Source organism: Equus przewalskii, chromosome 22 (assembly GCF_037783145.1).
Source record: "Equus przewalskii isolate Varuska chromosome 22, EquPr2, whole genome shotgun sequence".
Taxonomy (NCBI): Eukaryota; Metazoa; Chordata; class Mammalia; order Perissodactyla; family Equidae; genus Equus; species Equus przewalskii.
This window is the reverse complement of record NC_091852.1, coordinates 46,582,084-46,726,262: the sequence shown is the minus strand read 5'-3', so window position 1 is coordinate 46,726,262 and position 144,179 is coordinate 46,582,084. Positions and strand designations below refer to the sequence as shown.

Sequence of the window (144,179 nt, the reverse complement as noted above, 5' to 3'; positions counted from 1 at the left end):
CTCTGAGCTGACTATGAAATCTCTTATTGCTTTATGTGGGCTCTTAGAAAATAATCTGTTTATTTAAGAGAATTTAAATCCATTCCATAATTACTAAATTGTGTTTCTGTAGACAGGAAGTGAGATAAATCATTTGTAGTTTTGAGGGTGAACTGTTATACTGTGAAATTTTCTGCTCTAGTCACTTCTCTAAGACAGGGAGTCACAGGGCTTCTGAAATCATGAATAGAATGAGATTCACATTTTGGCTTCACCATGTGATTTATTTTTTACTGACTAGAGTAAATTTTAAATTTGTTTTCTTTACCAAAAGGTAACTCTTAGTTTTTAAAATCACTATTTGTTGTCCAGTTAGGGAGACTATGTATTCAGTGCACTAAAGATCTTACTCATTTGACGAGTTGCCAAGTTTTGTTTTCTCTTACCAGGTTACAGAAATAGTGTGTGAAAGACTGTATCCTAATAGGATTTGTTCAGAGTGATTTTGGAAGTCGATATCTCCTAGAAAAGAGCATATGACAGTTACAGGCGATCATTTCTGCCACTTTTGAATTTCTGTCTGAGTGGTTGTGTAAATAAGCTGGCTTTTCCCCTGATGGGCCAGTATAACAATGCCAGTAGAAATTGCTGAGAAAATTAAGAGAGATGTTTTAGTATTCCATTTTTGCACGTGAGTTTATATCAAAAGAGTATATTGATTCAGAATTTCATGGTAATGTGGCTTTTACTTGTTCAGAGTGCATCACTAGCTTTGTCCACAGAATGTGTCTCTCTCTGCTCTTTTTTTGTTTTTTGAGAAAGATTAGCCCTGAGCTAACATCTGCCGCCAATCCTCCTCTTTTTGCTGAGGAAGACTGGCCCTGAGCTAATATCCATGCCCATCTTCCTCTACTTTATATGCGGAACACCTGTCACAGCATGGCTTGACAAGCGGTACATAGGTCTGGACCTGGGATCCAAATTGGCGAACCCCAGGCAGCTGAATCAGAATGTGTGAACTCAACCACTGTGCCACCACGCCGGCCCCACCCTGCTCTTAATTTTAATAGTTCAATTTTTAATGAAAATTGAAACAATTGCTTGTGTGATAGTAAGATTATACTTTAATATTAAGTATCACAATTTCAAGTGTTAATTACTACAATGATATGATGACTATTTCATGTAGACGATATGGAATCCAACTGTGCTAACCCACGTCCACGTGCTATAACATTAACTATGCATAAGGTACATACACACACGTGTAAATATATGTCTTTTATTTCTTTTTAAATCAAGTAACTGTCTGAACAAGAATGTCTATGCTTGGTGTGAAATGTCAATCAGGTGTCTTAAAGAAGCAGAGCTTTAAAGAAATATAGATTCTAAAATCAGATTCTAAAGGAAAAAGGTAGAAACCAAACTTAAAGCTTTTAATAAAGTATTAGATAAATTGAGAAGGAGTGAATATAAATAGACTACAATTACTAAAATAGATACTGAATAGAACATACAATAAAATATTTAAGTACATAAATAAACTCTGAGATCACAGCATGATGCATGAAGAGTTTAGTACTCATAGTGACAAAGAAGGTTCCATGACTAAAATCATGGACTTTATACTCAAGCAGATCTGACGAGGGGCAATATTTCTAAACCTTATTAATTTTGCTAAATCATTACCTGAAAGAATTTGTCCATTTCATCTAAGTACAAAATTTATCACATGTTCATTCATAATGGTTCTTCTATTAGCCTTTTAAATATCTGTAGGGCCTGTAATGATATCCTTTCTCTTGTTCATTGTATTATAAAATTTATATTCCTCTTTTTTCTTGACTCATCTATGTAGGTGTTTATAAATTTTCTTAAACTTTTCAAAGGATGAAATTATCGCTTTGTCCATTTTCTCTATTGTTTTTCTGTTTGCTGATTTGTTGATTTCTGAATTCATTGTTTCCTTTTTCTACTTGCTTCCCTTCTAATTTCTTCTTTTCCTTTTCTTTTCCTATACATTTCTCTCTCAGAACCACAAATTATATGATTTCCTTTTTAACCCTTGATTCATTTAGATGTGTGTTGCCTAATTTCTAAATGTTGGGCTTTTCTAGAAAGCTTATTATTTGTTTTCAATTTTATTACATTTTTGTCAGAGAACATACTCTGTATTTCAAAGTTTGAAATCATTTACTGAGAGCATTTTATGACTCATCTCATCTCCCAGTTGCACTCGAAAAGCATGTGTACTCTGCAGTTACTTGATGTCATGGTTTATAAATATCAATTCAGATTTTATCATTTATGTCAATTATATGCATTTTATATTTTATCAGTTTGTCTCACAGTGTTTTTCAAGTCATATATAGTATTTATTGATAATTTGTCAACTTTCTAGCAATCACTGAGGGAGGGAAGTTAAAAATACTAAAGTATGAGTATGGATTTCTGTATTACTCCATTTAATCCTCCCAATTTTGCTTCTTGTATTTTGAATCTCTGATATTAGGTGCATACAGTTGGGGAAACATAATTTAAAGTGAAATCTCTTGAAAATCCAGCAATCCACTCGACAAAAGTAGAAGAAAAAGAAAACAATTTTATTATTGAACAAGCATCAACCCAGAATGTGATGCGCATCACAGGCAATCCACTAGAGACTGGAAGACAGAAAGGAGTCTCCTCCTTTTATGTAGTCAGGCAGATGCTACCCAATTCATACATGCTTTCAAGATAAGTGGTAACTGTAGGAAGAGAACTTGACAGCACCGCTTATCATGCACAGTCCCTCCTAAATTCATCTGGTAATCAGGTAGCCACTTGTGCTTGCTAATTACCTTTATCTAAAGGAAAACGAATTTCTCTCATCTTTCTGACAGGCCCTAGGTTTCTGAGCTGGAGCCAGCTGAAGTTAGGCTAGTACACTTCCAAGGAGATTGGGAGACAGAGGTGCTGTCTTCCTTGATGGTTCTATCTGCAGATGGCTCCTGGGTCCTTGAGGAAAAGATTCCTGGGTTGTACAACTGGCAAGAGGCTTATTTATCTTTTAAAAAGATTTACGTACATCTCAAAGGGGCAGAGAAAATTCACAATTACAGGTTTTCTAAAGTAAATGCTCTAAGAAACGATGTGGAGAAGGGCAATCTCTTTCCTTCCTTCACGACGGAAAATTCATTTTTCCCTCTTTTTCAGACTTGTGTTTCCCCTTACAATGCACGTTTAGGTTGTCATATCTACCTAACTACTTAGTTGACTCTTTAACATTATGAAATGATCTTATTTATTTGTAATACTCAGTGTAAATTCTGTTTTGAATTTCTCCCATCACACCAGTTTTCTTATCATTGCTTTTATATGGTGTAGCTTTTGTCATCCTTTTACTTTTTTCCTGCTCTTCTTTGACTTCTTTGGTTTAACTAAATATTTATTAGTTTTTTGTACTATCTCTTATATTGATTTTCTTTCTTCTATTGTGTCCACTTTGATGTTACTCTCATCTAGTGATCCAAAAAATTTCTATTTTAGTTTTCGGCGCTAGGCTTTCCATTTTGTTTCTTTTTATAGATTCCAAATTCCCCTTAAATTTCCTACTTGCTCATCCATTTTGTCCATTTTCTTTCATAAACTCATGTTTAGCACAATCACTTTCATGTCCTTCTGTGCTAATTTTAACTTTGTAGTTCGTGGGTTTTTTTCCCTACTGAATGGTATTTCCCTCGTCCATCATTCAGATTCCCCTGTTTCTCCACATGGGTGCTAACTTTGTATTATATGCTGGACATTTTATCTGATACATTATAGCAACTGCATCCATTTTATTCTTCTGACAGTAACCGTACTGTCACCTTGGACTCCTGTAGGCTTGTATTTTTGTTTTGTTTTGTTTTGTTAGGGTGGCTCTGTTTCAATTTACCCACAATCTTACAGCGAAGCCCATGGTCTAGGGACACATTCTTTGCTCCTAAGGCAGTGGTCTTTGGGGTTTCAAAAGAAGGCAGGAGGTATTTTCCAAACTATATTTACTTAAAGGGAATCACGCACCAAATTCTGCCTGCCCAGGGGTGGGTAGCAATTTAAATGTCTGCTCAGCTCTTTGGCCCTTCCATACGTTGTTTTTCCTTGAACTCTTTAGAACCTCTCCTGTGTATGACCAGTCCAGGGATTAATCAAGTATTTCCTGGAAGTTTTTACCCAGATTTGAGGTTCCCTCTTCTGTGACTTTGTCCCTTTTCCTGACTTATCCAGCCCCGGTTTCTGCTCACTCAGGCAGTCCCAGTCCCCTCTGCTTTCAGAGGCCAATGCACCGCTGCTCTTCACTTGATTCCCGTAGGCAGAGCACCGTGGAGATGCTCTCATCCCTCGGAGGAAAATGCACGTGCATTTGGCTCGTACGTGTGTGGTTCCTGTCTTCCTAGAGTCAGACCTGCTGTTATTTGTTCTCCAGTGACTTCAAACCAGGCTCTGCCCCAGGTATTTAATTGCCAAATGAAAGACTATCACTCTGATAAAAGATAGACCACCAGTATCAGAGCTAAAACTTATTACGGTATTTTTTTCTCTTTGTATATAAATCCATTTTATTCTTTTTAAAAAAGTGGAAACACAGGATTCAATTACAGAAATTATTTCCTTGTAAAATTTTTTGTAATTTATTTCCAATTTAGGATTTTTTTTAGTTAGTCAATCTGTGGAGCCGTCTGTCCTCTATAATAGAACTTGTATTTTTAGGATATCACACCATTAATAGTCATATCCACTGTCTATATAGGAATTTTAATGAGCCTTTTGATCCTGATTTTCTAGTTATGGTTTAAAAAAATATTAGCTCTAGCTTTTAATGAGTAACCAGAGATGCACGTGTTTGTTTCCATCAGCAATTCAGTCTCAGTAACAGCTTTAAAGGTTCAGGTTCATTTTGAGTTCAAGCAGATAAACTGCCCAAACTATTATTCAGCTCAGACATAATTAAACTCCTTGTTAGAGCCTATTAGTTTACTCCAGAAATGTTATTCAAGGAGATGAGAGTATATTGGAAGACAAACGAAGACAAAAGAAAAATCAAATAGAAGGATCGATATATAGCCCAGAAACTAACACATTATTGACCCATGTATATGCATTTTCACAGGAGAAAGCGAAATAACTACAATCAATAAAATAAAACTTTAGGAAGGAAGTTTCTTAACTAACATGAAAATTGAAAAGGAATAAAAAATATGAGGGTCTCATAGATGGACATGATATATAGTCGATAAAGAGTTTTAGTAAATTTTTAGCTTCATTTCAAAGAACTCTGTTTAATTTCTTCTATCTGTAATATTGTGCCATATTGTTCTGCACATGGCCCACACCTTCCTTTCCTCATCATGCTCTCAAGAGGGAGAATGAAAGTAAAGTAGTGCGGCAAGTGTGATATTCCCAATCATTTAACAACCTCGCCCATCAGACGCTGGCTCGTAATCTCCCTGCAAATCCTGGTCCACACCATCTCCCAGGTATCTAAGAAGGATACAGCAGCAGCACTTCACACTTGCCTTTTCTACTTACAGTAAACTAAACATGTCATTATTGTGCTTTGTCTCTTCCTGTCCCCGAATCTCCAAAGGTCCGTATCACCTCCTGGTATATTTTTATTTTCACCCAGCTTTGGTCTGCTCTAGCTTTGACCCCAAAGAGCCATACTCCATGCTCTTCTTTTGTTAAAGCATTTCTCTTGCCTAATGATGACCTGGGTGGGATTTTTCTTCAGGACAGCTCCTATAACACAAAGAGTCTGTTAACTAAACCCCCTCTCTCTGCTGCCTGTGACAAGAGACTAGAGAGCACAGGCCGGACTGTCCTTCTCTGTCCTTTTCCCATACCTCCCAGATCAGCAAGAACAAAGCACAAATAAATATCTCAATTGTTTTCTGTCTTATTTATTGTATTGGTGAAGTTTTCCTTCTTCTTGGATTAAGAGACACACACAAATCCTGAAACGGCATATTCACTATCTCTGGGTTTTCTAGACTTTCCAGGGATAGGGAAAACTAGAAACAGGATCACACATTTATAAGGTTAGGATAGATCTCTAGCTTTGTCTAATTCAAGACAGCCATGAGTGCATCCTTGTAAGTTTCAGATATTATCATAAAAACAAATTAATACAATAAAATATGTTTTCCTAACAGAATGTACAATGGAGAATTTAATGAACTGTGGATTCCTTGCCAAAAGGAGAAAGATGTTGAACAGTCCTTATCTAAAAAGGATTGCACTTTGAAGACTGGCTGTCAGTTCACAGCATGACATGCATTTCAAAAAACAACCTCATGTTGAGCTACAAGAAGGATGAGAAAGTGAAAACTAGGAATTCCATATTTTTCACTTCCGTTTTTCAGTGGGCATTTGTGTAAAGCAAATCCATGTTTTTCATGTTTTGACATGACAGAGAAAATAGCCAGATTGTTGCAAAAATTATAATCATGGAAAAATGACATATCTTGGTTTGATTCTTCCTGTGGGCAAGGAACAAACATCAGGAACATATAGGATGCACAGGCCACCGGAAGTCAGCCATGGATTGTTAGATGTCAGGTCACCCATCGCAGAACTCTTCAGTTTCTTCTCACTCTGTCATTCAAAGTACCCCTGTGATGTTGCCCTAATATGACTTTCCAATCTTTTTCCAACTATTCAACTTACAGTATATTGCACTTTCACTAATTTTTCCCTCCCTCCCTCCTTGCTTCTTTTGTTTTTCTTACTTTCTTTTTTCTTTCTTCTTTCCTTCCTTCCTTCCTTCCTTCTTTTCTTTCTTTCTTTTCCTTCCTTCCATCTATCTCTTTATTTCTCTTATACCTAAAAGATCTACATTCTTTTGCTCTGTTCTCTTTTTTTGTTTTGATATATGTTTCACTCAGTTCTGATATGTTCAAAATCTATGCATCCTTCAAGGCCTCAGTCAAATTCATTCTGCCCCTTAGGCAAATATCTCCAGGGAAATGTATAGTTCTTGTCTCTGAACTAGCAATGGATTTATCTGAAGCAATCTTTTGGCGGCTAATATTGTATTACATGATACGTGATAAAATCTAATCACTTCTTCCTTGATTGTAAGCATTAGGGCATATTAATCCTTATATATCTTATAAAGGGCATCACAATTACAATACAATCATTATCTACTTACCTATTTAATGGTTATCCAATTGCACCAAAAATGATGAGGCCTCATGGACAGTGAAGTGGTTGCTGGAAGGACTCCAGGAGTTACTCAGCAACTGGACTGGCAGTAAAGGTCCAAAGAACTCACGGAAAGATGGTTGTTGTGTAAATTCAACAGTTTCCAAATTGCTTGTAGGGGTCCTGAAGGAAATTATGAAAGACTTAGGGCCACCTGCATTAACTGATCACTACTTTTACAAATTTCTAGGAATATTATACTTTAGGGGCAACTAGAGACTGTGTGGTGCCTTAAAGTTCTCTTAGCTGTCAAATTTGAAATATTTCCGCATCACCCTGCCACCTGGTGTGCTAGAGCTTGCTAAGAGAAGAAAAAATCCCATACATGTACAAATTCCAAAAATTCTGTGCAAAGTCCTTTGTTTCATAAAAGGTAAAATAATGGTCCTAGCTAGTTATTGGGTACTAACAATTCATTAATTCATAATCACTATTAATACTTATCTAATATGGTCGCTAAGAATTTATAAGTGAGCAATAAAAATGTGATGTATTATTTCAGGAGATTTATTTAAATTTCTTTTTCTTAAATGTAATTTTCAATATACACATGGGAATCATTTTACCATGAACCACCACAACCCAGGCTTGAGGTGACAAGGATTAGTGGTTTTTCTCTAAGGGTTTAAAATTTTTTTAAATTTTTAATGCAATCATTTGAACAGATTTTTATAACTTTTTGTCAAGGTCAAGTACACAAAATTAGGTCTTCTAAAATAAACTGGAATGGTTTGCTTCTGAAGTAAAAAGACTTTCACATTTTAGTTCAAAGTGTTTGTGGTCTCTGAGAATCGATGCTGGGTTGCTGACAATATCAAAAAGATCATTGACGCATTCTCTAAATACATTTTATTCCTCTAATAAATGCTCATAATTTTGCAGATTATGAACATATATTGTTAATTAGTTTGTATAAGGTTGTAGTGAAATCTCCTGCACTCAACATTATAAGGAATTAAGTAAGGAATTATGTCCTGAGGAATTAATTCTCCAGATCACTAAAACTATTTCATCTAAATACTAGTATTTATTTTAAAACTTTGGTAGTTTTCTTATGCATTTATTTTCTTGGTTTGTAAACATATTGTATTGAAGATAATTTTGAGCAAGGAAGAAACTTCAGCAAGTATTTATTTGAGCTCATTGATTTTACAGATAAAGAACAAAAGGCCTGCCAATGGCAGGACCAACACTATTAATTGAAATTCCTTATACTTTGAGATATTCCCAGTAGTTTAACCTACTCCTATTATCCTGGAACAATCTCTTTGATTATCAATAATCTCCTACCTTCAGTTTAAGTGCAAAGTAACCTCTAGGGATGTTTGGGTGTGATGTGGTTTCTTGTACTTTCAAGTAAGAAATTTGTTTTAGCCTGAGGTTGGTATTTAAAAATATCAACTCTGAAAAGTTGGATTGACTTGAATTTCAAATTTATGGCCAATCCTTAAATAGATTATAATGAAGAAAATTAACCTTTCCTTAGTAATTAGGTATCATGTTATTGTTAGACATGTCTCAAAAATTTAAGGCTGAGATATGAATTTCTTCATCTTTAGCTGTGTGCTATGTCTATAGGTTCTTCAGAAAGATGAAAGCTATACTCTCTAGACAGCCACTATTTATTACTAATGGATTCAGTTTCCAATGCTTGTGTCAGTCTTTCTCAATGTGTCGTACTGTTTGACTGACATCAGAGGTAAGGTTTGGTTGCTTGTTAGAAATGTAGATTGCTGGGCCCCACCTAAAACCAATTAAATAAAATCTCTAGAGATGGATTAGGGAGTCTGTATTTTGAACAAGCAACAAGGGGATTCTTGTGGACATTAAAAATAAGAAAGCCTGTCATCCTGGATGCCTAATCAGGCATTAATGAAATACAAATAAATGTTCTGTTCATTAAATTTTGGTTCAGAACTTAAAGTAGGATAAACACCCTCCCAGATCCCATTTGCATTGGGTCTAGGTCTTGTATTTGGAATTTGGCTCTTGAGTTCATGCCTGTCTGAAGGTTGGAAAGACCCAGGTGAGAAGAGAGCCTTGGGGTTGGCCTCAGGGCTAATGGTTAGGTTTGCATGCTCCGCTTCGGCAGCCCAGGGTTTTGCCAGTTTGGATTCTGGGCACAGACGTGTCACCACTCATCAAGCCATGCTGAGATGGCATCCCACATAGCAGAGCCAGAAGGACCTACAATTAGAATATACAAGTATGTACTGGGGGGCTTTGGGGAGAAGAAGGGAAAAAAAAAAGATTGGCAACAGATGTTAGCTCAGAGGCCATCTTTAAAAAGAGAAAACAAAAAGAAGAGAACCTGAACTCCAGCGAAGACGCCACTGTTTTGGCCCCTCTGGAATACTCATGCTGTAGAATTAGGACAGGTTATTTTTCTCGACCTTAAACCATATGGTTGCTCCAGGTCATTGGAGTCAGGTTTCAACTCTGTCATCAATTATTATGGGGATCAACTGTTGTTTTATATTAAAAAATCTTGAAGCTCCCAGGGTTTACTAAAAGACAGAGAAATACTGAGTTCATTCATTCATTCACTCATTTATTCAATGAATACATACTGAGAATCCACTAGGTGCCGGAAATAGAATAGTGATAAAAAACTGATAAAAATTGCTATTCTTATGGAAATTACATTTTTAGTGGTTGGAGATACGACAAATGAATCTCCTGAGATAGTGAAATGTAAGCAAAGACTTGAAAGGAATGAGAAAATAAAATATGTGGCTATTTGGAAGAAAAGTATTTCTGGCAAAGGGAACAGCAAGGGCAGCCACTCTGAGGGAGAAGCATTCTGGGTATGTTTGAGAAACAGCAGTTGTGACTGAAGTACAATAATCTGAGGACACTGGTAATGTCAGAGAGGTAATGGGGAGTGACAGCAAGATGACAGAGGAGCTTGTTGGCCACCTAGGAACATCAACTTTCACTGTAAGTAAAATAGGAAGCCCGAAGAAGGTTTTGAGCAGAGCAGTGACAATGTTTTGTGTTTAAAAAAGTCACTCTAGATGCTATGTTGAATAGACTACAGAGGAAAAAGGAAGGAAGCAGGGTGGTCCATTTCTATAACGCAGGTAAGAAATGATGATGAGTTAGGTCGGAGTGGACGTGGTAACATGTGGTCAGACATATATTTTCAGTTTATTTTCTCTGAGTTTTTATTGGCCGAAGTAGAGACATTGGATGGGTTATATTGGTGCAACTCAGCAAGGAGCTCCTCTGTTGGGCAGAGTTCAAGATGGTCACCTCGAAGTTGGCACGGTTCCCTTGTGCTCATGTTCACATGTGGCTGTAGTGCAGTGCATGCTGAATTCCCGAATTAAATTATTACCGAGAGAAAGGTGGGTTTCACGTCATGAAGTGAGCCTGTTGCTGTTATGGTGGTAAGTGGAGATGAGTAAATGCACAGAGATCAGCTGCTTCGGAAGTTGCTCCACACGTATATGCGGGTATCACAAGCAAGCTTATCTAGAGTGTGGATTTGGAGAAGCAGCACTAATAAAGAGCCTAAAATGACAACCTCGGCAAGAAAACTATCAAGAGAGTAGGTAGCTAATCTATTTTTATAAACAAAAGATATTTACCAGGATTAGTTATCTAAAAATCTATAGTATTTGTAATGCCTAGATAATTCTTTCCTGTAAATTCCTCTCCTGTTCCAGAGAGGATGCTCTCCTTTAATTTTTAGCACTAAAAAAAAGCTTATCAATATAATCTTTACTTATTTTGAAAACTCTACAGTAAAATGGTTTTGGAGGCCCCACATAAACAGGAAACTAGAAATTTCTGTTTGGAATATGAAATTCTACGTGTGAGTCCAAGTACCACATTTATTAAATCTATACTGCCTTTGATTTTAAAGATACTAATCTGTGAAAAAAATCATCTTAGAATCAATATGACATAATGTTTCATTTAAAAATCCTTTTTAATAAAAGCAAGAAACATTTCAAATTATGTTTTATATTGACTCATTGAAGTTTCAAAATTTTATGATTACCCTCACATGTGAGGCATTATATTAGCTTCTGTGAAGTCCATGGTTAAGAAGGGGCATTGCCTTTTTAAAATAAATGGAAAACCTGAACCAGCCCTGATTGCCTAGTGGTTAAACTTTGGGGTATTCTGCTTCAGCGTCCTGGGTTCGGTTCCCAGTCATGGAACCACAACACTCATCTGACAGTAGCCAAGCTGTGCTGACAACTCACATAAGAAGAACTAGAGGGACTTACAACAAGAATATACAACTATGTACTGGAGCTTTGGGGAGGAAAAAAAAGAGAGGAAGATTGGCAATAGCTGTTAGCACAGGACAAATCTTTCCCAGCAAAAAAAAAAAAAAGGCAAAAAAATAATAAAATAAATGGAAAACTTGCAAGGAAATAAAATAGTTAAAATATTAAATGTAATAGCAAAGAAATGGCCTGAACAGCTGTAGGAAATTATTAATCATTTTAACAATTCATTTAGTTTAAAATTTTTGCTAAATAATGTTATTTAATTGATGTAAAGATTTTTGTTTTCTTTAAATGTAAAATATTTTATAACATAAAATATGTATATGTATGTATTTATAAGTATGAAGAATTAGAAAATAAATACTCATGTACCCAGCATCATACTTAAGAAACAGAATATTAAGTATATTCTCATGAAGCCCCCCAAACTCTATAGAGCTTCCCTCATACGGCCTTAGGACCCAGAGAAAGCACTGATTGTAAATTTTCTGTTTCCCATCTTCTTATTCTCTCTATATCTTTCACATACACAAATACTATAGTAGAGCATTTCATTTTGCCTGCATTTAAACTTTATAGAAACAGTGTATGTACCGTATTCTGTCTATTTTCCTCTTTAGCTCAAACCTCCATTAATATTGACACATGCAGCTGGAGGCTATTTGTTTTGTATTCAAGAATACAGCACATTCATTATATTATTATATTATATATCAAACTACATAAGACTTTCAAATCTGTTTTCAGTAGCTTTAACTTGGCAAATATGTGATTAATTTTTATCAAATTTAATACTTGCCACACTATAATACACCTTTGGTTTTTGCTACATTTTTTAGAAATTGCCAAACATTTCGGCACTTGACACACATAATGGATAATAATAATTTGTGCGACAGCTTCCTGTTGCTCTTCCCAGCATAATTGTTAAGATCTTCCTTTTCTTTCCATTGCAGGTAGAGAGTTGCTGCTTTATCTTACTAACTGACTGACAGCTTAATGTAATTAATGTGTTCACTAGTGAGACTTCCAAAATGGATATGACATCTGAAATAAAATATAGCTTGTGGATATATTAAGATTGCCATAAAATTATGAGCATTCCTGAGTAATTAGAATGGCTATGGTGATCAGTAAGTGCCGTCGAGCACACTTCAGTTATGAATTACTAGTTCACGATGATTATTTTTGTTTAACTATGAAGTTCTAAGCCTTCTCACCAGTCCCTACCCCATTTCAGTTGAAATTACCAAAGAATTATCAAAAAAGGAAATGTGCTCCCGTAGTTGAAACAGGGAAGAGCATCTTTCATAGGCCAGTGAAATTAAACATTCTGACTTTTTCCTCCTGCAAGATATGTTCAAACGAGTTTATATTTGAGAAGGAAATATTGAACTGTAATTCGTCATCATAAAAAAGGTGGAATGGCTTGTAAGAAGCAGGAGGTATTCCCAGCTCATCTGGTTTTGTGAGCTCAGAGCTATAGTTTAGGTCAGGCCATGGGGCTTTACGTGATTTATATGTTGACTACCTAAGGAGGATGCACGTGACTGTGGAAAATATACTTGCAACAAGGACAGAGAGAATATAAAATGTTGACTCTTCGCACGTTGAGTTCTCCGTAAAGCAAGAGCGTTTTCACAGTGTGCTCTTCCTGAGGATAATCACGTCAAGAGGCCCTTGAAACAAGCAAAGAAAAACCGCACAGCAGTGAAGTTAGCTTCCTTCTCACAAAGGCTTAGACACTAATACATTGTCAATTCAGCTATGGGAAACTCAAGAGACGAATAAAGCTCAAGGATTAAAGCAAATTTTTTCACTGGAACAAACAACCACCAATAGAATACTAATGGGTATGAATCAAATATTAAGTATTTATTCATTTATTGATTTTTACTTGTTCATTAGCCAATATTTATTAAATGACCACTTGATGCCAGAGACCATTCTAGAAAATAAGCAATGAGCAAAGCAATAGAGTCCCTACTCTAAAGAGTGTAAGTAGACAACAGACAGATCAATTTATAATATGCTAGTGATCATAAGTGCTACAAAGAAGATTAAAACAGGGTAAGGAGATAAAGAAGGAGTGAGTGGGGGCTATATATGGGAAAATATAGTTAAGGAAGCTTGACTTTTACTGAAAAACTAAATTGCTAAATTCAAAATAGAAAGGAAGGTGTGAACTACAGATGAGATGCTAAACACACAAAAACAAAAAACTAGAGTTAAAGGATCAGTCTGAGATAATTTAATTTGTGTGTGGTGTGTGTGTGTGTGAGAGAGGAAGTGTGTGTGTGTGTGTGTGTGAGAGAGAGAATATGTGAGTTCGCGTGCTAAACTGAAGGAGAAAATGTCATGGAAAAAATGTCACTAATTTGAAGATAACCTTGAGTACGTAGAATGAGTGAGCTCACTAATTATAAGTGCAATTGATGAGCTAAGCTTGCTTTCCGAGATAGTGCTAGTTCATATTTATCGTGTATGTGTACTGTGTGGTATTTGCTGAGCAGGGTGTTCTTGGTCTTCAGTACATCATTCCTTTCTCTCTCTCCCTCTGTCCTCTCCCTCTCTCCTTTCCGCCATTTCTTTCCTTCTTTTCTTTCTTTTAGCAATCCTGTAGCAGAGTTCCATTAGCATCCGCCTTTATCTGAGAGGAAACTGCAGCTCGGAGCATTTAACTCAGCTCCCCCTCGTGGCACGATTAGCAAGAGGCAAAGACAAAGTTCAGATTCATGTGCATGTATTCCAGAGGCTTAAACATTTGCCAGTTCCCACAACTCAAAAAACAGGAATCAAAAAATAAATTTATCTACAAAGGAAAAAAGTAATATGTTAAAGGGGCCGGCCCAAAGGTGGTTAAGTGTGCACTTTCTGCTTCTCTGTGGCCCCGGGGTTCACTGGATCCCGGGTGCAGGCATGGCACCGCTTGGCACACTATGCTGTGGTAGGCGTCCCACATATAAAGTAGAGGAAGATGGGCGTGGATGTTAGCTCAGGGCCAGCCTTCCTCAGCAAAAAGAGGAGGATTGGCAGTAGTTAGCTCAGGGCTAATCTTCCTCAAAATAATAATAATAATATGTTAGACCTCACTTCATGAAATGTCCAAACAGAATGGGATATGTTCTCAGTGATTTCTAGAAGGGTGAGGTTGGGAAGGATTTTAACTTGAGAATTAGATTAGGACAAGTTATCAGTGATATGTGAAGTCAACAGGAATACAGCTAAGACCTGGGAGGACTCTGAGGAGGCACTCTCTCCATGGTGCCAGTTATGAACGTCGATAGAATACACACCGGGCAACTTAGAAATGAGTATAATGTGGGAAGCAAGAATGAGAAAACTATGACATAAAATAAATGCCAATCAAGGAAAACAGACAACCTTGTTCTTCTGGCTTAGTATGAACATGGAACATAAAGTGAATATCGGACATAACTCGTGAAAGAATACTTGGATTAAAAGCCACTAGTGCTAGGAAACACTGGGTGGCGAGATGAGACAGAGCAGGTGACATATCTTAGAATGCTGAAATTCTCGACTTTCAAAGCTGGATTTAATAGGTATGCTTTCTTTTTGACTTAGAGAAATGTAAATTTAAATAATGTAACTTAAAGTTAACAACCACCCAAAAATTCACCTATTTAATTTCTAGAGAAAAAAGAAGCAAATTGACAGCATAAACAAGATACCAAAAGTTAGGAGTCAACAAAAGGGTCAAAACTGAACCAGTTGGAAAGAAAAACATAAAATGAGATGGTGTTATTAATAACTCAAAAAATAACTCGACAGGAAACATTAAAATGAACAAAGAGAAGAACAGAACTTCAGTATAATGCAAAAGTAGTTTAGAAAACTTACAAAGAAGAAGTATAAATTGCGAAGTAAATTGCAAATATTTTAAATCTTGCCAGTAATCTACAATATGCAAATTAAGGTAAACAATTAAATATAATTAAAATTACTGTGGTTAGTTTTGGTGGAGAAGCACATGATTACTTACTTGCTATCAATAAAGGCATAAAAGTGTAAACACTGTAGGAAGATAATTTGGTAGTTTTATTTTGAGAGCTTTAAAAAACGTAGCTTCAGTTATCTAAGTCATTTTTCTTCTGAGAATTTATCTTGTAAAAACATTACACATACTCAGAACGTTTTATGTATTCAAATTTTCTCTATTAAAGTAGTTACAATATTGAAAAACAGGCTAATCATTAGCAACATTTAGTTAGTTTTGAGATAGGAAAATGTTAAAATATACCATTAAAGTCATGTTTTTGTAGAAAATCTACTATTGACAATTATATAATATTAAGTAAAAAGACGTGACCTAAAATTATGCATAGATCCTGATACTAATTTTAGATAATATATTTTAATAGCTTCAAATGTGTATACAATTGATGAAAATTGCTTTTCTCTTGGTAGGAAACGTACGGAATTTTATTTTCTTCTTAAGTTTTTTTTCTGAAATAGGTAAAACCAAAAATAATGTTTACATTCAAATTTTGTAATCTAAAAATTATTATGAGTATAAAAATGTCTATTGACCCCAATAGATATCATCTAACCAAACCTTTCTTCAAATATGTAGGCTATTATAATGTCTTAATTATCAGGATCTTCCGCAACTCCTGAGATAGCATTTTGGCACCAATGCAGGGGCTATTAGCAGAGTTCACAAGGTGTTCAGTGTGACACATACGCCCTGAACCTGGAACAGAGCCACGCCTTTGTGAAATTTGACAAAAGTCCAAGTTGGTGTACTTGATAACATCAAGGGTTTTCTAAATGAAGCTACTTAGAGGTCTCCTGGGAATCCCCTGAAATTGGCCACTTGACATAATTTTGCACTATGTCAGCAGAATAGCTATAAACTAAGGATTTTGAAACATGTGATGGCTTTTAAGTTCTTGCACATTTATTAGAAGATGTGGCTATGCAGCTGTTACGGGTATTTAAGGAGCTGGGGAGCATCCAGATCAGAGCACTCGTCAAGGAAATGAGTTATTAAGAGGCTGTAACAATAATAGCAGGCTGTTACGGCAATGCCCTTTCCCCATAGATCTCACAGAGCCTAGTTAATGTTATTAGGCCTCTGAGATGAGGAGATAGCAAGGTTGATTTCTCCATTTGCCAAGAATAAAATTATATCTCAAGAAGTACCACTTATAATCAGGAAGTGATGTGGAGGACAAACTAAAAGATAGGTAATTACCAACGCATATCAGAAAAAGCTGACTGACTGTGACCGTACACGGAGGAAAGAGCAATCCCCAAAAGGCAACACGGGTTCACAAAGAGCTGAGACTATTGTAATATTATGCACCATCTTGATCTAAACACTTGTTATGGCACAATATTGGAAAGTACAAGATTTGGATTTGGGAAAGACGTGACAAAAAATGCTACTTTTGTCACTTATATAAGTGATAAAAATGAATTTGAGACTTATTTATAAGACGATTTGCAGAGAATTTTAAACTGGTTAAATAATCTTCTCTGGTGTAAGGGTGTAAGTCAACTTCAATGGACAGGGAATAATCTAGTTTTAAACGGTAGGACTTTATTGCTAGTTCATTGTGTTAAAACATTTTTATCATTGTTGTGAATGAGGCCTTAGACGACACTTAAAACAAATTATCAGACGGCAGAAAACTAGAGTGATAAAGACCACACAGATTGAGACACTCAGGATCTAAAATAGCCTCTGAGGGACCGAAGAGGGGAGCAAGTCTAACCAGATCAATCTTATTAGGAGGAATATAAAGATTTGCACTTATATTAACAAAAAAATGTCTGCAGAAATAAAGAATTAGCTAAATGGAAATGCCATTGACTACAAGTCTATAATCAGCCCAAAGCAAGATGCGGCAGCCAGAGCATTACCTACCACATTCACAGGCTGCCTTAATATATAAAGCATAATGATTATGAAGATTTTAACAATAAAGTAACTAATAATAATTAAGTTAAGCATGTTTTTATACATTTCTCCACTTCCTGTTTGGAACAAAACTGTATGTTAAGGAAGAAAATATTGCAAGATGAGCAGAGATTTCTCGTTGTCATCCCGCGCTCACTTCACCTCTTAGGACTGGTAACTATATTGGGCGTGTTCTTCTTATGTCCAGAGAATGTAAGATGACTTGTGAATAATTCAGATTATGAATGGGCATTCTTAGCATCACAATAAGGTCAAGACTTCCATTCAAAGTAAATAAAGTAAAAGTGATGCAATGGGAAAATAAATCGTGGGTTTTCTGAAGGAAATTAGTCCTTATGGATCAAGGCGGTGCTGGCTGTTAGGTCGTACTTGCGCCAGCCCACACAATTATGTCAACCCTTTTGACCAGGATCCAGAACTCCATTTAGAAACTGGCAATTAAGAAGACTACATATGGAATAGGTGTTATTGAAAATTTGGGATCTCAAGAAATATGAAAAGCATATTTCTCAGAAAAGAAAATGCTAGCTGGCATGAAAAAACCCTTTCTAACACACAGAGGAATGAATACCTCCACTGACATCCTATTTCACTCAGGAAATTAGGACATTTATCTTAGAAAAGAAAATGCTGGCTGACATGACAAAATCTTTCTAATGAAAAATATTTTTAGTACTCACTACAATAATATAATTTTATACTATAGTATAATACTATAATTTTATAACACTATCAAAGCCTGTACCATCTAGCCCCCTTTTCTTCTCCACCTCCTCTCTCTCTGCTCATTTCCCTCACTCCTCTCTGCTCATTTCCCTCACTCCTCCCCCTGCTCTAGCCACTGGCCTACTTGCTGTTTTCTGAACTGGGAATTTGCACCAGCTAATAGCTCTTCTGATGTGCTTTTCTTTTAAAATGCCTTCATGGTTTTCTTCATCTTATTCAGGCCTGAACTCACATGTCACCTCGTTAGGGGAAACCTCTTAAATTGCTTTTACATTTTTCATGAGGAGGATTGGCCCTGAGCTAACGTCCGTGGCCGGCTTCACAAGCAGTGCTAGGTCCGCGGCGGGGATCCAGGCCTGTGAACCCCAGGCCCCGGAAGCAGAGCGCACAAACTTAACCACTACGCCACTGAGCCGGCCCCGTAAATTGCTTTTTTCACCCCAAATTCTGAATTCCTCTTTCCACTTTAGTTTTCCTTTTATTCCTCATCAGCATCTGGCACATTCTACGTTGTCCTCCTTTCTTTTGTTTTTTTGTCAGCCTCCTCTAACTAGCAGGTAAGTCCTATGAGTACAGAGAATTTTGACTGATTTGTTCACTACTGTGTTTCCAGTGCCAGAATAGTTCTCTTCCATACAATATGTGACTAATATATATCTATCATTAAATATAATGTATTATTTTTCATCTATATAGTCAATGCAACCATTCCATTTTGGTAGTTCCATTTCGGAAAAGAGGCTGTTTTTGCTTTTCATTTTCGAATATTAATATTAAAGGATTAAGTTAAACAGATGGTATATTATGTAAGCAGACATTATATGAACAGCTGCTAAATGGAAATATATGGAATTTACCATTCTTTCAATATAATAAAAGCTCATGCAAAGATGCCTAATTCTATATTAATATCCATAAATTACCAATCATTTTGAATTCGTAGATTTTACTTTCTATTATTAAACAGTAAAAAGATAAGTATAAAGTAAAACAGCAGGAGAGAATAAATGGAGATGTTTAATTTGTATTAAACACTAAATTCCCAGCAGTAAATGAGAACTGGAACCACATGCACAGGGAGAGACTGCTAGAACAAAAAAGCCCATAATTGATTTCAGAAAGCAGCTGTAGTTCCCCTGCACATCCGACCTGTTCTTTTCTCTTTTCTCTCTAATATGCGGTTCAGAGATCCTGCAAATGTGGTTGGACCTACAGAGAATGAAACGAGGGCGTCGACCAGTTACCATGTATTTTTGTTTTTCCTGGAACTTTTACAGTGTTTTTACGTCTTCTCCCTTCTGCTTTTCTGCCTCTTGCTCAGTATGTTTCACTTTCTCTCACATGCATTTCTCAGATTCTTGATAAACTCATCTCTCTCAGCTCACAGCAGGGCCTTTGAAACACAAAAGTGAAATTGTGTAGGAGGATGGATGCATTAAGAGTGAGAAATGGCAGACAGTCAAAGAACCGCCTCTGAGTGACAGGGAATTGACAGAAGGCCGTGGACCTTTTAAAGAAAAAGACAGGAAGCTAGATTTCTGTTATCAAATACACAAGAGGCAAGGAAGGGGGTCCAGAGTTTCAAAATAAGTTACTGCATTCTGTGTGCAAGGTCACTAGTCTCAACACTCTGAAAATTTACCCATCATCAAAGTCTAGAGACATATGCCTCTGGTCACCTGTTCTGTTCTTCCCATCACCCCGACTCAAAGCCCCAGGCCTTCTCTACTGCAGCTCTGCCTTCCCCACTTCCAAGTGGCCTTTGGTTTGCCACCACTGGTAAAGCACCTGCTGGGGCGGTATGCACTGGAGACGTTCTTCTCTCGCTTTTAGATCAGCCTGTTGAGCCATTTTTGGAGTGTAGTGTCTACAAACTAATTTGATAGCGTATCTTCCTCTTCTGGTAATGCACAACTAGGAGGGAGGGCAAATTTAGTGTGTTGTTTCCTCAACTCATCTTAAAGTCAGAACAAGGCAAGGATTCTAGGCTCCCCTAGAATGTTCACCCTACTTTTATCCATGTAGCTCACCTGCAGTGATCTGTAAATGCTTGTTTTCTAAGAAAATCAACCTTCTGATAAATAAATAACACACAAAGCACATTATATATGTGAGAAAATGATAACGATAAGACGCTAGAGGGTCATTTTAATTTATGTGAGTTGATCAGAATTTCCTCTGAAAGGTGACATTTGACGAGAGACCTCAGTTCCCATACTGTCCTATACTGGATCATGCCCCATTGGAATGTAAGCTCAGTAGGACAGATATTTATTGTTTATCCCCACTCAAATCTTGGTGCCTAAAACAGTGCTGACACATAGTAATGGTCAAAAGTATTTATTGAAAAAAATTCTGTAAATTAAGTAATATTCTCATTAGCCTTCTATCTCTATTTTTTTGTTGTTGTTGTTGGTGAGGAAGATTCACCCTGAGCTAACATCTGTGCCAATCTTCCTCCACTTTATATGTGGGATGCTGCCACAGCGTGGCTGATGAGAAGTATATATCCACACTTGGGATCCGAACCCATGAACCCTGGCCTCTGAAGCAGAGCACGCTGAACTTAACCGCTATGCCATGGGGCTGGTCCCTAGCCTTTTCTTTTCAAAAGGGCATGCAATTTGGTATACACATTAAAATATTCCTGTTAAAATTATTAATTATATAATCTGCTTTTAAAAGTGTAGTCTTCAGCTATCCAGACAGGTTGGTTAATTGGAGTGATTCATTACCAGAAAGATTCTGTCTTTGTGTTAAAAACAAAAAAGGAACCCACAAAAATGACAAAGTGGCACAATGGAAGTGGAAAGAGCCCTTTGTCCTTTGTTTGATTCATTTCATCTGGATTTATTTCTCCTGCCTTTTGGGGGCATGACTGTTTCTCCACTCATAATATAACACAAGAAATCTTTCTCCAGTGAATTGCGTTTCCTCCTGAAAGAAAAGAGGACCATGGACATTGGATTCAAGTCAACTTTTTGGGAATCTGCCTGTCAAATGTGTGACTTACATAGAAAATGGTAAAGCAAAGAATAATGGCAGGAAGGCTTTGGGGCCTGTAGAGATTGCTAGGTTTTAGAATCTTTCACCTCCAAGTCAGTACTTCAATTTGGCCTAGTTCAAAGTAGTCACGGGGAAGCATTTCTGTTGTGTATATTTGAGGTGCTATTTTGGTGTCGATAAGTAGTGTTTAAAGGTGTCAGGACACGAGGCGAAGAAGGCAGTAGGAAGGGCTCCAGGAGAGGATCAGGGCGATGGAACGGGAGGAAGTTCTGAGACACAAGCAGTGCTCAATTATTTTGTTTTCCTAAGCACATAAATCAAATTAATCTAAACATGTCTTTATAGATAAACTATATTCTTATTTTAAGCATAATTTTTGAAGTGAATTTGGAATATTTTATGTTTTACCTTATTTCTTAAAATTGGTGCCTTGCTACAGATAACAGTTTGATCAAGATATTTTTCTCTTCTGAATTTAGAACACTAGAAATTAAAATAGCAACAATCATTAGATGGCATTTATAATTTGCATGGGAAGAATGCATGCGATGTTTCTGTGTAGCTTCTCCTCATTCCCCTCCAGGGCACCTAGAGGAGCTGCCACAGGGTCTGTGGTGGTGGGAGGGGCAAGGAGCTGTGAGCAGCGTGATCATCCGAACGCAGCTTCAACATAGCCTTTGATTCCAATTCTTTTATTGTTTTAGGGCATGCAAGCTGCAAAGATAGAGCCGAAAAAGTGATTTCGTTAAGCGCTCTATAGATTTCGGCAGAGCAAAATAGCACATCAAATACATGACGATGGACACATGTAAGTGCACGCATGCACCCGGGCACCCACAGGGGTTTCTTCTTTGAAATAAGGCATTAACGTAACTTATCTCCTGTCACTTTCTGAAGAGAAAACATACATGATATCAGATATGTGGAGCAAATGGCAAGATAAAAGATATGAGCTTCTGGTTTTTTTATATTATGTTTTAAATCATATCTTTGCTGTTCTAGGTTATCAATTATTCATAGTGAGTTTATAAGTCATCAAACTTATCCACTCCTTGCTTCTTCCTACTTTATTTCTGACTTTTTGAAAACACACAAATTATTTAGAAATTATATTAATATATATGTACATAATATCTGTGACTGCCTATGTATTAGTTTTTTACATTTACAGTGTTTAGATGATTTGTTAGAGCAGTAGTTTGCAAATGTTATAAATAGTTAATCTTAAAATGAAAGCATACTTGAAATTTTAATTCGTAAAATAGAAAATGTGGCACAGGTCCCTCAGGTTTTCAGTATATTACTCCTTTTCACTAGGGATGTGTAGGCATGCATTGCATGAGAGAAATACAGATTTTAGGCCCTATTTAAACACTAGCTTTCGGGGGCCGGCTCGGTGGTGTAGTGGTGAAGTTCACACACTCCACTTTGGCAGCCCAGGGCTCACAGGTTCGGTTCCCGAGTGTGGACCTAGCACTGCTCGTCAAGTCACACTGTGGCGGCATCCCACATAAAATAGAGGAAAGCTGGCACAGGTGTCAGCTCAGCAACAATCTTCCTCAAGCAAAAAGAGGAAGACTGGCAACAGATGTTAGCTCAGGGCCAATCTTCCTCACAAAAAAAACAGAGAGAGAGAGAGAGAAATAAATAAATAAAAACCAGCTTTCTAAAATGAAAATTATCTCTTCTAGTTCATTAAACTAATATATAAATTAAGTTACTTAATATGTATTGAGCTTAATATTTGTTTTTGAGTACAGTCTGTACACATAAATATGAAGTCATATATATGAAAGTAAATTTTAGAAAAGAAGATATGAAATTTTCCAAATGAAAAATGATTAAGAAAAAACACATGGTGAAAGACTTTATAGCAGAAACCATCTCTATGACTCATACAGAAGAACATACCTAAAATAAAGAAAGATTCAGAAAGATTAAAAATAAAAGGCATACAAAAAATATACAGTGGCCATAATTTCATCATGTGTGATACAAATCAAGCCAAAAACATTTTATTTAATATAAAGAAGAACTTATGATGCTAAAGGCAAAAATTCACATTGAAGAAATTTAATATCTATGTTCCCACGAATACAGTAATAATTGCATAAGGAAGAAAGTAATAAGATGAAAGAAGAATCAGAAGGAATCTCAACAATTATAGGGGAGTTTAGCACATGTCTTTCAGTCCAAGACAGAATCAGGAGAAAAACAATATTAAAAATGAAAGAGACAGTGACAACGTAATCAGTAAGATAGATGTTAGAGCCAGCGAGGGAACTCCAACCCCTAACGATAAAGAATGCACTGGTACATGGGACACATCACAAAATCTCCATAAATTCCAAAATACAGACATGATACAAACATTCTTTGAACATAATGCAATCAAAGATTCAACTATCAAAATCAAAGGAAATACTTATGCAATAAGAATTTAAAAAGTAAATGAATTCATATGAAACACAACTAAAGATGCTCAAAAAATTTGAACCAAAAGAGTAGATGGAAGAAAATTAATAATGATAAATCAGAATTTAATATTATTACTGACAAAAGAAATAAAACTAACAAACACACGCGCTAAACAGTTAAAAAAATTATAAAATAATCAAATGATGAACCAATTATAACAAACAAAGGGGAAAACCAGATGTATACAAAGTAAGTCATGAAAAGGAGGAAATGGCCATCAAAAGAGAGGACGTTACAAAAATCACACAAGACTTCTGTGCACAATTGTACACAAATACGTTTGAAAGTCTAGGTTAAACGCACAACTTTCTGGAAAATAAAATGTACCCAAACTGAGATATACTCAGTAGAGACTGAAATTCAAACAGAATAATTTAATAGAAGGAATAGAAAAACATGGCAAAGAGCTCTCTTCCACGAAAGCACAGGCCCAAAGAGTGTCACATGGGAATTCTCAAATACTTTTAAAGATTTTTGTTGTTGTTGCTCAAATGCTACTTAAACTACTGGAAGGCGTTGAAAAGTAAGTAAAACTTCCGAAACTTGTATATAGCAGGCGTAAGAATGACACCAGAACCTGAAAAATGTTAAACACAAGAAAGAAAACTATTGACCAACCTCACTTATGAAGAACAAAGCAAGAATCTGAGCTATCATTCAGTCAAAAAGAATCCGAGAGTATATTAAAATTATAACATGTTATGACCAAGTGGGGTTTATTCTAGAAAATCTAAAGTAATTCAGTATTAGTACATCCATTCATATATCTTATATTAATTGATCAAATTAAAAAAATCTTATAATCATCTTACTAGAAGCTACCAATGAATTTGAGAAAATTCAAGCCCCATTCTTTAAATTAAACTACTTAATAAAATAGGAGCAGATATATTTATCCATAAAATACGAATAATTTAGCTCAAAAGCTCACATCTTACTTTATAGAAATTATTAAATACTAGTCCATAATTCCAAGAAAAGGGTGACCTATGCTTTGCTACTATTTACTATGCTTTTGGGAATATTAGCCAATGCAACAGGCAAAGGAAAACCACTAGACATAAAAGTTGAAAAGGAAGAGAGAAGAATTGCCCTTTTTTTAGGGAGAAAGAGATGACAGACTCCTGAACTCATTTTTCTCTTTGATAAAGTGGACATCAGTCTATAACCCTTGGGTAAGGTGACTTGAGGGAGTTGACAGGGAAAGAGGCTAAGAGCATCTCACGTTTAGGGCACATGCTCCACTGTTACAGCAGCCTTGCCCTCTGCCCAATTTTGTGCCTAACCTGGACGGTGGCATGTGTACGTTGGCACTGAGTGGATTTTTCGCTGCTTCGTATCATTGAGTTGAAAAGCATGTCGTTTATATCTTTTACAATTACCAAATTAATCATGGATAGAAGCCTGTTAGAAGACTGGGTAATATTCTGGGACTTCTCCTGGACATATGTGTTTTCGCTTTTCACGCATCCTCTATCTCTAATTTCACGGACAGGAGACTCCCTTATCACTCTATGTCCAGAACTCATAAAGAGAAACATCGTGGGCAAATAGAAGCATCCTAGAGAAGTTTTAGGAGGTCGTTTTTAAAAGAAGTAGAGCATAGCTCACCATGTGCCTTTTCCTTTCTCTTTTCTAGGCATCTGTTTCATTATCTGGGAAATTATCCTCAGTCTCATACTGACACTGTTTATGTGGGTTGAATGAAAATAACACTGACATCATGAAATGGAGTGCTCTGTGTAAATGAGATGTATTATTTTTACAAAAATGAATTATTTTGAAAAATCGGGAACACAACCACTTAAGGGGTGGAACGTAGCAGCTGTTGAACAGGACACTTATAGCACTACAGTACAGTTTGGAGAGGGGTGCCAGGATCTGCTGTATAATTTTATTTTTCAAAATGAAATTACTGGAAGAATTTGGCTCTGCAGCACAGTGCAATTATCTAAATGCGAATTGCCCAGGGAAGAAGGGTGAGTCACCTCAACTCTTTTGTGGTCTTGGTTTTAATTTGATATCAAAAAATGAGCTGATTTACACATTACCAAAATGGAACAGAGATAAATAATACTTAGATTAAATTTTCTGGCGAGCAAATCCTCTGCCTTATTCTTGGAACCCACGGTTTTGTTTTGGTTTCTATGTTCCTATAGACAGAGCCTAAAACACTTGTTCTCTCTGGACCCAGATTGATAAGATTATTGAAGACCATAACTTTAAAAAAATAGTTTGCAAACTATGATGAACTTAGCATGGCAACAGCAAAGATAGCCTGTCATTACCTTTTTAAAAAAAATCTAGATTGATTTATGTTGCTTTAGGCAGAAATTTTGTCTTCATTCCACCACCCCAATATCAATTTCTTCAACCTTAAGATACTCATGAGATAGTTATTCAATTATGAGAAGGAAACTAGGTAAATTCCACTAGAAAAGACTGTATTATTAGGCAAGTTTGATTGGGTTGAACACTTAGCTTTTATATGCAAGACATCTTTAATTGCATTATGTGTGGAATAACTCTTAATATCGTTCAAATAGTGAAGTCTTCAACTTGATATCACCTTCCCCTTTCTATTACCAACAGATCATTTTCCCACGTAACCTAATTGAGCAAACAATTTTAAAATATATTTTATACAGCAGTATGATTATCCACATGATTTATTGGACAGAAAAGCAAAAATTAGTGTAGTTAGGTAGAACATGTTTCTTTGCTTAGGAACAATGATGTGGATGAGGCTCCTACCTGCCAAGTTTAAAAAAAAAATGACAGAGTATAATTGGCTGGTTCTGTGATTTTAGATACTTAATTAAAATTTTATCTTCTTTGGTTTTCTTCTCTGCCTAGTAGAGATAATCATATACATGAGATTCAAATCAAATAGTTTATTGGAGCTTACTCAAAGGAGGGGAGAAAAGGAAAGATAGGGAAGCCCAATCTTGGGGAGAAAATACTGTGTTAAATTGTTACCACCCAAGGGATCTTGTCTGCCCACCGCAAGACATGCCAATAGTCAGGAGGCAAAGTGGTAGGAGAGAAAGGACTTTATTACAGCTTGTTAGCAAGAGGGAAGATGGGCCACTCACATCCAAAAGCACTATCGCCCAGAATGAAGACTACGGGCCATTATATAAGGGGCTGGTCTCCAGGAGGGGGACGTGGCTGGTCTCCGGGTGGGGCAGACATCTGGTCCCAGTTCCTGATAGACCTTTGTTTTACTGCATATGCATCAGAGAATGGAGCAACACTCCATACCATGAGCTTTCCATTGTCATTGATGATGGTTGTCAGCATAGGCTCTCTGATCCAGGGTCATCACATATGTAAGGAACTCGAAAGAACAAAGTTATCATCTTAAAGCAGCTGGCAGGGGCCACGAAATCTACAGTACGTGTCTGGGCCACTTAGAGCTCATTTAAAGTTACAATATGGTTTCTTTTCTATAATATGGTTTCCCTTATGTCAACCTTGTGTTGAGCTGTGTCAAAATCACTATTGCTCACCATCTCTCCTGTATCCCCATTCATTTCTGGCACACGAGAGATCCACACTACCCATTCTGTTAGGCAGACGTGTCATGTGAGCATTGTTCTCTTTGTTCCATTTCCCCATGGCAGACCTTGAAGCCTAGGCTGATATGGTGTGTTATAAAACAGTAGTATCTCCATTAACCTGGGTCCTTGAGCGGCCACAAGAAACAATGCCGCTGAAATTGGTGCTGGACCTGTATTGTGAATGAGAAACTGACCTTTTCTGGTTAAATCCACTGAGTTTAAGTTGTTGTTAATTACAGCATGTTAGCCCACAGTTACTGTCACACTCCTCTGATGGTCAGAAAAGTGAGGTGTATACGTAGATCAGAAGGTAAGAGAAGACATACACAGAACTGCAAACACGTAAACATACGTTAGTGGGATCAGAACATTATTGACTCTTTTAATCTTGGATGTAATTGATTGTCAATCTGTTTTACCAGGAAAGTAATAATAAATATGTAAATAACCTTTCTAATAAACACAAACAATCTTCTGAGATTCAAATTAGATAATTGATTTTAATCTACTTTGAAAAATTTACAGGAGAATTTTTTTTTTTCATAGTCATAGAGAATGGTGTATTTTCCTCCCCAAAGCCCCCCGGTACATAGTTGTATATTCTTCATTGTGGGTCCTTCTAGTTGTGGCCTGTGGGACGCTGCCTCAGTGTGGTTTGATGAGCAGTGCCATGTCCGCGCCCAGGATTTGAACCAACGAAACACTGGGCCACCTGCAGCAGAGCGCGCGAGCTTAACCACTCGGCCACGGGACCAGCCCCTACAAGAGAATTTTATGAGTACTTTTATTGCTCATCTTACTAAACACATATGTGCTGAGTAAAGGTAAGGAACATTAAAGTTTTCAACAGATGATAAATTTAGCACAGAATCAAGTGAGAGTTGACATGTTGGGCACTTTTATGTTCTTTGTCTCATCTTTCTGAAATACGTTTACTTTAATAAGAAGTACCTGCTTTACTATATGCAAGGAAAAATGAAGATTAAAACAAAGACTACCGTAAAAAAACACTGTTCTGCATTTCTTTTTTACGTAATCAAAATTGAAGTGTCACATTTTGATATCCATAGCAAGATGGTGACAAAAAAAGTTAAACGCTGCTGAATCATAGATGTGGAGATAAAAAAATTTAGGTAATCAACCTTCAAATCACTGATATTGTAATCAGTGAGGGCTCAGCTTTGTGCTCCCATTGACTGATGAGTATCAAGCTAATGATTTTGGCATTTTCAGGAAGGAAGTGTTTCCTATACTTTGAATATCTCATTCTATCTCAGGTGACAAATACAATTGAGATTAGGGAGGCAATCAGTAAAAAGAATACACTGGATTTTTTTTGTTCCTGGGTACAAACGCCTTTTTCATAAAAGTCATAAGTAATTAGCACACTGTTGAGGCCCATTAAGATGTTCTTCTCAGTGGCCCTGGCGGCCCTCCAGTAGTATCAGAGCTCAACTCCACACTGGAGTGGAGTCAATTCTTACACAAGAGAAATTTACAAAAGTACCAGAAGTTTGGAAGAATATGAAAAACAGAATTCATGGAATGACAAAAGCAGCTCTCCACTTCACTTCGTGTTCTGCAGCCCTTCTGAAACACGAACAGCATAGCTTTCATCGTGAACTTGACGATTCTGCGTACACCCAGGAATTTTGGCTACTTGCTCCTTAACCCAAAATCACCCATGGGGAGCACCAGAAAAGCAATCGTTACAACAGTATCTTATTTTAATAGGGCTTCTTTTAGCCTTGTCTTTAGATATCATATCATAAAGTGAAGAAGGAGACAGATTTACTGTGAAACTAACGAACTCAGGCTTCAGGCTATTTACGCACAGGGGTCTCTGTGAGAGCTGGAGTTTGCAAAATGCTCCAGGTACAGAGGGGAAGCCAGATTGCAATTAACAAGCATTTCTCTGCAACCCTTTCTGGTAGAATGACTAAACAAACCCCACAAGAAAGTTATTTAGATCTCCAAGACTTCTGTTAATCATTTTCTCATTCTAAAAATGTGTTCACTTTTATATCTAGTTTTGTACTCGTAATTTATTATTCTTTTTCATAAATGAGGCTCTCCGACTTTCATAAGGTTTCGGTCTCTTGAAACCTGGAACTTCTCCCCAGGAAAAATGAGTTTGCAGATATCTCCTACCCCCATCACAGACTTATAAAACAGAGCCTTTGTATCACTTGCTAGAGCCATCATAAGTTACTATCTTCACCTCTCAGTGATTTAAAACAATAAGCAGTTGTTTCATGAGTTGGTAGGAGAGTGGTTTCAGCTGGGTTTAGCTGAACTCACAAGTCTGGGTCCGTGGGCTAGAAGCCGAGCTAGGATGGTTTAGCTTGTACTACTGGGGTGGCTGGGCTCCATTCCACGTCTCTCGTCCTCGAGTGGGCTATTCTTGGGCCTGTTCTCACAGCAGTGGCAGAGGGAAAGAGTGAGAGGAAACATGACAAAGCTTGTTCAAGCATCTGTGCATCCCATCCACTAACACGTTGTTGACCAAATCAAATCACAGGGATGGCTTAACTCAGAATCAAGGCGTGCAAAAACAACTTGTAACTTTGGAAAACGTTCGCCAAAGTACTTAGATTCCTTATCTTTTAAAGATACCAACTGAGACATTTGCTGTTGAAATTAATATGAGGTCTTAGATTTGCTTCAAATAATATGAAAAGAGGGAAATGGATAGGAATGAGATGAAGCAAGTTGATCATGAGTTGATAACGTTGAGGCTGGGAGATGGGTATACGATGTTTATTATTTTATTGTCTCTGCTTTTGCAGATGTTTGAGTGGTGGGGACAGAGCCTTTATCAGCCATTCATTGTACTAAAAGGGGCTACTTTTAGGAATAACTTACTTTTTTTTTTTTAGTATGGGAATTACGTTATTTTCATGTAATATATGATAACTAGAGAACAATGGAGAATAGAAGTGGCCTAATAAGATATTAGTTAACTGTATAAAAAAAGAACAAATGTTTCATCAATTGTATACTTTTAAGGATGGGTTTATTTCTGGTTAATCTCTACATACAATTATGTATTTAGCAACTATTTATTGAGCCCCATCTGTATACCAGGCACACTTCCAGGCTCCCGCCACGGAGGGAAAGAGATGGGTGAGTTTTGTGATCTTAAGGGTTTTACCCTGGTATTAGTTTTCTACTGCTACTGTAACAAATTACCACAATTTGATGACTTACAAATATAATATCTTACAATTTTGTAGGTCAGGAGTCCAGCATGGCTCTCGAGGGGTGAAAACAAAGGTGTTGACAGGACTATGTGTCTTTCTGACAGGTCCAGGGGAGACTCTGTTTCCTTGCATTTTCCATCTTCTAGAAGCCTCTCCTCCCTTCCTTGGCTTATGATTCCTTTTCTCCATCTTCAAAGCCAGCAAGGTTGCATTCTTCTGAAGTCACATCTCCCTCTGACTGACTCCAGCCAGGAAAGGTTCTCCATTTTTAAGTACTCCTATGATTAAACTTAGCCTACCTGGACAATCCAGGATAATCTCCCCATCTCAAGGGCCTTAACTTTATTTACATCTGGAAAGTCCCTTTTGCCATGTTAGGTAACGTTTATAGGTTCCGGGATTGAGGATATGGACATCTTTGGAGGGCCATTATTCTGTCTGCCACAATAGATGAATGGTAGGAGAAAGAAAAAAATACTTAACAAATAAATAAGCAAAATACGTACTTTCAGACACTGATGTGTACAATAAACATCCATCAAGAAGTGATATAATAGACAGTTACTTGCCACTTGTGTGTAAGGGAGGGCCTCACTGAGGAAGTGCCCTTTAAGTTGAAACTTCTCTGACGAATGAAGATCATCTTGCCAAGTTCTGTAGGCAGATCATTTCTCATAAAGGCAAAGATAATGTAAATGCCCAAAGTGGGAGCATAGACAGAAGGTAAATGGGCTGGATCCTAGAGAGCTGAGGGGAAAGAAGCAGCCCAGGAGGCTGGAGAGTTAGTTAGCTAGCGTCCAGATTTATGGGCTCGTATTGAGTCTGATTTCCTCATTTTATATCAGTTGCGAAGAAAACTGCCACAGCAGAGGGCTTTAAGAAGAGAAAATACATAATCTGATTTATGTTTAAAAATAACATCTGACTACTTTGTGGATAATATCGTGTAGTTGACTATTCTCCACAGCACCTATTATGGGCTGTGACTGGTACATCCTAATTAGTAAACTAACAAATTTACAATATTATTTGATAAAACACTCCTTACCAGTAATTAATATGAAGTTTGGAAAAGAATCCGGCATGAGATTTGAAATGGATACTGGAAGGATAAGTAAAATTGGACAAACTAGCAATTCTTTGTTTTTCATAAGTATTCTTCCTTCCATGGAAGTAACGCTGATATTTGGTATTTATCTCACAGGTTCAAGTAGTAATAAGAACAAAATTTCACATACATTTTTAACAAATCCCAGTTAACATTGTCTGGGGTACTCCATCATCCTTTTAAAGCTAAATAAGAAGAAAATCAATCAATCATGTTCTATTAAAATGTTCAAAACCAGAGCTATTGTTTAAATTTATGGGTCAACAGTAACCATTTCACAAGGCTTATTTCCTAAATACATAAATAAAAATTCATAGAATTGGCAGGTGATGGACGAAAGAAATAGTATCTTATCAGAAATGTGTGCTATTTTGATGAATGGGAGAGAATGATTCATGTTTATAGTCTGCTCTGTGCTAAACAGATGAGCTGTGTTGTTTTCTCTCGTAAATACACTCTGCTTGAAAGATCAGTCTGTGAACAGTAAAGTAATTGGTGGTAGTCTAGGTGGTAAAATTTGTATACATTAAAAGATGGTGGCTGGAGGGAAACCGAAACACAAACAAATAAAATAAAGTTAGCTACAGAAGGCATACATGGAGCTCCATCCTCCCCGCCCATCTTAGCAGAACCTAGCTACGGAGTTCTTATTTTGGCGATGAAGTGTTCTAGAATATACCCACTTATGTGTGATTTTAATGTATATCCTTCTGCTGGTTTCCATGATACATATACAACTAGGCCTGTACATCTGGTGAAGAGTTCTGGAAGCTCGATAACACTGATAAAAGTTGAACTGAAATTTAGAATTGACTTTCTGAGAAATGAAATTATCAGAGAAAAAACGTTAAATTTTATTGTTCCCACCCATTTTCAGTACAGATAATTTTGCTTAATTATTGTATCATTACATAAAAGGATGTTTGAGAAATTCATAATGATATTAAAACTGTATGCTTTAATATAATGCAAAACTGATTTTTCTCTTTCTCTTTAATAAAGCCATCAAGATGAATGTGTGTGTGTGTATAAAATGTACCTTTATAACCACACACTCATAAATACGGCAAATTTTGATATAACTTATCATGAATAATTGAAAACACACCAACAGATAGTTTAACTACAAACCTCACTTTAGTTGGTCCCTGTGACTGCTGTCTTGCAGTCCACGGTCACTGTACTAACAGCTCTGGTGTTACCATTTCTCCTCAGTAACCCGCATTCAAAACGATGACTGCTCATTTGAAACGGACATTCTTTCTGAATAACCTTGTAACATTAATACAATGAATCTATAATCTTGGAACAACAATGTTTTCCTATAAAACTTCAACAGAATCAGTCATTGCATCTGCCTTTGGTAAATAAAAATGAAGCAGAATCTAAGGCATTTCCCTCTCTGTTGACTCCAATGAATAAATAAGAGGAAGCCATACTCAACACGCTGCTTTAGTTTCTACTCCCTTTTTAATCTCCTCTTGCCTATCTGCAGACCGAGGAAAAGTAATAGAGCAATTAATCGTATGATATTCCTATCCTGACAGCACTGGCCCCTTCTGACTACATTTATTGCCTTACTGCCAAGCCTCTTTCTGCCACATCCTCCGGCTTGTCATAGCTTTCCCAGTAAATCTCCATGCTATCAATTATTTAACACAAGCAGCATTATGCATCAATTCAAGAATGATTACTTAGGTAGAGAAATCAATAAACAGAAGGTCTATTAAAACCCAGGTAATAACAGAAGATACCAGAAAGATTATGATCTGCCCTGTGCCTTGAACAAAATGTGTTAGCGTAAACCAGTTAGAAGTCACTTACACTGGTAACATAATTTTTAGATTTTTTAGCAGGAGAGCATAATCACCTTAATGCTCTGGCTGGCAAATAGATTTCTAGAGGGCATACAGATTGATCCTCCGACAAGAGAGACTTTCGAACTTTCAGATTTTGACAGATCACGAGAGTAACAGAACCAAACTTTATGAGTCATTTTCCTGCTGATAAGTTCAGTGACTGAAACAGTCTACGGGATCTTTTGTGGATGGCCTGGTCACATAATTAGGGAGATTCGAAAGGGTGTTACAATCTGGATAAAACTGAAATTTGCTAACCAATCTCATAGTCGTTTGAATAAGCCTCAATCTCCAGCTCGTCCTCAGTGTATGGAAGAGGCATGATGAGACAGACACCTAGGCAAGCACCTTCTTCCAGAGCCACAGGCGAATGCTACAGATTCTTTTAAGCACAGTATTCAGAATTGTCTTTCAACGATCAGCCTCTAAAATGTTATTATTGCTCTGTTCCACCACGGAATGTCAGGTGTCCGACCTGGTAAGTGCATTGATTGTGGAATTTATAGCATGACACTCAGCCAGTGACTCAGAGTGCCCTGAGTAGTCTCGCCAGGCAATAGGGTGGAAGGAAGAACTAAACGACACACAGACCCTGCAGAGGGCACATTTCATAACAGACCCAGCACCCCTGAGATTCACGTGGCTACTTGTGGTCCTCGTCTTTCACTTTATGTAAACTTGAAAAGAGTTTGGGGAAGCTGACATCATTCAGCAGTGTCTTCCTTAAAGAAGAAAGTCTAGGCCTTAGAGCCATGAAAGAATGTCTTAGTGTCCATTACAAAATAATAAAAATTTATATTTATATTCTACAATAACAAGGACCTGGCTGAGTGGCGATGCAGGACTTTCTATAAATTATTAAATAAAATAACACAGTTCCACCTTCATACTTTTCTAAAAAGAGAAAAAACCATGATTGATTTTATGGTGAATGTTAAGAGGCTTAAGTTCAGAAGGCGGAATTTAATTAAGAGACTTCCAGAAGCTTTCTCTGCTCTTCTCCATCTATGCTATCTCTTTGAGTGTTCGCATCTATTATTTTGAATAATAAAACCATTTCTGTGCAAAGGGCTCCCTAATGTATTCTCTGACTCATCCATTGAGCCCCAGAGGTATACATGCAGTGGCCTACTTAGCAATTCCATCTTATTTTCAGAATGACCAAGACAGAACTCATTTCTCCCCTCTACAGACCCTAACGCTTTCTTCTCCTCGTCTTCCCCATTGCAACAAATAGAACCATCCAGTAGCTCTATCTAAAAACTGAAGAATCCTCTCTTCTGTCAAATCCTATATCTAAGACTTCATCAACCGCATATTGAGTTACTTCACTTCTCTCCATCTTCACATCTACCATCCTGGCCCAAACCACTTTTCTTTTCTTCCTTAATATGCAACATTCACTTCACTGACTGCACTGTTCTGTATTCAGCTCCCTCTACAGTCCATTTCCCACACAGCTGCCAGAATGATCTCTGAAATGTCAACGAATCTAGATTCTGTCCATTGATGAAAATCCTCCACCTCTTAATCATATCACCTGGAATAAAGTCCCTTCTCCTTACCTCGGCCTACAAGAGCCTACAGATTTGCCATCTAACTGGATTTGTTCCCTGCACTCTCCCCGTGACCCACTAGGCTCAAACGCTCTTGCTTTCTTCCTGTTCCTTGAACACCAAGCTCATTTCCATTGTAGAGCTTCTGCATTTGTTTGTCTAGATGGCCTTTCCTTCAACCATGTCAGGCTCTTTCTTGTTTTCTAGATCTCATGTTAAATGGCACATTGTCAGCAAGGTGTCACCTCACTGCCCACTCTCAATGTCCCCCTACTGGCCCACTCTCACCCCATGATTCCCTACCACATCCTCTGCATTCCCATTTTCGTTACTCTAATCACTGTTTGGATTTATGCTATATGTTTGAACAGGGATGTTCACCACTACGTCCTTGGTGACTAGAACATCTGTGAACACAATTATAGGATAAGTAGTAGAGGATGAATAAATATTTGTTTAAATGAATAAACTTCCTTGTTTTTAAATGTATTTCTAATTTACCAGTAAGTTGATTTCCTTGTATTCCATATGAATTCCTCTTAATTTTTTTTTGAAACTCCTGTTTTGGACTTTAGAACTGCTTTCACTTATTTCCATTATAATTAGAACATTCTGGAAAATATTTGCTGCATTTTGACATAAATTAAGGGAAAATTTGCAACACTATTCCAAAAAGCTATCTTTTTATAGTGCGTTTCCTCACACCATACAGAGTCTGTTTTCGGTAACTCTTTTCAGTGTCTGCCAATAAGAGTGTCAAATATGCATCTCAGTGCTGTTTTCATTTATATTTACTTTGTTTCTGGTGAGCTGAACATTGCTCATGGGTTGGAGGTTATTCACATCTCTTCCGTCAAATGTTGTTTGTCTCTGTGACCATTTTACTAGAAAATTTGTTCATCATTTTATTCAAGAGCCTGGAGATGAAGAATATATATTTTAAAAATAAAACACATCCATACGACAAAAATTCAAGTGGTCTAGATATAAATGGTCTTTACACCATTCTACACTAGAAAACTTTCCAAGCGGCCGCACAGACCCGTCTTTCTTACTCTCTCCTGCTGCAATGAACTTGCCTGCTCTGCTGCGTGTCTTGTCTGGAGGTCAGCCCAGTTGAACTCCGGGAATCTCAGCAAAGTGGTAGCTCTGCTTACATATAACTACTTCTGTTTTGAATTCAGAAGGTTTTTGTGCAAGCATTCTTCTGATTAAAATTTATTTTCCAGGTTATGGCAGGAGAGGGAAGTAAAAGTAGGAAGATTGTTTTGACTCTACAAATTTAAATAATTGCAAAGAAAATAAAGGCAAATAATTAGGTAAGGCAGACCATCAGGGAGTAAGATTGACACATCCTCCAGACAAATTTTACCACAGACTAATAAATGAGCGTGTGGCACATGGTCTATAGACAGTAGCAATATTAAAGAACATATTTGTTAGGCTAGGATATGTGGTGATTACCAACAATCCCCAAATCTCAGTGGCCTAACACCACAATAGTTTATCTACATGTTCCAGAGGTTCTTGCTCCACATTGTCACTCAGGGATACAGGCCGATAGAAGCTCCAGCGTACAATAACTTCACCATCTGGGAGATGCAGTCTGCTAGTTGCTGCATCGAGGGAAGACACCTGGAGGCATCATGCTGACTCTTCAATGCTTTGATACAGGGTAGACACATGACATCTCTGCCCACAGCCCGTTTGATGGAAAAAGTCATCAGCCCTATCTTTGGAATTGGATGGATGCACCAGAGAAAAGCTTAGAGTGCCTGCACTATCTCTACAACAATGTACAAGTGATGCCATAGTGATATGATTTCCAGCAGCATTAATGTATAAAAAGATACAATTTCTTTATTTTAGCAAAGCACTCTCTCAGTCTCTTATCTTTGGGTGAGAGCCTAAAATCAATGAGGTATATGATACAATTTTTAAAAAGTATTGCTTGAACTGTATTATCTAGAAACAATTGGATAAACGATCAGTTATTGTCAAATGAAATGAGGAATTTTTCCGTGGGCTCATCCTAACATATATTATCTACTGATAAAAAATTTCTCTTTAAAAATTGAGAATTTATAGATATTATTCAATGACTTACAGGAAAAAAATAGTATTTTATGCATCAACTTATGGTTGATCACAAGTTGATACCTCCCAAACAGAGAGCAATGATTTTACATGTCAAAATATTACTTACTTTGTTCTGGCTTTCTACCACTTAGAGAAGTGAATCTTATTCCATTATTTTTTCAATCCTGATTGCTTACCATGATGCAATTTTTGTATTTATTTATAGATACTTTCATCGGACCTATAAAAGTCACTATACATTCCATTTTATATTTCCATATGATGATTTTGTATTACGAATGATTTTCTTCAAAGTAAAAATAGATTAATAGAGGATTTCAAAGTGAATTTAAAAGAAGTAAATGTAAAGTTTAACACATATGGGTACACGTTCTTGGTCATCACAATATATTCGCATGTTCCACACATTATTTTTTTTAAGATTTTATTTTTCCTTTTTCTCCCCAAAGCCCCCCGTACATGGTTGTATGTTTTTAGTTGTGAGTCCTTCCAGTTGGGGCATGTGGGATGCCACCTCAGCATGGCCTGATGAGCGGTGCCATGTCCACCCCCAGGACCTGAAGTGGCGAAACCCTGGGCCGACGAAGTGGAGAGTGTGAACTTAACCACTTGGCCACAGGGCCAGCCCCTCCACACATTTTTAAGTGATTTGAAGATTTCCTCATGTATTTCATTGATAGATTATTCACTGCCTTCTTACTTCTTCTTGTCATCTGATTTTTACTGTATAACTTCAGATTATACATTATAATTGGAATGCCAATACCTCCCATAGATGCACTCATATGCATGTACCATTACTCTACTATCAAAGAAGGCACTACCATCGCTCTTCATTAAATACATCTTTGTCTGAGAAAGGAGAAATAGAAGCAAATTATTTATAAAAGTTGTAAGAGAAACCGTGAAGGGTACAACAAAGCCAGGAAAAGGAGAGACCTGTCAAGAGAAATGTTGATAAAAAACAGCATCGTGCAAAGTCAAAGACTATTTACATGTAGTTTAGCCCGAACAAAAGGGCGAGACCTGGAGAAGCCAGAATAAGAGCTTGATTTCCCCAGAGATAAAAGTAGATGAAAGAAAACAGATAATTTTATGTCTTGGGCATTTAGAGCAGCCAAGGTGAATTAAGAGTTGATGAAGGGAAGATAAAGGGCAAAAGCCTGAGCATACTGGCAATTTGGATTTAATAAATTACATTCTGTAAATTACTTAACTATAGCATGTCAAGCCAATATTTACTTGCAGTGTAATATATTTACTTTTTCTACCAAACTCCTGGCACTAGTGTGTCTGTATAATAAAGGGGGCTGGGGGCGGGGAGGAAGGGAATGAGGGAGAGAGAGATGGGGAGAGAGAGAGAAATAGAGAGGGAGATGTATATCTTCTGAAAATCCCAATTTGATCTCTGGTCTCCATTTTGGAATGAAAGTCCTAATGACATAATAATTGCCATTTCATTTAATCTTTTTTCCTAGGAAGGTTACTCATTCCAAGAAACAAACAAACTTAATGTATGGAAATGTGTTCCTTGAAGTCCAAGATCCTCCTTCTGATTATGTGCAGGGTTCAAGATTTTCTCAAAATAAGTTTTTTTATTGAGGCAACATTGATATATAACATTATATGAATTTCAGGTATACATCACTCTATTTCAGTTTCTGTGTAGACTACGTCATGTTCGCCATCCGTAGACTAACTACCATCCATCATGTGTCACAAATTCAGAGATAGATGTGGAATCAAAATAGTTTGATTTTGCACTGTTTCTGCAAGCAAATTCCTTTAAAAGCAAAAAGAATTTTTGGATCTTGAGGGGGTTATGCTAAGAGAAATAATTCAGATGGAGAAAGTCAAATACCATATGATTTCACTCCTAAGTGGAAAAGCAGCAACAACAAAGTAACAAATAGGTAGAGAGGCTAGATTGGTGGTTACCAGAGGTGAAGAGGCAGGGAGGAGGGTGAAAGGGCTAAAAGGTTTCCTGCCCTTACATCTTTTCCTCTTCATGTATTATTTTAATTGTTAATTGTGGGTATCTTTCATATTTGGAGATCTCTGGATGCCTTCCTGCTTTCAACTGTAGTTCTCTCTGACCTGTAAGGATTCCTTCAGTTTAGTGCCTATGTTTTAAGATATAGTCAACTTGTCTATCAATTTTTGCATTTTTTTCTGGTCAGATACTAGTTTCTGGTCAGATTCAAATTGACTTTTAATTGCAGAATTTTCTACTCTATTTCTAAACAGTCAAAATTTTATTTTTAGTTGTGATCATCAAAATGGAATGGCCTCATTTAGAAAACAGTGTTCAAATTGAACAGAAAACAAGTTGTGAATCACTTGAAATTGCACCTCTAAAGATAATTAATCATGTCATGATATTGAAGATTCTTCCAAACATGGTTCTTTCTGTATTTGTGAGTGTGTGAAAGAGAGAGGAGAGAGAGAGATCAATCGTATGTGGGTATGTAGTTGTGTATCTGGTTATTTTAAATCAATAACGTGACTTTTTTTCCTCCAGCATTTTTAATGATGATAACACTAAATGGTTGGGTGTGCTAGAACTTATTTAACAAGCTCCTATGGAACGGATTGGTTGTTTCTCAATTTTTAATGTTATAAACAATGCTGCAATGAACAATGAGGTGTACACATTTTTGTGTACCTTTAATTTTTGACATAAAATTAATCAAGGTGGATTTGATAGCTCAACAAAACTTCCAGTTAAAATATGGTCAGATAATTAGGACTACTTTATTGTGCCTCGTCACGTAGTAAGGGCATTTTGGTCTTCTGCTATCTTTCTCTATGGAGACATGCTATAATAAAAAGATGTGTAAAATTCCTTACGGAATTCACAGTGTACCTTTAAAGGAGATGCAATATTTCAAGATCTCACTGAGTGGTACTTGGTGTGATATTTATGAATGTTCATGTGTACATATGTGTGTATATGTACGTGTGAAGAGAATCTATTGAATGTCACGATAATCATCATAGCTTAATTCCATTAGGGAAAACTATTGCGATATGCTGGGAAATGTTGTAAACAATTTTTACTGTTTGCAAATTATTATACAAATAATTATATAAATATGGAATTTTCATTCCATATTGTATTATACAAATATGGAAATGGAGAAACATAGTAATAACTTACTCAGGGTTGTGGTAATTAAATTATACTGCTGGATTTCTACCAGTTACTAAGATCTCACAATTAAAAGTTATATAGAGAGAAAATCAGCTATCAACACAGAATAACTTTTGGTCAGTCTTCACAAAAGAAGTAGAATCTACAATTGACCTGCAATGTGGAAAGCCATAATTGAGTGCCTCTCTCAAGATGCAAATTGCTATTTCTAAAAAATAGTAAAGAAGGGCAGATATATCAGGTACAAAAACAAGCAAAAATAACATTTTTCCCTGGAAATAGCAAAATTGGTATTGAAAATAAAACTGTGCTGTAAGCAAAATAGATAATAGCACGGTTCCAACTTCAGATCCAGGCTTTGCTCTAAGGAGTATTAACTATAAGTCATCATTTCTCCTGTGTAGAATTTCTAAAAATGCATATTCTAAATTGGAAAGGAAGCTGAAATGTGTTGAGTTTAGCTACTTTAATATCTGCTGCTTCATTTAACTTTATTTCAACACAATGATGACAGTGTGCGCTATCGCAGCCATTGTGGTGATGAGAAAACAGAATGTCTACAATTGCGCACGTGTTAGCCCAACACGTGCAAGTGTTAGCCCAACATTCAAACCCAGTTATAGTGTGTGCATGGGTCAGAAACAGTATGGAGATGTTCCCCGATAGCTTGGAAATACGTAAATAAAGCTTGTCCTCTGTAAGCGAAATTGATCAAATATAAAGACGTCAGCAATTATTAATTGTCCAGAAATACCTTGCCTTTATAATAGGTAGTAATTAACTGAAAAATAAATGTATAATTAATGAGGCTAGCAGACTGAGTTGGGTGAAAGAAAATAGTGATCTTGACAAGTCCTTTATAATGAATCCTAGATATCAAGTCCACTCCTCATTTCTAAATGAAGTATCACTCGACTCGGTAAATATCTATCTACTTATTCTCCTGTTACAACATACAAAGTAATGCCTTCAGCCTTGATTATTTTCCCAAACCAGGAAAAGAGATAACTTCATGGGGGTGTAAGGATTCCCCCAACTGAAAAGGTCCATGGCTCTTTTCTTATCCGTAAAAACAATTAATTGCTCTCAGTTAATTTGATTGTGTTGAATTCAGCCAGAAAAGTCTTATTGTCCCTTGGTGTTATGACAATATATAGTTTCCAGACCAGCAAGGCAATCATGCTCTCCAAGATAAAGTGCCTTTGAGGCCAGCCTGCCATCCTTCTTTTGTCAGAAATGCTTTCCACTACGTCATATCTTATTACATTACTAAATTTACTATATAAAATGGACAATAATTAGAGTTATCATTATACTAGGTGAGAAATAATTTTAAACACTTTTGAAGAGAAATAACTATGAATAGATTTTTGAAAAATTACGTATCAATTTGTACTGAGGAAAACATTTATTAACGTGGGAAAAAGCTTTTTTCTTATCTATTGCGGTTTGATTCAAAACCATGCTTTAATTACTGTAGCTCTTCAATGGCCTTGCTTAACCTAATTGTCTGACAAATCGCTGTGTTAGACAAAATTAAAACATAGGAGAGATCCAGACAATCAGAAAGCTTCATTAAACTACTCATTCACATTTGATATACAAAGATGTAAATGTAGACAGGTTTTTTTATTTATTTATTTTTCACAATTACTAAGGGTGCACAAGATCCAGCACCAGATGAGAGAAGAAAGCAATTTAAATTTCTCTGCATAACAAGAAAATAGATGTACATAGTAGATTTATAATTGGATGCAATGACTTTTGATCGCTCTCTGTTTTTTTTTTTTTTTTTTTTTTGAGGAAGATTAGCCTTGAGCTAAGATCTAAGATCTGATGCCAATTCTCCTTTTTTTTTTTGCTGAGGACCTGGTCCTGAGCTAACATTCGTGCCCATCTTCCTCTACTTCCTATGCGGGACGCCTACCACAGCATGGCTTGCCAAGCACTGCTATGTCTACACCTGGGATCTGAAGCAGTGAACCCTGGGCCACTCAAGCGGAATGTGTGAACTTAACCACTGCACCACTGGGCTGGCCCTGATCTCTCTTTTTGTACGTCTTGCAAGGCTCATTTTAAAACTATTTTGGCCTGTAAGTCCATGAGAATTCTCTACTACTCCCAAACCTTTACCTGACAATAGAAGAATGGAGACTTAAGATCAAAAGTGTGAATTTTACATTCCTTATTCTGCACTTTGGATTTGGTTAAAAAAAATGATTGCTTGCCTTTGGAGAAGATAGACTATACATCTGTCTTGACCTAAGGTAATAGATGTTCTTTCCTTTCGTTTTCTTTTGTTCTGATTTTTTTCCCCTACACTGACCTGTTTCTCTAAATCCCGTGATTCTGGGAGTATTGAACTCCTGAAAATAGAATATAATCTGGGTCTACAGCAGGTGGGAAAGAAGATACAAATTCTATGTTAGGATTACACGTTTCCAGTCTGAGCAGAGACAATAGGTATATTATTAATCAAGCATTCTTTAAAAATCTATGTTGCTATCTAACCCTCCCCTTTCAAATACTAGGAGAGCTTTTCAGGAGGCATCATCCACGTAGCTCTTCCAGGAAGACTCCCTCTTTGGGTGCCTAGTATTTAAGTGAGAAACACGCTAAGAGATGTAGGAATCGAAGCGTCATGGTCTCGGACTTGAAGATTCTTCATAGAGGAACTTAAGTAAAATAAACCTAAGGCAGTAGTAGAGAGGCGACCAAACAGACCTCAGCGTGCGCTGCGAGAATGCTGAAGCGGGGAGTCATTGCTCCTGGTGGGAGGATTAAGACAGAACTGTCATTGCTAAGACGTTTCTGAGCAAGATTTCAGTCACTAGGGAAGGACAGGGAGGAAGAGCTGCTTAGCAGGTTCAGAGAATAGCATAAGGAATACAGTATTATTGAATTTTGTCTCCATCCTTGGGACCGCTTTTTGGAGTCAAGGATTGTTCACAACCTGTTTCACCTGCCACTTTGTAGGTAGACTGTCTCGCTGACTCCTCACAGCTTCTCTGGAAGTAAATTGTCTTCATTTCCACTTTACAGTGGAGGGAAAAATTCCATTTATTTTTAAGTAAATTGCCAATGGCCAACTATTGCTGGCTAAATAGTATAAAACTAGTGATCAAAACCAGACCTTCTACTTCCAAAATCCATTCTTCCAAAACCTCACACTGCCCTCTGAAATTAAGAACTTTCAAGATGGACTGTTAGAATTATTTGCTGATCGGCTGTGGAGGCAAAGGTCACAAGCGCATTGAAAGCAGAACGGGTCACTAAAGTGTAGATCACCTAGATGAGAAAGTCTACGTCTTTGCTTCCTTCTATACGTCCAAAACCCCTTTCAAAAAGAAATACACGTATTCTGTAAAATATGTTCTTTTTTTCCCATGCTCAATATTTTCATCAGACAGTGAATACCAATATGCACCAAATAAGTAAAAAACATTGCAAGAACCCCAAAAGGTCCTTCATGTAGCATCCTGATTGCTATATACACCCACCTTCCCCAAAATGTGGCCCTATCTTGACTGTTAGGGTAATCATTTTCTTGCTTTCCGTTATTAGATTCACCATTTAAGCATGAATCCCTAAACACTACAAATCAATTTTATCTTTTCAAAAAATTTTGTTTAACAAAATCATACATCATGTATGTTTTATTCACTCATCATTACATTTGTAAGATTTATCCATGTTGTTGTAAATAGGTGCATTGCCTCCATTTTCACTTATCTTTAGTATTCTGTTAATCGAATAAACCACAATTTAGTTATCCATTCTACTCTTTTTTTTTTTTTTGAGGAAGATCAGCCCTGAGCTAACATCTGCTGCTGATCCTCTTCTTTTATTATGAGAAAGACTGGCCCTAAGCTAACATCTGTGCCCATCTTCCTCTACTTTATATGTGGGACACTTACCACAGCATGGCTTGACAAGTGGTGCATAGGTCACTCCCAGGATCTGAACCAGCAAACTCCGGGCTGCTGAAGCAGAGTGTGTGAACTTAACTGCTGCACCACCTGGCCAGCCCCCCAATTCTACTCTTTTTTTTCAGCTTTATTGAGGCATAATATCCACCCTACTCTTACTCTATATATGAATTGCTTCTACTTTTACTTACTAAAAACAATGCTGCTATGAGTACTTCAATACATGCCTTCTGGTAAATTTATAAATGCATTCTGTTGGCTATGTACCAAGAAGGTAGACTGACACATGGTAGGTACTGGCATTTTCCACGATAAATGGAAAGCTTTACTGAAGCATTTATAACAGTATACTGTCTTGCCAGCAGTTCTCACTAGCAAGCAGTTCTCACCTCACATTTTCATGATCAGTCTTCTGGTTGGTGTTATCTCTTTGCATTGTCTCATTTAACTCACGTTATCTTCATTACTAAGGAGATGGTACATCATTTTCTTTACGCCAGTCATTCTCTGTTTCCATCTCCTTCATCAAATCCGTTCTCTGACTTTTTCCGTCCTCTCTGTACTTCTAGGAGTTTGACTTCTATGGACTGCAACTCCATACGTTGCTTGTGGTTAAGTGTCTGGTTGGATTTTGCTAATGATAGACTATCAGAAATTAGAAGAAACTGTGGAGGAGGAAAGTAGGTAGTTATTCCCCCATCAGTATCGCCAATGTTCTCTGGTTACACCTCCTATTAAGTGGCTTCTCTTTAGCCTTCGAGATCTTTTCGTGTTATGGCAATACCATCCTTTGCTCTTGTCCTGTCAGGCCAGGCTGGTAACGACTTCCTGCTTTCAGTCTTGAACATTTTACCATCCCTATGCCTAGTAAACACATCTGGAGTTAGTTTCTTCCTCAAGGTCTCCTCAGTTGAACATTTTAGCATACCATGTGCTTTCTGCTGGATCCCAAATCATAGTCATTGGTCTCGGGACCAGCCCCGGGAGGCAGACCGTCAAATGGGTGATTTAATTAGTTGAAGAGGGTACCTGTAGCCTCCTTGTTGGATAGAAAGGAAACCCCTGTAATTTGCAGATGCAGTGACAATACTTTTTCCCCCAAAATTATCACTTTTGTCATGAGATGGACTGATTACGAAGGTGAAGGCATTGAAAGATAATGTGGCTATGACAATTACTGGCTCTGGCAACAATAGTGATTATAATAACTATAGTGTGAGATGACAATTTGTGACTTCCAAGAGGTACGCGAAGAGCAATAGTTAAATTCAGGCATTGAACTGCCAATCCAAGGAATGAGTAGAGAATCAGAAGTTTACTAGGGAAGATTTAAAAGAATTTACTTTTTTTTGTATTTTTTTAGCACAACCAACACCTCACATATTTACCTTTTTTTTTTTGGAAGAACATTTAAGTTCCACTCTTTTAGCAAATTTCGACTATACAACACAGTGTTAGCATCTATAGTCATTGTGTTATACATTAGGTCCTCAGACCTTATTCATCTTACAGCTGAAAGTTTGTACCCTTTTAGTAACCTCTCTCTATTTCCCCCAGCTGTCCCTGGAAACCACTTTTCTACTCCTTGTTTCTATGTGTTCAGCTACTTTTTCCTTTTTCTTTTTTTTTCAGATTCCACATGTAAGTGATGCTATGCAGTATTTGTCTTTCTTTGTCTGGCTTATTTCACTTAGCATAAAGCCCTCCAGTTTCATCCATGTTGTCGCTAATGACAGGATTTTCTTCTTTTTTAAGGCTGAATAATATTCCATCGTATGCACGTATCACATTTCTTCATCGATTTATCGATTGATGGACATACTTTGGCTATTGTGAATAATGCTGCAATGAACATGGGAGTACAGATATGTCTTTGAGATATGGTTTTGTTTCCTTCGCATTTATACCCAGAAGTGGAATTGCTGGATCATATGGTAGTTTTATTTTTAATTTCTTGGGGAATGGAGCTCCATACTGTTTTCTATAATGGCTGTACCTATTTACATTCCCACCAAAGGTGCACCAGGGTTCCCTTTTCTCCATATCCTTGTAAGCATCTATTACCTCTTGTCTTTTTGATAATAACCATCCTAACAGGTGTGAGGTCTTATTTCATTGTGGTTTCCATTTCTATTTCCCTGGTGATTAATGATTTTGAGAACTTTTTCATATACCTGTTGGTCATTTGTTTGTCTTCTTTGGAAAAATGTGTATTCAGGTCTTTTGCTCACTTTTTAATTGGGTTATTTGTTGTTTGCTTTTTTGTTTTGAGACTTTTTTTTTTTTTAAGATCAGCCCTGACCTAACATCTGTTGCAAATCTTCCTTTTATTTTTCCTCCCCAAAGCCCCAGTGCGTAGTTGTATATCCTACTTGTAAATCATTCTAGTTCTTCTATTTGGGATGCTGCCACAGCATGGCCTGATGAATGGTGCCATGTCTGCACCCAGGATCCTGACCAACAAATCCCGGGCTGCCAAAGCAGAGCATACGAACTTAACCCCTCAGCCACAGGGCTGGCCCCTGTTTTTGTGGGTATTTTTGACATTGAGATGTAGGAGATCATGTATATTTTGGATTTTAACCACTTATTGGATATGTGGTTTGCAAATATTTTCTCCCATTCTATAGATTGCCTTTTCATTTTGTTGATTGTTTCCGTTGCAAAGCAGAGGTTTTTTAGTTTGATGTAGTCCCACTGTTTATTTTTGCTTTTGGCATCAAATCCAAAAAATCGTTGCCAAGACCAAAGTCAAGGAGCTCACCCCCTGTATTTTTGTCTAGGAATCCCATGGTTTCAGGCCTTATGTTCAAGTCTTTAGTCTGTTTTGAGTTGATTTTTGTGTATGGTGTACAACTGGGGTGTGGTTTCTTCATTTTTCATATGGCAATCCAGTTTTCCTTACATCATTTATTGAAGAGACTATCCTTTCCCCATTGTACATTCTGTCTCCTTTTTTGAAAATTAATTGACCATATATACATGAGTTTATTTTTGGGCTCTCTATCCTGTTCCTTTGATCTATGTCTTTCATCCCAATATCAAACTATTTTGATTATGTAAGAAATTTTAAACATATGTTAGTACTCTTTTTAGCTTACATACTTCCTAGTATTGTGAAGAGAGACTTCTAAGAGTAAAAACTTATTAATATGAAGCACATCAGCATAGCTGACTCTTCCATTGTAATAATTTTTTTTTTTCTTTTTTGGTGAGGAAGATTGGCCCTGAGCTAACATCTGTGCCAGTAGTCCTCTACTTTGCATTTGGGACACTGCCACACTGTGGCTTTCACGAGTGGTGTGTAGGTCTGTGCCCAGGATCTGAACCCATGATCCCCAGGCTGCCTGAAATAGAGTAAGCAAACTTAACCACCATGGTACCAGGCCAGCCCCTGTAATAACTACTTTTTGAAGTGGGAAGCTCCAAGGAATCTTGAATATTATTATTTTTATCATGATTAATATTAGAATTACTTCAATTGCATAGTGTGGAGGTGTTTTAACATACATGCTCATATTCCCTTTTACTCAAGAATGATGGTTTTAGAGGGCAATATATGAAAATGTAAAGCCAATAAAGCTAATTTTCCTTATCTGAAACATTTTCAAGGACAATTTATGAAAACACCAACTATTTATGGATCTACTACATTGAGTAGCAAAGGAGTTATTCATACATATACATGTTGTTCAAGGTCACAATATGTTTTTCAAGAGGGATTCTAAGTTGTTTTAAAGGATAAGTGTAATATCTTTTCATGCTTCATGTAAAAAGCGGTTGGCATGTTCTTAACATGAGCAAACATAAATGAAGAATCTCAAACTTTGAAAATGGGCATACTTTTTATTGTCAGGGCTATCACTATATATTGTTTTCATGATGAATTGCTTAAAATGAAAGTAGCCAAACAAATTACTGGGCATAAAAATTAATAACCAAATAAAGTAAAACTAAAATAACAACAAAAATAACCAAGCTCTGTGAATATCACTCTCTTGTGGACAATTTATCTGTTTTTTCACATGCCTTATGTCTTATGTATTTGGCCACTGATATGTATTAATATTTTATTGAAAAGTATTAGTCTTATCTACTTATCATTTCTTGATAATATATAGAAATATGTAAAGGTCTTATGATAATCAGAATTGTAATGTTATTATGGTAGTAATGGAAGTAATTTAAATTTTATACTTAAATATTATTATTATTTACAAGAAATAAGATGATGCCAAAATATAGCAATGATTATGCCATTTTGAAAAATAATATCTTCTTAATGAACTAATACTTCCAATTCCAGACAAAATTTTATCAGCTACTTACAGGTTCATGTGACAATTAGCAAAACTTCTTATCGTAGAACATTTTCTTATCACTGTATAAGGGAGAGCTTTTATAAACATACAAGAATGAATAGAATATGACAGTAAATAAGGCAAAAGATATTCCTCACAGCCAAGTATATTTAAGGGCAAAGCAGAGAATTAGAATTGGATGTATAAGATTTAAATTCCAATATGCTGTAAATTAACAAGGATATCAAAATTTACCTTAACTAGACACTGTTATTGAATGGAGTCAATGTAAGCTGATAATGTCGGCTAGAACTTAGAACAGTAGACAGTTTAAGAGTCAGAACAAGAATCTAGAACACTGGGGAGGGACATCCAATCCAGTCATGAGATAGAAAATAGGTCAGAGTCCTACTGCCAGGTTAAATGTGTATCTTAGTTAATAAGACCTAGGGCACAGGGGCTGACCCCGTGGATGGTGGATGAGTGTTTAAGTTGCATGCTCTGCTTTGGCAGCCAGGGGTTCACTGGTTCTGATTCCGGGTGCAGACCTGTCACCGCTCGTCAGCCATGCTGTGGCAGCATCCCACATGGAAGAATTAGAATGACTTACAACTAGGGTATACAACTATGTATTGCAGCTTTGGGCAGGAAAACAAAAAAGAAGACCTACGGCACAAATAGGAAAAGGAAAAATGCTTGGTAAGGGAACAACCAGACAATGAAGAACCATTTTAGAGGTATATTTTAGTTTTAACTCTGCAGCGAGTGACTTCGGGACAAGATGTCTTTAATGTTCCTGTGCTTCGTTTTCTATACTCCCACGTTCAGTAACTAACCGTCCTGACTATTTGAAGACTGAGTTAGAGACTGCGTGGGAAAGAGCCTTGTGATCCACATGTGCTCCATGCGCATTTTACCATTCTTAAGAAACACTTGCTGCTGTGTTATTCGTAGGCTACATATCAGAGCTCTCGGTTTCAATTTCACTCACCGACTATGGATAAAGGCACTATTATGCTGAGACGTGATAGCTAATTACATAAATTTATTCAACCATGAAATTACTTTGTTAATACATAAGGGAACAAACAGGTTTGTTATGTGTGTACTTGCAAATGAATACATCTGTGTAAATAGTGACCTTCACAGGACACTTCATTTTCCTTCTTTCTTTATTCTTTTCCTAACAAAATAATGTTTGCAGACAGAATTCTCTTTATCATTTGTAAATGCAATAAGGTTCATCTAATTTCACACCTGTGGTCCAGGACAATAATGATGAAACATGATACTATTAATGCAGAACATAAATAAAAAATGTAAATGTTTCTTTGGGTTGAATACTTATTTTTCTTTCATTTAAATTACTAGTGCCGAAGCATTAATGTGAAAAATAGATGTTAATGTGGTGCTCTTTATAACCTAACATATTCTCTTAGGTCTGTCTTTGAATTATTTTGTTAATTTCTTCACTGCCTCAGTGGAATACCTTTATGTGTCAGAAGACTTTTAAAAATAACAGATAATGTTTAGGTACGTTATCTAGAATGTGGAATATCCAACACAAATCACTTTGGAGAATCATCATTTAAATTTGAGAAAGTCGGCTATACTTAAATCCTTTACTTTCAGTACTCGTTCCTTGTGTCTTCATTTCCCTATGGAAAGTGTGATTCATGAAATAATGTTTATTTTTCAAGTGAAAACATTTACTGTCCCATAGCAGTCTTTGGAAATTATGAGATAACGAGGAAGCATGCTTAAAAAAAAAAGTTATCTCATCTTAATTTTGTACAATCTTCTGTCAGAGCCAGCACAGTCTTCCCATCTTTCAAGGTTTGGAATCAGTTTCTACTAACTTATTAGCATCTACTGAGTAATGTGTGTATTCCATAATAGGAAATAGTAAGAATAGTATTGTTATTTTCTCTCAAAGCTGTAATGAAATTGTAGAAATCATGAACATACTTCAGGGATTAATAGGAGACAATATGTACACAAACATTAAATTGTCTGGGAAAAGTCATGAAAAAGAAAACTAGAAAATCACAGTAAAGAGGTAATGTATGCTTTGGAGTTCTGTTCGTGGGAATCCTTTAGAGTCTGGGTGGGGTTTCACGAATATTCAGGAAAAGGCCCCAGTGTTTTCCCACTGGAAAGGGAAACACGTGGAGCTGGTCACAGCAACGGACCGAACTTCTGATTAGCAAGGAGGAAACAATGGCTAAGTTTAAGTCTACTTTATGAGGTGGTGCTAGTTTTGAGACTTTGAGAGACAGGAAACCTTGGATTATAGGAAGTGCGCATTTGTTGACAGAGGAGATGAAAAATGGAAGTTGTGTTGAAGGTAATGACTTTGCTAACATGTGCAGGCTGGATACTCCTCATCATCATCATCAAAAAATGGTGATAGTTTTTGAGCTCAAAGTTTATCCCAAGCACTGTGTGTTTTACCTCATTTAGTATTCTCATCAACCCTGTGAAAGAAATACTAAGTGTCACTTCCTTTTGCAGGTGAAGAGGAGCTAGAAAGGTCATGTAAATTGCTCACGGTCACAGGGTTAGTTAGCAGTCTGTCATAGGAACTCAGATCTCATTGACTTGGAGGCAGAAGCCTAGGCAATTGGTGATGGCCACATCTGTGAGTACTTTACAGATAATTTAAACTATTGCTATCTAGGAAAAATTCGAAGAAAAAAAACCCCACATTTTTAAAAGAGCAGTGAGTGAGGATAACATTATCATATGTTTAAACTGATTAAAATGCAATAAATAATTATTAAAATATCAGTTGTCCCACCAAAGTAGACAGAATAATAGAAATCTTGGAAGTAGATCCAGATTTATATATGAGTATTTACCATACATACAGCTGATCTTTTTCATATAGGAATGGAAGAATATTGTTAGACAATTGGTAATTTTAGAATAGTTAAAAGTAAAAACAAGGCTGGCCTGGTGGTGTAGGGGTTAAGTTCACACACTCTGCTTCAGTGGCCCAGGGTTTCGGGGCTTGTAAACCAGGCGTGGACCTACACACCGCTCATCAAGCCATGCTGTGGTGGCATTCCACATACAAAAAATGGAGGAAGATTGGCACAGATGTTAGCTCAGGGACCATCTTCCTCAAGCAAAAAGAGGAAGATTGGCAACAGATGTTAGCTCAGGGCCAATCTTCCACACCAAAATAAATAAATAATAATAAAAAATAAAAACAATGTTATATTCCATTCTCACAATTAAACCCAAGGACTCCAGGAGTTGTTTTTTAAATAATAAAATCTCATGAAAACTAGAAGAATCTATAAATGAACATAAATCTAAAACAAAAGCAAGGAATTATAAGCATAAACATTATGTAAGAAATCATAAAGGAAAACAATTAAAACTTTGACATAAAATAATTTCACAACAAAGAAAATAGTGAACTTTTCAATAAAATGAGAAAAACGGGAACAAATTAGGATATTTTAAGGGATTATAAACTTAAGGGTCAATGTCATAGAGATACTAATAATTTCATAGGTCAAGAATAAGATTCGAAAATTAGAAAATAACAATACACCAATAACAATGAAGAAAATACAAAAATAGATTTTTCAAAGTAATTCAAGCTACCAACAATTAATGAAGCATATTCAAACACACTAATATTTAAAGAAATGCTAAATAAAACAAACACAAAGTACAATTTTATTAATTAATCTCACAACATGAAACAAATAATAACATAGGAAAGATATAAGGAAAAAGCAGTACCAAAAAAGAAATTTAGGTAAAATATCACTAGAAGGCAATTTGGAAATATTATAAGGATCTCTTATCTTTCTATGACCATTGATCCATATTTATACTTCTAAGAATTTATCCTGAGAAAAAAATCAGAAATATGCACAAATACAAGAATTTTTTTAGATATTTACATGATCCCACTTTTTAAAACAAACTCACTAAGAAAAAATATATGAGTTAACATTAATATTTCTGAATGATAAAATTATATGCATTTTTATAAGCAAATTTCCTGATATGTTTTTATAAATCATTTAAAAGTAATAACTTACAAAGGCAAGAAAAGAAATAGACAACACAGCTGGGATTCAAGTGGAGGTCTGTCTGCCTCGTGTTTCTTAATATGTACTTTGCACAGTAGTATCATATGGATTATAGGAGGTGGGTGTCAACACTTAGCATTAGCCTGAAATTGATTAAGTGCTCAAGAAATGGCTGTGCTTGCTTGTTTTGGGGCGGGGGTCGTGTTCATAGTGGCAGTAATGGTAGTAATAACAGCATCGATGAAGGTGATAGAGGAAGAACAGAACCCAACAAAAAAGTGCCAGTAGGAATAGCAAAAATAGTAGGCACAGCAGGATATAAATATAATGAAGGTTTCCAGTAGTTAACAGTAGAAAGTTAAAAAAAAGTAAGCAGATGGTTTAGAGATTGTTTAGTTGGAAATGTGCTATGCTATAAAAAAAACAAAAATCCGAGATGCCACATAATATTTGTGTGGCCTTAATCTGACTGATACTGATCTCTGTTTCCTCATCTATAAGACAGGATGCATAATACCATACTTATCATGACAGTTTAGTATTCCCATGTAAGAATGAAATATACAGCATATGACAAGCATCCAAAAATGACACTGGACACTCGGTACAGTTATAGGAAACAGTTTAACTTCATCTATTCCCTTAAAAGATGTACAAATGATTTTGTTTTCACAAGAAACTATTCTTCATTTAAATAAAAAGCTCATGCAGGTTTTTTTAATCACTATATGCCAATCTAAATATAGAAGTTAACATTTTTAGGCATACTGACATCATACCCCATATCATTTCCCACATTATGATTCCTTTTTGTGTATATGTTTTTCTCCTAATTCAATGGTAATGTCCTCCAAGGAAGAGGCTGGGAGTAATATATTTATTACTCCTAGCACTTGACATAGTACTTGGAAAATACAAGTCGTTATTTTTTAAATTAAGCTTAAGAAGCGGAAATAATAGGCCATTGTTAATAGAAAAGTGGAGATGAATAGTCGGTGTGGCTTAAAGCTAGTGTTTTTAAGAGGACATTCATGACCGTGAATTCCTAGGAAATGAAACAAAGACTACATTCCAAGAGAATAACTAAGGGAAAGCTAAGAAATTGTAGGAAAAACTGTCACAGAGGAAAGTATTCCAATTAAGTGAAAGTTAGACATGAAGTATTAATGCCTTTGCCTTGGAGAGCAATGAATTGTGTGTCCTATAATTGCAGGTTGATGTCACAGCTGGATTATATATACCCAAGTCTTGAGAAAACACTTTGTGGGCACTGATTTATTAATGGGTAAGGCTATCCCAGACAGGATGAAAGTAACATCCTAAAAGGACAAAAGGTCAATTCCAAGGTCATGGATGGAAGCCACAGTAAAAGTCAGAACTGGCAAGTAAAGAAATGGCTTCAGAAATGAAGAGTTGTGCAACATTGAAATTTGAAAGAGGTATCACTCATGTCCTACACAGGGTCTGGATCTTCTAACGAAGCCACAGTTTTCTTGGTCCCATATGATAAGACAGTTTACTGGCATTAGCAAGTTTGGGGAATCTGGTTACTGACTCTGAGAAGGAAAGATAATGTTTCATAACAGATAATTGAAAATAAAAAGCTGCTCAGGTTATAGACAACAGAGCAGGTGAGATCATTGTAATTCAGGCCCTGGGTCCCTTAATGGATTTAGGGAGTAGGAAATATATCCCTGTTCTACACCGCCTTAAGTCTCCTTGGCCCTTTTTTTTGGCTTCAGCTGTTGCTGCAGCCTCCAGCTTGATGCAGGTGTGACCTGACATCATCTCATTTCAGCAGGACTTCATCCTTGTTTTGCACTGGAGATTTTCTGGTTTTTGCTGCTGTGACAACTGTGGAAATTCACCAAATAACTTTGACACCTTCACAAACCTGGAATTTTCAAGAGTAAGACTTGATTAATGAGATATGAAAGCTGGGGGATAAAATATCCTCCTCTTTCTTGTCTCAGGCTTAAAATTCCAGGGTACTCTCTACATGCTTTTAAGAGTGACCTAAGTGGAATCAGATCCCATTTTTCCACAATGATAAATCACTCCATAAAACATGTTCATTTTGATTTCCTTCCTTCAATTCATTATTTTAGTCCCCACTGATTTTTTTTTTTTTTTTTTTTTGAGGAAGATTAGCCCTGAGCTAACATCTGCTGCCAATCCTCCTCTTTTTGATGAGGAAGACTGGCCCTGAGCTAACATCTGTGCCCATCTTCCTCTGTTTTATATGTGGGAGACCTGCCACAGCATGGCTTGACAAGCTGTGCATAGGTCCACACATGGGATCTGAACCCACGAACTCCAGGCCAGCAAAGTAGAACGTGTAACCTTAACTGCTACACCACTGGTCCGGCCCCTGTGCCCACTGATTTTTGTTTATAGGCATCAGTTCCAAAATAAACAATCTGTATGCAAGCATTTGTCTATGTCTTCCCTTTTTGGGAGAGCCTAGGTTGACAGAGTGGCCATAGAAAGCAGACCTCAGAATGAGATTCTGGATCTGGCTCTTCATTGTCAGGGACCAGGACCCTACTGCTGAAAAGTTGGGGCAGCGGTGGCAATCCCTGTCTTGTGGAATTATCAAAAGTCTCAATAAAGTTGTAGAACATGTTACTAAGAATCATTTGTGGTAGTTTGGAATCCTGTGCACGTGAAGTTTGAAACTCTGGCTTCTGTAACAGTGATGGCACTTACACATTACGGCAATGGTATTTTTAAGGACCGTGGAGTTGGCTGGCTTTTGTTAGTAGCCTTAGAAGTCTTGGAAAAAAAAGACACTGGCCAGCTCATATTAGTTAACTGTTAGCTTAGGACACCTTGTGAAAATCAGCAAGCTCCATGGCAGTGTATAACGAGCATCTCATTACCGCAATGGCAGGGAAGATGGAGAAAATCTGGCCCAGTTTGTAGCTGTACGGATGGCAGAGCTGTAGCAGAGACTGAAGACATGGTCTCCCCAGGTCTCCTGGGCCAAATTCAGTGCCCCAAATAGAGAAAGATGATGATCTTATAACTTGGGATGTAGACATTTTGAAGAAAAACCTAAAGACCGTTAAACCCTAGTTTCTCCTGGACTTTCTAGCCATATGGGGCAGTTTCTCATCTGTTTAGACCAGATGAGTGCTCCTGGCTCACAGGCTACAAGAATATCACCCAAGATATATAACTCACAAATTGATGCTTGTCTTCCACAAGATATGGCACCACCTCAAAACTTTGCCTCCAGACCAACAGCTGGAATCACTTTGCAGCATATTTAAGTGGGGAGTAGAACAGGGCTTGCCATTTTAAGGAATAGTTTACTCACTGAAAGAGTTGATTAAATATACACAACTCATATGTGTTGGCAGGAATGAGGGAACACATCTGGAGAGATCTTGGAATTATTGAACAAGAGAGAGAGTAAAAGGTGGGATAGGGGAGAATTTAATGACATAGTGGTTAAGTCACCTAATTTTTATGTATAATTTTTACTAAATTAAAATTATAATAAAATTAAATTAAAATTATACTAAAATGTATAATTTGAATGAATAATGTTTATATATTACTACCACACCAACTAATTATTAATAGAAAATTAAGGAAGACTTTACTTGGAGTTGATTTATAATAAAAAATGAGAATTTTAAAAAGTAATGGCATTTAAATCAAGCATATAGAAAGTCAAGGGTGTGGAAATTTTCTTAGATTAAAGTCAAACTTCTTCAATATTTTTTCCCCCCTGTGGATGATTGGCCGTGAGCTAACGTCTGTTGCCAATCCTCCTCTTTTTTTGCTTGAGGACGATTAGCCCTGAGCTAACATCCGTGCTAATCTTCCCCTAACTTTTTGTGTGTGGGATCCCTCCAAAGCATGGCTGGTGAGTGGAGTAAGTCTGTGCCTGGGATCCGAACCTGTGAACACAGACCACCAAAGCAAGTGCACAGAACTTTAACCACTCAGCCCCCGGGTAGGGCCCCAAACTTCTTCAATTTTTGAAAGAATATCTCCTCCCTCCCTGGAGAATTTACACCAACATGAGAAAAACAACTAAAACTGATATATATTTTGCTGGAGCTTTAGGATATCGTAGACATTGCCAAAATGATCATTTCCATCTCTAACATATGTTGCCTTTATCTTTATAAGTTTTGGCTCAGAGAAGGAAAAAAAGTGAATGCCAGAAAAAGATCTACATTTTAGTTTGAAAATCTGAATGTCAATTTAAAGAAGTATCATTCTTCTACTATAAGACTTTGATTCAGAGAAAAATATTTTTAAGTTTCCATTTTCCTTCTTAGAGTTTTATTCCCTTTGGGATACTTAAGAACAAACAAACAACAAAAAAGAGCAAGCCCTCTTCTTCAGATTATCACATAGTTTCATGCAGATGCTGATAGCACAGTTGTTGGATTGCATCCGTTTTACCCAAAGAGATGCTTATAGCTTCTGCAGCTTTATCAAACTTCCATCTGTTTCTCAATTGCTGCCATGTTCTTCAGGTCCAGTGGAAATTTTTTCTCCTCTTCTGATACCTGTCTCTAACATGTAAATCAGTATACTTCATTAATGCTCCCAAATTAGTCATCTATAGATTGCCTACAGTCAACTGTTAATTCTCGGCGGCTCTTGTCCGTCCCTGCCCGGTCCTGTGCTGTCTTGCTGCAAGGGATGAAATCATGCAGCATGTGAGACTGATTCCTCTTGTTTCCTGATTCAGTGAGTAAGATGCTGCTCAGCGTCCTGAGAATCTTCAGCATCACCAGCAGCTTAAGACTGAGGAGGTTCGTTGGTCTCAGGTCTGCCAGGAGGCGGTCCGTGTGTGTCTGCATGAACACTAAGCAACAGCTATACCTCCCCAAGCCCCTGTTGATTCAATACACAAGATTTTTTGATAGGTTCTAGACAATGACACTATATTATATGTTGTATCCATCAACTAAAGCCAATATTGTGTATCATCTTTGGAGCAAATCTTATCCGGCTTCAAAGCTCAGTTGTAGCATACCTTTCTAGATGTGTGATATTTATAAAGTTGTTAACATCTGTTATTCTATTCTTCCTTAATTTAAAATATGATCACTACTTATTTTTAAGCATTAATTGAGTTATTGTATGTAAATGATTAGTGTAACACTTGACACACAGCAGTGTTCAAAAAGCATTAGCACGTACCACCACTATAATGAGTTAAAGCTCTATGTCTCCAGATATTTTGCTTCCAGTTAGGATACAGGATTCCCAACACATAATTGTTTCTATCGTAAAAATTAGGAAACAACTGGATAAATTAAAAGTTGTATGTTTTTTAAAGCCAACAAAGAGCTGGGGATTCAAAACAATCTAAAGATTAGATTCCAGAGAGATACCAGAATTTTCCAGAAAACGAGAGCAGTGACTCCTCTCTTCCTTCAGGCATGTTGAATCTCAGGACGTGGATGAGTGGAGGATCAAGCCTGCCAAGCGTAAAGGGACTCTGCTGGGGTAAGGAGAAACCAGTGAGGTGGTTAACAAAACAATTGAGGTGGTGCGATGAATTAGAATGAGGCTGACTGTTGTTACTACTTCTACCGTCCTGTGTTTGCCTCTATTGTTTTCCTGCATAATAGTATTTTGAGTAAATAACCACAAACTGCTTAATCAATTTCCCATGTTGAGCTAAATGCCTTACACAATTATGTTACAATGTGTGTTACTTCCTATTTCCACTATTATAAATAGTGCTACAGTAAATATCTTAATGTACCATATTTTAAAAACTTTTCTTAGCATGAATTCCAAGAATGATGATGACTGGGTCAAAGTTTGTTAAGATTTGTGACTTTATACACACACACATTCCCATTGTATTTTCTGTATGGTTTACTGTCATATGAAAAAAAATCCTATGACCATGACATCTCTATATATTAAAGGAGGAGGACACAGAAACTGTCGTTCAGCCGTTCTCAGAACTTATTCGTCTATTAAAAAGTTCATCACCCCAGAGAAGAAGGGAAAAGCCATATTGGGAGGGTCATGAATCCAGATCCACAAGATACTCTTAAGCAAACTCTGTTGATTAAAAGAAAAAGGTTCTGAATCAGGAACAATATTAGCAGTGGTATTGGTTTATTTAGCAGGGAGAAGGGATAATCAAATGCTGTAAATACTCCTGTGAAGGGAAGTGAAAACAATCCAGAAAGGAAGCGTGGCTTATATTACCCAATCCATTCAGAATGCAGCAGTAAGGAAAGTGTGGAGTATCAGCCATCGTTTCAAAGTCCATCTCAATAATGACACAGAATATTCATATATTGTATTTTTTATGCTAGAGTGGTTTCACTGTTGTATTTCTAACCTTCAAAAGGAAACAGAAAACATAGGATGATTCTTCTTTTTTTCTTCACTATTGACTCCATTTTCAGCAAATAATAAAATGGAACCTTAAATTGAAACATAAATGGAGATTACTAAAACGTTCACCCAATTTCAACATTAATGTTTATAAATCATAAGTGACTTTTAACACAATTTATTATCTTATAAGGTATTTAGAAAATACTGCCCACTTGTTCATTTGGCTGAAGTCAAAGTAAACTGCCCTCAAAAACACTCTAATTTCAAATACTAAAACAAAACTAAGTAAATTATCATGGTGAAACAGTGATACCAGAGTAATACATTGTCACAACTTATTTCAGTTTCAGTCCATTTGTAAGCAAGTGCTTCACAGAATCGCCCTCCTTGATACTGCATTGCTACATTACTGATGGTTTCTGAGGCTTCAGCATATTTTCAGTTCAAGAGCAGAATTACTTCTATTCTTTTCCTAGACCACACACAGAGCTGAAGAGGATTCGAGTTAAAGAACTCTGTGCAGCTCCCTGTGTAGCATCACCATGCACTTCTGTCTCTTCTTCCTTAAAAAGCATGTGGACAGCTACAGGTGCCTGAAAGGTACCCCAGATCTCCCTCTGAGCCACAGTTCAAAATATCAACATTGCTGACTATTCCCGTCCTTAGCTGCCATTTTGATCTTCACCATTGCTTTCAATGCTGTAGCCTTTTATCGGAATTTCCCTGGGAATCACGGGATAAAATGGGGTTACCTCCCTCATTCAGTCCCTCCTGAGGCTGTAATCTTTATTTCAGTACTCTCCACTTGCACATTCATCGCTCCCATTAATTGCTAGTCCCAAATTTTGCTAGATTCTTTGGATTCTGCCTCTAAGATGATAAAAGATAAATGTTTTGCAAATGGTTACTTTCAACCCGTCACAAGACACCACAGTATGTCACTCAGGATTGAATGATATACTTCTCAACTATTAGCATAAGTTAATTTGTAAACAATTCTATGGTTGTCTTCCCGAATATTTTTGGCTGTCAATCTCTCTGTTTGAACGTTGAGAAATGTTGCTTTTCTAGAGACTGCAAAGTTAATGGATTTAGTCTGATGTTCGCAGCTTATGACACCACAACTACTGTGTGATCTTGACAGCTTTGCTGAATTTCGCCCTCCCTTTATCGATACTACAATTCTAGTGCTTCCGCTGTTCCAGGTTCTCCTGTTCCAGTTTTCCTGTCACCCGGACCCTAACGCCGAAGGCCAGTTTTATTTTGGGATGAGGCTTTTCAGTTTTCTATTTTTCAGAATCATTCAGACTTTTTAAATTATGGAACAAATATTATATTAACACTTTCCACAGCTTCGTAGTCTTTAAAGAAACAGAAAAGATTCTTATACATATAAATTCCTAAGTATTTCTTTGCTCAGGTAAATAAAATGTATCACAATCATCTGCTGCTTAGTTCTTTGATTATTCTCATTTGTCTTAAACCCATCTCTTTACTGCTTTACAATATTTTGTCATTCAAATTTAAATACACTCTTTTGGCTTAATATTATTTGACAATATAATGATACCAGTTTCCTGCTAAGACTTAACTCCATCTTCAATTTTCTGGAGCCTCCAAGTAGCTCAGGTTGTGTCACCGCCAGTCTCAGTGTTCAGGTTTGAGGACCTCAGTGAGCTTTCTCATTTTCAGGGATATGAATCCAGGTAGTGAACACACATACAGAGCAGGCAGGATGTCTCGAACATGCTGCTGAATAGACAATTTTTTCAATCAGTGACCCAAAACAAAATCACAACTTTTCTCCTAAATGTTTTAATAACTTTTAAATATATTTTAAAGATCAAAAATGGACATTAATAAGAATAAAACCCTCAAGATGCAGTATAACAAGTATAGTATAATGTTTGTGTATGTGTGTAGATATGTAGTGTGTGTAGGTATTTTGTTTGCCCATATATGTATGTATGAAAAAGTCTGGAAGGTGTAGAGGAGGAAGAGCAATTTCTCTACCTTCTAGGTCCTTCTGGCTGGGCTAAGAATTAAACTGACATGAGACAGAATAACAGGAGAAAATCAAACAAAGTTTAATAACGTGTATAAATGGGAAAAACCCAGGAAAACGAGCACCTCACCAAAATGGCAGAAGCTACTACCTTACATACCATCTTCAGCTAAGGACAAAGGAGCATGTTGGGGGTAGGGATTTGGGACCTCAAACGGGGAGGAAATAAATTCAGATGGAGACGGAAAAGCAAATGTTTGGTAAACAAATGTTGACCACACCTTGCAAAGATAAGGGTCCATGGAGAGGACTTTGGTTAAATGAGCCTTGCTGGGTTCCTCCCTGTCTATTCCACCTGGTTCATGTTATGCTATAGTTGTCTATGGTGATAGCTCCTTCCTGGAACAGGCCTTCTATCCTAAATTCTTTAAGGCTGGAAGGGGGAAGGTCAACGTTTGTTCCTGAGTCTTTTGTTCTTAAAAATAATCAAGCCAAAGAGACACAAATGTGTGAACATTTGTCACATTTTGGGGTGAGAAATTCTGATCCCCCACAAAGGAAATACTCAGATACCAGAAAGGTTACCTTTGAATGTCATGATTATGGGTAAAATGAATTTTTTTCTTTTTATGTTCTGGTATTTTTCTAAATTTCCCAAGATGAACTTGTATTACTTCCACATGGGAAAAAGTTTAAAAATGATCAACTTTTAGAAATAAAAGAATAAAACATGTAGATAGCGTTTTCTATTTTATTTTTTAAAGATTGGCACCTGAGCTAACAACTGTTGCCAATCTTCTTTCTTTTTTTTCAGCTGTGTCTCCCCCAATCCTCCCAGTACATAGTCGTATATTTTTTAGTTGTGGGTCCTTCTAGTTGTGGCATGTGGGACACCGCCTCAGCATGGCCTGACGAGCAGTGCCATGTCTGCACCCGGAATCTGAACTGGCGAAACCCTGGGCCAGCAAAGCAGAGCGCGCAAACTTAACCACAAGGCCACAGGGCCGGCCCCTAAAAAATCTTTGAAATATATTATTAGCAGTGATAAGAACTTTCATACCTGTTATAAATTTAAGCATTCTTTTTGGGAGGCAATTTTGGGATACATATCAAGTCACACATAATTTTATATCATTTGCAATAGTAATTTCTTATCTAGAAATGTATTTTACAGACTCCAGAAGAAATGTAGAGTAAGATTTATTTACAATGTTGTTAATTACATATTTTAAAAAGGCTTACATTTTCTACAAGACGATGATGATTAAACGAATAGTAGCTATAGAGAGATTATGTAGGCAGTGTTTTTTTTTTAAAAATAATATTGAATGCCATGGGGGAAGGCTAAAAGAAAGTTCAAATAAGAAAATAAGATAAATTAAGTAGTAAGTCTCCTGTGTGTGGGAGCACATGCGCACACACACACATGCACTCTATCTTAAGGGAATTTTGAGATGCCTTTTTCTCCTTTTTTATTATTAAAAATAATTATAATAAAAGAAATATTTTACAAATAGTTTTTCATACAGATCATCTCATCCAAACTCTGTCTTATCCTTTCTGATGTTAACTATACTATATCCGTTTTATAAATTATGCAAACTGAAATTTAGATCAGAAAACTATTTCTGAATTACACTGGTCTGCTGAGAATCAATAGTTATTGGATAAAAACCCTTGATTGTCCCTCTACAACAAAACGGGCAGCAAGGCAAAGTGTTTGAGAGCTGGTAGCCAAACTGATTGGGTCCAAATCCCCATTCTACTAGTTAGTAGCTGTTGAGCCTTGGCCAAATTACTTAACCTCTCTGTTCCTCAGTTTCCCAAACTGTAAAATGAGAGATATAATTGTATCTATTTTACAGAATTGTGAGAATTACAAATGTTAACACATTTAAAAGGACTTAAAGTAGTGACTAACAATTACTAAGAACTAAATAAATATTATAATCTTTATCAGGTATGATTGTTTCCTGCATAACTGTAGTAGGCAAAACCTGATCACTATTTCCAGTCAAAAATACATATGTTTTTCCAATTGCTCAAATTTAACTGGAGCCCTGGGCAAGTGAAATTATTGAATTCTATTTAAAGAACAATTCATCAAAATGATTTCCAATCAATCCTAATTTCCCACTGACTTAAAGGACATTTATAGATTTGTTTATGCATAAATATTTCTCCAAATAGGATTCACCAAATAGCTTTACAAAGATAGTTACATGGGCCTTACCAGTTCTTAAGGCATCTTAGTTTTCCATAATTAGTGTTCATTTACAAACTACGAACTAGGTAATATATTAGTCCTGTCAAAAAATATGCACTGATGAGTATAATATCAAATGATACTGTGATTTTTATCCAATATGTCATTAAAGCTATTCTGTGTTAGATCTATCTACTTACATAGACATACATATGTGTATATTCCTATATAGCTGTATGCTTTATTTAGAAGAACCATAAACTATTCCTGCATAATATTTTCACATATGAAATATATACATACGTATACTACAAACTGTGTATGTTATCATTAGAATTTTTGCTTTAATCAGATTAATATCAATCCTTATGCTTTCATCATTAACCTCGAAGTTGGGAAGGATTTTGTCATTGAACCAGTCATTTAGCACATGCTGGACAGATGGGAGGATGCAGGTGCACGAATGATGCTCGTGTCTCGTGAATGAGTATCCACACATGCGTGCTCGACTAATGATGCACAGCTACGAAAATATGTCTGCAGAGCCAAAGGGTCCCAGCGTCTGCCCAGCTACTGTAGCTCTCATTAATTAAAAAACATTTGCTATGTTGCAAAATGTCATCACTGATGCTGTTCTGCTTCAGGCCCAGCTGTCCAGTCACGGCAAAGGGTATGAGGTTAAATACTCGCAATAATAAGAAACTTCACTAGCAATGCAGCACAGTTAATACCAATATGGAGAAGTGCTTCTGGGGATTGGAACTTGGATTTGTGTTTTAATTTCAGGGCACAATTAAAATATTTGGCAAAATATTTTAGACTCAAACCGGGTTAGGGAAAAAAAAAGGTATTGAATTCCTGGGTTTTTTCCCCGCACACTGTGATCGTTCACCAGTGTGACATATTCTGGCAGCATGGATGGGTAAAATCTTGCCAAAGCATTTTGTTGTAACTCTCCTTTGCCAACAAACATAGCCAGATTCGGGAGGAAGAAAAGTGTTATTTTTCAGCTTTAGATTACAAGAAGGATTCATTTTTTTTTATTTGCTCATGACACATTACTGAGTTAGAATCCAAACTTGTGAGAATGAAAAATGATATCTAAAAAATTAATGAATAAGAGTAACTTGTTTATATATGTAAGAGCCACTGTTCTATCGCATGTGAAGCAAATAGTTTTCAAAGCTTTTCTGTCACCGAGGAAGTAGAACAATAGTATTTGTAGAATTGATTTGGGGACAGTACAACATACACCACAATCCAAAAAGTCTAACAAGTAACTGGACATTTAGGAAAAACAGTATTTGAGCAATGCAACTGGTGTCTGAAGAGAGTTACTCATATGTAATGGATCGAATGTCCTAGAATTTTAAATTTTCAGTTGGTCCCCGTTGCCATCTTCGACAGGTGCTGTCAAATGGAGAAAACTGTTTTTCCCTCTTTGGTCGTTGACATCCGTCTATGTTCAGAGCTGTTGTAAACCCAACAATTTCCCTACCTGTTTGTTTGATTTTGTTTCACTGACACAGGAGATCCTAGAAAGGGATGGCTTGTTTCTAGGTCTATGCTCCTTCTCATGGGTGGCAAAGGTGAGTTGACGCTGTCTTATGACAGGAATTGTAACAAATACTTACATATATAACATTTTATAAAACAATACAACAATACTTTGTAGTCTACTATAAAGTAGGTACTATTATCGCTTCCTCTTTAACTACGAGGAAGCTGAGACAGACGGTTTAAGTAATTTGCCAAATATAACAAAGTTAGCGGCGGGTTGGGGATTCAAGCCCAGAATATCTAGCTCCTCACACTGTGTGCTCTTACCCACCCGGCTGTTCGCACAGGTGTGAGCCCCGCTGGGAAGGGGTGAGTCTGTACTGATTCAAGGTGGCTCTTTCCCAGGTGAAAAAATATCTGTCAGCCCAATGAAGCAGGCTGATGGAAAATAAGCGTATAAAAGAGAGAGGGAAGAGTGAGCGTACCATGGAGAATCAGAAACGGTTAGAGGGAACCATGGACAAATTGAGATAAAATAAAGCCAAGTGATGTGCAAAAGAACAAAACAGACTGGTAAGCAGCACCCAAGCTTGCTTTTGCTTTGCTTTGAAGAGGCATGGCAAGCAGATGACATAGGCTTAGAGAGCTGTGAGGAAGTCTTGACTCTGAAATGTGCTGGGGGATTTCTAGCACCGCCTGTACTGCTGTCTTCATGAGCATATGGCTTCCTACCTTTGTGATTAGGATCAGATGTGTATGGGTGCCTTCCTCTCTTTGAAATCCCAAACCACTGTTCCCAACATCCTCCTTGTCTTTAGCTGAAGATGGTGTTTAACATGAGAGCCTCTGCCATTTTGGCAAGCTGCTCAGTTTTCCTGAGTGTCTCCCGTGTATACATGTTATAAAGCTTTGTTTGATTTTCTCCTGTTACTCTGTCTCATGTCCATTTAATTCATAGCCCAGCAGCCTGAGCCATGAGCATTCCACTTTTGAGGTTAGATGTGCAGGAGGGGTGGTGATGGAGACGCCAGATTGCTATATTTAGGTTGGTTTGAAATGGGATAATTGAAGGATTTATAGGTAATAGGGAAAGTTGGAAAAGTTAAAGAAGCTATATTCTGAGAATAAAAGATACGTCGTAGATGGAAGGGCCAGGGTAGCAGTTGTTCCACAAGAAGATGCTGCTCCTCTTTAGGTGAATATTTAAAAGCTTCTTTGTGCTCTTCTGTCATTTTTATTGTGCATACTTTTATTCTTTTATAAATATCACTATTGCACAAATGCACATAAGGCACAACCCATAACCCTGCCCTTTCAGGGTAAAAAATAAACTCTCCTGTACCGGGGCCCAGGGCAGGCCACCCCAAAATACCCCATAATGGCACATTGATTATTTTGAATTAAAATTACTTGAGAAGCAAAAAGGGCATTCTGACCCTCCTGTCTATTCCCCCTGAGGCAGGAAATACACGTCCCACAGGAAAGGCACTCTCCCTTCATCCTTGTCACCATTAGCAGAAACGAACCCTGCTAATGTACTACCTCAAGCCTGAATGCTTCTTAAATTCCTCTCTTATTACATACTCCAAACGTCTTTCTTTGTCCTATCATTCCTCACAAATTTCTCGTTTCTTTGTGGAAAAGATAGATATACAGCCTGTTTTGTTCACTATCTCAGCGTCATTTTCAAGATTCTTCCATGTGCATATAATTAAATTGAGTTTTTCTTATGCTAATCTTGTCTTGTGTCAATTTTATTGTTAGTGCAGCCAGAAGAACTCAAGAAGGGTAGAAGGGGGAATTTCCCCCTCCCCAATGCCTGTAAACTCAGAGATGTACTTTAATGCAAAGCTAAAAAAAAAGAAAAAGGAAATGAGGTCAAGGTCAATGAATCATAAAAATAAATAAACAAATCCAAGGGGTAAACACAGCGTGATAAGTCAAAGCAGCACGGGTTAAACAAAAGAATCTAATAAGTAGGAGGGGAGAGAGATGGGGACAAAGAGAGGACCCCAAAGGGTCTCAACACACCATGGTCTTCATAGAATTTTCTGCGTGCAGTAGAGAGGATTATCCACATATCATTTACATTGGTATAGTTTTCATTATGGGCACTGGGTAAATTTTATTCAATTAAAATATACCATAATAGAAAATTTTGTTTTACTCAAACATTTTTTCTTGTAGAAGGATAAAAATAATCTCAATCTGGTTAAGGAAATTATTGTGCATTTATACACTACATTAAAATGATATTCACTTTTATTAATTTTATTTTAGTATAAATTTTATTTATAAACACCATTAAAATGATGTTAAAGATCTGTGTTTATTTCCTTACGGACTGCCTGTGATACAATGACCATCTCTTGGTGTATAATTACCTATGAATACAAAATACATATGCATATTAAGGATAGTGCAGTATAATTTACAGTAATCATGCACACTCCATACGTAATCACACCTCCTATAAATCAACACTTATTCCTTCATTGTCTTTTTTTTCCTGAACTGCAGTAAAGCTATAAAAATTAAATATGACTTTAAGGAAGAATGAATCACATGGGGGGATCAGAATTGGCCACTCCAAAATGTGTCTCTTTACCTTGATTATTTTTAAGAACAAAAGACTCTGAAAGAAACTTTGACCTTCCCCCTAACTATCTAAAAGAAATTTAAGATAAAATGCCTGGGGCCAGCCCCATGGCCAAGTGGTTAAGTTCTCACACTGCACTACAGCGGCCCAGGGTTTTGCTGGTTCGGATCCTGGGCGAGGACATGGCACCACTCATCAGGCCACATTGAGGCGGCATCCCACATGCCACAACTAGAAGGACCCACAACTAAAATATGTACAACTATGTACTGTGGGGATTTGGGGAGAAAAAGCAGAAAGAAAGAAAATATAAAAAAACGGTGGCAACAGTTGTTAGCTCAGGTGCCAATCTTAAAAAATAAATAAATAAATAAGATAAAATGCCTTTCTCCAGGACAGGCCATCACCATAGATAACTCTGGGTATCCGGTTGACTGGGAGGGTCCTTGCTAAGCCCACTCTTATCAAAGTTCTATTTACCAAACATTTCCTCTCCCATTTCCATGTGGGTTGCCTTCCTCCCCTTTGAAGACCCAAACCACCACCCCCAACATCCTCCTTTGTCTTTAGCTGCAGATGGTATTTAAGATAAGAGCCTCCACCATTTTGGCGAGTTGCTCAGTTTTCCTGAGTGTCTCCCACGTATGCATGTTATAAAGCTTTGTTTGGTTTTCTCCTGTTATTCTGTCTCATGCAAATTTAATTCGTAGCCCAGCCAGAAGGACTGAGATATCTAGAGGATATGTATTCCTCCCCTACAATAGTATTAACTTTATTTGCATATAAGGATATATTTTAACCTAAGAGAGACAAGGAAATCACCTCTAACTGAGTTGAATTAATAAATTAATTATTCTATATATTGGCTAATTTAAAAAATCACAATGAACACACCATTAGTTTTCCTACATGTTCTCTTCATTAAAGGTGTAGGGGAAGTTTTTGTGGGGAGGTGGGGACATTATGTTAGCCAAGTTAGCTAAGTTTATATTTGTAAATTTGCTTTCACAATTTAGTCATAGGCCTCAGAAATGAAAAGAAAATATGAAAAAAATATTAGCAATAGCCTATGTCAATTTAATTCTTAGACTAGCCAGAAGAATTTAGAGGGGTAGAGGAAAATTTCTTCACCCCAGACACAGGTGAAGCCTTGGGTGCTACTGAAGTTCTAGCCGGGAGCAGAAATCTTCCCCTTCGCGGCTGGATTAGCATCTGGAAATCAACACGGATAGGTTCAGAATTAAGATTAAGTGTTGGTTTCAGAGAAGTGCTTGACCCCAGATTCTCTGTGACCTCTAGGAAGGAAGCTTAACAACCGCTCTTTAGAGTTGTCTCTGTTCCCCTTAGTTTCAGAGCGGCCATGAAAGGCTGAATGATTGTCAGGAAATCACCATGTCCTGAACCTGAGGCTGAGAGCCACAGAAGAGATTAAGGACCAAGCAGACTTCCCCCAGCACCTCCCTTTAGGACCTGCAGAATGCCTGCTTCCCGGACAACAGATCACGGTGAGAGGAAATGCTTTGACTTAAACTCTAGACCTGAGCCCTCACTAGCAGTTCAAGACAAATAAAAACACCTTCAAAAGAGCCCAGATATCTGTGAGAAAAATACACCAAACCAACAGAACATATATTCAGTAATATAGAGCTGGAGCATGATGGAGAACAATTGAACAACACATATTTTACGTCAAAATATGACAGCCATTCAAAAGGCATGTGGAAAAATAAACTGAAAAAACTTGAAGCATAATGGATTTTACTTTGTTATATAAACGCAACTTGTAAATTAAATGACAATTCCAATTTTTAAAAACGGAGCAAAGAAAGCAACCCTAAGACCAAAATGCATTATTATAAACACCCCCAGCCTCACCAACAGCCAACAATTGTCAATTAAAATATGATATATATTTGTGCTATCAAATACCATATTTCATCAAACCAAGAGGCCATTATTTTTAAGATGTACTGTTATGTTTTGTAAACACTGAAGAAAATAAATTACCAGTCATATTATAATATGGCACAATGCTAGGAAAGCCTTGATTGTAAATTGCATCTCAAGGTCAGAGATTGTAGCATGAAAAAATAGGCTGAAGAGATAGAAAATGACACAAAAGAATTACTAGTTAAAAATATTATTATGTTCTTTAGATTGTCTTTAGTGGATTATTAGAAAATTATTAAAAGTAAAAAGAAGGTGAGTGAAAATTGTGGTGACTTAGGAAACGATTATGCAAAATATTCTTGTGACACACCTGATAAAATGTGTCCACTAATTCCTTAGAGAGAAGTATTAGAAGTTCATATTGGAGGACTACATTATCTTTAAATTATTTCATATTATTCTATTTAAGTTAAAGCAAATAAATTACATAGAATATTCACATCAAATTATAATGAGTTAATTCATCTTATTGCATTCAGTGTGTGCGTGCACGCGTGCACGTGTGTATGTGTGTGTGTATGTGTGTAGGGAGCATGAAAGCTCATCCAAAGGAAAACGTTTTGTAAAATAGTAAGTGAGCTATAGAAAAATGAGTTACTCACTACTCAAAATTACTATCAGGCTGGTTTTAGGATTAGGAGATGTTTCCTTCTTTTTCCCTTTGCTCCTTCCTTCCCTCTCTCGTTTCCCTCTTCCCTCCCTCTCTCCTTTCCTTCCTTTCTCTGCCCCTCCCCTGGCCTCCTTTTATTTGGTAGAGAGAAAGCAAGAAAGAGAGGGAAAAAATGTATCAATGTATATTTTAGAGGACCTGTTGACAAATGGAAAATTAGTGATTTATACAAAATCCTATAACTTTGAATGTAAGCCATTTATTCCACACTGACAGAAAGAGCTCATGTTTGCGAAGGTGTGAAAAATTTCCCAAAAGCACATTTTAAAAAAACTGAGAAAAGCGGAATATTTCAGACTAAGACATATTTCAAACATGTAGTAAAAAAATTTTCAGACTTTTCTTATATCATAAATAAACCTTCAATCAGATTGTACATTTTGTTTTAAGAATAATGATTCCATGAGTCTGTAATTATTATGCCGAGTTTCAGGAATTCAAACAACAAAGACAGTGCAAAGGAATAGTAAACTATTACTTGAAATTCCTCCATTGAGAAATAACCGTCATTAACTCAGAGGACTATACTTTCAGACACTCCTTTGCATCTACACAGATGGAATCATACTGAGAGAAGGAGAGTGTTAGGCAGACATTCAAATGAAAACTATGTTCTATACAAACCATGTTTAATACAAAACCATCAAATTTAGTTTCTCTTTAATCTATTAGAAAAAATCAACACAAGTGAAACAAAATTAACTGTTGAATTTCAAATAAACTTTTCTTCATCTTAATAGATTGTGTTTACTTGAGTATTTCTCCAAGGCAAATTGAAAAGATTATAGAACGTTTATACGTTGTAGTCACTTTTTAAACACCATGTTTCAACTTTATTTAATCCCCTTCTGTGAAAGATAAACAAAGTCCTCCCCTCACATTGACTCCCACCTACCCTATCCTCCTGTTTGAATGTTGACAATATTTTTATTTTAATAAGCTGCTGCATTTCTATTATATATAGAATGTCACCACTTCCCCTCTGAGTTGTTAGTAGGAATCCTGGGCATGGACTCCCCAGAGCCCATTGTCGGTGTCTTTCTTCCTGATTTATGTATTTTGATTGATCACTAGATTGGACAGGTTTTAATATAAAGGCTTTTTTCTCCTCTATTGTTTTGTTTTCTTCAGGACTCAGGGATGTTATTTCCTGTTTAGGAATATCTGTCTATTTTCTTTAGAGTTCAACCATTCCTTGATTGAGTGTTTTCTTTCTGAGTCACACTTTATTTTCCTCTGAACTTTGTAGACTGCCCCATTGGGGTTTTATACTGAATGTGGAAAATTCGAGGAAAGCACATGCAGGAAGTTAAGGAGCAAGGAGCGTGGTTGATTCCATGTAAATCTTAAATTCAGATTTGAGGGTTTGTTATTTCCTTATGTCAGTGCATTTCAAAAAATGTGAGGAATGACGTTTTAATCAGTCAATTGCGGCCTATATTCACTCTCCTTTAGGAGTCTGGGAGTGGCCACCAAGGTCTGTACAGAATGCATGTAAAGATCTTCATTAACTTTTTAAATGAATCACCTCGGCTTCTCTACTCATCCCTGGGGGAAAAGATTTGAGCAGCTTGAAGTTAATGAGTTACGCATCTCCACTGTTAGAAATGCTCCATGCTTTAGAAAATTCATGACTGAGGTCCTGATTTTTCAGTCTTTTAAGTGCTTCTAGAGCATGTTTTGTTGCACTTTTCTCTCCCTATTGCCTTTCTTAAATCGACTAGCCCTCTTTGCACACTGTCCTCCTTTCAGTTAAGTCAATAAACTCTTAAAGATGGGGAGATTGATATGGCAACTTTCCATACTTATGGCAAGGCAGGAAGAATCCTTTCCTAAACTTTTCTGCATTATGACTTGGAACATATGCTACTCAAACATGAGAGACGAAGATGTGGCCAAGACAAAAGAAAAGAGAGGTTGGTGGCTGGCAATTTTCAGCACACAGACAAGAACTTCGTAAGCAGTGTCCTGAGCAGTAAATACATTCTACACAGACTATCCGCAAAACAGCAAGGACTGCCCCTCTTAACAGTGACACGGCCCTGGGGTCTGACAGGCTGTTACACGAGCAACAGAGTTGTATTCCCAGGACCCTAGTTTGACAAAAGGAAAACAGTGGAATACAGCAAAAGCTAATTAATCTTCCCCTAATTGGAATATGGGCAAACTGGGTGTTCATTTAGCCTTAGTTCTGGAAATTAATAATGTAAACAAGCTTGTAAAGAGAGTATTTAACACTTCAGAGGATAAACTGTTTTCAATCAAATATAATAAAAAGAATAGTTTATTTGCAAATAATTAATGTGTTAATATTAACTTTTTCTCATCCAGTAATTTTAGAATTACCCTATGGACAGCTCCAAAGCACAAGTTTATTTTGTGTTTAATTGATGCATATTAAGTAAAACTGAAAAAAAAAAAAAAAACTCCTGAATTTGTAAAGACTCCATGATTCTGAATCTTTATTGGTTCAGACTGGCTTTCTGCCCAAATAATTATCCATTTATTTAGTTTAACAAATATTTCTTTAACATCTGCTGTGCATAAGCAACTATAACAGATTATATACGATTTTCATTAAAGCATGGTTATATTATGTGCATAACTTTTGTTTGTAAAATAATGGAGAAAGTTAAGAATTGTGTATGTGAATTTATATGGAGACAATACGTGCAGAGATAAGGAATGGATTTCTGGCTCCATAGACTGAAGCCTAACCGTGTACACTCCACATTTCCACTCTGGTTCTTAGTTTTGTAGGACTCTAGACTTGAATTATCTCAACCAAAGTGGATTCTGTTCTTAGAGACTAGTCATGACAGGCAATTCCTGAGGAGACTGATGTAGAAATCATAATTTTATTTATTGAATCATAAGGAACTTATTTTCAATAGCAGAATATGACTATCTGTGGTTAAATTTTTCTAGAAATTTTGTTTTGTTTTTATTGATTTGTCAGACATTAAGAATATTATGGAATAATCTTAAATATTTAACTAGCTATATCCTTTGGGTTTTGTCATAAAGGTGATATTATATGGAAAAATATAATGCATAACTATTTTTTTCCCATAAAACAATTGTACCAGATAAAAGCATCTGTCGGATTCCAGTTTAAACCATTGTTAAGGAAACCAGCTAAAAAGTTTCTATTCGTGAAAATATATTTAAACATCATGGGAAATAGCACTTATGTACTACTTGAGATTGAAGGAACATGTGTTGTTTAAGGGTACTTCACACTGATGGGAAAATTGCAGACATTGATCATAGAAAGAGAGGTCAGCCTATATACGTGCAGGGTCCCTCCGGCCCATTTCATTTATATTTACAGTTCCTTTTTTATGTGTCCAAAAAGGGATTTTATTTTTTCCCACTAATCTGTATGAATTGAATCACTTGAGCTCAAAAAGAGATTGAGTGAGAAAGAAATCTTCACACACCCTTGATGAAGCATGGTCATCCAGCGGAGATTTGATGGTGAGCGAAATTGAAGAGCCGAGCGCTGGGAAAAACTAGCTATGTGTGAAATATGATATCATCTTTATTTTGCAGATGAGAAAACTAAGGGATAATTATGTTTAAGTAATCTGCCCATGTTAGTACTTCAGCTAAGTGGTAGAGTCAAGCTTTGAATGCAGACAACGCTGCTCAAAAGTCCAACGTTAATCCTGATTTATGTTTCTACATTAAGTCGATGAGAAAAATCAGCTAAGGGAATGCTTAGTTTTAGTCTGCACAAAAATAATGAGGAAGATGATAATAATAATGCATAAGGATTGATAGAAAATAGAAAAGACAGGACCAGGATGAAGGGGAGGCAAGCTAGGCAACTAGAGTATAAAATTTAAGAAAGCTCTCCCTTTCAGGTTTGTGCAAATGCCAGCACCACCCTCACACACCCCAAGAGAGAATGCCTCTTTTAATTTTAAATAACTTCATTCTTATTTTTTAAATGAGAAGAAAACCCATTTTTAGTTTTGGGATCAGTCATTAAGAAAACTAGACATCTACTGACCACTTGTTATATGCTTTCCTGTGTGTGCACATTTATTAAATTTCCAAATAAACCTTGAGATTTATGGCTTTGGAGAATATTCCATGACATGAGAATGACCATGCAGTGGGTTACATGCTAAGAAAAGCCTGAGGAAGATACCATTTTTTCCCACAATAATGAAGAAAAAGGAATAACAAAGAGATTGGGGCAGTAGAAACAATGGCAGCTATTGAGTGGGAAGAAGATAGGACCCTGCTGATTAAAGATGATGACATGTTTTTATACACTCAAGTGCACTGTGCATCATTGATTTTATTTTCTAAAGGAAGAAGTGACTGATTGATAGTAGGTGGTGGGCAGTGAAGGAGTCTCTTTAAAAGGAGGTAGAGACAGTGTTTTAGGGCTCAGGGCGGTCTTTCCCTCAAACTGCACTTGAGTATAAAGTTAAAATAAATGTAAAATAAGAACACAGGAAAAAAACAAGTCAACTTAAGCTAACATGAGTGCACTAAAAAATTTATATGGGAAAAGTCCTTGTAAATGATAGACTAAAGATTTGTAGAGGATTCTACTCATACAATCTTGTTTGGAATATGAATGTAAAGCAGGACTTTTCAGATTCGTCCAAACATGGAGCAATTCTAACTTGTTCCACAGGACATTCTCTGACTAGAAACTGTTGTGTCAAGTAAATTAGTGAGTGTGTCTTAGCCTGGTACCATGATGCTGAGATACCAATTCTTATAGCATATTTTGTAGTATGTGCTATTGGGTAAGAAAGCCATTGTACCATTAAAAACAAACAAACACCAAAGTTGTTGTCTGAAGAGTGGTATAAGTTGAAAGCCATTATAGTAAAACTCTTTAACTAGTCGTTATGAGAGAAAAATGTGTACATCTAGAATCTGGCCACTTTTTTTCCATGTCTACTGCTATTCCTGTGGTCCAAACCACAATTTGCTTTTTCTGCACCACTTCTAAGCTGGTCTCCTTATCCTTCTAGAGAGTGTCCTCATTGGGGAAGCCATAGGGATCCTGTCAAAATTACACCTGATCGTGCATAACATCATCCACTGGCTTTCCATCTCTTTTGGAATAAAATCCATCTCTTTTGGTATAAAAGCTCTTAAATGCCCTCCAGTATCCTCTACTCATGCTAGATCTCTAAGCTCAACTTCGTCCACTCTACTGCTCCCTCTCACTGGCCTCTCCACACTGGCCTCTTGTTCTTACTCCACTCCTCAAACCCTTTTCTGCAAAGCAGCCCTTGCATGAGCCATTCTCTGGCTCTTCTCCAGAAAACCACAGGGGCTGCTTTCTCATTTTCTTCACAACTCTACTCAAGTGTTCCTTACTGAAGAAATCTTTCCTGACCACACTTTCCAAATAGCAGCCCCCACCTCCAGCCAAGAGATTACTTATCATCCTGCCCCTGCTTTATTCTTTTCAGAAACACTTATCACCACCTGGCTTAGTAAATCATATATTAATTATCAATTTATTTTCTGTCTTTCTCTACTACACTGTAAGATATGAGAGCAGAAATTTTTCTGTTTTGTTCTTGTTGAATTCCCAGAGCTTAGAACATGGCATTGTCCAAAGTAAGAGCACAATAAAAACGTGTTGGGAAAGGAATGTTTTCAACATCCTGATAGAAATTGTTCTGCAGTAAGAGAAAGTGTACCCACCTTCTAAGATGAACGATGCTGAGAGCTGGAGAAGAGGTTCCTGACGGTGTGACCCTGTTTCCAAGAGTCTTTGAGACCAAATGAATAGAGGCTGCCTTGTGGTTTCATCTTTCAGCTAAATCTTTCCAGTAAGGGTTTATTCATGGAAACCACTTCCAACAAATGGTACTCAGCAAACCTATTTTGTGTTACATTTTTCTCACTTCTTATTAAAGACTTTTCTTACAAATACCCATAAAACTTTTTGTTCTGGGGATGTCCAGGAAGTAGTAAATCACTATCTTTCTTCATTACTGCCTTTCTTGTTTTTTAGAAGACACCATCCCTCAGTCTAAAAATAAGAATAGGAGGGGAACAGCATATGGTCACCTTTAAATACTCAGCATCCTTACTATGAGATGGTGGCTACCTAGTTTTCCTGTTTCTTACTCAAGAGACAGGGGCAGTCCTGGGGGATCTTTTTCTTTCAGAATGTTGGGCTGTTTCATGAGGGTCAGCATAGATAGGACCACACCTATTTTTCCCACCGAACTTATGGTTAGTGGAAATTATTTCAGTACACTTTTGGGATGTGCATAATTTTTAGTATACAAGACTGTTCCAAGGTATTACTTTTATCTGTCTTTTTAGGTTTTTGTGGTTGTACACTAGCAGAATGCTTATGAGTAGTTGATGCTTTGGCTCAATTTAAACTAGAAGTAGCCCTCTCTTTTTAAAGCTAGTAGTACTGGCTTTAATATGTGTCATTTTAAAAGTTTCAAGGAAAAATACTGCCTCCATATATCACTAAGAAAAGTGTGGCTTGTAACACCAAAACAAGAGCTATATTGCCCATAAAGGTAGTATAAAATGCATCATTTATATGAATAGTTTTATTAGTTCAGTACAAGAAGTAATGATTATAAGTCCCTTACACATATAAAGAAATTTATTCGTATTTTATGTCTTTAAAAGAGAAGGAAGGAAAGAAGGAAAAAGAAAATACTTCAAATAATGTGTTGGTATTCCTAAGATTTCTGGTACTTAATTTATAGAAAACAATCAGATTGGTTAACCACAGGCTTGTTGCGGTCATTGACATCATGATACTCATTACTTATATGAGAATAATAAAGAAAATATTAACTATTCATGGAAATATGTAAAATATAGCCCCTAGTGAAATTGTAAATAAAAGAGTAATCAGATAAAACACCATATCAATGACCACGATTTACCAAACATCATTATATGTGAAGATTATATGTCAGAAATGAGCCCGTGTATATGCTATTGAAAGTTCTCTGCTGAAAATTCTTGGCCTATTTTTTTATATTAAATGTTGATATTTGATATAATGAAAATTGATATTAAAATGCTTTAGAATAATTGGGGAGCATACTATTAAAATTCATCTGACATACTAGGAATTGTGTGATTTAAAACAATAAAAACGAATATAAAAGTTTATAAAAACTTTAAAATTACTGTTATAAATATATAGGCATCCACCTTAATATCAACATCACAGATAAAACAGGAATGCTCAGCTTGTCTATGTGTGTGTCTGTTAAGACTGCATTTGCCAATATTGATGGACTCACAAAATGAAAGTGTCTTGAACAAGGTAGAGATTTGCTTTCCTTCCACAAAATGTGAAGTCTGCAGGGAGCCGTTCTAAGGCTGGTTGGTATGGGCTCCATGGAAACACTACTGTTCCTTATTCCTTCCATCTTTCTGTTCTGCCATCCTAAGCATGAGGACTCCATGCACATGATGGTTTTGCCGTCATAGCATAGCTGCTGGAGCTTTACCCTAAGGACTAGATTCCCAAGAAAAAGTATACTTCAAATGTACAGACTTATCAACTCAGTACACATGCTTGGTAAAGCTCTCCTGAAGACCCACCACTCAATGGTTTTTTCCCTTGGCCACTTATTTTTATGAATTGCTAGAAAAATGTAGGCTTTTAGTTACTCACAATGATGCACCCCAACAGTGTAAGAGTTTGTGAGTATAGGAGGTAGAATATTAGGCAAACAAACATCAACCTGTTTTACAATCTGTTACTCAGATCCAGTGACATGAAGGGAAGGACAATGCCAAGAGGAAGGATGCTGCATTTCAATAACTGAATGTTTTATGATAAAAGGGTTTTATATCTGAGAGATGGTTGTAAATAGTTCAATTCCACCAGAAAAGTTCTTTTTCTCCCTCTCTTCTAATTCTTTGGGATTTAAAAAAAATTATATTATTTTCTTGCTCTATGGCAGTGACAAGTGTTCAATGCATTTCAAATCTTTTAATGGTTTCTATTAATATTTTAACAAGCTTAAAAATGTTAAATTGATGATTTTAATGCCTTCTTCCCAAAGATATCAGAACTTAGAATATTTGAATTTTAGTCTACCTCTCTATGGTTTTACAGTATTTTCCCAATATTTCCATTCTGTATTTTTATTTACTACCCAAAATGCCCATTACTGCTACTGCTTTAGACTAAAGTCAGTATTACTTTTTGGCCACTAGTTTCTCACTTTCTTCTTTAGCAGGATTTGTTTTTAATCTGACTACATGTGACATCTCCCATGTGTACTTCCACAGTTTCACTGTGACATATCTCAAGGAGTATTTTCTCTTTTCTAAATTATTTTACTTGGGGATTGTTTCTTTTGAATAAGAAGTTCCATGTTTTCAATCACTTGAATATGATTGAATAATTATAATATAATATGCTATGGCATTTTCTTTCTAATATTCTCTCTCCTTTTTCTATTCCCTCCATCCACAAAGCTAAATACAGGCATAGTGCAGCTTCACTGTATATTCTCCATGTTTCTGATCCTCTCAATTGCATATATTTTTTCCCCTTATATTTCCATGGCCAGGCCCTGGCCATGGTGAATGGATTCCCCTTTTTGGCCAGAGTTGTATTTCTTTTGCAAGATTGTGCAATATTGTGTGATGCTGGCCCCCGAGACTGGTGCTGACGTGCTGATTGTCATTGATGTGCACACAGGACTAAGAACCTTCACATGCACTGACTGGAAAATGAAACGAATACATAATTATCCCTCTTCTACATATTCTTCCAAGTCTTCATTGATCTATCACTGCACCTAACATGAGCATATACATTTTGTAGTATTTTTTAATCAAATTACTCATATACGGGGACACCAGGGGAAATATTTCCTGAGGGAACACACACCTTGCAAGCATCTGAGAAGATCCCAGAGTCTTCGTACTGTGGAAGCGTCCAGGGTAGACATAGCCCTAATTTTCTCACCATTTCAAATGAATCTCGTTTTTCACTGTTAGTATCTGTGGATGTCCTGGACTTTTAAGAGTTTGTGTAATCTTTTAAAAGAATATTGGTATTTTTTCCAGAATCTGAATAAAAGTACCTATGTTTTTTTTTTGTTTTAAAAATCTAATGCGTATAGAAATTAGAATAATGCTTTATGTGTAGTAGGTGCTCACAAAATGCTATTGATATTTAATTGTGTTAAGAGATAGGGCTTATTTTATAAATAAGCATGAATAGTTTCCAAGTGCTGTCATAGTCTTGAGAGTTTCTAAAGTAAAATTGATAGTTTTCTGTAGTTCCAATAGCATTACCTCCTTGATCTAACCACTATTAAAGATGTAATGTGCATCTTTTTCATAATATTTTAAACCAAGGTGTATACATACTTCATAGTTATATACCATACATATGTATATATACACATGCTGTATACATATCTGATGGACACATTGCATTTGCTTTTTCAGTTCTTTAAAGATCTACCACCATCTGATGTGTTTTATTCCATTACATGGCTTACCAAATCATTTCTTTACAATCAATACATACATTGTGTTCTTTTTGTTTTATTTTTGCTGTTGTAAACCCAGCTTCATTAAATATCCTTAAACTTGCATCATTATGTGTTATAATCTAATTTGTAGAGTGAACATATATTACAGGGCCAAAAGTTACAGATGTTTAGCAAGTACTATCAGATAATTATTTCTAGAAGAGATACTTATTTATAGTCCAACCAACAGTGTAAGAAGTTTGTTTCAGCCCACTCCATCTGAATTCAATTTCTGTCACTACTAGCTTTGTGATCTCAGGCAAATACTTTAACCTCTCTGTGCTGCAGTGTTCTCATCTCCAAATTTAGGATAATTATTGAACCTACCACAGAAGATTCCTACAATGATTAAATGAGGTGATACAAGAAAAGTGCATAGAAACTGCTCAGTGCATTAATAAATATTAGGTGACATTTCTACAGAACTAATGTGGATATCTTAAATTTCTAGCCATGCGTCTGCTTACTCTACTTTTATGCCCATTTGATTATATTTTTAAACACTTGAGAATTCACACAGGAATAACTATAATAATTATTATTATTATTATTTTCTTTCTGCTTCCCCCCCAAACCCCCCCAGTACATAGCTACATATATTCTAGTTGTGGGTCCTTCTAGTTGTGGTATGATTATTATTTTAAATGTAGAGATATTATCATTTATATTTCTTCCACTGTATGCAATTTAGAATAAAAATTTGCAATTTAATTGCCTTAAGTACTACATTTTCATAGTTAAAGTGTGATTTTTCTGATTAGTTTGGGATTATTTTTTATTTAGCAGTGGGTGAATAAGAGCCTTTTTTTCCTGGCACTTATAAAAGGCATGTTTGATTTATGGCAAATGTTAATTTTATTCATCTGTCCTCCAGATTGTCCAGCTATGTATTCTAGGACCGAAAATGTCATGGTTACTGAAGCACTATTTTTTTCTGAATAGGACCAATTAAACTATCGTGGGGTAAATGAAGCAGCTAAGGTATAATGAAATGTTTATTCAGTTGTTTGGTTCATAATAAAAATATGCAATCTTGCCACTCTGGCATCTTTCCCAAAAGGTGCTCAATTCTCCGGAAACTGGCCTTTTTATTTTCATGTTTTGTGGCTACATTACATCCATGCCCTATGTCTGTATTTCTGTTAAAATGAACATGATTGTCTTACGGTAAAATTAACACCCCCAGGTGACAACCAGAAAAGGCAAATGCCACAGAGCCAGAGAATAAAGAATCTTGGGGGAAAAAGTCACCTTAGAGAGTCCTCTGCCAATAAAAGCAAACTTTTTCATATGAGGAAAGAAACTAAGGATAGTTAAGGTGTTCGCATAAGTGTGCACAGCTAGTTAAGGACAGAATTAGAATGAAAATACACATCTACCCAATTTAATACCTATTCTACGGTATTGAGAGCTTTTTCTACTTAAAATATAAATCCAAAATGTCACTTAAAATATATGTGTGAAGACACCATCTTAAGAATTTGAATATTTCCCTTGAATAAGTAAAATAATATCACCTCATTCTCTAAAAAACAATCTGACTTGAAGAACATTCAACTCTTTGGTTAGAACTGGACACATCTGGCTGAGTGGAAAGTGCTTGTCAAAAAGAGCAATCCTAATGGGCTCTCATTTTATTCTCCTCCAGAGAAACGACCCCAAGTAAATAGTTATTTGAAATTTAAAATGCTGGTACTAAGCTTATCTGATTTCTTTTTCTTATTTTAATGTTAGATGTAGATTTATTTAGGGCTAAGGTGATAACAACTCCTTTTTAAAGCTATAGGTGGCTTCTGACAGTATTTGCAAATATTTTGTTCAGGAATTATACATCTGCCTGCAAAAATCATCCCAGAAGACTCTATCTTTATTCATAACGCTGAGTTCTCAAAATAGTTACAATACAATTTCACTCACTATTTGTTCACCTGAAACATTCAATCGTTGATGTCATTTCTTCTTGGAAATCTTCCAAACTACATTTTGGACTTATCAACTGACTTCATATACTCATGGTTTACACTGTCCCTCTATGACTATTGCGGAAGAGGTGTTTAATACAATAACATTTCAGAGGTCCTTGGTAAAATTTTCTTCTGTACGTTTGAATATTTCATAATGATATGGTGGCTCAGTGTACACAACTTCTAGCTAACTGTTTATTGCCTGCTTCTTAAAGACAAAGAAATATTTTAAGATTTTTTTTGTTTCTTTTTTAAACCCTTAGACCACTCTAAAAATTTTACTGGCATTTGGTAATATCTTAGTAAATAATAATATCAAAAGCACGACAGAGTTAAAGTTTATATTGAAAGACCATTAATGAGTATTGGTGAAGGAGAGAGGGAGGGGAGGAGGTGGGAGGAGGCTGAAGAAGAAAAATCATTTGCTAAAATCTAATATTTTGGTCATCTGCTTCATGTTCTTTTCTTGCTCTTAAAGGTATATATATTCCAACGTAGATTAACACTTCTATTTGTTTTCAGAATATGAAATTTGCTATAGAAACATTTAAGTTAGTAAGTGTCACATATGTGTGTCCCTTCTTAGCAGAAAAAATTAAGAATTAAGCAGGGGTATTTAGGTATATATGTTATTGATTATTATTCATCAAAAATAAACTTCCTAACACTGATAAGGGATCTTCGTATTTTCATAAGACTGAATAAACTTAAACTCTATAAGACATAATTAGAATCACACGAATTTGTACACAGGTGAGCTGATGAGGTGAGCTGTCCTGGTGACTGATCAAGAAAGGTCCAAATTAATTCTAAGGACCTCTGTGACTTTCACTAGACCATTAATTTTTGAAAATCACATAATTTCATTTTATCTTAACTTTATTGACTATAAAATTAAAAGATGTAAATTGATTACAAATGTCCAACTTTTTGTTTTTAAACAGAGGAAACATTTTATCAAAATCTGTCTTACTCATGACACCACCATACAAAAGACAACTGGAGAACAGAGGATTTAGGAGGCAAGTTAGTTCTAAAGACACATCAGCTGCTTCTCTTTTAACCTTTTCCTTCCTGGCCATGATTTACCAACCGTCTGTTGGCCGAGGTTTACCAGAGTGCATGTTCTAGTGGTAGGTTATTATGCCTCCAGTGCATCCATAGGTCTTTTTCTCCAACTGTCTCTCAGTCCATCTTTCCTTTAAAAAACCAGGCTAGGTGAAATCAAATGAGTGAATCCCAATACTGAAAAGTTTATGTTATTATTTTGAAAAAATCTGCTATTCCAAAGACGTGTAGCTCTATTCAAGTTCCTTAACTTCTTTCTATTTTAGTTACTTCATTTACAAAATGAAGATAATAGAATTTTCCTCATTAATACTATCAGATTGCCTTGAGACTGAATCATAGCACATACTTGGTAATCTGTCCTTTTTGTTTGTTTGTTTGTTTCCTATTCAACAATATCTCACTGGTGAAAAAAATAGAAAATATTCAGTGGTACCATTTCATGTTTTGATGAAGAGCTTAGGCATTAGAATCAGATGATCTGAGCCAGAATTCTGGGTCCATTATGAGGCCCAAGCTTCCATTTCTTCATTTGTAAAATTACATGTACTCTTTCTCTTCAGCATTTGTGTCACTCTTAACGTGGTAGGAATTTAAGAGTATTGACAATTTTCACGTCATTCATAGGGTTGGAATTCAAAGACCAAATATCTAATATACTGTACTTGCTGGTATGACTGAGTACCTCTCAACAACTTGCTAAAAGTCTATGCTTCCTCTGACCTAAAACGAGTTATCTCACCAGCCTTCTCTCCGACACTTCTTTCCATTAAGTCTGCTGTTTTTCCACACTGATCTAATGAGGAAAACTTATTTAAAATTACAAAACAAAAGGCTCTGAACTCTAGTGAGTTCTTACTATGACAAGCACTCCCTTGTCTTATTTCACTTAAAAGATTTTTAACTGGATTAACCAAGAGTCATCTCCAGCTAGAGATAGTAAAACAGACTATGTAAATGTGTCTTCCTCAAAACAATGACCATTTTTTTATGGTCTCCACTGAGATCAAAAAAAGAATAAATTCATTTGAAGAGATGGTTGGACTCCTTGAAGATAAGCCAATAATAGTTTGTATACCTCGTTAGCTCTGGCCACAATGACTTCCTCATTCTGTTGACATTCGAAGAATCCATGGTAGTCAACTAGAAAACTGAGACACGAAAGGCTGTAACTACCACCTCCTTCCCCAATTCCTAAGAAGGGGGAAAACTCTCACAAGAAAGTGAAATGATTTAGGGTGGATCATTGATTTGTACCATCCTTTCTGTTACCCGTTGCATAGCATTGCCAAGGTAGTTAGTATAAAGCACTCACTCTTATACTCAATGATCTGTAAGTCAGCTCACAGGGCTTTGCTTCATGTTGTATATCTGTGGGTCACTGGAACAGCTCCACTTCAGGTTCCAGGGCTTTGGGTCTGCTGGAGCAACTCCACTACAGGTTATCATTCTGGGACCCAGGCTAACAGAACAGCCATTTCACAGAACATGTTCTCATACTGATAGTAGAGTCACAAGCCAAGAAGCCCAAATGCACAAGCATATTTCACGTCTCTGTTTGTCTCACCTCTGCCAATATCCCATTGACCAAAACAAGACACATGGGCAAGACCATAGTCCACTGGTGGGAAAGAACATTCTGTCCAATGTAAGTCTATGGCAAGGGTGTGGATATATTATACAACTAAAGGGAAGTAAAGACTGATATAAACAATTCCATCTACCACATGTATTTACCCTCTATTTCATCTGTCTTTAGATTATTTATTGCTATCTATATTAAGTATTGTATTCCTTATTCAGATAGGGCTATATTTTAGTGCTCCAAAATTCTTAGTTAATAGATTATCCTTGATAGCACTTCCAAAGCATGGAGTGTGCAATGTCTTTAAGGAAAACCTTGTGGATTTTGACTATTTGGATGGAAGTCCTTGATAATGTACCGTACATTTCCAGGCATTCTTCAACCTAGCATACTAAATGTAACTTGATCTTTTAAATAAGTTAAGATCATTATTGTCAATATCAATTCCTGTTCTGTGCTGCCTTACCTTTTTCATCACTAAGCCTGTGCATTTGGAGTTAAGTTGCCTATTTTTGCATAGTTTTTCTTTTTTACTTAGCCATTTGAAGTCATTTATAATGCAGCATATAATATTGGAGTAAATTATGACAATTCATTCAATAATTATAAACTTGAAAACCAAATACCCCAACCAAATGTGATTTTATTTGTGATAAGAATAAGTAGTCTCTAAATGAAGACTAATGAATGTGCATATAATTATATAATTAAATTGCATAAGTTTTAGAGTATAGATTTAGTAACTTATAATTTCACTTTTAAGAATCAATTTTAAATTCTTTCTGTATGCATTCCAAATAGAGAAGGAATTGCTCTATTATTCTTTTTTGCTTTGCCTAATATGCAAGTGTCCCTTGACATTAAATTGTATACTTGTATGATCATCTGGTTGATATCAATGCATGAAAATTGGCTTAAAATTGATGAGTTATAATGATATTCATAATTCTCAACATCTTTTGTCTTTTAGCTTCTTTGATGTGAGATAGGGTACTTGATAATCCAGGTTTAATTTTACATTTTTTTTTTCTTTGTGACATAAAACCTATTTATTGTTCCCAGAGAAACTATTTCTGTCTTGGCTACAGAATGTTTCATTTTTTAACTCACAACAGGCATCTCATGGAACATTAACATCTAGGAAGAAACTAAATAAGCACCTTCATTTCAGTGCATCCATTGTTTAATGAGTGAGGCTATTTTTCATTTATTGATTTGCAGCTAGTTTCAGCATAAATTAATCTGCTCATGCATTTGCCATAATGATGAGACTAGCAGAGCATTTGATTTACACTTAGGTTATACTTATCATAGTGCTTTGAGGGGAAAGCACAGGCACTGTCAAGCTATTAAAATTATGATGGTAATGATTATGATGCTGCTGCTGCTGATAATAATAATCACAATTATTATTTACTGTATTAAAGGCAATTTTCAAAATGTTTTACATGCATTATGGTGTTTATTTCTCCTATCAAGGCAATGAGTTAAGTACTAGTATTTGTATCCTCATTTTTTACGTAAGAAATCTGAAGATCAAAATATATTGTTAACTTGCCCAAGGTCATACAGAAAACAGTGAAGGTGTGGTCTGTCTAAAGCAGGACATATCTGATTTCATAGATCACGTCCTCAAGAGAGCATAGGATACTGCCTTCTGAAGGCATTTTTTTTTTTGTCAGTGAGACAACAAAAGTAACTATAACTCAATTCCTTGTGATAGTTTGTATCATTATTAAGGAATTCTTCTGAATCATTTTTGATAAGCCTTAGTTAAAAATAAGATTTTATTATATCGTATAGTTGCACAGTATCATATTTAGACTATAATTGGGTTGATATTTTTTGTCTATTTTTCATTTCAAAAATAATAAAAATGGCCTTTATAAAAAGAGAGTATTATGAAAAAGAAGGAAGTGCATATGCATATTTAGCTAACACTAGTGTGTATCTGGTCACTCACATGTGAATGAGCATCAATCAATCTGGACTACTTTTATGGACCACTGTGGAATAGGAATGCTAACATTTAATTTCTGCAAGGAACTAAATGGAATATCCATTAGGTTTCATATAATTCTCTGTGTTCCAGGTCTTCTGCACTTCCCATCAGTTTTTAGTAATCTATTTTTGATGTTCTATGTGCTGATTTTAAATATTTTTGCTACAAAACTGTTTTAAATCAGCCCTAACTTCATAGAAGAGTTCAGCCAGTTTTGTGGTACTTTATCAGTGTGGGAAAAACAACGAGAATGCATCATGCTATCACAAAAGCTTGAGATTAACTGAAGAGAATTCATCTTTTCTTAAGCATAAAGGCTGAAGTTTTTAAACGAATCATAATAGTTTTTCTGAAAAAAGGTAGCCTATTTTCTGTTGAAACAAGTTGTGACTTTGCATAGCACTCAAGAAAGTAACACAGGATGTATAATTTTCTGTTTCCACATATTTTAGGACATTTTTTGACAAACATCCTACATAAGTCATGTGAAGAAATTGTATGAATCATTTTATTCTGGGTCTATCAGGTTGAACTAAGAGATATGGAATTATCCAACATCATTCACATTATTCTGAAAAATATGAGATTTTTCAAATTCCATCTACTTTGTGCTTAGTCTTTGTTAACAATTAATGTTATCACTTTTGTTATATAGTCTCTTGATTATGTTACAATTTAATTTTAAAATTGCCAATTGATTAAGGAGGCATTTGCCTCAGAATATTTTTCCATTTGTCTGATTAAACTGTTATTTACAATTATTTTGGCCTCAATCAATAATATGAAAATGAATATTAATTACAACTACTTGCACTTGAAGTCACCCTGCCAATGCTAATTGTAACATGAGAACTGTATCTGTAGTAACTTTCTTTTAAATTAATGCAGCAGAGAATCATCTATCAGCAATTTCCGTGGGGATACTGTTTTATCGTGGTCATGCGATCATCATCTCATCATAATACATTAGGTTGCTCATCAATTAATATGGTAGTTTTGCAATTTACAAACAAGTCGCATGTATTTTTGTATCACTTGACCTGCACATCAGCTGTGTGGGACTGAATGGGCAGGCAGCATTCATTTTCTGCAGTCGAGAAACTGAACCTCAGAGAGATTGAGTGGCGTGCCTCTGAGGACTCAGAAATGAGAGGTACAACCGAAGAGACAGCCTGAGCCACCTTAAATGGGAGAAAATAGTTGTAGCCACATATATGGTAAGGGACTAATATTTAGAATAAATAAAGAACTACAACTCAATGACAATAATATCTAATATAAAAATGCACAAAGAACCTGAACAGACATTTCTCCAAAGAAGATATACAAATAGCCAACAAGCATATGAAAAGATGTGTCAACATCAACAATCATTTGGGAAACGCAAATCAAAACCACAGCCAGATACTACCTCATAGCTGTGAGGATGACCACTGTCAGAAAAATACAGAAAATAACAAGGATTGTTAAGGATGTAGAGAAATTGGAATCTTACACACTGTTGGTGGGAATATAAAGTGGTGCAGTCATTATGGAAAACAGTATGAACATTCCTTAAAAAATTAAAAATAGAATTAACATATGATCCAGCAATCTCAATTCTGGGTACATATTTATTCAAAAGAATTGAAAAGAGGGGCCGGCCCCGTGGCCGAGTGGTTAAGTTTGCGCGCTCCGCTGTGGCGGCCTGGCCTGGGGTTTCGCTGACTCGGATCCTGGGCATGGACATGGCACTACTCTTCAGGCCACGTTGAGACGGCGTCCCATACACCACAACTAGAAGGACGTGCAACTAAGATATACAACTATGCACCAGAGGGGATTTGGGAGATAAAGCAGAAAAAAAAAAAAAGAAAAGAAAAGAAAAAAAAAAAAGAATTGAAAAGAAAATCTCAGAGATATTTGCACAACCATGCTCATTGCAGTATTATTCACAGTAGGCAAGAAGTGAAAACAACCTAAATATCCATCAACTAACAGATAAAGGAAATATGGTCTATACATATAGGGAAATTCTATCCAGCCATAAAAAAGAAGGAAACCCTAATCAGATGCTACAAGAGGAATGAACTTGGAGGACATTATGCTAAGTGAAATAAACCAGGCACAAAAACCAAATTCTGCATGACTGCATTTACATGAAGTATCTAAAGTAGCCAAACTCTCAGAAACTGAAAGTAGAATGGTGGCAGTCAGTGGCAGGAGGAAGGACAAAGAGAAACTGTTGTTCAATGGGTGTACAGTTTCAGTTTTATGAGATTAAAAACTTCTGGAAACAATATGCATATGCTTAATACTACTGTACTTTACACTTAAAATTGTTAGGATGATAAACTTTATGCTGTGTGTTTTTGACCACAATAAAAAAAGCAATAGAATACATAAGTATTAGAAAGGAAGAAAAAACTGAAAAAAAAGAAAAAAAGAAGAAATCAGAGCGAGGAAGTGATTTAGGAGAAACCCAAACCCCAAATCTGCCAATAAAAAAATTGAGGCAAAAATTCAAGTTCAGTGAATACTGCTACTAACAGTAGCAACATTTGCCAACTACTAGATCCTACTGTCCCTTCTTGGAATAATATCGTCAAGGTGCCAACCTATAATTCAATACCCAGCAATCATTCTCTCCGAAAATAAAAATGAAATAAAGGTACTATTAGAAAGCGAACAAGCAAAAAGAAAGAAAAGCCTGCGAGATTGTCAAAAGCAGGCCAACACTGGAGGAAATGCTAACAGCTGTCCTGCAGGATGAAGGTAACTTTTATCCCAAAAGTTATCCAGAGTTTTAGAGAGAAAAAGAAGGCAAATATCTAAACTCATATTTAATGCATAAAATAATAATTATGATGCTTATTGACTCTGTGACATAATATATATGAACATTGCCTAAAAATTTTATGATTAATGTTATTAATATTGACTTTACAGTAATTGTTATGAACATCAACTGTAGAGAACAACAATAAAAATTATATTTTTTAAAGTAGTATGTAGATCAGGAAGTGGGTAACTGGATTTAAGGGTTCGAAGGTCGGTGAATTGTATGGGAAGTGCTAAAGGTACTAATTAATGTTATAAAATAAAAGTAAAGGATTTATGATAAAGTTTTATAGGATAAGCATTAAAAGTTTTGCTAAGCTTTGTGGACCTGTGGATTGATGTTTTTCCTTGCTTTTGCAAAGTCCTTGGCCATTATATCCTCAGCAATTTCTTCTGCTCCATTCTCTCTTCTCCTTGTAGAGCTCCAATTACACATACATTAAAATATCTGGTAGTATTTCATAGACCCTCTAAGCTGTTTTCTTTTTTGTCATTCTTTTTCCAATTTGTGTTTTAGTTTGGAAATTTTCTGTTGTCTTTAATCCACTGATTCTTTTCTTTAATGAGTACAGGCTACTAAGAAGTCAATTCAAATATTTTTTATCTCTGGTATCTCATTTTTCACTTCTATCATTTAATTTTTTAAATAATTTCTATCTCTCAGCTGCAATTTTCTACCTGTTAATCCATGTTTTCTACCTTTCCCACAAGATGATTTAACCTGTTAGACTTATTTTAAATTCCATAATTGGTCATTCAAACAGCTGAGCCATTTGTGGGTTTGGCTGTGTTTTCTGGTCCTGCCATTGTCAGTTGGGGGGTGAGGATGGGGGGACAGGAAGGGGAAGTTCTCCCGGGATATGATTCTGTGTTTATTTTTAACCTATGATATTATTTTTTGCTTTTTTTTTTTGCCTGTTCTACTTTTTTTTTCCTTTCTTCTCTTCTTTTGACTTGATTGGTGCTATTATTGAATTTATTACCATCTTACCATTTTAATATTATTTTAGTAAATTTTCCATAAATTTTACATGGATCCTTTACTTCTTAGTATCTAATGTTAATTAGTGCTTTTATCACTCCCCATACAATTCAAAGTTCTTAGCACACTTAAATCCACTTTCCCATGCTACTACTTTTATTGTATTGTTTTACTAGTTTTATTAGTGTTCATACAGTCAAGATTGTATCATAAGGGTTTCTTAAAAGCAGTCATAACAATCTGAAGTTCTAATTCATAACATTATTGTTTTATGTGGTCTATTCTTATAACACAATTATTAGTTATGTTTTACAGTTATATTGTTTAGATTTATCCACGTGTTTGTCCCCTCTTGCTCTGTATTTCTTCCTGAAGCTCCCGATTCTCTTTTCGTTCATTCTGAAGGACAGATTTTAATATTTCCTTTAGTGTTGACCTACTTTTGAGTCTCACAGATTTTTGCTTTGTTTTCTCTGATAATATCTTTACTTCTCTTTTTGTTTTGAGGGAGCATGTTTGCTGGGTAGAGAATTCTAGATTATAAATTTGAAGATATTATTTCATTACTTAAAGGCTTATATTGTTTACGGTATGTAGCTAGATTTAATTTTCATTGTCTTTTAAAAATTTTTCTATGAATTTCTTTTCTACTTTCTTTGGTTTTTAGCAACTGTGTGTTGTCTGTGTGCGCGCGTGTGTGTGTGATTCCTTATGGACTTCTCATCACTATCATTTTAGATATTGTTTCTACCCTGTTTTCATTCTCCTGTTTTTCTCAGACTCCACTTATATACATAATATGACTTCATACTATCTCCTATATTTCCTTACACGTTTTTAGCTCTTCATCCTTTGTTTTTTTTCAAGATTCTTTTTAGACTTTTCTTTTTTTGTAATCTATATCCCAGTTCTCACTTTACTTGTGAATAGTCTACTATTGAAACCATCAATGGCATTCTTAATTTCAGTTATAATATTTTATTTCTATAATTTCCATACTCCTTATTAAAGATTTCAGTCTACTGAAATTCTTTATCTTGTCTTTTATTGCTTGAAAAATATTGAATATAGAAGGTTTTGTCTTGTTTTCCTTTTGTCTATGTTTTATAACTCCATTGTCTGGATCTCTTGTAGATCAGTTTCTCCTATCTTCAGTTTCTGTTGGATTTTGTTCACATTGTTGTCTTTTTTTCCTTTTATGACTATTTTTGTATGAATGGCAGACATTGTATATTAAAAATTTTAGAAAAATTTTAAAAATTTAAATGTTTTTATCTCTGTTTAGAGTTAATTTTCTTTTTCTATTGACTAGAAACTATGCTAGGGAAAGTAATATTTCCATATTATTTTAATTTTATTAAAGAATTGTTTAGGCCATTTGATGATCTAAAGTTTTCCAGTTCACTCTTGCTCCAACAGTTTCTGCACTCAGGCTTCCCACATAATACCTGGGAGTTTTACCTGGACTCCCACTTCTTGGTGGCCTTTGAAATCTAATTTTACCCATGTCGGCCCAGAAATCTGCCAAATGCTTCCACCAGTTTTGTGGTGTCTCAGCAGTCATTTTTGGAATCTGCGCCTGACTCCATAGAGTGACTCCAAATGTTAATGTCTCTCTTTTGAGTTTCTTTCTTCTCCTGGGTCTTGTTCATAGAATTCTTAATATCCTTGATACTTTCTGATTCTTTCGGAAGATAGTTTTTTAATAAAACAATTTTGTCTGGCTTTATTTCTAACTCTCAGCAAGAGGGTTGGCTAAAATTGCCAAGACTGACATGACTGTTAATATTCTCTCCATTGGAATATTTTGAGCAGTAGAGTTCCATGGTTAGCTTTTTGTTTTAAAAAGATAAATATTTCTGCTGAATTGACTTTATTGACATCAAGAACAGAAAAGAGAAGTACAAGCTGAAGCTACGTAATAATTCAAGCGAGAGATGATAGTGACGTGGACCAGGATGGTTACAGTGGGATTTTGAAAAGTAGGCAACAATCTGTATGTATTAGCTTAATTAGGGATTGACCTACTTTTACACTGAACATCACTACCAGATTTTGTCTTACTATTATATTCTACTAAAATAAAAAACTGATACACTCTCTCAGGTTCAGCTTTGTCATCAATAAAATGGGAAAGTAATAATATTTGATTATTTGAATATTTTCAATGTCATATTTCCTTACATATGTATGTTCTTATCCCGGGAATTTAAAATAATTTTAAATAAAATATTAATTATTCTGATGTTTAAAAATGTTCAAATCAAGGGCTGGCCTGGTGGTGTAGTGGTTAAGTTTGCACACTGTACTTCAGTGGCCCTGAGTTCGCAGGTTTGGATCCCTGGTGCAGACCTACACACTGCTCATCAAGCCATGCTGTAGTGGAATCCTACATACAAAACAGAGGAGGATTGGCACAGATGTTAACTCAGCGACAGTCTTCTTCAAGCAAAAAGAGGAAGATTGGCAACAGGATGTTAGCTCAGGGACAATCTTCCTCACCAAGAAAAAAAAGATGTTCAAATCAGTGACAAAATAATATTTTATAACATCCTATATTGCCTCTTTTATAATGTGATAGCTCTAATTCTATTACTTTGGGAAGTGAAAAAATGGATTAATATTACTCAATTCTGAGAGTTTGTGGTACTTCTTATATTTCATCAACTACACGAAGTGATAGGGGTTATTAATGGACAATCTTGTATCTTCACATATTAAAAAATATTTTTGTATTTATCTCAGGTCCTTCCATTTCCAATAAAATCAAATCTTTTCTGTCAATGGAGCCAGTAGAATATTCACCTTAGTTTTGCCATAGTGTGTGAAGGCAGCTTTGGAAGTGGGAGAGGTGAATGATTCAGGAGAGAGAGCCAGTTGGCCCTGATGGAGGTGGTGGTGATTTAGGAACATATTTAGACATGGGACTGAGCATCATCTAAATTAAAGCTACGTAGATTTTATCGAGATGGTTAGCTTGGGCGTTATATGCTATGATATACAATACCTCAACACTCTAGACAGGTGAGAAGTTGAATAGTTATTGTTAGAAGAGTGTGACAAATTATGCAGTTAGTCTCATCAGTTCACAAAAACAGCACAACAATCCAATATATTAGAGAGTTTGCCATATAGTTAAGATAATAATTTGTTGTAATTTTATCAAACTTGAGGTGTTATATGATGAACAGAATATGAATTGCAAATACACAGAGAAAACATGTAGGTACTAAATAGGACACAAAGGGATTTTGAATTATTAGGGATTTTCCACATAATCTCCTTTCACACACACTTATCGACATCCAACACATGTTAAAATGATTTTTCTAGTTATTGGGAAATAATAGGAAAATGTAATATAGAAGAGTATTGTTTGACCAATTGACTTCTATCACTGGTAAACATTTGACATACATAACGATAGAAAGAATGAGTTAAAGTATTGTTACTTCTTAATTTTATTCATCATAGTTTCCAATGGAATTTGAAGTTCTTTCAGTAATCCTCCTGGCATTCTAGCCTATATTATAGTGCCCCTGGGAATTTCAGCTGTGTAAACATCTGGCAGGTAGCATATGCAGCCAGATAGAGCATCAAGAATTTTAAATGGTTTTCTCAATGAACGTTTTCTCATGTAAAATATTGAGATACGTTTTAAGTTACATAGATTAGGAACAGGCTTTAGAAAATTCAGACATTAAATTATTTGTAATTATGTAGAAGACAAAGAAACAGACTTCACTTAACTAACTGAGCATAAAATATACATCAGAGCGTCAGATACAGCATATCATCAATATTTTCATTTTCAACTTTCATATGCTGTTTGCAAATGTCCATGAAGCTACTCAAAAATTAATACATAATGCTTTTACTCTCTCTTCTCTTTTTCATTCTCTCTCTCTGTCATTTTCACCTGAAGTATTAAATTAAATCATTTGCGTGACTAGACTTTTGTGTAGAAGTAATTTACTTAGCTGATAGATAATATTTTCTTAATCAAGTCAATATTGCATTTATAGTATCCTTATAATATATGAAAAATAATTTTAATTCTTTATGAAATATAACCCAATAAAGGAACCCCTTTTAGTCTGGTTGGTCTGCCATAACAAAATACCATAGACTGGGTGGTTAAAACAACAGAAATTTATTTTCTCACAGTTCTAGAGGCTAGAAGTTCAAGATCAAGGTGCAAGCAGGTTTGGTCTCTGATGAGACCTCCCTCCTCAGCTTGAAGAAGCTCCCTTCTCTCTGTGTCCTCTCATGGCCTTTTCTCCCTGTTAGCACAAGGAGGCAGAGAGACAGGCAGAGAAGGAGAGAGAGAGATTGATCTCCAGTGTCTCTTCCTCTTCGTATAAGGACAGGGGTCCTATCAGATTAGGGCCCCACCCTTGTGATCTCGTTTCAGCTTCATTGCCTCCCTAAAGGCCCCATCTCCAGATGTAATCACATTTGGGGTTAGAGCTTCAACATATTGAATTTGAGGGGACACGCGTCAGTTTATAACAGAACCTAACTCTCAATGTAGGTATGAAAAGTACCAAGAAGCGGGGGGACCATAAGCGATGTGTCGTGAAAAGGAAATGACCATTTTAATTAAATTAACTAGACTTCATTGAATAAAAATATGAAGGAACTTTGCTTCTCTTTCCTCCCGTACTTTCTTCAAGTCCTTTCCAATGTTGGTTGTTCCCGACCTGTATGAAACACAGGCGCGTGCCACAGCTTTCTGGGTCATATGTGATTTTAGTCGAAAGAACAGTTTCATTTAAGAAATTAAGGTATCTAGCCCAGTTAAATAATCAAAATTCCAAATTTCTTTTAAGTTAAAGTTCCTCCCCAATCCTAGTTCAGCTTTACTTCAGGTTTAGAAACTCACAGTGGGTGTTTGATTTCCTTGCTTCTCTTTTTCTCTATCTAGTTTCTTCTTCGCAAAACTACAGGAAATAGATATTTCTAATCACGTTCTTTGAAACTCCTCTCAACTGGCTTAAGGGGAAGAGGACTCACACAGACTTCCCAACACCCCTCCACCCACCCCTCGTCATCCCTGGACTCATCACCTTGGTCAAAGATGTATAAAGCTGTATTCAAAGATATGTAAAGATATATTCTTGTTAATTTCCTTCCTGTTGACTACTCCAGCTGCTGACCTGGCCTGACAGTGGCCATCACTAATGCTGGGAGAAAGTCTTAAGCCTTTAGCAAATCCCGGGTGGCCTTGAAACTCCCTTCAAGATGTGGAGCTTATCTGATGACAATATAATGTTGCTAGCGCTCAAGACATATTTTATCCTAGTGTTACATGTACCTTTTTGATAAATTTAAGTGTGGAAACGTAAACAGTAACTTCTTCCTATGAACTATGTACCTTAGAAACGACGTGTTACAGTTCAAAAGTGATTAGGATTTTTTATCTGTGTTATTCTGACGCTTACTAATTTAGAGATTGGCAAAGTGCTCATACGCCTCCTAGAAAATGCCAAGTGTTTACTGTAATGTAATTTGCTTTCTCCGTTTAGAAAAAGGCTAGAATGCACAGTGGCATTAAAAAGCTTTAATCACTCCCTTATGACAAAGGGCAATACTCGTACATCAGGAAAACACTAGATGGTGGAACCAAGTCAATATCTTCAAAGTTACATATTTTTTTAGATCTGTAAAGCTTTCTAAATACCAATAAGCATAAACTATATTGTGATATATTGATTTTAAAAAGGTTGCAATATTTTATCCAGTTCTGTATCCACACCACTTCTAAAGCAATTTTGTATATCCTCCCATTAAGAGGTAGAATTTATTTTCCCAATTCATGAATATAGGCTAGCTTTATTACCCACTTTGGCCAATAGAATTCAGAAGATTTTATGGTGCTCCATTTCTAAGCTTACTCTTCAAAAAGGCTTGCTTTAATACATTTTGTGGAGCCTTGCCACAACCTTGTAAAGTAGCCCACGCTAGCCTGAGGAATGATGAAAGAAACTTGGCCCAACCATTCCCATTGCCCAAGTGAACAGCCAACCAACCACTAAAGAGGTGGTAAGACCGTCTAGACCAGCCAGTGTCCAATTGACTAGCCAGCTGACTGCAGAATCATCATCAAGGCTAGTTGATGTCAGTCAAACATCGCCCAGATAAGAACCACCCAACTGACCACTGAGAATGAAGATGATTTGTTATGAAGTAATAGTAGTTTAGGATCTGAGATGATTTGTGCCTATAGCAAGGAAATCGTAGACTGTTTTCAAATTCATGATTTCTCAACTGCTGTTGATACAATTCATAAAATTTTAGAATCTTAGATAGGAAGAATATTAAAACCAGCAGAAGAAGTAACTCAACAACACTCTTAATATTGATCAGTTAACTTTGGATTAAACATTTCCAGTCTCACCATTTGATAGAAAACTCTTTCTGTTTTACTCCATTTGATATTTGTTTTTAATTCCACCCACTTTTGGGGGATTTATCCTATAAGACAATATATACGATTAAATAATATCTCTCTTTTTCATGAAGACACTTCAAATTCTGAAAATATCTATGCCTTTGCTTGAAATCTACTTTTGGTTGAACAGTTTGCTTTAGGATACGTCTTTCCCATATTGGCTTGAATTTTTCAGTGTTGTTAGAAATGTTAATTTATTACTACAAACTACTACACTTAATAACCTTTCCTGAATTTATTGAATTAGTTTCCTATTACTGTTTATTTAGGTTATTTTCATTTTCACAATTATAAATGGTGAAACAACTAATAACTGTGCAATTTTCCTTATATCTTGAAATACATTTTTAGGATAGATTCAGATGTTGAAATAGCTTAATCGTTCGGTAGTCTTTTTTATTTTACTTTTATAAATTGTCTATTGCATTGATTATTATAATGTTACCTGTATCTACAAATCAACTCCAAGATAAAATGGCCCGAACAAAATAGAAGCTAATTTCTCATTCACCTTGAAGTTCTGTGTGGCTTCTGGCAGGTGGTGAGTTCGATGTGGGTGGGGAACTCCGTATGCCAATGCCAGAAATTTGCTTTGTGAGACAGGACTGTGTCTCTTGATCACGCCTATCTTCAAAGTGACTAAAACAGAGATGAGAGCACATAATAAGTGAGCAATAAATACATTTTGAATGAAAATTTTTGTGGATGAATGAATTACATGTGAAAAGAGTTGGAAGAGAAAGAGAAAGAAATGCTAATTAAGATGAGAGACAAGGAGGTCCTGGGGCAGATACTAAATAGGCTTCTAGCTCAGATGAGAAAATCCTAAGACCCCACTGAAAATTTCCTCTTGGAATCCTGCTCTGCTGTCTCCAAAGTCATAACACTTTCCTCTCAGCTACCTCTGAGATTGCTCTTTTTGTGTTTTCATAGAAAAGCTACTCTTTCTCTATTTTTTCTTTAAAAAAACAATGAAATGTTATTTATTCATTGCACAGTGTTAGGTACTTGAGATGGATTAGCTATTTCTCAAAATAACCGTTAAGAGAAGGGTATTATCTACATTTTATTAAATAAACAAATGAATACTGTGGTTTAGGAAGCTACAGTACGTATAAACGATCGCATAGCTAGTAAGTCGTAAAACCTGAATGGAGCTTGAGTTTGTAATGTCAGTGCATCTGCTTTTCACTGGATTGGACGGATGATCAGTTTTGCTTCCTCCTCTCGCATCCCCTCCCTCCCCGTCCTCTCCTCTTTCTGGTTAACGGAAGTCTCTTTGCATGTCGTCATCTGCAGTTTAGATACCTTGTCCCTGCATGTAGGCTCCAAAGCCATATAAAGGAACGTTCAGGAGGGCTTTACTTTTTAGTAATATGGCCAAATCCATGAACGGGGCTCACTCCTTCCAAATAAAACACCGTGTATTTACTGATGACTCCTGTGTTACAAGGCAATTTGGAATTTTCTGAGTTTTACAGGGTGTTCGACCCTCCTGATCTTCCCTCTTTCAACTCTCTCTCTCTCTTTTCTCTGACTCACTTTCTCCTGGTCTTCCTCTGGCCTCTGCGGCTGTCCAGCATCAATATTTGCTACATGTGTACCTCTTTTTCAGCCAAACTTTCAAAGTTCTATTCAATGCCCGTATTTTCTCTCACTCATCCAACTCTCTGAGCATTTTCACCCACGGCCTCTACTCTCATTTGTAAGCGCCTGATATTTGGTTTGTTTCACTTGTTTATTTTATATGTCAAATATCTATTATGTGCCTGGCACTGTTCTAGGTGCTAAAGATTCACCAGGGTACAATGGCAGCAGAATCCCCTGCCTATATATATGGAGGTTAAATATAAGCAGGCAAGACACAAAAAAGTTAGCATCAGGTGGGGAAAGAATTGTAAAAGAACTCAGGCAGATTTAGGTGGTAGAGGCTGGCAAGGAGTGCCATCTTTTTATAAAAGAGAAGACCTGTATATAAAGTAACATTTCAGCAGTGACCTGAAAGAGGTAAATGAAGGACCTGGGTGATATTTAGGGAAAAAGCATTCCAAACAAACAGAAGCGTGTGTGTAATAAGATCCCTGCTGTGGGAACATGCATTGGATGTGCAAGAACAGCAGGCAAGACGGTTTGGTCACGGTCAGGTAAATATCTGGGGAACAGTAAGAGATGGAGGAGAAATCCTTTAAGGGCTGTTAGACTGTCTTAAAACTTTGGATTTTATTCAGTGCCATAGGAGAGTGAGTCTATGACGAGTTTGGAACAGAGGAGCGCCATGATCTGATTTTGCAATAAGCTAATTCCCCTGATGGCTCTATGGAGTTTAGAGTATAGGTTTGCAAGTGTCGAAGCAGATGATGAAATAAAAAGCTATTACAATAGTCAAAACAAGGGATAATGGTTCTTGGACTGAGATGAAAGCAGTAAAAGTGGTGACAAAATCTCCAGTTCTAGATGCATTTCAAAGGTATAGCTGAATGAAACCAGACCTTTGTAGCGCCACCTAGAGCTCTTTCTTAAGCCCCCAGCATACATGTTGATAGGCTTTTTAAATGTTTCTGCCTGGTTATACCATTGGTACCTCAAACTGCCAAGCTTAAAACCGACGATATCAACCTCTATACTCAACTTGCCCCACGCTCAGCATTCTTCCTGATTGATCTCAGAGTGGAGGTTCTTTAGGGACTCTAAAACTGTCGACTTTTCATATGTCATAGGTGGCTGAAAACAACACTCCATCTCAGAATGGCTGTGGGAATTTACTGAAAACATTTGATGTCTCTGCTCTTGCCCATCCCCACACCCCCACCTACACACATTGTGCTTTAGAGGTACTGAATTCTTTAGTCTCCAGTAATAGTTTACAAGTGTCTATCGTTACCATAATTATTTTAGAAATTAGTTTAAGCACAGATTCCCCAGCCCTTACCTCTTTCCCCCCAAACTAGAGATTCTGATTTGTTAGGCCTAAAGTGAAGAAACAACATGTATTTCTTTCTTTCTTTTTTTTTTTTTTACCAAAGATCCCCAGATGTTTCCAATTCTAAACAACAGCCAGGTTTGTGATGCAGACACAGACTTCCCTGAAGGAAGCTGGCTCTTCCTTAGTACCTTACTTCTGTTTCCTCTGCCTGAATATTCTTTGCTATGCCTGTCAACCTGGAAAACTATTTTTTCCCTACAAAGCACGATGAAAGATCACCTTCTTTGAGAACTTCCATAAGCCTCTCACTCACTTTATTATTTTTTCCTCTATACGGACACTTTAGCTTGGAGAGTTCTCTTTTGCTGTATTTATCCCATATTATGTAATTTTTTTTTTTTTTTACTTGTCTTTCTCCTTGTCAGATTGCAAAAGCATTGAAGAATAGAATAAATCTGCCTTCTTATTGCTACTTTCTGGCATCATACATACTGGATGGCACGCAAATCTATGTTAAGCTTTCTTACAAGTTGTAGTCCCTTGTTGGTTTGGGAATACAGTGCTTATTAAAAAAATTAAATGAAGGAGGGGCTGGCCCCATGGCCGAGTGGTTAAGTTTGCGTGCTCCGCTGCAGGCGGTCCAGCGTTTCGTTGGTTCGAATCCTGGGAGCGGACATGGCACTGCTCATCAAACCACGCTGAGGCAGCATCCCACATGCCACAACTAGAAGGATCCACAACAAAGAATATACAACTATGTACCAGGGGGCTTTGGGGAGAAAAAAGAAAAAAATAAAATCTTTTAAAAAAAAATTAAATGAAGGAAAGCTGGAAGAAAGAAAAGAAGGAAGGTTGGAAGGAAGGAGTGAGGAAAGAAATAGTGATTGTCTTCCTACTCTCCACTCACAAATGGTCCTATCGTCTTATTTCTAGGATTTAAACACATGTCACCATACATTCTCCTGTGATAAGTGACCAAAGAAAGAACAGCTTAATATCTCATTTCAGCAATAGTGAAATATGATTATTTTTACCTGTATTATCATTGGCATGATGTTTATCATTTTACATGGAGAAAAACACATTCTCATTGCTTTGTGTTTGTGCCTGGGTATAATTTTTCTGATGCCCCATCTCTGTATGCCTAAGGTGCAGTCATTTACACTCAGTTAGAGGGCTTAACATGGAAAAGCCATGCATGTTATGAGATTTTGTTGAGCTTGTTATTTTTTTTTGGTGGGAAATTTGTGGGGATGAAGATGCAAATGGAGTGTAACAATACCCCATTAAAGAACTGAGCCCTGGGTCTACAGTTTTGTATTGTGTGTCTCTGTTGAACCGAAACTACCAGAGTTCCAGGACAAGAAAAGTTTCGAACTACTGAAGTGCAAGATTCATAAACAATCATCTTAGGGAAGAGATAGGGCAGGTTAATCACTACAGATCAAATTATTTCAATTTTTTCTCAATCTCATGATGGCATGCATGCTAAGGACACATCTATTGAAAAGGACACTGTGCATATTGGTAAGAAAATGAATATTGAGCAATCAGCATTTTTCCTGGAGGTGGGCCCTAAAGTCATGTAAAAATCATTCCAGTATACTTAATTTTTCAGTATCATTTCCAAATGAGCTGACTGGCTTGATTCTCTACAATTAAAAACACATAGAAATGCAAAATGCTATGTTGTATCTTAAGAATCATCCTATGATTGTAACTAAGAATTCATATTCTATTCTTCAAGTAGTCTTACTACCAAAAGGTCACTGTCATGTTATGTCCCAAGGAGAGATAAGAGTATTTGATCTGATAATAATTAGCCCCCTATTACCTACTAATGTGTAAGCTAGTTAGAGGTAAAAGCCTACTGCTGATTTACAACCTTGGGAAGATGGATGAGTGTTTCTCATCCATGAATGAGCAGAGAGCCCTACTTATGACTATTGTAGACAAGTAGACTAAGATCAATAAGATGCAAATTTGGAGTGAGTCTGCTTTGCTGTGATGCCTTGCTTGTTTGGAGAGTGAAATCCTACTTTGACAATAGTCGTATAATAAGAAACCCAGTTGTAATTAAATCATGGTGTAAGTATGTCTTTCTCATTTCATCTATCATATCCGGCTTGAGGTAGAATGCCATGATCCTGTCGGTATATTGTATATTGGTAAGTTAGGATAGGAGAGAGTGTTTCTACTGTTTCCTCTATACACTGAAACCAATACACATACACCATTTCCTTTTTTACAAGCCCACTGTTGAATCAGTAATTAATCTATAAAGATGGATTGGGAATGATTGGCATAAAATATTTTCCACCACAGTAAATTCCTCTAGTGACCTGTTCTACCAACTACAAATATTTCTTTTGAAATGTACCCAGAGTACTTAGAAAATCGATATCTTAAATTGTAAATAAAACCTTAATTGATACTAAAAAGTAAAAATTGTATGCATTCTCTGAACACAATGTAATTAAAATTTAATTAAATAGGAAAAAGAGAAATCAAGAAAGAGAAAAGCCCAAACACTTCAAGTTTTATATTAAATGTTTCTTCCTCAATAATGCTGGTGTCATAACTGGAATGAAAACAATACCACTAGAAGAAATTTAGGAAAAGCAAAAAGAAAACTTAAAATTATTAAATATATGAAATGCGAGCATATCTTTACTTGAGGAAATCTCCATAGCTTTAAACATTTTGATTATTTTGAAGAACAATTGAAATTAAAATGAAAAATAATTCAATCAAGGGCCAGCTTGGTGGCATGGTGATTAAGTTGGCATGCTCCACTTTGGCGGCTTCGGGTTCCCAAGTTTATATCCAGGGCATGGACCTACATATCGCTCATCAAGCCATGCTGTGGTGGCATCTCCCACACAAAATAGAGGAGCATTGGCACAGATATTAGCTCAGGGCCAATCTTCCTCACCAAAAAATTAAAAAATAATTTAACCAAGCACCTAAAAGCAGCATATATTTGATATATTAATAAACCATATCAAAGCAGGAATTAATGGATTAAGAAGCTGAAAACTTTTGCAATTGTAAAATAAAATCTAAAGCTGTATTGTAGAGATCAATAAATAACTTGAAGTGTGAGGGGACATAGATTTGTTGTAATCTAGGTGCCGACAGAGGCCCTGGGTGATCTCCTAGTTCAAAGGACATGTTCTACTCAGTATCCTTGAACACCCCTGAACATTTACAAGGGTTCTAACCTTCGTTGAATTTGCTGGTTGAGTCTCAATTGGTAAGGTTAAGTCTGAACTGCCACTGAGGCGTCTAGTTTATGGAGACTCTGAGGGTAAATACAAGCTAATCCAACGTAGAAGAGCTCTTCCCAGAGCTTCAAGCCTCTGCAAACACATATCAATTATGTCTACAGTTGCTTTTGACCTATTACTCCTGGAACAATGTGCTTATCTGTGACCATTTCTGCTGAGGCTTAGTGGTGATCATGCTAATCACATGCTAATTAAGTTAATTACATAATTATCTTATATAATATGATTAACACAGCTAAATACGTACTATATAATTAAATAAAAACAACATGATTAACTCGATAAAATTATTATGCTTAATTAAATGAATACTTAAACAACACAATAATAGTCTTCATTGGTACTGTATCTCTTATTTTTAAAATTACTTTTAAATTGCTGTTCCGAAAGTTAAATCATTACTTTATGCCAGATTCAGAAAACTCCATTATACTAGAAAAGATATAATGCAAAATGATCTTAGTTTTCCACATCCTTGAAATTCAAGATTCTTTATTATTCAAATAAGGAATAACTAAATTTTATTGTCCTCCACTCAGAAAGGTGTAAGACGAACCAAACAATAATGTGAACAAGGCTAAAAGGGAAGTATAATTACTTTATAAACATTTTAAAGTATCTTAGAATCATCAATTGGCATTCAAACATCTGATAGAGACAGGAAAGAGGAAAATATCTCTTTTATTCAATACAATTTTGTAGAATCTGCAGTTAGAAATATTGTGTATTTTTATTTGTTAGAAGATATATCTTCAAATATTGAAATGAAATTTCTATATATTGTTTAATAATTCAGTTTCTGATCATGTAAAATGGCCCTCTCTTAATAGATAGTTATTAATGAAAGCTATTATATTTAACATTTAAGGTAATATTACATTCTGGTGGAATGGAAAAGACAGAGAATTTATAAATGATGCTGTGGTTTTTATATCAGGAATGGGTGGATTATAACATAATTAAAAGTCAAGTTTTCTTTTTTTAAACATTTAATTTTTTTTTTTTTTAAGATTTTATTTTTTTCCTTTTTCTCCCCAAAGCCCCTCTGGTACATGGTTGTATATTCCTCGTTGTGGGTCCTTCTAGTTGTGGTATGTGGGACGCTGCCTCAGCGTGGTCTGATGAGCAGTGCCATGTCCGCGCCCAGGATTCGAACCAACGAAACACTGGGCCACCTGCAGCGGAGCGCGTGAACTTAACCACTCGGCCACGGGGCCAGCCCCCAAGTTTTTTTTTTTAACACAATTTTTTTAGAGTAGTTTTAGGATCACAGAAAAATTGAGCAGATGGTACAGAGATTTCCCACATACCCTCTGCCCCTACACATGCATAGCCTTCCTCATTATCAACATCCCCCCAAAAAATTGGTACATTTGTTACAATTGATGAACCTCCATTGACACATCATTATCATCATCCAAAGTCCATAGTTTACCTTAGGGCTCACTACCGATGTACATTCTATGGGCTTGAACTAATTTATAGTGACAAATGTCCACCATATAGAGCATTTTCACTGTCATAAAAATTCTCTGTGCTCTGCCAATTCATGCCCCCCTCCCCTTTAACCCCTGGGAAATGCTGATCTGTTTCCATAGTTTTCCCTTTTCTAGAATGTCGGTCGTATCGTTGGAGTCGTACAGTACGTAGTCTTTTCAGATTGGCTTCTTCCACTTAGTAATATGCATTTAAGATTCCTCCATGTCCTTTCATGCTTTGATAACTCATTTCTTTTTAACACTCAATAATACTCCATTGTCTGGATGTACCAGAGTTTCTCTCTCCACCCACTGAAGGACATCTTGATTGCTTCCAAGTTTGGGCAATTATGAATAAAGCTGTTATAAACATCTGCTTGTTTGTGCCATCATACACTTTCACCTCCTTTGGGTGAATACGAGAGTGCAATTGTTGGATTGTACAGTATGTTTAGTAAGAGTCTATTTTTATAAATAACATTTATTAACATTATTTACGTGATACATTTTTACATTATCACCATGAAGATGTTTACAAGATGTAATTTACTTATCTAGACAGAGACATTCATTATTCTAAGATAAGATGTTATTATATTATGCCTACTTTGAAGCCTAGAACTGACTTTAGACATTTTTTATGAGGAAAGAGAGGCCAGATTTCAAAGCTTAGAAGAGCTCTAGTCTGACCCAGGGTATAGCAAGATCCTTGGATGGACCTATGGCTTCAGTTCCCCAGGAGAGCTCTGTGCAGATCAGAATGTCAAGAGGCCAAGGTCCTAGATACAGACTGATTGAAGACCATCCAAGTGACTAGATTATGGAATTTAGCACTAGAAATAATAATCATTCAACAAGATGGAGAAACATAATAGACGCTACATCTTAAGAACTAAGAAAAATATTCTTTCTGAAGAGTTTCAAAGGATAGGAAGGAAAAGTCGCAGAATAATAGGTCACAGCCCCTTTCATCCTTTCTGTCTCAAGTGAGAATCAACCCTAGAAATTCAGAGACATTGAGTCTACAGTTGAGATCAAGTGGATTCAGCAGTTTCGAAAAGAATGATGCTGGTACCAGAGGGTCGGGCAGCCCAGGGAATGCATCCCAATTTAGCTGTGACTGGAAATAGACGCATTTAGCCTTGCATTTTATGTGGAAAAAATTGTAGAAATCTTCGTATTCGAGATATTGGATAGAGTTGTCACTACTAATACAGTTGTCGATGATTTACTGGACCATGTCTTATATGCCTTTGCTGGTAACCAAAATCGCCCGTGTTCCTTATTAACAGAATGGGTTTTTATTACTGTTTCAATGTCATTCTTTTAAATAAGATGAAAATTTGACATTATTAACATGCTCAGCACAGTTTCTGCTGATGTTTTCTTATTAAATCAAATGGTACATAAAGATAGAAATTAGGAAGAACCTGCTCTATATGACCTAATTTCTTCCCTGAGATGACTGTGGCACTAAGATATATGCATATGAAAGAGCTAGTGTTTCAGGGCCGTGGAGCATGCAAATAAAGTATTAGCTGATTGTACCTCCTGCAATCGATTTCCTACACGGGTTCAGCAATATTAAGAACAGGCAGATGCCGGCATTTTAAACTGGATTGATATCCCTGTTCAGTGTAGGAATCTTAGGTCAATTCCTCAAAATATGCTTGTAAAAACTCAGGCAGAAGCTTGGACTTCAAGAGGACATTCTATGCCGTTCCAGCCTCTGGTAATGAGGCTACCTTATGACATTTCTCTTTGCTGGAAACAAACGTGATTTCTTGATGAATAATTGATGAACAAGACTACTGATTTCAAAATGGCAGTTAGATTCCACCTGCCAAGAATCTCTGACATCTGTTGGAACAAAGGTGCATTAAACCAAGAAAAAAAAACTAAATTATTACAAGCAATTGAGTAAAGGTGCTATGAATGGACCGGAAATATTAATGAATAACTAAAAATAGGTTGTAGGTGGAATTTTATTGTGAGGCAAATAAAACTGGTTGAATATTAAAATAAGTAGAGACAGGAGACAGTTGAGAAATATGTGAGCAGGATACGATAGGACCACAGGACCATGTGTTCGGAGCAGCCAGGCTTACAGCCATCTTACAGTACGGAACAGTGTGTGGGGCACAAAAGGAACGCTACAATGACTGAGTTGAATCATTGTGACAGACCGTGTTTCCCATAAAGGCTAAAATACTTACAATCCTGCCCTTTAAACAAAGTTTGCCAACCAAGTAGAGGATTCAGTTCATTTCTGTATATTGACTTCGTAGCCAAGAATTTTGCTAAATTTACTAATCAATACTCATGGTTTTTCTCTAGAGCATTTTGAATTTTCTGTGTATGCAATTATGTCATCTTGTAATAATGACAGCTTTACTTTTTTGGGTTCCAATTTTTGTACTTTTATTTCTTTTTCTTGTTGTATTGTGTAGTTCTTGTTGAGTAGAAGTAGTGACGTGAACGTTTGGGTCTTGTTTTTTAATTCAAGGGAGGATAATTCAGTATTTGGTCTACAAGTATGAAGTTAGATATAGGTTTGTTTCTTTTAAGATACCTCTTATCAGAGTAAGAATTTCTTCTTTTGTTCATACTTAGCTGACAGTTTCATTTCTACCTATCTATCTATTTATCTATCTTTCAATCCCATGTATTTATAAGACACGCTGATTTATAAAAATACAATGGTTATAATATACAGGCCTTTTTATTGAAAAGTACTGTCTAAATATGATATGTGTATTCATGCACAAATATGTACATACACACAGATATACATATGAATTTATATGTAAAGTATATAAGGAATATGTATGGAAAGATATACTAGAGAATATATTAGTGTTTATGTCTCCTGAGCGAGATAGAAAATCCTAGAGTGAAACTAATCTTTCGTTCTATACCCTTTTATATGTGTACGTTATACATTGCCCTTTTGTTTTTTTCATAAAAATGATTATAACCAGATGCTAAATTTTTTAAAAAGTACATGCCACAACATTATATATACCTCATGATTATACATATAAATTAATTTCATTTTCACTTAACAAATTCTTACAGAGCCCTTAGGGTGCACCATGAAGTCTTATGGGCACTTTAGACATTGTAACTCACATTCACGTAAAAATATTGAAAAGAGACATCCCCAAATACTCAGAATATCACCTTACAGGCATTGGATTGTGGAAATTTTTTTTCTTTCTATACTTTTGAATTGTATTAAATTATATTCACTACTAAAATTCAAATTACTAAAATTTTAGGAAGTGTGAATTTACCGTTATACCTAATGTGAGCAGACAACAGGCACATTTCATTTATGCAGATATTTTATGATTTCATTTTCCAGGAAAGAAGGAGAGCGTGATGATTGCTTTACCCTGAGGACTCATTTTTAAATGCTGGAGTTTGAGGCCATCAGATTCTAGGTTCTGCTTAGACTTGATTAGATTATGCTGCTGTTTGTCGTGGTGGTTACATGCGTGCACAGGCACCCATTATTTTTTAGGTCCAATTATCATAGCTGTCTAGAAACTGTAAAAAGGATAGGGTTTTGAGTTTGATTCATTAAGGTGAAGGTTTACTCTCTCTCACAGCTACAAAATACTGCCACTCATACTTCTGCGGCCTCCACAGAAACAAGATTGATTAAGGAGAGGCTACGGATTGACCATTATGCCCGCCTTTTCACTCAGCGGGCGGGGGCAGTGGAATCATTCCCTGTGCGCTTGAGTCACTAGGTCAGCTTTCCAATCTCGCATCGAAAGCATCCTTCATATAAGCAACTGTGTCATCCTAATTGCACCACGTGATTATAGGTATTTGATGAATGTGTCTATCTCTCATGTTCGAGAAAAAATATTAACCCATTAAAACTAGCCAACCTGTCAGATGTTGATGGTAATGATTTAACAAACACACTCCCGTTTAGGCTTCTGAAGCTCAGTGATGTAGATAGAAACCGAGGAGATGCGGTGGCCACAGGAAATAGCTCAAAACACTCTGATGAGTTCTCTCTCCCTTCATTTTGCCTGGATGTTTAAAATTATTTATTCTGTGGAAATGCAAATGTTGTTCTACCACCTGCTATATGTACTTTTCTTTCATCTGATTTGCTGCTGGCTTATTACCACAGTGCTTGACTTGATAACAACCTAGATTCTTTTCAGAGAAAGTGACTTCTATTGCCACTGCTGGAAAAGCTTTTCCTCTACTACTCGTCATGTCTTACTGTTGCAAAGCGTGTTCTGTTCGATCTTAATTATGGCTTCAGGCAAAACAGGTGGACTCCTTTCCTTGTTTTGAGCCGCCGCAGATCAAGGTTCTGCCATGGTGGGTAAACCTGGAGCCTTCATAAAGCTGAGGTGGTTGTGTGCAAACTTTTCTCATTTTGCACCTATCGTTTTTCATCATGGTTCATCATAACTACCTCATGCTGTGTAGCCACATGGCCACCAAAATGACATTTACCATTACAAATAAGAACACAGCTTGAGGTCTTACCTGCATGTGTAGAGGGAGGATTTTGAGGGAAAACAGAAAAGAAAAGAAAAACAATTGATTTTCTAACACATTTTAGAGTGTTCCATATAATTTTATCTTTCTTTCACAATTTAGGTCTCACTATACAGGTACTGATTTTTACATATATTTCAGAAAGGAACTTTGACAAGTTATAGTTGGAAGAGTATGTAACGGAAGATTTGATGACCAATAGTGATCAACAATAGTTTATTAACCGTCTCCATTGAAAAATGATCAAAAGAAAGCAAATGAAAATAAAGCAAAAAATGACTTAGATAACTCAATATGATATCTTATATATCATATTGTATATGTATATATATATGTAATTTATATTCATGCTCTTTAGCAATCAAAATGCTTATCACATTCTTTTATGCAATTCATTATAAAGAAACATTATGTGTACATTTCTCTGGATAGGAGGTTAATAATAATTTTATACACTTCCGTCTTTTTCAAATTTTCTGCAAAGACCATATCATAACTATTATAACCAAATCCATATTTAAAGTCAGATTTATTATCTTGGATATTGTGTAGAACTCACTGAAAACACAAGAAAGTGGAAAATTAAATGCAGGCATATGCACATGCAAGCACTGGTCTCATACGTATTGACCTGTAACAAAAGATGGTTCCAGGGAGTCAGACAATGCATCCCTTATTTCTCCTATTCAATTAATCTGAGTTGCCTACATTTTCTCTCATGGATATATGTTGTATAAAATGAGGAAAATAAGTGTATTTGAAAAAGATACATTTAAGCTCATAGAAATCATTCTGACAAGCAGAATAATGTGAGGTTAATTCAAACACCACTAAAGTCAGGAAAATAAATGTAAGGTTAGCATTTCTGTAGGGAAGTAACTGATCTGTGCATTTAGTAGTTTGAGATAACTACCCAGGTGAAAGGTGATTATTATTAAAAGTACAGCCCCAAATATGGGAAACAGGTTTCAAACAAATAAGAGGAAAGCTATAGAAGAGTCTAGGGCATGAGATATTGTAATGAAAAATGATTTAAGTTTTCTAAAATCACTATGTTTTCTGAAGTAAAGTCTACTTTAGTATTTGAGATGAACTCAAAGGAGAGAAACACAGAAGTTCTGAAAATGCCAGTTCTGAGAGAGCTCTGTACAACTCATAATGACTAGGCAAAAATGATAGGAAGAAATACATATAAATGAAGTTACGTAAAAGAAAGGAATATATTTTATTATCTCCAGGACCTGTACTAAATATATAAATTTATTCAAAGTGGTTTCAGAGACAAAACAACTTAATGAGTTGCCATTATAGTTCATACATTGTTTCCATTTTGAGGCTGCTGAGTTATTACCAATCTCCATAGAGTTTTGAAAGTTTCAACAATGAGAAATCAAAAACTTGTAATAATACGAAAATGTAGTTCCAACCCAGAGATTTCCTAAATCTTATCGCTTTGCATTTTTATATCTAAAGAAATCCACAAAATCATTTTGTGAAAATTTAAGTGCATTTTCAAGTGCATGCTGAAGTCATTGTATTCATTTTTGATATTAGTACCTTATGTCTAGATGCAGAAAAGATGTGGATTGCTGTCAGAGAATAGTTTCTTGGGCTTCTTTTCATTATATATTTTTGGGTCCTTGTTAATGAGAATGAAAATATACGTCTACTGTATTTATTGGACTACGAAGTTAGAAACTTTACTGTGATAATCATTATAGTCAATGTTCCTTTGATTTGCTCAGTTCTCTTCATACAAGCTGTGCTCAGTCAATGTTTATTAAATTGAAAAAGTAAACAGAGTCATTTATTTATAATATGAATTTACAAACATCTTCGTTCACCTTAACAAAGCAATGATTTTGTGTATAAGACCCAGTGACTGCAAAAATTAATTAATGGTTTTAAATATTCACACGACATAGTTTCTCCGTGGAATGGCTCACACACCAGCTTCTGTGTCACTGAGAGCATTTAGAAGACCACATGCAATTGAAAATCAACTCCCTGCTCTTGCAGTCAGATTGGCACCAGAAGTAGTCCTTAAGCAATTTGAGCAACACAGGTGTGTACGTGTGTAATGACGCCCCTCAAACTCTTCACAGTTCACGCAGTGAAAATGAAAAGCAGTAAAATTCAAGGTAGAGAGCAGACTGTCTTTTCTTTTTTTTGAGTTTAAATTTTATTGTCAAAGTATCAGAAGAGTACTGACAATTTATGCAGCTACAATTTCTGTTCTGTATAAAATCCCTGTTTTCCCCATAGATTTCCTTTCCCAATAAGAGTTGGAGGCAGCTTTCAACGGAAAAATTATACTCTGAGGATACAAATTAAAATCGATTGCACCTGTGACTTGGGTACTTTTTTTTTTTTTGTAAGTTAAAATACAGTAAATCATGATGCATATTCATTCACTTGAAATAACTCACCTAATCCAGTTGTCTTCCTGGATTTGACATTTTCTTTTCTTAAGGCCATCTCACTATCTTTACGCAGAAAGTGAGAAAGCACAGAGAGTAAATAAAGTTATTGAAGATCATTTAAATTTAGTGTTGATTCTTACCGTATTTCAATCAATAAATTTGGGAGTCAGTCAAACATTGAACATCCTCTTCTGTTTATTTTCATATTTTCCTTAAATTTCTTCTGATATGATTGGTTTATACGATGTTGATTATAAATACTAGATTTAAAATTAATATTTATTTATATTTGCATAATTTTATTTATAATTGAGGTCTCAAGTCTTTCTACAATTAAGACCAGAAGTCCACTGCTGTGAAACCAATACTTGTAAATTCAGCCATTTATCATCATAATTATTGGTTTGGGTGATAGAGTTGTGGAAGTTGAAACTTGAAATCTAACAAATAGTTCAGTTGTGAAAACAGGTAATAGCAGAGGCAAGTTGACCAGAAATCCACAAAGAAAGTAACTTATTGAGTACAAAATAATTCAAGACATCTCCATCTGAATTATTATATTAAATACTCCAGAAAAATTCCATTTTTACTACTCTTTTTTTAATCTCAAACCTATCTGCCTAATTATCCACCTATCTACCTACTTATCTACTAGATTTTCAGGAAATTATTTCAGAAATCGTTATTGGGTAATAACACTTCTGACTCTTGGCCTATATGGAAATGCCAATGTTTAGCTCCCTTAGGCTTGATTAATATTTTGTTTGGACAGAGAATTTCATTTCTTCTCAAAAGTTTTCATGACTTTCTTTCATTGTTCTAGTATCCTGCTTTTGATGAAAAGTTGGCAAAAATCTGATTCCATTTGTTTGTAGATAAGTCTTTCGGTTTTTGTGTGTTTGCTTGGGTCCCCAACTCCTTCCGCAATTTTCTTTTCATATTTGGAGTTCTCAAATTTCACTGGGTTATGCCTTGGTGTCCTTCCTTAGTTTTAGAAGATAGTGTGATATTTTATCCTTATTTCTTCACCATTGCTGCCCTTGTCTTCCCCTTTTGGAACACTTAGTTATCAGTCTCCTCGTGCCTTTGCTGTGCTTTCTGAGATGGTCCCAGGGCTCATGAGCCATGTCTTTTCCAACTCTTGAAATTTTTTTTCATAAATACTTTTCAGTAAAAAATCAGAAAGTATCCTGAAAACATAACTCTCATTCTCATTAATAAAAGTTCATATATCTTCATTTTGCTTCTCATAATTTTTATAGAAGATAAACAGCATATTAAATCAATTTAAAGTTCCTTTTCTATTTCCCTCACTCTGTCCTCAAAGGCAACTCTTCTCCTAAATTTGATATAAATTCTTCTAGTTAGTATTTATATATTTGCTAATTCTATCTTTCATAACCAATTCATTATATTATGTATTAATGTTGTAATAATGTATATATATTCTTCAGCAAAGCACCATTTTTATCTAAGATTATTTATTCAAAGCTTATCTATATTAGCAAATATATATTACATTTTATGTATAACATTTTATTTCATATTTTACACAACTTACATTTTTAATTTCCAAAAATATGTATTACATATATTTTATATCAAAATGCTTATTTTCATGGATGTGATATCACTTTGAGGATCTTTATTTTCCTTATGTGCATAGCCTGGTAACCTATTACTGTGTGAAACAAACTATCCTCAAAACCAGTGTTTTAAAGCAAGAATAATTTTGTCATCAACGATTTGCTCTTCGAGCAGAACTCAGCAGGAAGAGCTTGTCTTTGCTTTAATCAGCATTACCTAGTTTACTCCAAGGCTGGAAGTCAAATCACCTCCAAATTTGTTCATTAACATATCTGGCAATCAATGCCATCTGTCAGTGGGGACCTCAGTAGCGGTTGTCTATCCAAAAACATCAACATGGGCTCTTCATGTGGCCTCAGCTTCCTTAAAACCTGACATCTGGCTTCTAAAAGACAAGTATCCTCAAAGAGAGAAAGCCCGGTGGAAGCTGCATTGTCTTTCTAACCTGTCCTAAGATATCACTCAGTGTCACTACAGCTATATGCCATTTACAGTTTGGGACTCCAAAGCCCCTCCACCTCTTGACAGGGGAAGCCAAGGTTTGGGAAGAGGAGGCTGGACTGAAACATTACTATGGCCATTATGGAAAATATAGTCTGTCACAGTCTGCCTTCTCACTGTGACAGTTCTCATCCCTCCCACAGGCTAAATACAGTCACCTGTGTCCTAAGCCCCACCCCCCCCCACCCCCCCCCAAAATCTTATTCCATTAGATAATCAGGCTCTGGTTGAGGTTCAGGATCGTGTCATCTAAATCAGGTCCAGGTGTGGGTGAATTTGTTGGGAGTGGTACACCAACTGCAGCTCTATCGATTTGCTCTGTCTGAAACCTGAACCAATAAGGCAAGTTATCTGTTCCTTGTATTCAATATACAACAGGGAGACAAGTATAAGAGGGCTGCAGTAGGGCTCCCACTTAGAAGGGGGAAACACGAGGCCTGCAGTAATCTCTGGTGCTATCAATCCTGAATTCCAGCTGAGTGCTGGTTGCCAGTTGCTCGTTTCCCTAATCACCACTCAGTCCTAATTCTGGGAAATGATCTCCATTGCTCTTTGCTCTGCCTTCTGATCTTTCGTTTTCATCTCATGAGTCATTCTCCCTTTCAGGTAAGAAAACATTCATGTTTGCAACTGAGCAGTTTTCTCAGCCTACTTTCTGCCCGTGGTACTTCAAGGGTCTAACTGCCTCTTCGTTTTCACTGTCTGTGTCTCTTTCGGTAGAAGCTAATATAATTTGTTTAAAAACTTTGTGCGTTTATATTGTTATAATACAATCCCTCAGACAAAAGCCACACTCAGAAACTTTTGAGAATAAGCTCTGCTTTACTCAGCACTTTAAGGAAGTACCATTGTCAGCTGGCCTTGACCTTTTCTTACAAGAATTAAAGCACTATTTTTTATCATCGTCTTGTATATGCGAACTGTTCTTTTCTTACAAGAATTCACGAATTATTTTTATCATTCTTCCTCTCTGTGCAAAATATTGATTCTATCAGTACTTTTCCTCTAGTTTTTGAAGTTTGACGGTGATGCTCCGGGGTACAGTTTTCTTTTGTTCATCTTGTTTGTTGTTCATTGAGCTTCTCAGCTTCAAATTCGGCCATTATTTCTTCAATTTTTTCTGCCCCATTTAACCTTTTTTCTTTCTAGACTCACTTGATATCGTTCTTCTTAGGCCATTGATTTTGCCCTACAGGACTCTGAGTACCCTTTACATTTGTTCTCATTCTTTTCTTTCTCTCTTTTGGTTCTTAAAATTAGATCAATTTATTGATATCTCTGAAATTTCACATTCACTTACTTCTCCAGCTTCCAATCTTCTGGTCAGCCCATTCAGTGAATTTTTCATTCCTGACATTGTAATTTTAACTTATAGAATTTCTCTTTGGTTCTTTGTTATAGTTTCTATTTTTCTGCTATTTCCCATCTGTTTGCTCATTTTGTCAATGTTTCCACTTAGGTTCTTAAATATACTTTTAGTATCTTTTAAAAAAAATTCTTGTGTGCTAATGCCTATATTTGTGTCATCATGGTGTCTGTTTTAATTGACTGATTTTTCGTTTGATTATATTTTCCAAGTTATTTATAAATTAGTGATTTTTCATCGTATTCTAGACATTTATAGTAACGGAGTCTGAGTTACATTGTCTTCCTTTAAAAGGTGTTGAGTTTTGTCACCTGCAGTCACATAACTTACGGGTAGCTCTTTGGATATGTTACATGTGGTCTTATTACTTGTTAAGGATAGTCTAATTTTATTCTTAGTCCCAGCAATTAATCTTTCTCTAGTTTGCCATCTTTACTCACCAGGTGTGGCCGTTCTGGAATCTACATTTAATCCACGAGTAATTAATTCCCAAAGCTCTTTAATCTCTAAGTAGAATGTAAGTCAAAATGCTCCCAGCTCTCAGCAATCTCTGTCTCCATTCACTTATCTGCTTCTGAGGGGCTGCAGTCTCCTAAACTAAGACTCTTCTCGTGAATGAGAAGCTCTCTGTCAAACACTTGTTGGGACCTCCAGACAGACTTCTGGCGCCAGCCTCTGCATTTTTCCTTATTTCTGGGGGATTGCATAACAAATCTTAGTGCTTCATCAGCAGTATCTAACTCCATTCTCTACCACCTCAACACAATGCATCCACTGTTTCTTCTTGTGCTCCACTTTCCACACCTGTGGTCCAGAAAGCATCCCACCCTCCACGCAGAAAGCCAGAATGAACATCAGACTCACCTCGTGTGTTACCCTTTCGCCATGATCATAGTCTTGAGCAGCCTATTGGTTCATAACTGGAAACAAAAGGATTGCCTTAATTACTTTGTCAAGTTTTCTAGTTACTTATAGTTGGAGGGTGAGTTTGGTATCAGTTATGCTGGAAGTAGAGACTATCACATACATAGATTTTAGAGGTGAAACTGTTATAGAGTTTCTGATTGAAAATGGCACATTTTTGAGTAAAAAAGAAATTATTAACTGTACAAAAATTCACAAAACTAAATAAGTTTAAAGTCAATTGACATATTAAAATACCTCAATGACACTTTGTAAACTGGTAGCATTTATCTTCTAAAGTCATTAAAGCTTAATACCGTGCTAAGATTTTTGGACCTCTGTGCAGACACACACACACATTTGTATAGATACATACATATATACATATATGTGGATATTTATATCTGTATCTTCAAACAAGGAGTACACTAACATTTCATAATAGTGTTAAAAGCTAACAACCTGGATATCTGGATAATAATCCAAAAGAGGATGTGAAATGACCATGTCCTATTTATTTTTTAAGACTAGTATGTTTTGGACTATGACAATGTTGATATTTATTGGTATTTCTACCAAAAAAACAAAAAAAGATTTGCAGCTCTAATCCAGTGTAATTTGTTGTAGTATATCTTTTTCAAATGTATCTGTTATTTTTCAATGACTGGGAACATGAGGTTATTGTTTTGTGAGAATTTATGAGCTTTCAGATGCAATTATATCATGGTTGGAATTCCATTTATGTTAATTACAAAGTGTATATTCTTCAAATTACTTAAACTTTCTGAGCTTCTATGATCTCATTTTACAAGTAGAAGTAATAAATGATAGCTCAGATATTTCTTATTAAGATTAAATCAGGTAATGGATGTGAAAATGCCTGGTAGCGTGACTGGCAAAAATGGCACTGGTTAATTTTAACTTTCATCTTTGTATTGTGACAAATCAAGTTATTTTATAAATCATATGATAATTTCACATAGGTAGATCACGTCTGCAGGAATGACCTATTTCAATTCTTAATTTGTCTTCATTTTCAATGGCCGACCTTGTTTTATCTTTAAATATATAAACATCATTCTCGTATAATATTCACTCATAATATTGAACAACTTGTTAAATATCTTTAAAAAACCATTGAGAAGAGTCAATGGAGCTCTAGAGTTGTAAAATAGGAGTGATCCATTTTGTATACTGTGATACAGTGGACATCAGTAGGAAAGTGGATGTTTGTTGATAGGGTAATTGTTATTAGGTCCATACATTTTATGCCGATATAAGCTTTTGGCTGATGCTATCTGATATAATTCGATAAAACCATTGGCACATCTCTCAGGAATCTAAGACACAAAGTTTAAGCAAGCCTCGGTTACACAGTTAATAGCAGTGCAAGGATTTGGCATTAGAGCTAGAGCCTGCATTACAATTTTGCCATTTGTGTAAGTGCTAACATCTGTGGTAAGGGATATTTACAACTCTGGAATGCATGGAGAGGCACTAAGGATAAATCAGTGCATTTGGATAGACTGATAGAGGATCAATATTTTAGCTAAGACATTTGTGTTCAAAATAAATTTAGAGGTTTAGGTGATATGATTGCTACAATTTGGCAATTGAACTCTCTCTTTCCTGACAGAAGAACCTACAGGAGCAGTCTCTTCTTGATTCCAGTAACAAAAGAAGTAACACCATCTCATGCTCTATCAATTTTTTATTTACTCAGCAAAATTTCTCAGGGGCGGTAATTAATATTTAGGGCAGCTAAGATTCTTCAGTTTGTTTCAGGGTCCAGTTACCCCGCAGTTTATTTCCTTCCAATACACTTCCTACAAAAATATAAACATTTTTTACTGTAACTAAAAATTTGCATAGAAAAGCGGAGGCCAGCCCTGTGACTGAGTGGTTGAGTTCGCACGCTCTGCTTTGACGGCCCTGGGTTCCCCAGTTCGGACCCTGGGTGTGGACCTAGCACAGCTCATCAGGCCAGGCTGAGGCGTAGTCCCACATGGAAGAACTAGAAATACTTGCAGCTAGGATATACGACTATGCACTGGGGGGCTTTGGGGAGGAAAAAAATAGAGGAAGATTGGCAACAGATGTGAGCTTATGGCCAATCTTCCTCACCAAGAAAATAAATAAATAAAAAGAGATAAGATAAAACTATAGATTCCTATTTGGGGAGAAGCAGACTCTTAAAAAAAAATAAGAAAGATATGCAACAGAGGAGGAAGACATCACATTTCTACCAACTGGTATTTTTTGGCTCTGGAAGAGAGAAATATGAACAATAAGTAGATGTACTGAACTTGAGGGAAAAAGTCTTTTTCTGTGTCAAAGATTGAAATGTAAGCTGCAAGCATAATTCTGGTTTACTGCACATGTGCAGCAAATTTTTAAGGAACAAGAAGTTTATTATGTCAAGGACAGCATGAGTCAATGGTTTTAGGGGATTTAATAATAACCATGAAAAATCTGCAATATGATATATTGGCTGTGACATATCTCGCAAAGTGTCGTGCAGAACTTGCTGAATTGTGTCATGGAAGGCTGCAATCCTTAGAGCAGAGAAAGTTCTTTAAATGTAGGTCATTGTGTTCCTTTGTATAATCAGATAGAAGTAGCCAGAGAACTTTTCATGACGCTTCAGACAGGAAAATAAAAACCATATTATTAATTCATTTTAAGATACAACCCATAATAGTTACAGCATAAGTAACTATTATCTAAATGTCAGTTAATGAAGAGTATACCTTCAAAGTGCTTGAGGTTGAGTTGTTAATAATAATGTATTTGATATGAAAAAGTGAGCTATTCAAAATAATGCGTGAGTTCTATTTTATCTGTTCTGGAAAGTAGAGTGGTTTGAACACACAAGTTTGTCATGATGTTGACGGCGTTGTAGCGGCAGCAGTAGTACGGCAGCAGGAGTGGTGGCAGTAAAGCTAAAACCCACCGCTTATTGTGCATGGCATCTGTGTCAATCAGAGACATTTAATGTTGCCTTTCAGTATGTCTATCAAAGGCAGGGGAAGAGTCTGGGGAGAGGAGAAGCACACAGAGATTTGTTAGTGAACTGCAGCTGCTTTTTCTAACGGAAGTTACCAATGCTCTCAATATTGGTGTGTGGCTAAGAATTTTGGGCTTTGGCTGTGTAGAGGCCACTGTTGCAGGACAGAGATTCCAAAAGTTCTGACAGAGCTCGAATAAATATAGTAGAGATTTGCAGGTCCTCAAATGCACTGATAATTTTTTCTCAATTTATTTTTTAAATCTTGAAGTTGTGGGGCTGGCCCAGTGGTGTAGAGGTTAAATTCCCATGCTCCACTTTGGGGCCCTGGGGTTCTGGGTTTGGATCCTGGGCTCTGACCTACACACCACTCATTGGGTCATGCTGTGGTGGTGTCCCACATGCAAACAGAGGAAGATTGACACAGATGTTAGCTTAGGGACAATCTTCCTCAAGCAAAAAGAAGAAGATTGGTAACAGATATTAGCTCAGGGCCAATCATCTTCAACAGAAAAAAAAGTAAAAGAAAAAGAAGTGGTATTGGAAGAAACCTAAGAAGTCTAAACAGAAAGTGTATGAAAAGAATAAGGTCTTTTTTTAATATTCGTTCACTGCCAAAGACCCAAAGATTACAGTTTAGGACCTACCAGAAGAAGAGTTCCCATTGTACATATCAAGCTTTCTATTTCAAGAGTGTAATATTTTTTCTTAGATTCTACATATAAGTAAGATCACATAGTATTTATCTTTCTTTGTCTGACTTATTTCACTTAGCACAATGTCCTCAAAGTCCATTCATGTTATTGCAAATGGTAGGATTTCCTTCTTACTCATGATTGAATAATATTCCTTTGTCTACATATATATACTCATTTTCTTTTTCCATTCTTCCATTGATGGACACTTAGGTTCTTTCCATGTCTAAAGAAACAGAGAGTAGAATGGTAGTTGCCAGGGGCTTGGGCGTGGGGGAAATAGATGTTGGTCAAAGGACACAGACACCCGGTTATTAGGGCTGAGGACCTAATATTCAGTGTGATGACTATAGTTAACCATATTGTCTTATAGACTTGAAATTTGCTAAGAGAGTTTATCTTAAATGTTCTTACCACGCACACAAAATATTATAATTATATGAAGTGATAGGTTAACTAACCTTATTGTGGTAATCCTTTCGAAATATACATGAGTATCAAATCATCACGTTGTACACCCTAAACTTACACAATCCTATATGTCAATTATATCTCAATGAATCTTGAGGAAAAAAAAAAAACAAAAGGCAGAATATTTTTAAAACAGACTCCAGCAGCATGCCCTGGGCATGCTGGCATGCCTTCCTCTATATGTGTTAATGTACTTCTTATTGAATAGAGAAAATGGAGCAATATAAATACAATAATAGCTTGATAAGCAGGAAAAAAGAAAAAAGAGAGAGTGTGCTTAGGTACATTCCGGGAAGAAAGATGAAACAGAGGTAGGATGAAGTCTTGACAAAAACTGAACCTGGGTTCGGATTGGCTCAGACACGATGGAATTAAAGTAGTCATTCTCCAGCAGGGGAAAGAGTGAACCTTTCTTGAAGAAAGGTAACATAACCTGGAGCCTTAAAAAGTTAAAAATAGTGTGTAACATTCAATAAAATTATTTCTAGACATGCTAAGTGACAGGAATATATTACCAGAAACAAGAGAAAAAGAAGATAACAGAAATGAAATCTAGATACTGAAATTATCCAGCAAGGACTTGAAAGGAGTTATCACCAATATGTTCAAGAAAATAGAGTAAATAAATGACCAAATAGATTAATAGATGGATAATTTCACCAGAGGCTTAAATTTTTTAAGACAAATTACATGGAACTTTTTGAATGAAATATAATATCTCAAATAGAATATTAGACCCAGGAGAAAACAAAATGGTATCACTGGAAGAGAGTATGGTAGAGAACATTCAAACCAAAGCACAGTGAGAATAAGAAAAGGAAGAGAAAAGTCAACATAAGACCCATGTGAGAAAATGATGTCACAGAAAATCAGAGTCTAATTCACTTAGATTCTTACACAGACTGAATTAAACTGGATATTATTTCAAGTGTAATGAGAAGTGATTGAAGACTTTTTAGCTCCAGAGTAAATGACCAGATACATATTTTTGAAGATTGCTCTGGCTGCTGTGTAGGTAATAGGCAGGGAAGGCCATTTAGGAGGCCTCCGTGGAGTACAGCTAAGCCATCGGAGTGATTGGGATTACAGACTAGTGATGCAGGAATTAATCAGAAACAATTTGAAGGTTGAGTTTAAGAGATTGAGTGGATATAGGAGACAAGGAAAAAATAGGATAAAAATGCTCTAGAAAGTTGTGAGAGTATTTCTTCATGAAAGAGTCAGAGAGTTAATGCATTTTAATGAATAATTTAGGGAATGGTGAAACCTAAATAACAATTTGTTTAGTTTTGTTGCTTTGCTTGATTTGAAAAACTATATTTCTATAAATTTTAATTAAGATCTTTGACTATTTAAATCTATTCTTTGTTTTAGATTTTATTTTCCTTTCATTTGTGCTTAGTATTTATGCATTCTTTATTTGAAGAACTCCGGATGTCTTCTTGATTCCGTAATCTCTGTGTCTGTCGTCATAACCATTTTATATTCACGTCAAGAATTATACCATATGTGTGTGTAATACATACCTAGTGTTTATCAGAGATCCCATTAAGATAATCCATTGGTAATGTAAAAAAGGGGCATTTGACTTTTAAGGTGTTCATTTTTTATTGCTCTTTATTTTTCCTATCAATATCTATAGCCTTTTTTCTTGTACTAGCTATAAATCAAATACACCTAAAAATACTATTTCTTTCATCCACAAATGTCATTGTATTAATGCCAATCAAACTGCCTATAATATTGTCTCCTGACTCTTCACTAAAATGGTGAAAGTCAGTTGTGACTTGAAAAAAAAATACAAAAAATAGGAAGACCCTAGGAATGAGAAGAATACTGACACTCTTATTATTTCCACTATCTGGATGGAGAAATAGGAGATGAGTTAGAGAGAAAAGAGAGTAGATCAGGGAAGAAAGGAAAATTGACAGAAAAAGTGAACGGGAACCTAAACAGAAAGCTCAAAGATTGCACTAACCTAGCAGGCATGTCTGTGTATTTGTGTGTATTTTAGGCATAAGATATGATGTGATAAAAGGAACATTAAAAAGGACCCCTGCCCGAACAATTTTTTCAGGCTAAAGTTCCCCTATTAGAAGTCATTTATATAATTCTATGGGAAGCTTTATGCTGTGTCTAATATGAGATGCAATTCACAATGAGTACAATAAATACAATAATTTGGCCCTATTTTCCAGGCCTTGGTATAATAAAGGCTTTCCTGCTGTCCCCATTATCACATTAGCTCGGATTAGTTCGTCTATTCATTATCTGCCAAGTAGGAGATAATTGGGTCTAAGATAAAGGAAGCACGTATGTTTTATTGCAGGCAAAAGGCCAAATAAGCTCCACGTCTTGAGGTTGTGCCTTAGACAGACCCCCAGGAGGCGAGGCAGGGGTTTCCAGGCACTTTTATGGGGCTGATGGACAAAGTCTGCAATCGACAATTGTAGGGAAGATGCAGAAGCTCAAAGACATATTTGACTAGCTGAGAATTTTGGCTTTTTGCAGCCCTGATAATGAATATCACGGAAGGCTGTAGCCTGTTGTTCCAGAATTAATTTTAACACTTCTATAGAGGTCAGCCTCAATAGTGAGAGAGCTCCCGGATCGGGGCAGAAGCAAATTCTTCAGGAGGTTTGATGTCTTTGGACTGTAATCTGAAGCACAGGCTTTGCTGCAATTTAATGCAGTTATTTTTTCCCTTTCATATCAGTTTCTAAAAGCACTAGCCCCAGATGGAACTATTTCCCTCCTGTCTCTGTTGCAAAAGAATGTGATTTGAGTATCACTCCAACGCTAGCAGTAATCAGCTATACCTCAAATATGAATGTGCTCGAAGAAGTTGCAATTACAGTGAAAGAAAATCATAGTTTGAAATAACTTTCAAATAACATTTGAAAGTAACTATGCAATAATCATATGGCAAATATGCAGCTCTCTGAATCAACGTCTCTATCTAACACTAAAAAGAATCTAGCCACAAGAGGCCTGCGCAACCAGAAATATATAATGTCTGTATATGAATACATGCCTTTTTCTATAACAACAACAAATAAACATGCTAACTTTGCTACTATAAACCATTAAAAGGTGGAGATAGATTAATTAATTTAGCATTCTATGAGTATCTGATTATGTATCTAAAAATGTCTTCTCTAGGTTTTGTAAGTACTTGGGCCTATGCTATTTTCACATTACCTCAATACACTCATCTTCCATGTCTCATCACTCCTTTCTTCTACTGTGCGCCTAATCTGCAGTATAGTCTTTCTGAAAATTCAAATCCAACGGAGATATTCCTCCATTAAAAATCTGAGATGGTTCACTATTGATCTCAGATCAAGTCCCAACCCCTCATTATGGCTTACTTGCTGTTATATGGTTATTTACGATATTCCCTACTTTTGTCTGTGTGGGCTCATCTCTCACCTTATACTCTAGCTCAAGGCATCTTGAACCTCTTCTTCTGTCCTGTTTTGCCTTAGGTATAAAACTAAAACCCTTACACATATGGACTCACACAAATAGACACTGTAGTAGGGGTGGATGGAATAGTTCTCTATGCAACCAGTGTTAAATTGCAGCGTGGGCTTAGCCAGAACATCCACTGTAAACCCAAGACAGATTAAATGCACTGATACCTACATACACACACAGAGACAAGCGCATATCTTGTTAAGGAGAGAAAAGGCAATACATATGTTATGCTTATATAGATTAGCCACGATGTAGAGAGGGATCTGTCCTGTTTGCTCACCTTAGTAAAATGCCTGATTGTAGAAGGCCTTCAGAAAACATTGTTGAATGAATGGATTAAAATTAACGCCAAAAATTTCTAGCTCAATGTATGATGCTGTGCCTTTCATTTCGATTATGTTAACAGACCCCTCAATGTGTTGGGAAAGCCTGCTCTGCTGTTAATTTTCCTCTTCTCAGCTTTGTTGATTTTAAACTCATGCCTAAGGGGCAAAAATGTAAACATTAAAAATACAGAAAAATCTAACTAAACGTCAGTGCACTTTTTATTTATCTCAATTTCCAAGTATTTCTTCTATTCTTGTCAAATATGTAATTAAAAATAATGATGAGAATGTTTTCGATATTCTGAATAAGAAAATATTACATTGCGTGTGCATTGATGTATGAAAAGCATGCTAAATATTTGATATAAAATTTCATTCTACAAATATATGTCATTTCAAAGCCATATAATTTTTCTTTAAATTATTTCCAGTCATGGAAATTCACTTTGTGCAAGGTCTTTTCTTTCTTATGGGAAAAGGCACCGTTTATTTATTAGATTCTAAGATTTTGCTGTTTATTTTAATTTAGAGAAGAGGTCCAGCCAAATCCAATGAGAAAATACTCTTTCTGTGGATTTTGTTACACAGTCTGTTAAATCACAGTGTTCTGCAGACAGTTAAATATGCATTTTTCTCAAAATAATTCTGTCGTTTCATTCTGTAGAAGTTGGGTCTCTTTGGGGACGTTCATCCCAAGTCCAATAGCTGTTCATTCCTTCTAAGTCTGTCAGGGTAAGTAAAATATTTAACTAAATCCATGAACTTTTAGAAAAATGGTTTCCACATATCAAGAAAATTCGGAGCCCTTTGTTACGGATGTATCGTTTCCTGGTTAGCAGAACAGATACTCAGCAAATACGAGTTCAGTAAATTCATGAATGAGGGCAAATGATGATGGTAGAGAGCCTGGGGTCAGATGGACCAGTGGTGGATAATCAGCTTGTTACATGTTAGCTGTGTGCCCTTAAAACTTGCTTCTCTTATCCTAAAATGGGCAAAATTTATGGGGTGGTTTTGAGTTTTAAAAAAGATAGGCAAAATACAGAGGGTGTCTTAATTATTAAAGTGGATGATACATGAGAAGCGTTTAGAACCGTAGCACAGAGTAGGTTTCATAATGTTTATTATTATCAATAGTATTATTATCCACCATATGTGTATATTCAAATCAGCTCTTAGGCCACCTCTTTAGTCTCATTTTCTAAACCGTTACTGTAGCCGCCCCTGACACAGGAAGGGTTAATAATCACTGGAAAAAGCTTGCCAACAAACTGTGACCCGGAGGTGAGAAGGCCGGTTAGCCAATGACGGGTAAGACCCCCTGGGGGGCAACCTAAGCCAGGCGGCGGCCGCCCGGGGGCACAGATGGAGAAACGATATCGATATCGGGAGCAAGAGGGACCGTTGCCTAAGAGACCTTGCCTGCTCTGAGATAAAAATATAGGAGCACAGCAACAACATGATAATATCAAAACAGAGGCCAAGAGAGGGCTCCTTGAGAAATCACTAAGAATTCTTGGCATTCGCTAATTACTTCATCCAGAACACCTGTGTATGTTTAACAGATGTAAGCTGTGTATATATTGAAACGCTGGTTATAATAAACTCAGAGTGGCCATCAGCCCTCTCCGCATCTATCCTGATGTGTACATTGGATTGCGACACCGACAGTTACAATGCAAATGATTTGGAAGAGATGTGGGATTGGTGAGACAGACAGACCTTGAGGAATCTCTCAGATCACAGCACATGACCAGGCGTAGAGCTGGCATTGAACCCAAATTGCTTTGGCTTCAGAACATTGCCGTGCTTTCTGTTCTGTCTGAATTCCCTCATCGTACCCAGGGTTAAGGACCACAACTTCTGGGTGGTCTGGTTGAGCTCCATTTCCACCCTTCACAGGCAATAAGAGATTTCAGAATCTTCTTATCTATGGTCTGAGAGATATTAGGGGTAGGTATCTCTATTCATGGTAGGGGCAGAAACCAGAGGCTCATGGGAACTTTGGAACCTGAGTAGGAGGGCCTGAGCAAATTAGGAAACACAAGCAGAACTGGAGTCTCTTCCCTCAGTGGCCTAGGAAGAAGTAGCTGATATGTTTTCTGTGAGTCTTGGGGGTATTACCAAACTTTTCTTAGCCTCAGTTTTTCATCAGAAATTGTGTGTTTCCTTAAAGCTCTAAAATACTTCTGACTATAACATTCTAGGAGATCAAACCCCAATCCAACACAGATAATGTAAAAGAAATCATGTGGAAGAAGCATCAATAAACAGCCTCCAATGTGCTCATACGATAATGTTCACACTTGATGGTACAAGGTACATTGATGCAGGACAAGATTCTGGAAAGAGAAAGCTGTTGAGAAACACATTCCGGCTGGTGAAACTCAGAAAGACCTGATAACGAATGTGTCAAAATGCTTTTTACTGTTTTCCTTTAAACAGCACCTCTGGCCTGATTTCTTTGAAATCATTGGAAAGAGAAACTATTCTCTCAAGTTGATAGCAATGCCTGAGGGGAAGTTGGAGAAAGATCTAAAATCTTGACCATGAGCCCCAAGGAATATACATTTTTAATCAAGGACGAGGTGTGGGTAACATTATTGCTACTGCAATGCCAGGATACTTAAGTTTTAAAGCAAAAAATCCCTGGAGACCTGCTGACAGCACTAGCCTTGCTGCTCATCCCTTCTATGCATTTAGACCAAGGCTTTTTGCAAGTGCACAGAGTCCAGATTGTGTCATGTGGGGAACCCCAGCAAATGGTCACTTGTGATTAATTAGTCACAAAATGTCATCCTCACACTTTTCAAACACAGGGGAAAACCATTCTTTCAAGAGGGAAAGCTCTCCTGAAAGGAAACAATGCACAGAAGGAGGTTTGCTTATGTAATAACACCTTCTTCATGACCTGCTTTTCCTGCTTCCGTTGGAAAATTACAAAGAGCCACAGGATGTTTGTTAAAACATTCCTATCCAATCTTGTTTGAAAACAAGTAATAGGAAAAATGGTGATTTCCTGACAATGTCCGTAATTTTGTATCAGTCAAGAAAGCAGTGAATACTAGAATAGTAGAAAGAATTCCCCTGAATTCCGTAGGGGAAGACCAAAATTTCACATTTTTATCATATATTTATAGGAGATGTCCAAAGATGACTCGTGTGACTTTAATGTTAAATTTGATATTCAAATATATTTTATAGGTATATTGACAAACACTGTATTCCCAAGAGACACACACTTTGAACCTTCCTCTTTCAAATGAGAGCAAGAAAATAAATCGAAGGTGACAATATCCACTATATTAATCATCAGTGATGTCTGATTCCTCTCTATTCAAATTCTTTAAGTAAATTTTTGATTTCCTTTTAATTTGATGTATCATGAAAACACTTTAATAGTTTTAGAACAGGTTGGCAAACCGATTTATTTTTAGTATTGCATGTCCTTATTAGTGATCAGCAGATTTCATAAAAAGCTACATCCCCAGTTTAATGCTGTTGATATGGCTGCAAGATGGTTGTTTCTGTCAAGATAATCTGTCTTAAAGCATTAGATTCGGTAATTAAGTAATTGCTGTCCTTTTTTGTGTGTGTGATTTTTATGCATATTAATTTTAAAATCTACATTCCTTCCAACACTCATCCAAACTAATCAAACAATCTACTTCTACAACAAGGTGACATTGGAAATGGGAAGGGTAAGTCTCAAAATATTTATAAAGTACCATACAAACAGGTGAATGTCTCTTTCAACTCTGGAAAGACTTTAAACTCTCTAATTCCTTCCTTCCTGTCTATAAAATGGGGATATAATGCCTATATGACAGGATTGCCATTAGGATTAAGTGAAATTTTGTACTATATTTGAGGCAACAAGCGAAAGCCCTGTCAGCGATAGTCTGTCACATACACACAGCAGCTCCTACTATTGTTATTAACAAGATTAGAATTGTCTTTCCCTCCTTTTTATTTATTCTCCTTTCCTTTCTCCTTCTCCTTTGACGTCTTTCTTCTTATCAAAAATGTTCCAGGGCTGGTCTCGTGGCGCAGCAGTTAAGTTTACACATTCCACTTTGGTGACCGGAGGTTCATTGGTTTGGATCCCCAGTGAAGACCTACACGCTGCTTGTCAAGCCATGCTGTGGCAGGTGTCCCACATATAAAGTAGAGAAAGATGGGCATGGATGTTAGGTAAGGGCCAGTCTTCCTCAGCAAAAAAAGGAGGAGTATTGGCAGCAGATGTTAGCTCAGGGCTAATCTTCCTCAAAAAAGAAAAAAAGAAAAGAAAATTGTTCTTGGCTATGAATATACCAGGATGAAGAGGGAAAAGAGATGTCACTTACTCCCAGAAAAAAGTTTACTCAGCCCCTAGTGACAGGGCATGTCTATGGTCAAAAAGATTAAAAAAAACTACTGGTACACTTGGTGGAAAAGTAAGTAAAATTTACATTTGCAGATATAAAACTACTAGAGAAAGAAATTAAACAGACAGAATAGAAAATTGCAAATAATTACTTCACTTACAATAAGATGTAATTTATGAGCTCATGAAGCCAGACTCTCTGTATGTGTGGTTAACTAAGATACAGGTTATAGCTCATTTTCCCAAAACTTTACATTTTTAAGACATTTAAAGCACAACCACTTGTCATAATAATGAAGCAAGAGATATTTTCATAGTCTCCATTTTAGAGACTGAAACACAGAATAATTTAATTTCTTCAAAGCTTGCTCTAAACTAAGTCAATATTATAGAGTCTTTACTAATCTTTAAAAGCTGCCCATTTCATTATTTTCAAGCTAATTATTTCTCAATAAAGTTTATCTTAGTAAAAGTCTGTATGGATTTTTCATAATTTCCCACAGTTTCATGGTTAAAGAGTCTACTTCTGTCAATAAGATGTGATTTTCATAGTTAAATTGAACTAAATAATTAACTATAAACTAGTTAAATACCGTGTGCTAGAAACTAACCAGACTCAGAATCATTGTTTCTTTAGGATTTAAGAAAAACTTGCATATGAATAAATTCCACTAATCTTTAAGAAAAATCTTCAGTAAATAAACTGCATGCCTGATCTATTTCTGACTGCTTGGTTTCTCTGCATAAAAAATAACTTTATATGCATTTGCAAGTTCCATTTTTTGCCATAATGTTGCTAAATATACCGTGTTTTCTTCCTTAGGATTATGCTCTTTAAAACCAAAGTTTATGTTATCTCTAAATTTAATACAAATAAATTCATTTTACACCAAATTAAAGGTAACAAGGTAATGACAGTCTTTGACATTCCTCACAGCTTCCCCTCTGAAGAGCGAGTCACTTTAAGAATGTTTTTATGCAAAGCATACATTTTGTTGCTTTTATAGGTGAATGAGTAACCAATTTAAGCTGATTAGTGAATAATTATGAATTGCTTACAGATCAAGTCTCATTTAATATTTTCAAAGAATCGTAAGATAGAAACAAAATTTTATCATATTCTTCTGGTGATAAATTAGGGAAGCCAATGATTGACTTACGAGTTTGAGGATATTTTTATCATTATCTCTGACAAATAGGAAGCACCATTTAACCAATAGCTTATCAAGTGTAAACAATCTTAGAAATCTAGGAACAAGAGACCTCTCTATATTTCTCTTGTATGTAACAAATTGTTTCACCAATAAATATGATAGACAGGAACCTGCAGTGTGGCGGATCAGAATTTGCTTCCCCAAAATCTGTTTCTTTGGCTTGATTGTTTCTAAGAACAAAAGACTCAGAAAGAAACTTTGACTTTCCCTCTACCTGCCTAAAAGAATTTAGGATAGAAGGCCTGTTCCAGGAAAGAACTATCACCATGGATAACTATAGTATAATGTGAACCAGGTGTGGTGGACAGGGAGGAACCTAGCAAGGCCCATTTGGTCAGAGTCCTCCCCATGTCCCATTGTCACTGCAAGGCATGGCAAACATCTGTTGACCAAACATTTGCTTTTCCATCGTTATGTGAATTGCTTTCCTCCTCTTAGAATTCTAAGACCACTACCCCCAACGTCCTCTTTTGTTGTTAGCTGAAGATAGCATTTAAGGTGGTGGCTTTGGCCGTTTTGGTGAGTTACTCAGTTTTCCTGGGTTTAATACATACATATTATTACTTTGGTTGATTTTCTCTTGTTATTCGTCTCCTGTCACTTTGATTCTGAGACCAGCCAGAAGAAGCTAGATGATCCAGGAATATGCCTTCCTCTCCTACAGCAGCTACAGATGCATTTCTTGTTTTTTCGTGTTTAAATATAGAGAAATATCAATCAATATTTTGAAGTTATCACCACCATCATGATACCTGCCACATATTGGAGTGTCCGTGATATATTTAGTCATTGTGTTTGAACCTTTATATCCATCTCATTGACTTGACACTGCTTATATGTTTCTAAGAAAGGATTTCTGGTGAGAAGTATCTGGTATCTTTTTACATATCAGCATAACTATATAAAATCATGGAATTCAGAGGCAAAGAATGTCTTGGGTCCTATTATTTCAAATTTTATATATATATATATATATATTTTTTTTTTTTTTTGAGGAAGATTAGCCCTGAGCTAACATCTGCTGCCAATCCTCCTCTTTTTGCTGAGGAAGACTGGCCCTGAGCTAACATCTGTGCGCATTTTCCTCTACTTTATATGTGGGATGCCTGCCACAACATGGCTTCCCAAGTGGTGCCACGTTCGCACCTGGGATCTGAACCAACAAACCCTGGGCCAGCCGCAGAAGCAGAATGTGCGAGCTTAACCACTACACCACCAGGCTGGCCCCTCACATTTTATATTTATTGGTGATGAAACTGAGGCCTGCAGAAATGATAGGGCATTCCAGAGTAAAATGTCTAGAAAATGACTGATTCTAGTTAGAACTCATTTCTTCTGATGCCTAGGTCTCTTTCCTTCTTCAACATAGTTTCCTTAGTTATATTGAAATATAAGAAGCTCGTGGTGTGCAACTGTAATATTATGATTTATATAATAAGAAATATAGGTTTGGTCTTTGTCCCTGTTTCTGGCACAGAGCTCCCAAAAACTTTGGAGATTCCTAAGTGATGAGAGCTATACAGATATCTTTTGTATGTGCATGAGGTGACTTTTGGACTGCATCTAAGGACGGAGACTGGTTGCCAGGAGAACCAACCATGTGATTAGAGGATTGGAGATTTCAGTCCCCCCTCTCACCCCCAACCTTGGGGAAGGGGAGAGGAGCTGGAGATTGACTCAATTGCCGGTGGCCAATGATTTAACCAATGATGCTTATGTAATGAAGCCTCCATAAAAACCCGGGAGGATTGGGTTCCGAGAACTTCTGAGCTGGTGAATACATGAAGGTGCTGGGAGAGTGGTGTGCCCAGAGACGGTACAGAAGCTCCATGCCCCTACCCATATACCTTTGCCCTGTGCATCTCTTCCGTCTGCGTGTTTATTTCTATCCTTTAGCATATCCTTTTATAATAAACTGGTAAATGTTTCCCTGAGTTCTGTGAGCTGCTCTAGCAAATTAATCAAGCCCAAGGAGGGGGGTCCTAGGAACTTCTGGTTTATAGCCACTTGGTCTGAAGACAGATAACAGTCTGAGCTTGCAACTGTCCTCTGATGTGCGGGGGCTTGGGGTGGTCTCGTAGGAGTGAACCCTTAGCCTGTGGAATCTGATGCAATCTCTTGGTAGATAGGTGGCCAAATTGAGTCAAATTATAGGACACCTAACTCATATTGCAGAGAATTGCTTGGTGTGGAGAAAAACCTCCACACGTTTGGTGACCAGAAGTGAGCAGTCCTGTGTGAGTGTGGTAGTAGTGTGAGAGTCAAGGAGACACACAGGGAAGAAATCCAGAGGAGACAGACTGAACTGAGGTTTTCTCTACAACAGGAGGGGAAACCTGAGGTTTTCCTTTACAGCGTCTGTGTTAGTGTTTGTCTGTATCTGTGTGAACAGGGATAAACAGTCTTCTTCCTTAGCAAGAAGCTCTATGGCCGATGTTAAGGACCAGAAATTCTCAAAGACGCCTGTGAATGAAGACATGCAGAGGGGAAGCAGGCACCAAGAATTCCTTCTTGTTGTGTCAGCTCTAACATGGCTTCACAGTAACTGTTAGTCCACCCGGATCGTTCAGTCTGTGTGAACTTCGAGACAAACTCAAAATAGTTGGACAGTGGACACTTCAAATTTCCTAATAGGTGAATAGAAGTAGAATTTTATTTCAAGATAAAATACACCATGAATTATTCACATTGCTACTTCCACTCACGACTACAGAGATTTTATTTAACCTCAATAATCTTATGTCTGTATTTCCTTTTTCCACACCAGAAACTCCAATTCTCAAGACTCCAGTATAATTACTCATTTACTTTATCTGACAATACCCATTTAGTAACATTGGTATAAAAATACCAACCCTACCACCAACAAAAGAATTACTGAAAAGAGTTGAAGATTTTTCCTTTATTTGTATCTTTAGGGCATATGCCACTAAAGAGGCGTGATGAAATTACTGTACCTTAAACTCTTAAACTGACATGAAATAGTTTCTCTTTGGGTGGTTATGCCACTAATTTAATACACATGTTCACTTGGTTAATTTTATTTTCAAAATTTAGGGATTGCTTTTTTGTTTAATTTTGTTGTACAACTGTGTAAAATATTTACAAGGTTCTGAAGTCAAATCTAGAAAGTGAAGTGTATTTAGAGAGTGTTAGATTCTATGTCTATCTCCCCAAGGCTGGTTCTTTCCTCCCCCATAGGTAACTATTATTTTTAAATTAAATTTTTGATTTATTCCTCTATTAAAAGATAAGCAAATGTGTATCTGTATTCATTTCTTTTTCTCTCTTTTATATAGACAGCTGCGTATTAGATATACTTTTCTCTGACTTTTTAAAAATTTAATACAGTCTCGTATACTCACTCAGTGGCAATATATAGATTTCCTATTGTTGTTTTTTTAAGTAACAGCTTTACTGAGATATAATTCACATTACGTAAAACCAATTATTTTATAATATGTACTTTAATGGCTTTTAGTATATTAATAGAGTTATGCAACCATCCACCGCTATCTAATCTCAGAATATTTTCATCACTCCCAAAAGAAACCCCGTATCCATTCGCAGTCACTCCCTATTGTCCGGTATCCCCAGTTCCTAGTAATCACTAATCTGCTTTCTGTCTCTATGAATTTGTCCATTTTGATCATTTAATATGAGCTGAATGATATGTTATATTGTGAGTGGATTCAACTTGGCGTAATCTTTTTGAGGTTCATCTTTGTTATAACATGTATTAGTACTACGTTCCTTTTTACTTCCAAAGAATATTCCATTGCATGCCTATACCACATTTTCTTGATCCATTCATCTCTTGATGGGCATTTATGTTGTTTCCAGTTTTCAGTTACTCTAAATAATGCTGCTATGACATACATGTACGAGTTTATCTGTGTACGTATGCTTTGAATTCTCTGGGTGTGTACCTGGAACAGAATTTCTGGATCATATGGTGTCTCTATGTTTAATATTTTGACGAACTGCTAAACTTTTTCGAAAGTGGATGTGCCATTTTACAGTATATACGGTTTCGATTTCTTTGCGTTCTCACCAGCACTCATTATATTACCTTTCTTTTAGACTATAGCCATCCTAGTGGATATGAAGTGGTTCCACAATGTGGTTTTAACTTACATTTAGCTAATGGTTAATGATGTTGAACATCTTTTCATGTCCTTTTAGCCATTTGTATGTATTCTTTGAAGACATGTCTATTCAAATCTTTTGATCATTGTTTAAGAGAGTTATTTATCTGTTTGTTATTGAGTTGTAAGCTTTCTTTATATATTCTGGACACAATGCCCTTGTTAAAAAATTTACTTGAAATTATTTTCTCAGATTCTGAGAGTTATCTTTTCACTTTCTTGATAGAGTTTTATAGTTTTGGCTCCTACATTTAGCTCTGTTATTCATTTGGAGTTAATTTTATCGTATTGTGTGAAGTAGGGGTCCAGCTTCGTTCTTTCGTTTGTGAATATCCAGTTGTCCCAGCACCATTTGTTGAAAGACTATTTTTTAACAGTTTTTTCAAAGCTCACTTAGCCTAAGAAGATAGCCTAAGAGACATCCTGAAATGTCTCAGGTGGAATCAGAACTCAGCTCGTTGCTGAGCACAGCCTGAACTTACCAGTATACTTATTCCTGATCCTTATTATTAAAGGAACAATACCCATGGTTTGAGGTTAGATAAGACAATAAGTACACATAAAAGAAGACTTTGCTAAAATATTTATCGATTACATTACTACCAAATAAGGCAACTTGCATAAATTTGCTTAAAATATATGACTCTAGAGACATGACTACATACTTTTTCAGAAATTGCAGGGGCACCTTTAAAAAAAGCACACTGTATTTTTTCTGAAACCACCTTGATGAGTGGAATGCACTTTACACAGAAGATTTTAGCATGAAAATATAAAATAAACATGATATCCATTTGCCATCTGGTGTGTTGTAAACATATCGTTGTTTACCCTTTTCAGAAGCCCTAAATGAATTTCGTAACTGCCTCATTATCTGTAATATGTGGTACATCCATGGCCATTCTGGAGATGATAACACGTGGCTTCTTTAACAAAACAAAAAGCAAAATGAAGAGATGAGGGAAGCCATCCAATGAACCTATATGCATTTGTATATGGAGAAAGATGTCTCTTGAAATAATACCGGCTGAGGTTCCACTGCAGCTTTAAGCAACGTAACTAATGTCATTGGCTTCACATCTGTAAGTGTGTCACTGAGACTATAAAGCATACTTTGCTAAAAATAAAATTAGAGACAGAGCAGAGTTTAGCAATAAAAGGTGATTGAGATGTGTCTCCACTGCAGTCTTCCTCTTCTATTACCTTAATTCTACTCTCCTGTCTTTTCAGAGGGGTATAGAAGGGCATGATAAAATGCAGACCATTGTCGAGAGAGCCACTTTAGCAAGATCTTCTCCTTGCTTTATGAGAGCCCGTTTCTAAATATATAATCTCTATAATTACATAAGCTTAGCAAGAACTTTATATGTAACATGCTAACTCTCTAACAGAAATAGATGCTGTTTTGGTGCTTGAAGTCGCATTTATTCTCAATAAAAACTTTAGACCCTTGATTCTCTTGTTCCTGATTTTGTTAGGATTCTTCTCAGTTAGGAAACATTTGACAGCAGCGCCTTATATGACATGTGCACAGGAATCGTGAGTGATCTCGTGTTGAGAACTTCTTCCACATTGACTGTTTACATGGAGCTCCAGAATAACAAGGTGGGAATTGAGAGACTTCACCCATGCATGGATTTATTGTTTGTCCAATACAATTTATGTGCATCCATTGGGGACCTTGGAGTGAAGACACTTAGTTTTGATCCAGTTTTCTACTTTATCCTTCACTGCTTCTATCATATTTTTACTGGAATTTTCTCCTCTCTCATAATTGTTTCCTTTTTAAAATATCCTGCTACCACCCTTGGTCCAGGATCCCATCACATCATGGCTCTTTTACCAAATTAATTTCCCAGAAGCCGTTAATGGCTCCAGTTTTTCCAGTGAAGAGTAAAAAAGAAAGGATCATGCCTTTAGAAAGCTTCTTTTTTAGAGTAGGATAGAAGAAGTCACTTGAAAGGGAAAGACTTAAAAATCAAGAGGGAGAGGAAAATATTTTCCAAAGAAAAAAATTATATGCATGCACATATGCATGTATACATCCATAAAATATGCAAATCATAAGTGTCTAGCTCATGGAATTTTCATAGATTAAACACAACCATATCTCCAATACCTGGATCAAGATAGAATCACTAGTGTGCCTTTTGAAACCATGTCAAACTATATATATTTATGCAGAATATATTGTTTTGTTTCTGGTTCTTTCTGCTCAGCCTATGTTTGTTTGTGAGATTTGTCAATATTACTGTCTTAAGTTTTAGTTCATTTATTTTAATTTCTGGATAGTATTTTGTTGGACAAATATATCACACTTTATTTATCCAGTCTACTGGTGGGTATTTTTGGATTGTTTACAGTTTTTAGGTCTCAGTAATAGTCCTACTATGAATACTTGCTTTTTTGAGGGGAAAACATATATACCTGTTTCTATTGGGTATTTACTTGGAGGGAAATGTTTAGGTCATGAGGCACATTCAGTTGTAGAAATTTGCCAGTTTTCCAAAGTGGTTGTACCAGGAGCACATGAGAGTGTAAATTTCATCATGTCATAGATAACCTGAGGCATTTTCTACCTTTTTATGTTAGCCATTCTGGTGGATGTGTATTGGTATCTCACTATGTATTGGTATTTCATTGTGACTTTAATATTAATTTCCCTTATGAATAATGTATTTGATTACTTTTTCTCAAGTTTATTAACCATTTGGATATCCACTTGTATGAAGTGTCTGTGGTAGCAGTTGGCTTTTTCCTCTATTGAAGCATCTACTTTTTTACTGGGTTGTAAGAATTATTTATACATTATGAATATGAGTCATTGCAGGATATATATTGTCTCTTTCACCATGTGGCTTGTCTTCCCTAAAATGACAAATAGTCCATTGAAAAGTGGGGGAAATATTTGAACAGACATTTCTCTGAAGAAGGCACACAAATGGCCAATAAGCACTTGAGAGATTACCCAACATCAGTAAACACTGGGGAAATGAAAACCAAAAGAAAAACTAGATACCACTTCATACCCATTGGGAAGGTCATAAAAACAGAGAGATAATAACAGATGTTGCTGAGGATGCTGAGACATTGGAATGGTCATATATTGCTGGTGATGTTTATAATAGTGAACCTGCTTTGGAAAATAATTTTGCACTTCCACACAATGTTAAGCATAGAGTTACCCAATGATACAGCAATTCCGCTCCTAGGTATGTACCCAAGAGAACTGAGAGCATATATCCCACAAAAACTTGTCCATGAATGTTTAAAGCAGCATTATTCATAATAGTCAAAAAGTGGAAACAATCCAAATGTCCATCAAATGATAAATGATGAACTAAATGTGACACAGCTGTGCAATGGAATATCATTTGGCAATAAAAGTGAACAAAGTACTAGTACTTGCTAAAACATGGATGAACCTTGAAACATTTTGCTAACTGCAAGAAGCCAGTCATTAAAGACCACATTTGTATGAATTCATTTCTCTGAAATGTCCAGAATAGGCAAATTCACTGAAACAGAATTTAGATCAGTGGTTGCCAAGCACTTAGAAATAAGAGCACTGGATGTGACTTCTAATGAATATGGGATGACTTTAGGGTTGATGAAAATGCCCTAAAATTATACAGTTGTAATGGTTTTACAACTCTGTGAATAAGCTAAAAAACGCTAAGTTGTACACTTTTAAAAGGTGATTTTTGTTTTTGGTTGAGTTGTGTGAGTTCTCTATATACTTTGGTGATCAACTCCTTGTCTGATAAATGATTTGCAAATATTTTCTCCCAGTTAGTGGGTTGTCTTTCCATTTTGTTCATGGTTTCTTATGCTTTGCAGAAGCTTTTTAGTCTGATGTAGTCCCATTTGTTAACTTTTTCTTTTGTTTCCCTTAGACGTGACTAAGACCAATATCGAAGAGTGTACTGCTTATGTTTTCTTCTGGGGTTTTTACAGTTTCAGTTCTTACATTCAAATCTTTAATTCATTTTGAGTCTATTTTTGTGTACGGTGCAAGATAATGGTCTACTTTCATTCTTTTGCATGTGGCTGTCCAATTTTCCCAACACCATTTATTGAAGAGACTTTCCTTTCTCCATTGTATTTTCTTGGCTCCTTTGTCAAAGATTAACTGTCCATAGATGTGCAGTTTTATTTCTGGGCTTTCAATTCTGATTCATTGATCTGTTTGTCTTTTTTTGTGCCAGTGCCACATGTACCCCTATGTTCATTGCAGTACTATTAACGATAGCCAGGGCATGGAAACGATCCAAGTGCCCATCAACTGATGACTGGATAAAGAAGATGTGGTATATATATACAAGGGAATACTACTCAGCCATAGAAAGACAAAATCATCCCATTTGCAACAACATGGTTGGATCTGGAGGGTATTATGCTAAGCAAAATAAGGCAGACTAAGAAAGACAAACACCATATGATTTCACTCATATGTGGAATATAAACAAACACATGGACAGAGAAAACAGTTCAGTGGTTACCAGGGGAAGGGGGGAGGGGGGTGAGCACAGGATGTGAAGGGGAGCACTTGCGTGGTGACAGGCAAGAAATATGTACACCTGAAATTTCACAATGATGTAAATTATTATGAACTCAACTCAATAAAAAAATTAATTAAAAAATTTTTGAAAAGGTGAATTTTATGATGTGTGTTATATCTCAATAAACCTGTTTTAAAAAAATAACTGGAAACAACCTAAATACCGTCAATGAGAAAATGAATAATCATCATGATATAACAAAATAATCGAATATTTAAATGATGAATATGTTAAAGTCATGTATACTAACAGCAATGGCTTTCGAAAACATAATGTTGAGTGGAGAAGTCCAGTTAAAAACACATGGGAATGATAAACACTAAATTTAGGCTAGTGATTTTATTTTCAGGGTTTAGTGGAAGAGATCAAGACATGGTACACAGGAATCTTCACCAGAGTTAGTGATGTTTTTAATTCTTAAAATTATTGTGGCTACATGGGATTTCATTGTATTTTTATTTACAGCTCTTCTTACTTAAATATTTTATAATCAAGAAAGATTAGTGATATCAAAGTACAGGAGATTTAATGGTAAGAATTAAAATCAATTAAATTCAGGGTGATATGTAAAATTATGTTCTTTTTGATTCATTAAGTAAAGCAATTTTCTACACATAAATAATAGAGGTCGATTAACTTTGAGAGCAAAAAATCTGTAGCTTCATTAACATGAGTATTCAAGTTGAAGACAGCACCTTGCCTAGGACTTTTAAACGTGTCCAGTTGTCTTAGACTTTCATTGCTGGCACATCAGCCAGGAAGTCATAAGGCACATAATAGTACCACTTTTCCAGACAATTGCCCATGATAATTCTGTCCCTGCTCCAGCTCAGTGATTCTCCACCCTGGCTGGCTGCACACTTGAATCATCTGGAGAGACTTTTTAAAATGTGCCACCGAAGCCCCACCTGCAGATCTTTTGACTTAGTTCTTTCTGGAGGGGGCCTAGGCATCGGCTGCTTTTGAAAGCACACCAGGTTGTTCTATTACGAGACCAGTTTTGAGAGCCATTGCTCTCGACTTTGTGCTCCCTACCCATTTCCTGTGCTCTCTGATCTCTTTTTTTCCAAATCCAACTCTTTCTCTCTCTTTTCGGGTCATTGATATTGATGGGTTTTTGGGTTCCCTCCGGCATGGACCAGGTTGCTTTTTCTTGTGTCTACATGATCACTTGACTTCAGCCTGGCCCACAGCTCCGTGAGAGGGATGCTTCCCACACCTTGTTTTCCCGAGATAACCCCCAGTGCTCACTCCACCTGGGGAGCAGTTTGCCTATTTGCTGATGAATTTCCATGTTGACGAGCAACAAATATCAAATATGCCATTAAAATTAGTGTGGATATAAAGTAAGGATTGGAGTTTTATTGAAAGACTATAGAAGGATTAAGGAAGATGACATTTCTTCACTACCACACAGCCGGGCAGTGGTCCTGCTAATCTGACAGTCGTTCTGATGACAGACACTCTGAGACATGCTCTCTTAGCCTGGTATTTACTGCTCTGTGTGTCAGGCAACCTTCAAAGTGTTTTCAAGCTTTTGGATGCCGTTTCCCTTTTCACTGGGTAGCTAGGCTGTGCGACCAAGGGTAAAAGTTAGAGAAGCGTAACCCGGGGAAGATGATTCGAGGTTGCTGAGAATAGACAATACGCACACCAGGCTCAAGTGGTGCAACATTTACTCACAGCAAGAGGAGAGGAAAAATGCACGAGATCCAGCCACTTGCAATGCATTGGTCCCCCCATGGCCAGCTGATGCTCTCTGCAGCCGGCTGGGACAATCCAGCTGCACACGTCCCACCTGGTGCTGCAGTAGGAGCATGATGAGCCTTCCCCCATAGGGCCTGAAATACAGGGAGCTGGGGGTGTGCCTGAGGGTCACGGTTGCACAAGCAGAACAAAAGAGTATACATCAAGCCCCAAACAGGGAAAGATATTCTCTCGCAAAGCAACAAGCCCAGCGCAGGCTGTGAAGGCTCTTTATCTCCCAATAAGGAAATGCTCCTGGTCTGTATCAGCTGTGGATGGGATGGCAAGATCACATAATACCAAGAATGGCAACTCCCGTGAACAGAAGTCCTCACGGAGAGGACAGGGCGTGAAAGCTGCCAGGGCGCTTGAGATTTCCCAGAGAAGACAACAAAACTTGACACGGCTGTTGGGGACATCCAAGATTGTGAACTATTTTAGGAATAACGAAATTATATTACAACCACCTATTAATTAACTTGATAGTTCTGGGAGAGTGAAAGAATAAGACTTTAAAATATAATTATATACAAATCAGTTTAGCATTAAATATAGGATATAACTTAATAAAGAGACTGAGAATAAGTTGCGTGTCTTTCTGTTTATCTGAAACATTGTCGTTATTGGCAGTTTTCTCTACATCGAATTTTCAGTAAGACCTTGGAGGGCAAATGTCAATAATTTAGTGATATAATTTTAATCACTTTCCAGTAATGCCTTTTACAAGTACAGATAAATTAATTAGGATCAAATATTATCCATTTTGAAATGTCAACCAAACCACAATATAGATTTTTGATTCTAGAGTTCCTGGAAGGAGTTCTTCGATAACTATCATTCAAGTAATTTTAAAACATCATTATACAAAGGCAAAATATCTTTTTGGACAACCTTACTAATTTCTGATTGATTTTTAGTATTGAAAACACATATTTTCACCTCTAGTCTGTCTACGGTTGCTTATAACGTCCCCAGGCCTTGGATAAAAGAAATTTCTATTTTGTTTATACTTCTAATTCTCTACATGGTTTCAGCACTTGATTGAGAATGAGTAGAAATGTGGAATTTCAGCAAACCACACTAATTTCGGCTCTGTCATTTAGCCTTCTGGCTTTGGATATATTTCTTAGCCCCTTTAACTGTATGCGCAATACGTGGGAGTAATAATGTCTAAATCAAAGATGTGTTTTGAGGAGTAAATCATATGTTCCTAAACCTAGTATGGTGCTTAATCCAGAATAGACTTTAGTAAGGGTGACTCTTCTAAGATTTGCCTGCTTTCTTCTTCCCCTTTGCGTATAGTCTCCACTGTCAGCTCTATTGATGATCCCCAGGAAGCCTCACACTTAATGCTCCTTTAATCTTTGTTTGCATAAATCTTTAAATTCATAGTCAATGCCAGGACATTGGACTATTTCTTCCTAAGATTATTTTCTTCAATTAAAAATCACAAAAGTCAATAACCCATGCATTCAACTCCTCTAGAAGCAGGAGAGCAGTTTACTAGAACATCTGATTAGTAAGTTCTCCTGGGAATAATCTTGGCCACACTCAGCTTCCTGACCTTTCCATATGAAATGGAGAACCTCAATGGTATCCACCACAAACCCACACCAGATTTTCTGCTTAACTTATTTGAATAATGTTCTCTTCTGTGTCATTTCCTCTTTTAACATTCTCTGTGTTTGCTGAAACATTCTTGTCTCTGAACCTATTTGTAACTTTTCCATGTCAGAGAAAAAGGGAGAATCTTTTAAAAAATCTATACTGCCAGTCTTTCCAGTGGTAAATCTCTATTTGATGGCAACATAATAAAAACTTTCATAATCATCACCTTTTATTCCCACAACAATCCTGCAAAACAGGTATCGTTATTTCTATTTTAAATGTGATGAGTGTGAGATTGAGAGAAATCATCACTGACTACACAACTAACAACTAAAAGAGCTGTCTTTCGTTATAATTCTGGATCATGTCAAAACCCACACTGTCAACTTTATAACATGAGGTTCATCAATCCAACTACCATCCCACAAGTATGCTTTGAGACAGAACTTCTTAGGCTAAATTCAGTAAGATTTTATCAGCCCTCTCCCCTTAATCCTTCATTGGCTGGCAAAATTGATCAAGTCATTTCACAAAACTCACTTGAATAGTGGCGCATCAGCCTCGACTTTGATGTTTCCATTATTGCAATTCCTAGTCTTCTCCTAGGAACTGCAATGCCTTCCAATGCCCCTTCCCCATTCTCTTTTCTTTAGGACTTTATTCTGGAGACTCTGTTTGCATGTAGAGTATCAACTCTTAGACCAAGTTAATGACTCTCAAGTCAAGACTTCAAGCCCTACCTCTCCCCCAAACACAGCACTCCATAGCTGTGATAGGCTGATAATGGCCCCCAAAACGTCCAAGTCTTAATCCTCAGAACCTGGGAATATGTTACCTGATAGGGCAGAATAATTTTTCAGATGCGATTAAGTTAAAGATCCTGAGATGACAAGAGTATCCTGGACTATGCAGGTGGGCCCATTGTAATCTCAAGGGTTACAGAAGGATCAGAGTGAGAAGTGGTAGGAGATGTAACAACAGAAGCAGTACGTTGGAGTGAGACAAGGGAGGGAAGTGAGCCAAGGAATGGTGCAGATGACCTCTAGAAGCTGAAAACATGGACACAGATTGTCTTCTTAGAGCCTCCGGAAGGAAGCAGCCTTGCCAACACCTTGACTTCAGCTCAGTGAGAATGATGTTGGACTTCTGACTTCCAGACTGTAAGATAATAAATTTATGTTGCTTTAAGACATTAAGTTTGTGGATTTATGTTACAGCAGCAATCAGAAACTAATATAACCCCTATTTCTGAAGAGAATTTCCTGGGTGAAAATTAATAGGTCTAAAACGGAACTTCTGTCTCTGAAACCAAACGTTATATTCAATTCTTTCTTACCTCAAGAATCAAATAGTTGCCCAAGTTTTACTGACTTTTTCTTCATCGTGTCCCTTTCTTTCCTCTCTGACCTCATTTCCCTGGTTCGGCACCAATCAGCTTATGCCTGAATCACTGCTGTACAGAAGTCTCATTTGATCCCTTTTCACCAAGGTTTCTCTACCTCAATCTGTTCAAGGAAACTTACATCAACCTTCTGTAGGGTCCACATCCCTCCCCTTTACAATTTTCAAAGCTTACGTATCACTTACCAAGTAAATTACAGATTCTGTCAGTGGCTATTCAAGGATCTCTCCATTTTCCAGTACACGTTTACATATTCTCCATTCTCCAAAAGAAAAATTCTCCCTCTTCTGTTTCAAGGCATTTAACATTTTATATCATATTTGTGTTAAATAATACTATGAATTACTGTTTTAAGTATAAAATTAACATACATATTAAACTGTATTGTAAGATTGTGAAAAAGGCAAATGAAGCCTCTGCTTAATAGTCTTGGATTTCCTATGCCTTATTTTATAGCATGTTAAATGGAATAGTATTGAATAATATTGGTCGATCCAAAGAATAATCTAAATTAAGGATAAAGTATGGCTATTTAATAAGTATTGGCACAATTAACTCATTATTTTTTCTTGAGAGAAAACCAAGACAATGAGGCTTATCCAGAAAAGGGGAGAAGTTTTTGAAATATTTTTCAACAATAAGAAATTATGTGTAACTAAACCAAAATGAACGTATAAAGTTAAGTAGACAAATTTTCAGTATGAGCAGTATTGTGTTTCATTTATTAGTTTATTTATAAATATTATATATATATACATATATATATATACACCATACCAGGGACTGTGCTAAGTACCGTGGAATCAAAAAAATAAGTAAATAAAGTCTCCAAAGAAGCTTATAGTCCAGTAATTGAGATTCTTGGTTTCAACACTTAAAGTCGTCTAAACTAAACTGAGCCTCAATTAAAATGATCAATGGTATCTCCTTTCTGTTGTACTACACACACGCACACAAACACCCATGCACATATACACACACACATTTATATTTGTCAAAATGTGGCATATACACATCATTTTCCTCAGATCCAAGTTGTCCATAATATTTTAGTGCTAAAACTGAGATATTTTATTTATTTTTATTTTGAGGTAGATTAGCCCTGAGCTAACTGCTGCCAATCCTCCTCTTTTTGCTGAGGAAGATTGGCCCTGAGCTAACATCCGTGCCCATGTTCCTCTACTTTATACATGGGATGCCTACCAAGCAAATATATATATATATATATATATATATATATATATATATATATATATATATATAAATTCTAAATTAAATAAAGCCAAATAGGACATAAATATGGAGTCATAGAGTCACTTTGTCCGTGATAAAACAGAAGTTACCTCCCTGAAGCGTCAACCAGAATCACGTCATTCCCTCCTGCGATTCGCGTTGTGGAATACGTATCACTGGTTATCTCTGGAGTCAACATCTCGGTTTCCTTTAAACTCTCCTTCTAGGATACGCTTTCAAGTCATGGCATCACCTTTGCCTTTACCCCTCTTAGAGTATGGTGTTCAGAGGTGGATGTAACTCTTCAGGCTCCTGTAGCACCAGGGTAACTTAGGACCATAAAGGCTGGAGAATGAAGTTCCACTGACATTACTCGGCTAGTATCTATGTCTAAGACTACTTGAACCTTCCAATTCCTGATCCTGGTATATTTCATTTTTTAGCTCTTCTTTGATTTCTTTCATCAATGTTTTGTAGTTTCAAGCATAGATGTTGTACATATTTTGTAGATTTACAACTTTAGTATTTTTTAGTGATTGAAAAATATGTTGAACCTTTAACTTGTGTCTTTTTATTGCTAGTATATTGAATCACAATTGATTTGTATTGTGTGCCTTTTATTTCCTTTTTTTGACTTACTGCACTGGCTGGAACTTCTATTACTATTTTGAATAAAAATGTGAGACTGGACACCCCTGCCTTGTTCCTGGTCTTAGGGGAAACTATTTATTGTTTCATCATTAAGTGTAATGTCAGTGATAGGTTTTTTGTAGATACTGTTTATCGAATTGGGGACAGTCTCCTCTAT

General features: G+C 36.3%; 1 long non-coding RNA gene across 2 annotated transcripts; it reads right to left on the bottom strand.

Moving 5' to 3' along the window:
- Positions 1-57,235: 57,235 nt before the first annotated feature.
- Positions 57,236-139,238, bottom strand: LOC139078668 (uncharacterized). Of its 2 annotated transcripts, XR_011531690.1 has the most exons (4): positions 139,066-139,238; positions 115,075-115,130; positions 96,621-96,748; positions 93,832-93,938 (listed from the first exon to the last, which is right to left on the bottom strand). It is a non-coding gene; the product is annotated as an uncharacterized lncRNA (long non-coding RNA). The 2 variants fall into 2 exon arrangements; XR_011531689.1 differs by lacking the exons at positions 93,832-93,938; positions 96,621-96,748; positions 115,075-115,130 and adding exons at positions 57,236-58,860; positions 60,345-60,526.
- Between the last annotated feature and the right edge of the window lie 4,941 nt (positions 139,239-144,179).